This window comes from Puntigrus tetrazona, chromosome 8 (assembly GCF_018831695.1).
Source record: "Puntigrus tetrazona isolate hp1 chromosome 8, ASM1883169v1, whole genome shotgun sequence".
Lineage (NCBI taxonomy): Eukaryota > Metazoa > Chordata > Actinopteri > Cypriniformes > Cyprinidae > Puntigrus > Puntigrus tetrazona.
In genome coordinates this window covers 17,834,756-17,978,934 of record NC_056706.1, presented here as the reverse complement: position 1 = coordinate 17,978,934, position 144,179 = coordinate 17,834,756, and the positions used below count along the sequence as shown (strand labels likewise).

Here is a 144,179-nt window from a genome sequence, read left to right as displayed (position 1 = left end):
TTGTAACTTAATAATAAAGAATAAAGAACAGTTAGTAATAATAAAGAATGTTTAGCATTTCTGAAAACACTTCAGAAAAAAAAAACAGCAACAAATTAAATACAATTAAATTAATCCAAAATTAGGATAACCTCCAACTCAAAAATCATTAATAATATAAGATAATATGTAAAGGATAAATGATACACAAACACACACATCTTAAATGTCTCAATTGTCTTAAAAAAAAAAAAAAAAAAAAAAAAAAAAAAGTTATTTTTTTTCTGTTTTAATCTTTTTCTAAAAAACAATTGTTACATACAAGAATAAATGAATGAATGCATGAATAAATGAATGTATGCATGTATAAGTTTGCATTTTTCAACAGAGCAAAATCAGATTTTTTTTTTCACTGTACTGTACATGTTTCTCTTTTAAGCGTTTTTTCATTATAAGGCTTTGAGTTTACTTTTTAATAGGGTTTCAGATGTTTGGATTCCACCATCCTCATTACACAATATCTCTTCCTCTTCTTAATGCATTTGAGACTTTCCTCAGCAAATCAGTAAATGCAAAATGGTAGGAATCCGATCCTCTCCTCATGTCCATCCATACGTGGACATTTAATCTGCCCCTGTTGAGGCTTTCAGTATTGTACAAACACCAGAACATACCCACGGCTTACCAAGAAGACAATGAAAAATATGAGCTTATAGAGTTTTGGCTCAGTGAGTGATGAAAAGGAGGGAAAAGTGTGTGCGTGCACAGCTTCTCAGATGCCTGCGAGAGAAATCCGTCCACAGCATGGGATCAAAAAGAGTGAGAGAATAAGGAGGAAAGGTGAAAAAGCATAGGATGAATCTATCTCTCTGGTACACAGAGGAGATGAAACAATCGATCCTTTGCTCTTGAGCAGAGCCTGTTGATGATGATGAACCTTTACAGAACTTTCCTGCTGGCCACAGCACTGCGGCCCTGTTCATCCCAGTCCCCAAACCCAGCCGACTGCAACCCATCATTCTCTGACAGCCTGCCTCTACGCTGCTTACAGCCCACTCTCGCCTCTCGCTGCTCTCTGATATACAGGGCTGGAGAGAAACTGCAGGAGATGATCTCGCAATGTGCTTTTAAAAAGGGACTGTTTAGCCAGAAATGAAAATCCGTCTTCGATTTTTCCAAAGGAAGCGGAAAGGTCAAGCGTTGTTACTGTAGGGTAATCCTGAATTGCAGTCACAGCGTCATAGCTGAAAGCAGTGTTAAACATTTTGGATGCGATCTGGCACATTTGGTCTCGCTTCACTCGCCCAGAGAGATCATCTGATATGATAACGATGTAAATTGTGAATCAGTGGAGCCTGCATGGCTGATGTTACGATAAAAGTGTCCATTACTTTTCAAGTGTATGTCATAATTTTCTCAGAGGATGGTGTGAAATGAAAGGCTGCGCATGGCCAATGAAATTTAATCATGTTTTTGTAGCATTTAAATGATTTTCGTCCTTGTCATTTTAAAAGATTGTGTCTGCTTTTGAACCAGTAGGCCTCGTTGCTCAGTAGGTTCTGCAAGTTTTTCTTCTCTTTTCAAAATCACATTTATATTTCATTTTCACTTTCTGCAGGTGTGCACTGTGACAAATTTATTCCCTTTAGCTAAACTTTAATATATGTTTTCTGAGACACCCTCAAGGAACAAATACACAATCACACAGATTCACAAAGTTATTCCATGAATCACATTCTTGCAATAGTTTGTTTGTTCGGGGTTCCTGCTCTTATTTTGCAGAGCTTTTGCGTGACGGGGAATAGATTATCTATTTATTCGACTGACATTTATACCGTCATGCACCTTGTAGGGACATTTAAATATTGTCAAACAGAAGAAAACACTACAGTTTAAACAACTTAATCGTACGTGGTTATTCAAAACACTGCTTCATGAGATATATATATATATATATATATATATATATATATATATATATATATATATATATATATATATATATATATTACACACACACTAACAGGCCACTTTATTACTTTGTTACTCTACCTCAAAATGAACATTTTGTCATTAAATCACATGCATCCATGTCTCTCCAAACCTGTAAAAGCTTCAGCTCTGAACACAATTTAAGATATTTTGGTAAAAAACCGGGAAGCTTGGTACTGTCCCGTTGAATGTCAAGTAATGAACACTGTGAAGGTCCAGAAAAGTATGAGAGACATTTTCAGAATACTCCATCTGCCATCAGTGGTTCAACCGGGATGTTAAAAAAATACGAGAATACATTTTGTACAGAAAGAAAAGAAAGATAATGACTTTATTAAACAATTTGATCCCAGTAGCACCACTTATGATATACGCTGTTCTGTGTAAGCCTCACCACATGGATATGCCGTTTTCTTTGCTTACAAAAAGCATTCTCGTAGCTTCATAACATTACCGTTGAACCACTGATGGCAGAGGAAGTATTCTAAGTATTCTGAAATGTTACTGTTAATACGCAACTTTTTTTTTTCTATGGCAAAGCTGAATTTTCTACATAATTACCTCAGTCTTCGGTGTCACATGATTTTTCAGAAATCATTCTAAAATACAGATTTGCTGCTCAAGAAGCATTTTTGATTATTATCAATGCTGAAAACAGTTATGCTGCCTAAAACTTTAGTGAAGACTGGTGATAATGAATTAAATGTTTTGAAAGAAGCTTTTTATTTAATTTCATGCATGTGTATGTGTGTGTGTGTGTGTGACATGTACAGTACGTGTATGAAAACCTCAGCACCAGACGGCATTTATTTTAACGAGCAATTGCAACATTTCTATTGTAGTATTTACTAAATAAATAGATAAACAGCAACTGCCATACTAAATTAAGATTAAGAGCCAGATTTACCACCAGCTTGTTCTAGCGAAACAGTCTTTTGGCTTTAAAACAGCGGGATACGTACTAAAGAATTTACGAGAGCAACGCTTGTGCTCGTTAAATTACTGAAATTTGCACCATTATTTAATGCCCCAAAACATTGACGCTATTCAAACTTGACATTGCCTATTTACACAGTGTTCATAAAAATCGACTCGTATGCATTCAGCAGATCTGTCTTATCTTTCAGGTCAGTGAAGCAGTGTCTTGTCAGAGTCATGTCACCGCTAGCATGTCCGATAACCCTTTTGTGTCACAGCTGATGAATTCCAGCCAGAGAACTATATCAGAGTCAGGGTCTGTCAGATATTGATTGCAGATTATTGAAGCCCAATAGGCTTCCCCGAACTACACCAGAGAGAAATCGGAGCCTAAAGATTAATTTATTTTTCTTGTCAGTTTGGCAAGAGCTAGCATGTTTTATGAAGCCTGACATGTTGCGCTACAGAAAACACTTTATTGGTTGACAACAGCTCACATCTCATCAAGAATCCGAGTGCCAAACCTTACTTTGATTACATCGGGCGACAGCAAAACGAACAAGGCAAGAGAAACCCCACAACGGTATATTTTTAGACAAGACTAACCTTACAAAATTCATGAGGTACATCACAGCTGAACAACCCACTGTTGACATGTTTCTGTACAGCTTGTCATCAATTTCTGTCAGTCAACATACAAACTTGTTGTTTGACAAACAGCATAAGCTCATAGGTAATTAAAGCTGTATTCTAAATACGCTTTCGTTTTTTTGACGTGTCTGAAAATTAAACTATTTTATTCAGCTAGCGTTTTACTTTAAGCAAAGACAAGCTAGTCCCCATTTTCTTTTTTTTTTAATTTTCAGATATTCTGTCCAATATACATTGTTTAGGTAGGTGCCAAAACCTTCAGGAAACACATTTGAGTTTACAGTCCAATTTTGCTGCTTGCTTTATGTAAGGCAGTTGGATGTGAAATAAAGTGCTATTTAATCCACACTTAAACATACCAATCCACCACAACACTGCTTTCAGCCCACACCCAGACAATCAGACTTGAGGTCAGCACACACACACACACACACACACACACACACACACAAAGTAATCCCAGGCAGACAGTGTTGAGGAAGGCTTTGATAAAGGTAAACTGGGAAGCAGAGATAAAAGAACAGCAGGAGCTAAAGTCCACAGTAAAGCTTGTTCTAACAAAACACAAAAAAACACAGGCGTCTATTTGAAGATGAAAAAACATTGAAGAAAAAAAATGTATTTGGCCCTAAGAATAGAACACAGTGTACCCATCTTGTGATGGCTAGTAGGTGAACTTCTTCAACTAAACATTAATGAAATCTGTTGAAGTTCAATCCGAGCATCAGAATGGGAAGAAAGGTTATTTGAGTGGTTTAGAATGTGGCATGGTTGTTGGTGCCAACTGCTGATCTACTGGGATTTTCATGCACAACCATCTCTAGGGTTCATAGAGAATGGTCCTAAAACAGACAGAATATAATGGCCAGAGCACAATGTTGAGAATTGTTCAAGATGAAAGAAAAGCAGGTAAAAGTAAAGTAAAAGGCAGGTCCTATTACTTGTTATTTTAAAGTTGCATCGTTACATGCAAGTTACTCTAATCCTTACCCTAACCATATAGTAAGTACATATACCCCTGTTTCACAGACAAGGCTTAGGCCAAGTTCTAGCCTAAAATGTAAATCTAAGGTGTTACAACTGAAAGAAACTAGCACTGACTGATCTAAAAACACGTCAGTGCCTTTGTTTCGTCTTAAGATAACGTTAATGCAATTTCTTTGCCTAAATGAACTATATTAATGCAAATCATTCATGGTCGAGCTTCCTCTACAGAAGTAGTGAGTATTCGGATGCAAATCACCTTTCCTTATAATGTGGTTAGCCAGTCATTTAGCTACCCGTTTTAGCTACTTTCAATTAAAAGCAGTTGGCAACACTGGTTATAGACTTTTCATTAAGAACCTAAACAATCATATCATCTTGTGGACATCTTATTTTAACTGCATTTTTGAATCAAATAAATGTAGACTCTCAGCATAAGAGCCTTTGAGAACTTAGAGTACATTCTTTTAAGCTTTTTTTTTTATTTTTGGGGCTTTCTTCATCAAATATTAATTATGTGATTAATTCTGATAACTTTTGTTCAACATTTAATTAATGCATCAATCAGTTAATCAGCATATTGTGTAATTAATCCAATTACATTTCTGAATCAATTCAAAAGACCTGCTATTTTGTAATTTCCACCCAACCTTAAAAATGCAGTTTCAAGACAGAATGTTTCATTGATTTCTTAATGTCAATTTCCGACCCCACATTAATCCATTACTAATGAGCTGGAATGGCAGCAGTAAAGATGAGATTAGTTAACAAACCAGTCTAGGTGCACCTCCAGGTGTTCATTTGTTCATTAAACTTTTACAAGACCAGGGTTAAACAGTATTTTAGTGCACCATCAGTAAGATAAGGTGAATGCGGCTGGGCTACTTCCTCATCACCTCCCCCTCAGTAAAGTTTTGCTCTCCTCTGTGAATGAATGCACATGCACCTCCATTCCTCTCATTAATCAGAATTCAGCCCCTCTTCTCCAATCCAATTACAGGCTCTTGCAGGAGGGCCTGATCAGGGATGAAATCAGGCGCAGATTTGTTGAATTTCATTATCAGGAGTTTTCCCAGGCTTATTTTATTTATTTATTTATTACCAGGAGAAACTCTTCTTCAAACTTCTTCAATCATCCCTTCATATTTGTCTAGGTGCCTTTGGGTTATCACACATTTTTTCACGCCGTTTTTCTGTGAGAGATCAAATCACTGCAGGCTCAACTGTGATATGTTGTACTTCTGTCGAAGTTCTTCTACCATTTTCAAATATATTCACGAGACAGTAAGAAATAGTTCCTTCTCCTAGTGCTTCCATAAATCACACACAGACGGCAATACCAAACACCTACTATTTAAAAAAAAAAAACCTCCCGACCTCACAGCCATGAAACAATGAACGGCTGACAAATGACTAACCTTGAGGAGAGTGAAGCGCTAAGATGTGCGATAAGGGGCTTTTTTTTTGTTTTAATTAGTTTCATTTGAGAAGACCCTGTGTGGGAGGTGAACCTGACAGGGTGGCATTTAAACTTTGTTCAGCTGAGTGTTTGCTCTGCTCTTGAGCTGCTGCTGCTGCAGTGTCTTCACTTATTTAGCTGAGCCATTCATTATGTATCAGCTCAGCATGGGCTAATGCATACCTCTGGATCTACCTGCGAAGAACACAACCTGCTGCTGTTTGAGGCATAACAACAGTGAGATTCCATCAGAATGCTCTTAAAATAAGCGGTTCTCAATCGGTTTTGCCATCCCTGCGTATTAATGCCTAAAAAAGAATCTTAAATTGAATAATGTGGAGTGCCCCTCATGACAAGTCAAGAAGCCTCTTTTAACAGGACCAGTTATGACAAAGCAAGCTTGGTCCAATGTGTAATATGTCATGTGGTGCGACTCCCCCAAAATATTGTATTTGTGAATTAAAAATGCTAAATAAACCAATAAATACTGTTTACTTTGAGAAATGAGATATATTTTAAAACTTGAGTAATATTGTACATTAATATCACATATGTAATGTTATGGAGTACGACACATGACCATTTTAGTCATTAAATTGATTTACTTTTCAGTAAATTGTTTAGAACGTTCATGTTGTGTGACTCTCAAAACATTTGTAAAATAAATCTTCATAAGTCTATATATAAATTATTTAAATTCTGCATGTATCTGAAATACACTGCATTCAGTATATAATGGTTACACCGCATTACATTTTTAGATTCATTAAATTAAATGGTTTAAAAAGTTTTCAAAACCATATGAAACCAACATGAGTACACAGTACTAATTAAAAAAAAAAAAAATGTTTCAATCAATTGATATGATTGATGTGATTATTAAATTGATATGACAATAATAATAATAATGATATGATTGTGTGATTTATAATTAACCTGGTTGAATTTAGTGATGTTTGATAGATTTAAATAATCCATCTTGTCTACACCCTCATGATGTCAAATTTTGAATGACTGGTATATTGTAAATTTCAGATCCCACACAGGAGCATTAAATAAAAATGATCAAGTTCAGAATTCTTATTGCCAATACATTTGACAGGAGCTCAATGCAAAGACCATTTAGTAAATTGCTGAGGAGAGCCGCAGTTATACACGGCTGTACCGTCATCTCTTCTAAAACTATGTTTTCTGCTGCGGTGGCAGAACTGTACGGGGTGGGTTTATGTGCTGTCCGATCATAAAACAATAAACAAATATTATTAATGGCCACCATTGCAGGGCTTAACATTTCAGTAAGTCTGCAATTTTAGGAAATGCTCTGAGTCCAGACTCTTATGAAGTTCTTAACCTTTAAATGACTCGACCGCTCAGAGTCCATTATTCCACCCCAACCTCTTGTTTACTGCTTCAGGTTAGTGTAAGTGTTATAACTTTAGATCTGTATAGATGCAATGACAAGTAACTCAAATTTAAAACACGTCATTTGCCTTGGCTTTTCGTGAGTGCACGCATTACAGTCGCAAAAGCTGCAGACCTAATGAAATGTCATTTCCCTTCCTTCCGAGTCATTACCATTATTTGTGGGGTCTATTCATTTCAGTCTAAAAGCAACATGACCCAAAACCGAGGTCTCACAGTTCTGCTACAGCAGCAAAACTGGTGGTTTTGAAGAAGTGCCTGTCCACCACGGCTCTGCAATTTACTAATTGGTGATGCTAATCAACTCTACTGTCAGCTTCGTCTGGTTTTGAGAGTATTCAGACCGGAGAGCTTTGCTTCACGACACGGTATGGCGTGAAGGGCTTAGAAAACCACAGTGAATTGTTTTCAAATGAATCAGCGGAGAATGGCCACAGAAAATGTGTTTTTAATAAGCATGTGCATCTAGTTAACAATGTTCTCACACATGTGGCTAATCATGATTTGGCGGATAGATACATTAAAAAGGTATTTGTACATTTATTTATAGTGAAAGTGCTATTTACAAATTGAAGTTTTAGAAATAGTTGAGCTGCTGCAACTTTACTGAACAAAACTACTACCTGTAGTTGTTATGTACCGATTGATTTCCATACTAAAATCATCTTTAAAATATTTTATGAGGGGTTTAAATAATTCAGGGTTTGATCAGCATTCTACATTACGAACGGCCATTTGCTGAATGAATAAATGAAGATGCTGCGGAGGTCATGCCAGTGGTGAAAGGCAACTGTACACATGACTGCATAGGTTTTAAATGTCACTGTCATTTTCTCATGCCTTCCCTTTCCCCTTATCACTCTCTCTATTCACACCAAACAATTATAGTCCCAAAATCGTACGGTGAGGTGGTTCAAAAGCAGCGGGGACTGTCTCTCCGGACATGAAGCCCCTAGATACGTCTCGCTCTATGAGCTTTCAGTCTCTTGAAAGATTGACGCAGTATGGTGCTCTTTACAAATGTTAGTACAGCAATACGGCAAGGTCAAACTGTCAGTGCATTTGCCTATCTTGAAAAGGTTAGAAATGAGTTGTCTATCATAATAAACAGCTTGAGTAAAAATGGCAGATTTTGTAAGTTGTTGTATTATCCGCCTAATCATTTGAGTGACAATAAGTTTTGAGAATGTCTCTGTATTTGGTACATTTGGTTAAGATTTCTATTGAGGGGTTAGTAAATGGGTCAATGACATATAAAAGTGTGCACGATAATAAAGAAGGAAAGAGCATTTTCTATATGCTTCTATTTGTTAAAAAAAAAATAATTACCTTGAAAAGAAAAATATCCAAGCATGTAGATACATGGGAATTATTATTGCATATTACTTAAAGGTATGATTACACTGTAACAAGGACTTGAAGCTTTCTTTTTCACTGTGAAATAAAGGTTGTTTTACCATAATATATCGAAATTAATTATACAGAAATGCATCAATGTATATTTAAGTCATTGTGTACTGAAATTGCATTTTTATTTCTTAACAGTCAAATGGAGAAGGAGCACCATGCTAAATAAGATATACATTTTTGTGCTGAAATACCGTGTGCAGAAGTTGCGTAACTACTTTGAATATGCCATAAAAAGTGAATGTTAAATGCTGGTGTGTGCTGTGACTTCTGAGTAGGGCTTTAAGTAGTGTATGGAGTGCAGAAGGACTCTACAGTAGTAATTGGCACAAGAGTGTTCAGGTTTATGAGTTATGCTGAGCCACGCAACACTGCGTTTCCACTGCTGATGTAGCTTTGAGCAAGGCACTTATCTCACAGTTCCTCTGGGAGTGCTGTTTCCCTGATCCCAGCAGAGCGCTCTGTGACCACAGGGTCGTGACCCTCTGTTGCTTGACCACAGCCTTGGAAACAAGCCCTAAAGCTCTCAGCTCATCTCTGATTGCAAGCAAACAACTCGCAGCACCTGCCAGGAATGGAATGGCAAATTATCACTCCACCTGGCTAGAGTGGACAATGCTCCCCTGGTTCGGGAATCAATCAATCAAACACAAACACACACACAGATCCCTCGGTGGTAGTAATTTCAGAATAAACTGAAGAGATTCAGGAATGAAGGAGGAGCAGATAAGAGCTGTAATGTCTGTTGATTATAAAAGTGACCCGTTCTGCAGAGCAGCTTTGCACTGGCTCTCGCTGATAATTCCCACAGACCTTCTGATGAACATCTCTGTTGTTTTTACGGCCGCAAAGCCTCAGAGGGTACATTTTATCCACCGTGAGTCATGAGCAAACGTCCCATCAACTATGAGTCAGACACCTGCAGCACTCGGCCACTTGGCTCTTTCCCTTCTTTCAGTTCTTGTTAGATGGAAAACGCAAGGAAGAGGGGTTAAGGAAAAGAATTATGGGTCATTCCTGTAATGCTGTGGATTAAATTGAGGCAAGGTTACACAAAAAACAACAACACACTTCTTAATCCAGCTTTTAGTGCCAGGGGTTTAAAAGGAATACTTTACCCAAAAACGCTCACCCTCAGGTTAGCCATGATTTAAAACAGATTTGGAGATATATAGTGTTACATTACTTGCTCATCAATGGAACCTCTCATGTGAATGGGTGCCGTCAGAATGAACACACAAAAACATCACAATAATCCAAAAGTAATCCACAGCACTCCAGTCCATCTTGTACATTTTGTGAAGTGAAATTATGTCTGCTTGAGAAATTTGTCAATAACGTGTTTTTCCACTTCATTGCTTTAGATTAAAATATGAGTCCTCTAATATTGCTTTCTCTAGTGAAAAAAAGTCTTGTCCCAGTGAGGAGACAAATAAGCAGAGGCGTATTTATAAGCAAAAATAGTTGTAAACAAATACTCTACGTAAGTGGATTTTGTTATGAGAGGACATCATAGGATGGACTTTTTAACTGGAGTGTTATTGTGGATTATGGAGTATTTTGGGCAGAATCCATTGTTGAAAAACTGAAACGCCTTGATATACTTGTTGTTTCTTACAAACGCAGTTATTTTAAGCTGATAAACTGGAGTCGTATGGATTATTGTAATGTAAAACATCACTTCTTTAAATGCACAGGAATGAGAATATCATTAAATAAATTTAGATACATTAAAAGGAATACAAAATGGAGGAATACAAAACTTTTGAGCAAACTACCATTTTAAATGTTAATTTTTAATAACAACCAAGGACAAGAACACTCTGGGTGTTTTTTCATGCAGTAGACAGCAAATATAGATTCTTACTGTAGATGCTGTGAAAAGGATGTTGAAATTGTGCTGCATGTGTGAAGTGTGGATCGTTTTCAATGGAGCGGTAATATTGAGGGAGAGCAGCAGAGGTGACTGAAAGCCAGGCGATGTGGAGAGTGATAAATGACAGTGAGCTTTTTTGTTTCTCCAGTGAAATCTGATGAAACGATGCACAGAGTCATTTATATCCCCTCTGGATGATGGAAACAGGTCCTGAGAGATCTCAAGCATTTGTCTCAGTACTTTAAGCATCTTGTTAAGGGGTATTTTATTGTGGCTCAGAAATACTGGTTTGATGTGTGATTACACATGTCTTCATATATATATATATATATATATATATATATATATATATATATACACATAGCTATCATGTGCTGGTTAGGTATTTTTTGTAGCATGATTTCTGGTTTGAGCTGGTTTAAACTGGTCATGTGCTGGTCCTATGCTGGTTGCTTAGGACCAGCACAAGAACCAGAATAAACCAGCTCATGGCCAATTAAGGACCGTCATAAACCAGCTCAAAGTGCCTGTTTAAATGTTTTACGACGAAATGTGCTTTATTGTATATGCTGTAATGAAAAATAATGACAATACAAATTTTTTTAATGTAAGTAGAACAGATGGATGACCAATTTTGCTGTCTGAAACAATATTGAAAATGAATCTAGGATTTATACATTTTTTTAAACAGTACAGTCTACATACCGTGCAGTATGCAGCTATTCCATTTGGAACATTACGCTTATCGTAATTGAAGACAGGCAGTGACAAATGGAAGCAGGAAACCAGAAAAGCAAACCACATCTCAGATACGTTTCACATACAGTGGAATTACAAGGGTAAAAAAAGATATAGCGGTCATAAAACACAGATGACGGTGAGAGAATTGCACTCAGGTTCATCATCATTCGCCAAATCTATGTTTTCATCTCCTTTGTGCAAATGTGGGATTAAACTTTTACTTGCTCTTCTCACACTTGCACCAGGCTTCCCCCTCAAGACCAACTTTTATTCTTCCAAATGTAAGTTCGTTCAGCTTGAGGTTTTTAAATTTATCTCTCAGGAGATGTGTATCCTCACATTACACAGGTTGATATCAGAAGTTGACCTGATTCTTTATCTCTCTCAGCACGTTATTGACAGCTATCCATTTCTCCTGTTATACCAGGTGGTAAATATTTATTTTTAAAGATCCCGTGTTTTGCCTGAAATGTCGAGTCATGGTTGTAGTAAAACAGATTGATGCAGGAGTATACGAAAGTGGCTTTTAATGCTAATTCAAAAAGTCTTCAACGCACGAATGACATTGGCAACATTAATCACAGATAAAACTCAATGGGGAAGACAGGACTTAAATATACACAGACACAATCAGGGAGAACTCAAAACACCCGGGGAACACAGCTGGAGACAAATTGAACACAATAAACAAGACCAAATAAGGAGAAACAGGAAGACCAAAAACGAAACCAAAACCTTTTAATTAATTAATCATGTGACAGTGCATTTTGTATTAAATTTGAAAATTTCTATTTAAAATAAATGTCAAGTTATCTATATTCACTTTATATAGTACAAATTGTTTCAAGGTATCTTCACAGGAATAAACAAGTCAGTTCTAAACAAACAAACAAAAAAACTTTTATGCATTAAATATATTTATGTGTAATATAAAATCTAAGAATATAAATATATTCATACAACAAAATACTTTCAAAATATATACTGTATGTGTGTGCATGTATATATACATAATATATATATATATATATATATATATATATATATATATATATATATATATATATATATATATACATTATGCAAACAAAAACTTTTACACAGTAAATCTGCGGTGCTTGTTTTCATCTTGCAACTCCAGTGAAATTAAATATTGACACATATCAGAATAATATCTCATTTCATGTGTTCAAGTATCACTGGACCCCGAACCTGACTCCTTGTATGATTTTATTATATTTACCTTTACCTCTAAGCGAACTTGAACATTTGGGATGGATCTCATTTAAAAACTTTATAAACCTTCTGCTGATGACTTATTTCAAGAAGCACATGAAGTGTTGCACGAAATTAAAAGGCTGCTCACACTTACGTAGTCTCATTGCCGGATGCACTCAGAGAGTTATTTTCAGCCACGAGATTATTGTTTCATGTGGCTTTTTGTCTCCTCATATCACGGCGCTGTTTGCTCGCCAGAAAAGGACATTGTCTGGTTCTCTGGTGGCTTCGGGGGCTGTAAAACTCTCATGATACTGCTCCTTCCTCCAGGGGGGGCACTCTCACGGAGAGATCACATCAACGGAGGAGATGTGCTCAGCATGGTAGCCTCAAGTAATCTTTAATTATTCAAATTACACATTGCACTTAGCTGTCAAGGCTGGGTATGTCTCTGTGCAACTTTTACCAAGCAAACTGGAACGTGGCTAGGAAAGAGACTTTTTGTGTTTCTGCCAAATAGCCTTTATAGATTTGCGATGTTTAATATGTGAAATGAAACCTTTGCCCCTCTTTTGTAGCAATGTAGAGAATTCCTTTGGTTCCCGTGCATATTATAATTTCATTAATTACAAACTAAATATGTGGAGTGGGTTAGAACACTTGTGTATTATAGCAAAAGCTATCGTTCATTACATTATAAATTCATGATATTCATAATTAATGGGGTTGGTTATAATTAAAGCCAATGAACTCCCAAGACATCTCGTTCTTGTAAATATAAGATTTTAGCTATAATTACCTACTAATATCACATTCAGCTTGTTGTTATAGCATCACATAAAAGCGGCGTACTATAACCTTTAATGTGCGAAACATATGATTTATTAATACAGTTGAGACGCTTTTCCACTTTCGCCCTTCATAATCCTCTCAAAACCTGTTGTAGTTACATTTCATGTGGTTTTCCCAGTCGGTCGAACAGCAGGACGTTTCAGTGGTGAGTTAGACCGGCTGCATCTCCTCACAGGAGGTGGAGAGCTTGCACCGCAAGTCAGTAATAGATAGCCTTCATCCACAGCATGAACGCGCTACTGAATGAGAGATATTCTCGCCTGAGGATGTTACGTATGCAGCGGGAAAAAAAAAAAAGTATACATTGATGCCATGGAATAAACCTACGGGCAAAACACCAGAGCATTTTACGAGCGAGTAGAACAAACTCGTGCATTAGACCAGCGCTGCACCATCAGGATAATATACATAGAAACACTTGCTGTTAAATATTGCTGTCAGGATGTTTTTTTTGTCTTGTTAATGTTGGTTGACTCATTAACCGGTCTCATGCGACTCCGTAACCTTGAGGAAAACTCAAAGACGGGCAGCCAGACTGCGTTAGGTTTTCACTCATCTCTTAAACAGGGTTAAATCACCTAATTCTCGCACTTTTACACATCATTACATCAGCAGGGGTACCGATGCTGTAAATGGGAGCCATTAGAAAAGCTGTAAATGTTTCCTTTTAAAGCTGAAATGTGAGAAAATATGAATGATAAATTAATTATACGTAACTTAAACATATTTGACAGCTCTTTTGAAAGCATGAAATGTTGTACAGTGTTTTAAATGTGTATAACGCAGTAGAGATTTTGTATGTAGTCGCATATAAAAACTAGATTATGTTTCTTATTGCACATTTTATGACACTTTCAAATCAAAATGTCCAGTGAGTGGCACTAAAAGTGTTTTATTTTAGACAAATAAACGTCAGTCTGGTGTTTTATTACTTTGGTTGTTGTGTGTGTCATGCTAAAAGATTAATGCTTTATCATGTTTGACAACAATGTACCACCTTCACTAAATCCTACCCTACAGCTAATCAATAGTGTTAACAAAAAAAAAATAAAAACACATTTGCCAAGGCAACAGTATTTTAGCTTGTTTATACAAGTGTTTTATACTTGTGTTACCCGAGCACTCTGCATTACGAATCCAATGTTGTACCAGGTGCGCTAACAAGCAAGTTTACTGTATCAGCATAATAGTGTTTTGAGGTCAACATGCGATAGTTTTGTGCAAGGAACTATGCAAATAATCTGATCAACATTTGCCGCGAAAGGAAAAGTTTTTTTTACTACATATTTTGTTCATTTTAGCTAGAAACCGCAGTGAATTGTGTGTATACAGTAGGTGCATTTTTACAGTGGAGCAAAAATGTACATTTTTCCATGTTAAATAATATCAGTTGTACTAAATCACTGGCAGGCTGTCTGTCAGCTTTAGTTCATCAGTGACCGCTGCGGCCTGTCAAATACACTGACAGCCCACAATGCACATCTTTTCTAAAGATGTAGAGTTTAGTTACAGCCTTGTTCTAACATTCTTTCCTGCATAAATCTTTGAAGACCTTGATTAACTGCTTCAGGTGTGTTTGATAAGAGCCATGATGTAAATGGCCATGAGCTGAGTTAAGCACTCCTGCCACAAGTAATCTGTTCTTCTGACACCTAAATCTATTTACATTACGAATGTGCTGAATATATGTAAAGCAGTGTGTGTCTGGACAGGCGAGATGTATTGGGTGAATGTAAATATAGATGAGACAGTCTTGATCCCAATTTTTATTCCAATTAAATTCAGTTCTGGATTTTGAATTTTTTAATTAAAGAAATGCAGCCCCAGCATTTCATTACCATTGAAGACAATATGGTGAACATTTTTTGGTAATGTTTAATGGCTATTTTTTAAATATTTTAATAATAAAATTACTAAAATTACACTAAACCTGGTGTTAATTGTAATGGCTGTAGAAATGTCTAATCAGCTGAGTAAAATAATCTACCTAAAAAAGCAATTTGTAGTTAAAATTTTAACAGTCTGTTATTGTTTTGTTGGTTGTGGTGAACTTATAAATTCATTAATTGAGCAAATTTCTCTCTTACCATTCTTGTTGGGTGTTTCAGGTAAATGAGTAATCGCAGTCATTAATTTAAAAAAAAGTAGTCTGCATTTAAAATATGAATTTTTATCCCATATTACCTGAAACTCTAGGAAATATAGATAAAGTGAGAAGTAACATTTGCTCTCACAGCACAGCCTGTATTCCTCATCGTGATTACAGTGAGGACTGCAGAGGTCATACATGTCAGTGATATTTCCAGCTTCCCCTTGTAACAGATATGATTTATTGTCTGTAGTTTGACAGTATTCTGTTAGTGGTCACATGACTCTGACACATTCTTTGAACTTTTACCTACAGAGACAGTCTGTGAACTGCTGCTGTGACCAAAAAAACTGTAATGTGTGCAGTCCTGTCAATCCCGGGGACAAGCAATAGGGCTTAAAATAAAACCACTCACCACACGGTTTTTGTGTAACAGCCAATTTCACCAGCTTGGCCTTTGTTTGCTGGCATGTGTGTGCTGTGTGTTACACAAAGTCTTACAAATCCATGGTTTTCAAAAGAGTATTTTTATTTTCTGACAGCAGTATAAGGGTCTGTGGAATACACATACTGTATGCACATACATGAGATTCCCCAAATGTGCTGCACTCAAATAGCCACTTGACAATATGAAATTAATGAACAGTGACAGCTTGTATGCAAAATATGGAGAGCTATTGATGAGATAATGGCATAGGTTCAAACAACACTTGCACACATATGGGGTAAGATGCCCACCTTAATTTTGGCACAAAATCTCATTTTAAAACTTTTGATAAATAGTTTTATTACTGTATTTAAAGTAATGTAATTTCTCCTGATTTTTGAGATTTAGTTTAGTTTGAAGGTTAATTTCTTTTTTAGTTGTATTTTTCTCTAAAATAGTAATCTGTGACAGTGCATTAAGTTGTTGTGTCTATTTATTATTGAGTGAAATATCAATGTTTGTAGATTGTTTTCTGTTTATTAATTGAATGTTTACTGTTTCATATATCAAGACAAAATCCATGACTTTTTTTGCCAGCATGATTTGAAGATGATCTGAGCCAATGTGGTAAAAATTGGACCACTGGTTTGGAGTTTGAAAAAGTAGGTTTTCAACATCATCAAACCAGAGCTCATACTGAGCCCCATTCAGTGGTCCATGGATATGAAAATAGCTTAGGAAAGTGTCTCCAATCTCACTCCACCGGGGTGTCCAACTGGCCGTACCTATGTCCCTAAATCACAACGCAATCAGATCATCCATTCTTCCCATACCTCTTTGGGCACTGGTCACCCTGGGGCCAATCAAGCCCTCTCGCTGCTTAAAGATTGCCTCTGGTGGCCCAGGATGGCTCAAGACATCAGAAGGTACGTGAGAGGCTGCTTAGAATGTGCCAAGTCCAAAACGCCCCGACATCTTCTATCTGGCAAGCATCTTTCATCTGGCAACCACTCCCACTGAAAATAAAGAGTCCAGTTTTCCTAGTGATTTTTGGACAAACCATTCAGAAATTATAATAAAAAATATTAATTTCCTAAGCACTTGGTGGTGCTGGCAGAAACTGTTGCAGGTAGTCTCAGTTTGTTATAACACATACCAAGTCTTGTCTCAATACAACAAACTGTTGTGGAGATATAGCCTTGCATCCATTTTTGTATGCTCTTCATGCATAAACATGAGTGAAAATTTGGAAAAAGTGGTTCTAGAGAGTTTTAGAGAGATGCACCAAATTTTCTGTTACTATCCTCTATCCATGTGCCAAATGTTATAACTTTTACACAAGTGGATTTTGTATATGAATCAAAAATGTTTTACCAAATTAACTGTGAAATTTACTAGAAAGCTAAAAAAAATTCTATTTGTTTTCTTATTCATACACTGGCCAAACGTTTATCTAAATATGTTAGAATAGTAAATATAAATACAGTGTTCTTGAGGGGGACATCTTCCTCCTTCTTACCTTATGCACTAAATTACGGTTTAATACCTACATAATCAGGTGTCATGGATATGGAGTGGAACCCTGTCCAGAAAATATCCACAAGCCATATATTTTGAGGCAGCATTTGGCCCCATGTGGGAGCATGTAGGCCCTCTCTTGCTTTGACACAATTGATTGCAGCGCTGCCTGCTTGTCCTTTGGGACCTAAATAGGGATGGGGTATCAAGGCCACTTGAATACTAATGAAATTCTGAGAAATGTATTGCTGACTGTTGTGTCCTAATTAAAGGGAGCTGCATGAGAGTGGCGAGGAGCTTGTTGGTCCGCAAGGACTCTGTTAATCAGAAGTCTCCTTCGGTGTGAATTAACAATAGATTGCATTGAATTACCTGGGCAGGGGAATTGATGATGGGCCCGGGGAGGGGTGTTCCTCTCTTTATGCACTTTCTCTGGTGTGAAAATAATGATCTCTCTCCCTCCCTGGCTGCCTCATCTCAGACACAGGTCTTCAAAAGCAAGCAAAAAATAAGCCATCGCTGACTGTGAAGAGCATTCTCACATATATATAACGCATGTCTGAGTTGTTAACAATATATGAAGACATAAATAATAATTCTGTCTAAAGATAAGAGATTTGTGCATCAGACTGGCGGGAGTATTGTGAGAATTGCCCAGTCACAGCATGAGTGGTGCTTCCCACAATGCACAGCAGTGGCAGGCAAGCAGCCAGCCCTAATTCTCTGGGCTTTTGATACCTGATGTTGTAGTATTGTGCTAAACTCAGCTGCTCCATAATTGGGAACCCCCTTCACTTTCTGCATTACTTCATCAATGCACGACTGCCTTCACATGCAAATTAGACAGATTTAACACTTGTTCAAAAGAGATGGCATGGAATGGCATGTATGCACTCATTTATTTGACAAAGACTGATATACCAAAATTCGTACAGATAAATATGAAATTGTTACTTAGTGAAGTGACAAAATCCAATTCAGCTATCTCAGAAAAGCACTCATTTTGCTTTTTTATTTTATAAGTGTAACAATATCTTTGAGCAGTCTGATAAAATAAGTAAAAAGGGAGGTTGATATTTGTATAGAAGGTCAAGCTGTACACAAGTAAAACAAGCAAGGTATTAAAATGCTTTATATTTTATGATTTAATAATTTTACAGTGATTAATATGTTTTGGCATGTTATATGTTTGGAATCAATTATGTTAATCCTAACCGATGCATTCTAGCTTTGAGACTTTTTATTTCTCAAACAATCTTGTTGGAAGACAGATTCCTTATTCCTGTCCATATTCCAGGATGACAATGCCAAGATTCATTGACTCAGAGCATGATTCAGTGAGCATGATGAATCATTTTCACAAATGGATTGGCCACCGCAGAGTCATGACCTTAACTCCAGGGAAAGTCTTTTCAAGAAGTTGTGCAACATGCTCCAGTAGGACGGGCCTTACCATCATAGATTGTACCAAGATTACTGACTGAACTCAACAGGATAATTGTTGATTAAAGCTGGATGGTGAAATTGTGCTGTACAGTCAAATTGGCAGAGAAGAATAGTAGCTCAGTCTTTGCCAGGTTGAGCTGCAGGTGATGTTTTTCTTTTTCATTTGTGCCAAGATGTCCGCCATGCAGTCTGAGTTTCATGCAGCTATTGTTGGATCATCTGGTTGAAATTATGAAAGATGTGTTTCATCAGAATCACAACATTAGTCACATTAGTAATAGGTGAAACCATGTATGGATCCCAATATGGCAAAAAAGAAGGGTCTAAGGATTGATCCCTGAGGAACTCCCATGACCAGTTAATGTTATTTGGATTTCTTCCCCCTCCAGACAACCCTGAAAATTTTACCTCACTTTCTGTAAAATTTTAATCAGTGGAGTGCATTTCCTCTGATGCCCAGTGATGAGAGGATGGATAAAATGATCTGATGACTGATGCTGTCAAAAGCGGCAGAGAGATCTAGCAGAATGAGAACTGGTGATTTAGAAGCTATCAGAGTCCACAGGGCTTCAGTAATCAACATTTTGCAGTCTCAGGCCATGTCCCAAAGGGAACACTTGATGTGCACTTGCGGTCTTATAGATTTACAATGGCCGCCATGTGCGCATGTTCATGAGACTACAGGGTGTTCGATTTATCATTTTAACATTCAGAAGGGTGCTCAGAATTGCCCCCTTTGTGTCTGCTTATGTCCTTGATCCAGACTTCTGGTGAGCCTTAACAGTCTTCTACTCAACAGTCAAAGTGCAATTAAGTACATAAGTGTGGACTCGGAGGAAGACCACAAGGGTTTAGGGTGTTATTTGGGACAGGGCCTCAGGTTTTATTGACAGGTGACCTGACCAATCATAAGGCAGAATCTGGATAATAACAGGAGATTAACATTTGTGGATCAGACACAATAAAGAGCCATAAAATGGTATTTATTGTTGGAATAAAAAAAAAAAAGGGGTCAATTGCGAAGGGTCAGTTGAGTGCCCACTTTAGGAACCTAATTGATTAACATCTAGCTTATTATTCTATGAAATAATGCCTGCTTGAAAACAACTCATCCAAGTCTTTTCACTATTAATGGGAGGTAGAAACTTTCTACAAGTGAAAAAGTGTTTAATGTGGGATTTTGAGAACCCGGGTTACCTGAGCCTGCATGAATTTGGTGGGAAAATGTCTAAGAGAAGAGAAGAGATGTTTTGATTATGTGTGTGCTAGTGCTAGTGTAAGAGAGATGATTTTCAGAAGGTAGGAGGGGATGGGGTTGTTGAGGGCATGTTGTAGGATGCCTTGTGAGGAGAAGTTTAGATACTTCTGCCTCTGTAAGAGGAGAGAATGAGCACAGAATATTGTTGCCTGTGTGTTCCTCCATGTGTGGAGCTAAAAACTGACTGGTTGTAGTTTTGTATGTGAAGAAACTGGCAAAGTTATCAGCTGTTAAAGAAGTGGTGGAAAGTAGCAGAGGGGTCAGAGGAGCGAGTTGAATGTTTTGAAGAGTCTGCGTGTGTTTGAAGTGCAGTTGATCTTGCTGTGAAAATATGAAGTTTTGGAAGTGTGGACCTTGACAGAAAAAGATGAATGCAGAGACTGGTACATACTCAGGTCAGCTGGAGCATTTGATTTGTGATTTGTGTGATTTGACTCTTTGGAGCTCATAGTTTAGATCAGTAGCTAGCTAGCTATATATACTTTACAGCATGGCAGCTGGTTTGAATTGGTTTAAGCTGGTCCTTATTGGTCATGAGCTGGTTATAAGTTGGTTATGGGCTGGTCCTGAGCAGGAGCTAGTTGCTTAGGACCAGCTTAATACTAGCACATGACCATCTTAAAACCAACTAAGGACCAGCCTCAACCAGCTTACATGCTTTAAAACATACCGAATCAGCATCTGCAGTTTTTTTTCAGCAGGGTATATATCACTAGAAAGGTTGTGAGGTCCAGTGCACATTGGCTAATGTAAGTCCCAACCACCTTTGTGTATGCAAAGTCACAAAATAATTGAAGAATTAAGATTAACTAAATTGAAATTTGAATTCAGCTGAGTTTAATAGTAATGCTATTACTAGTGCGTACCCTTCAGAGCTAGTCATGATCTGCTCTGTGAAAGGGATACTGTACATACATAGCTTCAAAATCTGTTTTTGAGGAGCATTATGAGGGATTTTCTTTTGCCATGTGGTTGCACACAAATCTAAAATCACCATGTGATTTCAACGGAAGTAGTCGAAAACCTACCGCCACTGCTCCAGTGCAGTGAAAATACACTCTCTGGAGTGATGATTTATGTTTTACCATATGGCAGTCTGATGGATGAATCTGGGTTTGGCAGATGTCAGATAAACACTACATGTCTGAGTGGCTAAAACCAACTGGAAATAATTATAATAATAGATTCAGCCTGCTCAAGTGTCTTAATGCTGCTGAAGGGAAATCTTTTTTAGATGCATTTCCAAATTGGTGCCAATATTTTGTGGATACCCCCTTTGATTTAAGAGTTGAATTGTATTTGGTAGCACTTCACTTTAAGATGTCCTTGTATGTGCATAATTGCATGCAAGTAGCCCTAAGCTAAACACTAATTCAAAACCTATCCATATAGTAAGTACATGTAGTTAATTCATATTACTTAGTAATTAAATGTATAATTACACTGTTACAAAGACGTAAATTTAGGTCATTTAGGTTTAAAAAGTAGTTAAACGTAACAGTGCAATAATAAATTAATAATATTAAACATGTTAAACAATTCCAAATGGTTGTTGTTATATTTATTATTATTATTATTATTATTATTATTATTATTATTATTACTATATCATTATTTTTTCTTTGTCACATTTAAAATTGGCATAAATTGAACAATAATAAACAATAATATAATTAACAACAAAACAACAACAATAATTACTATACACAGATACACCGAAATGAAAGTTCTGGGCAAAACCGAAACCGAAAATTTAAAAATTCTTTGTAATGATTATTTATTATTTATTATTTTATTAACTTATATATAAAGTAATTTTGTAAGACTTTTAATTTATAAAACAATAAAATAATAATAATAATAATAATAATAATAATAAAAAAACACAAGCCTGTAAAATAACCATTTACTGAAAGTAACAAAACTGGACAAAATTTTGGCTATATTAATAATGGTAACACTTTACAGTAGGGTTCAATAGTTAACATTAGTTAACTACTATAGTTTACATGAACTAAGAATCAGCAATACTTTATTAATTCATTTATTCATATTGGTTTATGTTAATTGCAACATTTACTAATGCATTATTAAAATCAACAGTTGTGCTTGTCAGCAGTTAAAGCACTCTGAAAGAAAATGAACTAACAGTGTAACAACTGTATTATCATCATCAAGACAGATTATCAAATACTGTAATAAATGTGTATATGTGTCATATAAGTTAAGACATTAACAACTAAGGGAACCTTATTGTAAAGTGTTACCTTAATATTAAATAGCAATACATATTTTTTTATTTATTTCAATGCAACATAATGAGGTATAACTATTTGTCCCACAAAGCTATCAGACGTGAACAGAGCCTGGCGTCAAGTGTCAGGTGTACTACAGCATATTACATTTGAGCGCATTCTGCTTTTAGAGCTTTGTTATTTGAGCGGACTTTAAACCAAGCGGTAGGCTACGCTAATATACTATACTATACTAAACACTCCTGGATCTGGAAGCAGTGAAGAGAGAAGCATTGCTACAGTAGCATAAGGAGGCTGACTCTATATTATCCCCCCTAATTTGGGTAAATTTGAATGAACATCGTTCCTCCCTCGAAACAACAGAATAACAGCCTTCTGTGAATCTGTATTATTACTGTAGACGAACCTGCCCCACCATTGTATGCTTTGAACCTAATTCTCTGTTGCCTTGTCACAACACTCACGCTTCACTACCTCAACTGACCCGTGCTGACTGCTGCTGCGCCGCGGCCTAATAATTTTCTCAAAATACAGATGGCATTCATTTGATAAACACAGTAAGGCCAAATGAAGTCTGTATGTCAGCAGCCTTTGACTCACTGTCTCCTTTGAGCCAAAATCTCTCTGTCTTTCATCTGTTAGATACCGCACACTCGCACTGAATTACATCTGAACCTACTTTGGTAAATGCCAGGCATGCCAAGGCTGAAATGTCAGAGTAATAGGTAGATTCGCAAGCACAATGTGTTCAGAGAGTGAGTGAGCATATTTGAGGGAGGGTTCAAATGTACAGTACTCAAGGTGTGAAAATGCCTTAAAGGTTATGCTACTGAAAGGTTAAGCCACAAAACTGCATCCGTTATGTGCAAAATTGAAAAATGTAAATTTTCGCCAGTAGGGAAAATACTTTTGTGGGGTAAAAGTGTGATAATAACTCTCCAGGGGATCTTCCTTACAGTATGTACAGTACAAAATAAGTATACCAAATACTGATAGGGGTTTTTGTGTGTGTGTGTAGAACTGTTATAGTTCATTTTCTTTAAAAATGAATAATAATGTAATTTAATTACCTTTTAAAACATAAAGAGATACTGTATATTATGGCAAATATTTTTTTTGTCACAAAATGTAACTATAAGTCTTAGATCTTTATATATAGTTGGACATTGTTTAACTTTTAAATGCATACAGTTCATTGGCATATCATAATATATAATTAAATAAATATTAATAACAATTAATTTTGATTAATTGCATCCGATATTATATATTTTTTTCTCTTTTCTTTTACATAATATATGTGTGCATACTGTCTATATTTAGTATATAAATAAAAACAAATACATGTATACATTAGATGAAAATTATGTTATGTTATATACATATAAACTATAACAATATGAATAAATAACATTTATAAATGGATTAACATGTTTTTTTTTCAGATATGTACTGTGTATGTGTGTACTTAACACACACACACACACACACACACACACACGCATGTATATGTGTGTGTGTGTGTGTGTATGAAATTAATATGTATATGACTTTTTGCTAGTTAATCTATATTTTTTGTTTCTAAAATATCTTAACTATGAATGTACTAATTCAAATTATAACAGTCTTTATGCTAGTAAAACAAATGTTCATTGAGAAGTACAAAAAACTACAGGTTGTAATAAAAATAATGATTAAATAAAAAATTAACTCATATTGTGGATATGATTGCAGATGTGTACTGCAGTAAAAATGTATTTAGTGTGCTTTTAGCTCAACCCATGTTTATGTTTACACAGTATTTATAAGTAATTGTTTGTTATGTGTGCGAATCTCTGTAGTTTTGCACTTGGTTTCTTTGAAAAGCTTATAATTTACATCTTAATTTCAGAATGCAGGAATGACTAATTACTGCGCTTTTGGTTTTGTTATATATTCACTGCTACATATGCAGGAAGAACACAGATTATACACATATTAGGGAAACCAAAGTCTTTGCTTAAATGGAGGGCAATGCTTATGCAACCTCGTGCCAATATGATGCTTGAAAGACTCCTTTGAAATCAACTATATTGTGTGGATATGTGATAAAATGGTAAATATTCAGGGGGAAAAAAATCACAACAAAGCTCCAATTCCTTAGTTGGATTAAAACACTGCAATACCCACACAGACAAATCCACCAGTTTACCACTCTTCATTATTTCAGCACAACTTTACATAAGAAAGCCTTAGAAGCCACCCTAAGGATTTGCCGTGCTTGGGAATCAAAGAAGACCCTTCGAACAGTGTAATTAGACATTTCTCTAAGGTACACCTCTAAGGAAATCTTCTCTCGGTCTGAGTAGGAGTCTTAGCAGACAGAGCACACACCTTTAAATGTGCATCTTTAAATAAATATGGCAGGGTAATGGAGGGTAACTCCAGGTAATGTGCAGCTTTGATACCAAACAACTCAGCAGAGACAGGTTTAAATTAAAACTGTTATACAGCTGATTAACCTTTCTTTAAAAGTTAAAGGGGTCATATGATGCGTTTTTAAGTTTTTCTTTCTCTTTGGAGTGTCACAAGCTGTTAATGCATAGATAAGATCCCTAAAGTATTTCTACATCACAGAGTGTGTTTATTTTTATAATTAATATTTTATAACATCTATCTATCTATCTATCTATCTATCTATCTATCTATCTATCTATCTATCTATCTATCTATCTATCTATCATGGTTTTGAAATGCAGCTGTGCATCAGTTTCTCTGTGCTCTTAGCAACTTCTACACTTCTTTAACGTCCTCCCTTGACTACAAAATGCATGCAAACAACTGTCAGCTAACACATCTTACCCACATTTGCATGTCAGATTATTCATTCTCAAGACTAAGTTGCTTGTTGTCTTAGACAGGGCAGGGTCTCTTGTGGGGTAATGCAACGTGGCTGGGAGCAGTTGTTTCATGATACAAATTGCAAACAAACCAGAGGATGACTAAGAAGGATGAGGTCTGGTCTATCATGGGATGAATTATTCTGTTTGTGTTGACTCTTTAAGAAGATGAGCAGAACCTATGACTGATGCTAATATGTAACCGCATGCACTGCTGCAGAAGATGAATAGTCATAGAGGGTTTTTGCTTATTTATTGAGAAAATATTTATAGTAAAGTGCCATTATAACTGTGCAAACAGAATTTGCATTCATAATATCCATGCAGTAACATGCAATAAATATGACAGAAAATTAGAACATTATGTGAATTTATATTTTTATGTGCCGGAAAAGGTATTGTGGACACCAGCAGCGGAGAAAGTCTTCCAAAAAGTGAAGACGGCTCTATCCTCAGAACTGGTCCTCTGAGCCCCGGACTTTGGCTGACCCCAAAATTGTGGGGGAATTCACAATTACCCTTTTCCCCATTAAATTATATCCTTTGTATAATGCTTTATATAGGCGCATAATGTAAATTTTAAGTTAAAATACATTCATCATTACATTGCATGTCTGAAATTGGTTGTGGTATTGTATTTAAATGCGCTGCACTCTGTATAGGGGAACAATAAATAGCTAAATATCATAATGTATTGTAACTGTAGTAATGCACACAGTTAATGCATTTGTATACCTTTATAATGCATTGTAAACTGCGTAAAGGCTTTAAGTATTACTTTAAGTAAGTGTTATGAAGTTAATTTGCTGTTAATTAAAGATTAGATGAATGAAAATCTACTGCTATTTTATCCGGTGTGGATTTAAAAACATTCTGCAGTGAAACCTTTGAAATCATTTGAAATTCATTCTAGTGTGTCATTCTCATGTGAGCTTCCAAGGACATTCATTCCTGCTTAGTAGAATCAATATGGTGTCTCCTCTCTTCTTTCACTTTTTGAATGTGTAATTTATGGCCAAAATAATTCTTCACAATGCTGATTGATATGTTGTCCAAATTATATCCATTTTGGCCAAGCCAGGCAGTTAAAAGTCTTATACAGAGAAGTAATTATAAAATAAGTTAAATAAAGGTTCTTTATTGGCTCCATAGCTCCATGAAGCATCCATAAAATCTTACCAATTAATGAAAAGATTTATAAAGTGTGTGTGCATGGGGGGGTTGTTATTCAAATATTCCTCACGCCAGGAAAAAAACTGGTTCTTTATAAGATCTTTTCTCTGAAAAAAGTGGCTTTTGGAACCTTTATTTATTTTTAAGAGCGTAGACCAAAAAATTCAGATTTTTTTAACCGTAGGATGCTGTGCGCTCCTCTTTCATACAGATTAAAATAAAATATTTACCATTTGGACCGTATATGGCTAAACTACATCTTGGCTTGTTCCAGTTTAGTTTGATTTCCCTTGAACACATTCATTTTAATCCATTCATTTGAAGCCAGTCCATGGATCTGGCATTTCCCATTAGTAATATTCAAATGAGCCATTCAAAATACATTTTCCTTTCTGTTAGAGTGAAATCATCATAGTTCACTCATGCTGTTTCTAATAGATTTACATATGTTTCCTCATTAGCAGAAATGCATGGCATGGATGGGTGGATGTTTTTATACTGTATGCTCTGATGGCTCGCAATGAAGGGAAAAAACCTACTCGGATATTACTGATGCAAGTAATAAGATCTCTCTGAGATGGAAGACGATGAAAATAAAATGGGATTTTAAGGTTTAGCTGAAGGAACACATTCCTTCACAACATGTACGTATGAATAGCTGATGTGCTTAACATCCATAATGTCTGGCCTTCAATAGAAATGTTGCTGCCTTGCTGGAATATTTTAACTGCTGCGAAAAGTCCTATACATTTATTTGCATTCAGTTCAGAAAGCTGTTACATTCCCAATTAACTATGAAGCATTAATTTGAAATAAATTCATCTCTGAAAATCATATTTTTCTTTAACACGTAACGTGTGGATAATAGACGTGTTTCTTTAGGATTATGTATTCTGGCTGTACCTGCAAGAATATTATTGACCTGACATTTTTTCTAACTAAAAATCTACAGTTATATTTATATAACTAAAATCTATATAGTGCTTTTGAATTACATATATTACTAAGTTATGGAAACCCAGAGAGCTGTAATGTTTCATAGTTTTCCTTAATATTTCAGTGTTCTGTTTTCACATTAACGTGAGTTTCAAGGACATTTCTTTTTTTTTAGTTAAAAGGAACTATTCACCCACAAAATGAACATTTGCTAAAAATGTTCAGCATTGCATCGCATGCTCATCAACCTTGAATTCTTCGCAGTGAATGGGTGCCGTCAGAATGAGTCTAAACAGCAGATAAAAGCATCACAACAATTCACAGGAAATCAACACAACTCCATAAGTTAACGTTGGTTAAAGCCAAAATCTGCGTGATTGTAATAAACAAGGGTCCGTAATAGTTTTATCCTGTGTAAAAGAGAGAAACATGCACAGATTAATATTTCATCACGGATTTTAATATGAGAAGACCACAGTAGATGGACTATAGGAGGAAACACATAGATCACATTTTAGTGACTATTTAAAGTTAAAATGCCTTGATGGATTTGTTTCTTACAAACAGCTTTTCACTTCAAAAGATGGATTTGAGTCATGTGGATTACTTTAGGCTTATTGTCATGTTTTTATCAGCGGTTTGAAAAGCTTTAATGTTTCAGTCACAATACGTTTTAATGATTTGATGTTTCGTTCAAGTTCATTATTTAAATCACGGTCATCTACATTCAGTTCTGTGTTTATTCACAGTTGTTTTCAGCTTTGTACAAGATCATGCGCTGGAATAAAAAAGTATTTTTCCCCCTTTGATTCCACGACAAAGGGATTGTTATAAAAGCAATCTGACATCGTTTTGAGCTTCTTTTTGAGAAAACCGCTGTATGTAATGCTTCATCCTTTCATTTACCACTTTAGATTGTGTCGGGGACAGAGACGGACAGTTGAAAGAGGGCAGTATTGTTTGCTGGGATCAAATAAATGAAATAAAACAAGCGGCGTCAGTGATTTGCGTAGCGTAGCTGTCAGTACTCCGGCATAAATTGCCTGTGGCCGTCCATGGCTTTCAGCTGGGTCCACGATTTCACAGCTGCTGTTAAAGCTCTTTGCCATTTATTGAAGTGTCAGAATGCACCATTGTGGCGGGTATTTATCACTGTTAAAATGCCTGAGATGGTGAGGACACGTCTCATTCTACCTGTCACTTCCACAGAAGAGGGCCAGCATAGTCCATATTTAACCATCATACTTTCTCTCTGAAAATAATGCTTGTCGTTTCTGCTCTCTCTCTCTCTCTCTCTCTCTCCATTTGAAGGGCCTAACCGAACAACCTGATGTTCTAGATGCTCTATTTCCCTTTAGTATGTTAGGCCAGCGTGAGAAATATTGCAGTGGAATAAATCCCTTTCCATGTGACATTTGCATCAGGAGGGAAGAATCAGTGACAGTGGAGAAAATATGGGACTGTCTGCAACATGAAAAATGATTGTATTTACATTCTTAATGTTTATGGCTGTTATTCCAATTTTTTTTTTTTATATTTGTTGTTTTTAATATTAAAAAATGATTTAGCAGGAAATATCCATGTTTCATGATCTAGTTTTTAGTTTTATATTTATTTATTGCATTCCCTTGCAAATCCTTTGCATTCTCTTGCAAAACCAGTTGAGTTTGGACAAACACATCCTGTTTACTTTACAGCTCCGTTCATAGCTCTGTAAATGAAGAGATTCAATGAGTTTTCCTTTAAACTTGGAATCAAGTTTAAAGAAATACTGTCAGTGTTTAGATCAAGGCATGGTTGTGGGTCCAAAAAAACGCTTAATGTGGCTTAATGTTTTAGAACAGTGACATTATTAGGCTAATATTAATAACCATATTAATAATATTATGAATAACCACGAATATGAATGCACTCTATGCTAAGTTTTTCTCCCTTATAGAAAATGCTTATGATAGACTAATAGACAAACACAGTGATCTAAAAATACCAAATCAGTTTACAGTTTATATTACACACAAAAATGTGCTTTCTCCCCCATAAACAAAACATTTTAGAAACTCTTAGCACGTTGCTTTTCTGGACATATATTTTAGTGCTGTCAAACGATTATTAGCATGCACTTTTTTTTTTACATAATATATGTGTGTAGGATATACTGTATATATTACTTAAGTATATATGAATACAAATGCATGCATTTAAGCGAAATATGTTCATATATTACAAATATTTATAAGGAATATAAACATACTAATGTATATACATGCAAATATTTTCCAATTATTCCATGGTCCATGCACAGGTAGTTCCATGTCAGTTACATATTAATGTGCTGCTTTGATTGATACACACACACACACACACACACACACACACACACACACACACACACACACACACACACAGATCGCCCTGCACACAAAAAAATAATTCTACCAGCGACTCTATGCATCAAAGGATTGTAGCCTCCACGTAGTGCATTTGAAATCTTTTAATTCTGCAGCTAACCGTTGATTATCCCTTACATATTTACTGTATATGTGTGTGTGCATTTATGTATACATAATAATTAGACACAGTACACACACACATATATTATGTAAGCAAAAGTTTATTTTGGATGCTATTATCAGGATTAATCAATTGGCAGCACTAGTATAGTTTTTTATAATATACAATACAAAATTTTGGGCTTTTGTCACTTTTTCCATATTATGCCACGTCAAACACACTTCTTGTCTGCTTGTATGTACACAATACATATTTTTAATGCATAGCATATTTCATCTTCATCATCTTCATTTACACTTTATATAACGTTTTTATAATGCAAACATTTTGTGAGGGGACACAAAGTTCCTTAAGGGAGTGCAAAAGTTTAGCAAAAAAGTGCAAAACATTTGAAGGATAGTTTTTAGCTATATTTACCCCAAATTTTTCAATGTTAGTGTATTGCGGTTTCCAAAAGTATGAAGCAGCAGCAGCAGCAAAAAAACATCTACATTGATCATTTCCTGAGCATCCGGATAATGGATGAAGTGAAACATGTAAATGTTGAGTAAAAAAAAAAAAAAAAACACTTTTCATTTCCATGTTTTTCTTATTTCCACCCTCATGTCATATGATATGGGCCAAATCAAAGATCACAACAGGCCAACTTTTGTCTGTGTTCTTTGCTTTGGGAATGAATGCATGCTGCAATCAATTCCAGATGGTTAACCCCCCGTTTCTATTCAGAAATTAAGTCTTGCAATTTAACATTGATTTTCAGTACGTGCTGGTTGTGGAACTTGTTTCCGTAAACTTATATGATGACTCATTTGTCTATTTGAGTATAACATCCTGCAGTCCTTCTCCAGGAAATAAACATGCACAAAATATGTATTTTAATGTAAATAATGAAGCCTTCATCCTGTGATAATTCGAGACAATTGTGTTTAATTAAATGTTAACCTACAAATTTTTCAGAGAAAAAAAAACTGATTCTGCCAGAGTTATGTTATAAATACTGAACTGAACTGTGACTGAAAATTTAACTTGAGCTAACTTTGCATTCAACTTTCTGAAACTTTTGCTTCTGTCCTATATTTGAGGACTGGTAGCGGTGAAGGAAGCAGAAGCCCTGGGTCAGTCTAGACTCTAAGTTTTATTCTGATGCAACAAAAGTAAGATGAAAAAGGCATTTAAATCTCTCTGGAATCCCATGCTCACCAACACACACTTCTGAAATCCTTTATGTCTAACATGTCAACAGAAGTGGTGAAATTTTAATCCAGGATGACATTTCAGATAACTTTAGTTCCTAATCTCACCCTTATCTGATAGCAATGGTATGTTCTCCGAGGTTTACCCATCTGACCTGTATGCTTAAAATATCTATAGCTCTTAAAAAAAAAATCATTCAACTGAGGGAAGAACACTATAAATCTCACACTACAGTTTCTGACCCATATTGGGTACATGTTCTCTTGTGTTTTTTCATGTGCTGTCACACGATACAGCTGATCCGAATTGCACTGAATTGCACAATCATTTGAGACTTCATGCTGGACAAACCACTCATAGTCTTTACGTAGTGACTTTTCAGGAATTTTTAAGCAGTGTGGCTTGAGGTAGGCTATAACTGTGAGTAATTTATGCATGGGAAAATGTCTTAAATGTTTACAGCGGACTCAAAAACTCTTAAAAACTCCTTAAGAATTTCCAAGGGAACCCATGAAACAGCCTTATCTCATTAGTATTCGAGTGGAGCACATTCAGTTTGTTACGTTTAGACATATAAAGTATATGTGCATATTGTCATCATGGAAGAACTGACATATATTACAATCTTTATGAATAAGTTATATTACATTTATTTAAAACATACATTTGTATAGTCAGTAACTTTTGGTGCTCTAGCAGTTAAACAGATTTGTGTGCTTCTTGCAGAGAAATATCGTAGCTGGATCTACTTTCTACTAAATAGTCTAAATATAGACACTTAATATAGGTCTACCATAGTGATTTAGGACAAGCCAAAATCAAGGTTTGGAAATAGGATTCATGGTGTACACTTAGTATATAAATTTAGTAAATTTTGAAAAGAAAAAAAAAAATGATGAGCTAACAGTGAACAGTTAATATTTTAAATATTATTTAATGTTTACGAAAAAATAAATACAGTAACAAATGTTAGTATGTTGTTATAGTGTTAGTTAATGCATTAGCTAATGGGACCTTATTGTAAAGTGTTACTCTAAAACACAGGTTCAATACATGAACCCTGGCACATTTTTATCACATTGATTTAGATATGCATTGCAGAGGTTCAGATTTGAAATATCCATGGACTGTTGCTAAAAGCATTTTTCGGCATGATAGAGCATTATCTAAACCAAAACCAACCCTTAACCTACTCGATAATGTTACCAAATGCAAAACTGACTTAAAAACACATTTGTTAAGGTACATCTTTCACATCTCTCTAAAAAGTGTCCTCGGGTACATTTCTGCCATGAGACAAAATTGTATATTTCAGGAATTGTCAGTACTTAATGTATGCTTTCAGGGTTTAGGAGAGAAAACTGTTGGTGATGCTAGTGCCACACAAATTACACACTTTGCTTAAAATCAGCAGTTCATATAACCGAATGTCAATCCAAATTCATAAGTGTTCAGTTGTTCCAGCTCGAGCTTCTTCCCTTCTGATTTCTCTTTGTATTATGTACTCATTAGCAACACAACAAAAAGGTCAAAGCAAGTGAAAAGAAAATTACCCGAGAGGTTAGGGGTAGATAGAGCCAAGAAAATTAGAATTGTAAATTAGCTTTGATATCCCCCGTCAAAAGCAACCTTTATTATCTGCTATTTGGCACTGATGTTTCAACAAATAAGAGGATTCCTAGTCACCCGGAGGATGTGGGCAGATTGCATTTTTCATTTATTTGTTTCAATCCCTTCACCATAAAGGTTTGGCCCTCAGAAAGCCCCGGTTCTCGCTCCAGTTCTTCATGGTTTTTTATCTCAGCACGCCATATTACCATATGTGATGGTGAAAACCGGCGACCATTATTGTCTGTCCGCCTTGCATTGAGCAAAGATGCGTGAAAACTCAAGAGGAGGCTTGACTCGCACCTGAGGCCTAGTGCTCCTCATCACCAATGCCATAAATTTTCATTGAGGCGTCAGAAAAGGGCTTCTTGTGTCATCGCGAGCCCACATTCCCGCATCTGAAAAACTCTCCATGCATACGCTTTCCTCATTCATATAGCGCACCTTCCCCTTGACTCCATCAATCCTTATTTTTATGATTAAATAATTCCTCTCTAGGGCTCTTCACAGCCACTCGACTGTGTTCGGCGTCATTGTACACCACATAATGTTGTTACTTTGATTGCGGCTTACTTTTAACCCCAGCTCACAGCATCTAATGAACAAAACCGACAGGAATGCTCCCAGTTTGCAGAAACGTTCACTATTCACTCATTTATCTGTAGCTACTGTCATTGATCTTCACAATACCGTGAAGTCAATTTATACTTATATCTATGGCAACTGCTTTTTGACAGGTGGATGCTCGAAACCCCGGGCTGAGGCTGGACACAATTGTCATTTTTCATTTTTAACTGTGCTAACATTAAAGGATGGCTGGGATTTATTATCTCATTTTGCTCGCCGTTTTCTAACACTCCTTTCCACTTGTGTGTCTCATTTCCACATACTCCATTATTCATAAAGATATTAGTGCCATGTAAAAGATGATTTTTATAAGCTGTCAGAGAGGAAGTGCGAGCGCTGTGGAGCGACGCTGTTGCGTCTGTCAAAATGTAAGCCGGACGAACATCGAGAAAAGATTCATTGCCCCCAAACCCCCCCCCTCCCTCTTCCTTCTCGTACTGAAGACTCGCAATCTGATTATTTGAAACAACATCAGTGCGGTCGCAAACACAAAAGCATAACTGTCTCAGCTACCCGTCTCTGTAATAGGAATGAATTTGGAGATGCATCGCTCAGGCCCAGTGGAAATAAGAGACCATTTAGCCTCAGCTTTCCCTCACACTGCCTGAATTCATCCCCATTTAGAGAAGCCTTTAACAGGAGTCCAACAGCATATTAATGCAGTATTTATGACTGGCCCATTTAGGCTTCGCAGAGTCCAAAGTGCCCTCATTAGCCTCTCATTAACACAGGACAAAGAGCAGAGATGTTAATAAATCCTTAATTGAATTACATTCATCCCTCTGGAGAAAAATGATGAAAGAAAAAACCGGGAGGTTTGGTGCTAAAGTGATTAACATGATTTTAATGACCATAATTCAGTGGCACTGACTATTTTTCATATAGCAGGAAATGCCTTTGGACATAAATAATACATAATAAGTATAATTACAATGAAAAATATACATGGGGATATTTAATTGGGCAAAGTGAAAGCCACTGTCATGTTATTTTTCTTTAAAAGGCTAAATGTGTCAACATTATGCTGTCATATCCATCTATAAAAAATTATATAGCAGAGATAGTCTCTAATGTTCACCAGTGCTGCATTTATTCAATCAAAAATACAGCACAAATATTACAGAAGTTACAATATGTATTATATTGTTATATTTTAAAATGCAATATATTCCTGAGATGCCAATATGTTAATATGCTGATTTAGTGAGGTGATTAAGTCATTAAGCAGCACAACTGTTTGCAATAATAATAATATAGAAGAAGAAGAAGAAGAAGAAGAAGAAGAAGAAAATAGGAGAAGAAATGTTTCTTGCACTGCAAATAAGCATTAAATAATTTCCGAAGAATCATGTGACACTAAAGGCTGGAGCAATGAAAAAAAAAAATCAGTGTCTCTGCCCCTTTTTTTCTGGTTATGTAATATTACATTTTTTGAATTGTGTCATTCAGCACATGTGGGCTGCCGTGTGTTAACCAATTGTGAAATAGCTATTTACACATTATTTTAGCTTTCTCATATCACCCTCGTGTCATAACCCATTGAGTTGTTCACTCAGAAATATCCCAAGAAATACAGAGTTGCAAACTCCATTTCGCGGTCATGGCCTTATTTTGAGAATTTCCTCAGTTGAAAAAGTGGTGGAATTGCTTTTGACACATAAAAAGTCTGTAATAAAGTGAATTGCTTTGGGTTTTAAAGGGCAACATTGTGCTATGGCCAAAATAACATTTGATATTGTGATAAGTGATATTAAAACACGTACCAGACTTTCTGCCATTCTTAGGGTCAACTTTAGTACATGGAGGTTCTTTTATTGATCTCATTTGGTAATGAAATATCCACATCTTCCTAGACCATCTTTATTCTAAATTTAAGCCATTTCAAAAAAAAGGTTTGTCTTATTTAAAAAGACATTGATTTTTGTAGCCACGGTGGCTATTATTGCAAAATTCGAAGTCTATCTCAACATCTATAAAAGTAAATCAGACTTCATATATTATGTATTTTTTTAATTTTCTAGCAATTGATTTCTTAGTCACACTTTATTTTAAGGTTGAATTCTCAGTACTAACAAACTATTAATGACTTTGGCCTTGAATAAACTCCTAATTAAACTCCTGACCAAGAGGCAAAATGTGAGGACTTGGGAGTGAGAACAAGTTGATTTCTTTTGTTGGATTATACTGCCTCTTTACCTAACTTAAAAATCCAGATATGGTTCCTCGAATCCCATTTTGTGCAAAGGTGACTGCACCTTGTTTGTTTTTGCCACCTTGCTAGTTGCCTACAGCTGGGTTTTAATGAAAGTGTCCACTGACGCTTTCAGAGAGACAGATGTGAGAGTTTGTAGCCTACCTAATCTTTTTCTGCCGTAATCACACCAGTCTGGCATATTTATTGAGGAAATACAGTCTTCTCCTCTCGACTGAGTGCTATATCATTATGGGACAGATTTTAACAGTAGAACACAGCTTGACTCTCGCTGGATGCCTTCGGTTTCAAGTTGCTAGAAAAAGGAGTTTTGCAATGAGGCAGGAGAACGTGCATGTCTCTTGATCTAATGGAGGAAGTCAGGTAGTGCATGTGCCTGTATAAACAGTTTAGTGGGGTGGAGCAGAGGGTGGAGGTAAGGAGCTAGTGGGGGGTTACAACACGAAATGGCAGGTTGGCGTTTACACTAGATTAATGAGCTAGAGGAATGATGTTCCTTATCACCGCACTGCACATGTTTCTAAATTAATGCAAAAGAAGGCGCTCCCTCTTTTTTTTCTTGTTCACTTCATTTCTTCTGGTACTGTATGCATCAAGCAGTGCATTTGCATCCAACCAGCCCCCTCTGTTTTCATCTCCCTCCACTTAGTGCTCACCATAACAAGGCCTGGAGAATGGACCAATGGGAATCAACTCAAAGAGTGCTTGTTTGCTTAGTGCTTGCGAGGCAGATTTATTGATATTCCTCTAGCATTCTCGATTGGGGTTTGTTCGAAACCTCTAAAGTGATTTTTGCAGTGTTTTAACATTAAATCATCCTTTAAACATCAGTTAGACTCTGATTTGTAGATATAATTACGCGATTCTTAAATCTTTTGTGTAGTCTTTAAATAAATTTGAAAAATTAAATGTTGGAAATTATCCCTTTGAATTAATCTATGACTGGTGCAACTTTCAAAACAACCAGCAGCAAAGATCTTGCAATATCACACACACACACATACGTAAAATATGTATGGAAAATGTCAACATTTTTCTTAGTAAATTTATTTCTAAAGCTGCTGTTGACTTGAAATTTTCGCCAGATGTCGATAACAAAGTCTACAAAGGCAACAAAACAACAAATTAAGATACGTGTAACAAAATGAAATGACACAAGGGAAAATATTGAACACATGAAGAAAGGGAGGTTCAAAAAGGCATTTAAAGCCCAAGACGCCAGCTGAAATCTATTAGTAATTAGAAAGCAATCCTTTCTCTAGTTAGTGGAAATTAATATTAGCTGCTTCAGTCCCAACACCTGGACGATGATGAAGATGAAACAAGGGTGAACATTCCAGCAAGACAATGACCCCGAACGCACAGCTAAGGAAACTCACGATTGGTTTCAGAGAAACAAAATAAAGCTGCTAGAATGGCCCAGTCAATCACCTGACCTGAATAAAATAGAAAATAAGAACTAAAGATCAGAGTTCAAGAAGAGGCCAATGAAACCTTGGAAGACTGTGTGGTAGAATGAGCCAAAATCAGTTTTTTTATACAGGAAACATATCGAAGCTGTCATTACTAACAAAGGCTTTTGTTCAAAGTATTAAAGAAATTTCAGTAGTTCAGTGCTTTTTTCTGTGTCATTTCATTTTATTACACAATTTAATTTCAGAATTTTTATTTTTAACAATAATTTGAATTCATTTTGTTAAATAATAATAATATATAATAATAATAATAATAATAATAATAATAAACATTAACAATTCTTTAACTTCACTGATTGTGAAACTGAAAACATCATTCCAAACTAAAATTAGCAAATTTATGTGACGTCACATGTAACATTTAGTAACGTGAAGTACATTTATTTTACTTCAAAACACATTCGCTTTTATTATGATCAATGTTTAAAATAGTTATGTTATTTCAATTTTCAGTGAAGAAAAAAATATTCTTTGATTAACAGAAAGAACAAAAAAAAAAACAGCTTTTATTTTAATCAGGAAGCTTTAATAGTTTTAATGAAATGCTAAAAGTATTCGTAAAAAAAATGCACTGACCCTAAACTATAAATAAAATCTGTTGTGCGGTATCTGAATGCAGATGACATATTTTCGTTTACTGAAATAGTGAAAAGCATGAACAGGTCAAGCAGCGTATGACTCTGTTTCTGTCACGGTGGCAGTGAGGCCTATAGCCAAAAGAAAGTGAAATGGGGCTGGTGCTCTGCATTGTGTAATTCTCTGCTCCACTGAAGACAGACTGGACATTGGATTTGAAGAATGAAAGCTCACTGCACTGAAACAATAATACAGATAGCTTCTCTTTTTTTCATCCTTCAGCTGTGGATATACGTCCACTCCTGTGTCTTACTTTGTTGGCTTCCCTCCTCAAATGATTATTGATAAAGCAATCGCTTTCAAAGGACTAACAACGGGAGTCAGAACCAATCTCTTTTATTCAACGCCGTGATTGGATTTGTAGGGCCTACACCGCTGTTGAGGATTTATCGAGCAGAGCACATGGCAGATATAAGAGATTCTCTTTCAAGAACCCCAGATTGTAGCATCATTCAAGTCTCTGAAGACTTACTATAAAGAATTGTAAACAAAAAATGAGGGAAAGAGTTCACAGGACTGCATTTAAATGGAAAAGGGTTCAAACGGTCGTCCAGCTCCTCGGGTCCAGTTGTCAGTCGCAGGCTGAGCGAATGAGAGTTTAACATCTGGTATTCTCACAACATCTAACTTGGTCAAGCCACAACGGTGAATCAATTATGGCTGTTTCAGACAGAGAAGAGGAGGCTTTTAAGAGCTTGATTAAATGTCAACTCTGATTAGTTCGCAGCTGACGTATCTATTCCTGTCAAGAGTGGACATCTGATGCTCATCTGTAGAACAATGGTCTGGTGGCTCAGTGCTCTTTATTTTCAGCGGGAGTGACATTGTGTTTGGTTAGGTTACAGCTGTCGCTCAACAATGCTCCTCTTGACACTCAGCAACAGCATTTAGCCTTTAGATCATCTCGAAAATGAAAAAGCGCTCTTGAGATTGTTCTGCATTTGTGACTAGTAATATGTTTGGGGGATATAATGACGGAATTCATATTTAGCTCTATCAACAGCATATAACATAGTTTAAAATACTACAAACAACATAAATTGTTAATATAGAGATCACGATAAGGCACACACAATGGAATGAAAAGGCTCATGTGCCTGTTAGTCTGAATTTATATTAAATGCAATTTGTTATCAAAAACTGAATCTTAAGCACATCTTTATATCATGTGACAAGCATATGATAAATTATAATTTACCTGGTCTCATGGCACAAACGTACCTTGATGCACTTTTTAGAGAGACACGAAATACGCACCAACAGTACGTATCACTGCAGTTTCCAAAAGAAATGAACGCTAGATGCAGTAAAATTCAGACACATTGTATCGCTTTTCACACAATTATACAGAGTTTCAATTAATAAAGAGTAATTTTCACACAATTACTTAAAGAACATCATGTTATGACAATAATAATATGGGATATTTGTAAGCTGATGCTTTTCAATGTTAGCATCACACATATCCAGCTTTATATCTGTGGGTTTTCATAGACAGTAGGTTTGTTCTGTAGCTCACAGTACAGAGATGTGCTTGAGAGGAGAGGAGCTCTGGTTCAACAAAACAGTTCAAATCTTTGTAAAGGGAAGTTGAAATGACACGGTTGCATCAACAAATGCCCTTTCATATCAGTTTTGCATTTGTTAACACTGTCGGGTAGGTTTAGGGTTGGATTTGGTGCAGGGCATATTTCCAACATTATAGAGCATTCACTTTTAGTCCACAGAAATTTCAGTTCTGTAATAAAAACGTAACAAACACTTGCCAGGGTTCAAACCTGTCACAAACTGTGATTTTGCAGCATTCAGTGAACATTTCTCTTTGACACTAGCGAAACGTGCAGTAAAAATGGTTTTGCACAAAAAGTGCACAGAGGTACCTATTTTTATGAGACCAAGATGACTATAATACACTGTAATGTGATTTCTGTTGTGATTTCTAATTCCACAGCACTTTTGTTATAATGTGTTTTGTTCAAGGTGTAAAGCTGTTCAAGTCATTATTTTTACTGTTTTAGGTTGTCATGGCGATTAAGTTGTAAAATGAAATACCACTTTACACAGAAGTGTTTTTTTCCTCACTTAAATCGTGTGTTTAATCATTACTATGAGAAAAAAAGCTTGATTTGTAAAAGTGTGAATTGTAAACCTTGTTACTGACCACTAAACTAAGAATTTTCCCTTGAAGCATTTAAAAACTTGGCTCAAAATCTCAGAGGGTATATATAATACTGAATAATAATGAAATAAGAGGCCGGAATAAAATTCTAATTATAATAAACATCAGCATCGCCGTAACTGTCGTTTTCCATCACACACATTAAAGTGTAGCGGAATGCTTAAAATGAATCTCATGTTGCAATGCAGTGCACACACAAGCCACACACACAAACAAAATTGCACCGGTTGAACATGCATCATTTTGATCAAGGTTACATTTCATTCCTCCCTCTCTCAGCTGCTCATCTGAAGTGTTTGTGGGAGATGAAAAGAGGCTGAGCTCTTTGAAGCTGATTTTCTACTCCTGCAGCTCCCGTTATCTCTGCAGCTCAGCATTCTCTGGAGTTAAGAAAAAGAAGGAGAGAGAGTGAGAGAGAGAGAGAGAGAGAGAGAGAGAGAGAGAGAGGATCTGATCTGTAATTGTAATCTACTCATTGAACTTTTCCCCTCACTTTCTTGAACCATCATCTGACCATTAAAGGTGTGATCTTAAATGATATCAATTATTAATATTAATATGTAAATATTTACTCAACCTCATTTTTTTCCAAACTTATTGTTATTGCTGGTAGAACAGAAAAGGAGAATTATTTTTATTTTAACAACATATGCTGTTTCAGCACTTTGAACAATGAAAAAGTAGACATACAGTACTTTTTAAAAAGGCTATTTTTTACTAAATAATATACTTGCGTGTAGAATGAATGTAATGTTTTTTGACGGTTAATTGAAATTCAGTTGCATTTTTATTAATGAATTTGGTTAAACAGAGTGCATTTTTGATTCATTGACGTAGTACTTAAGAACATCTTTATATTCATATTTAATCCTGTTGTCTTTGACATTCAAAGTACTTTAATGCAATTTCTATTGAAATGTTTTTAAATATATATGTAATTACATAATAACATATCTGTAATGAACCTGTGATATATGACAGCTTTAATATAATATCAAACAAAATCCAGCAATATTTGATTTAAGAGTTACAGCACAGAAACATAATTTCAGCATGTTTCAGGCTAGAAAAGACTTTAACCACTGTTCTTCTTCTTGTTCCTTGTGTTTTTGAGCTGGACAGACTTGAAAGGTCTGTGTAAAGATTAAAGAAAAACATCAGCAAAATCTGCAGTAAAAACTTTGCAATGAAAGTTTTATGGAAAGGCGATATTGTTAACTTCACTGTACAGTAACATAGTAACTCAGTGGTTGTTTGTTTCCCTTTAATCTCTCTGTTTTAATTCTGCGGTAATGCTTGGATATCTCTGCAGAATGGATGGATTGATAGATGAATGAGAGCACTGGGATATACAGTATTGATTGCAGTTAGTCCAAGGTTAAAATGTTTTGAAGTATGCATCTAGATCCTTTGTGAAAAGATCTCATGTTTCATGAGCTATTCTCCATTAAGACCCCATTAGGTGGGTAGGTGATGGCCATACTGTAACTGACCTTTATGTATGATTGATTCCGGCACCGAGTGTTTATGTGTGTGTGTGTGTGTGTGTGTGTGTGTTGAGGAGTGAGAAACTGAGTGATGAACTCATGCGAAGATGTGTCGTTTAGCCTTGGGTGTATTTTAAAGAGTTAGCAACTTTTGAATGACTCTTAAAGGGATAGTTCACCCAGTCAAACTTTCATTCCATTTGTGCGTGTGTGAAAAACAAAATTATATACCGTAACTTTAATTTTTGGGCGAACTATCCCTTTTAAGATTGATCTGTAAAACACTGCCCACCATGATTAAAGCTCTCAGTTGATTACGATGAAACACATTTCACCCAAGAAAGCACTAAACATTGGATTGGAGGACGTCACACGTCTGTCTAAGAAAAATGATCTCAATTCATAATGGCATCAGCTTCTCACACTCATTCCTCCTGTGAGTGCGAGGCTCAAATTGAAGAGCAGCTATATAAAGACATTCATTCACCTTCAATCTGAGTCCTTCATGCAGTCGGCTCTCCGCTTTCCACTGCTGGTATCCATCACCTCTGACAGACTCAAACTGGCTTTTTCCTTTGAAAGACACTCCGCGCTCTGCTATCCAGAAGTCCTGGATCAAAAAAGGTCACTGCAAGGTCAAGTGGAATGGGTTGGTTTTTGAATACACGTAAAAGGACGTATGCTCTTTTTGTAAACATAGGAATGTTCATTAAAAGTAAAAAAATGCTTCAATGGTACATAAAATGTTTTACTTACAGACGCTTGTTGATCTAAATTTCATAAATGCTATGCTACAGTTACAGTAGTTGGTAAGCAATTTCTTCTGTTTGAACTTTCAGTTAAAAATTTTAAATCCAGGGTTGCAAAATACCAAAGTGGTACTTATGGACCAGTAGCAATAGCCAATCGTTAGCCTTAATTTACTTGAGTTCATTGTGCAAGTGGAGTTAGACACTTTTTGGTCAGTTAAACCTCTTGTGCATGAGTTGTCTTTTAATTCTGCAAAGGTCCTTGGTTTAAAACATTGCAGTATATTTACACAAAGTATTATACTGAGAGCAAAAGACAACCAAAACCTAGAAAACTACACTACCGTTTAAGTTTAAGGTCAGTGTGATATTAAGCAACAAATCAAGTACGAAATGTTTGTTGTGCTCTAAATAATCAGTTTATTTTTTTTAAACCAACATGCAGCACTTTGCATAATGTGAATAGTCCAGGTGTAATGTTTGGCTTCCCGTCCGGCTCATGAGTAAATAACCACGAGAAACAACAAGCCGGAGTTTGGCATGCAGATAGCAGGGACTATAGCATTTCTAAAACAAACAACTAACTTAAACACTAATCTCTCTTGTTCTTATCTCACAAATGCATAAGGTTCCGAGTGATCCCCTGATCGACACGATTACTGTGGAAAATAAAATAGTGCAGCTTGGAGAGGCATCCAAACTGAAGGATAAGATCTTTCAAGATTGTCTTAGTCAACTGACCAGTTGCTAAAAGCCCAGAAAGCCATCACGTGTGTTGAATCAGCTGTCACAAACTCTCTGATAAGAGCCAATATTCCTTTTGGTTAGCAATGAAATAGGGTAAATTGATTATAATGACTGAACTCGTTTGGGTATCGCTGATCGTTGTAAAACACATTCCATTTTGTGGCATGTGGGTGAAATGTGCTTCAATAATCACCGTCTTAATTGATATTTTGTATATTCCAGTAAAAAAAAAAAAGCTTTCTTTGGTGAATGTAAAAGTATGTGGAACATTTTAACCTTAAAAAAATATTTGGTTATCATTGACTTTTACTCTATGGAAAACAAATCTTTTATATACAGGCTTGGAACAATATTTTTGGGTGAACTCTTTTCTTAAATTGACATACACTTTTGTCTATTTACGGTCAATTTATCTTGGGATAGCATGTTTAGATTAATGCATATTAAGACAAACACTTCCTATTTTTCGTGTGGTTAAAATGTGATAAAACACTGGTTAGGGCTTAAATGTACATCGACAATAATAAATCATAGTCGGCATAAAATTATTCAGCATGGCTTATGCACGTCAAATGTGTGTGAAGAAAGTTGCATAAACGTGCACTTTTAAATGGAACCTGTACACACACCTCATTACTAGTGCTGCAGACCCAGATGTGTTCGGTTAAAGTAATGACGCAACTTCGTGACACCTGCTGTGTGAAGAAGATAAAGCTGTTGATTTAATCCAGGAGAACACGTTTGATCAGGGAAAACCAAGCCCACAGAATAATAAAGCCCTGGCACATCGTGATCTTTTTTAACTTCCTCGCCGAATCTATACCGCAAGTCTCTTTAGACACACGGTTATAAAGAAGTCATAGGCGTGATAAGACAACTAACAAACAAACCCAAAAAAAATACTGGAATTACTTTATTCCCGGCAGCGAACGTAGTCTGTATTTGCATTGCATATTTTTCCGGCAATTTGTGTGTCAGCACAAATCAGAGATTCCTCCTTGCATGCACACAGTTCAGTCAAGTAAAATTCCATCCATTTTTATTTCTGCTCGCATGTACATGCTCAAACACACACACATAAATAAAAACATTCCCCTATAGAAAGCTTTCCTAAAGCTGCTCTCCGCCTGTGTTTTTGCAGGAGAGGTTGTAGCCTGCACATAAATCATCGACTCAATGCACAGCTATAATGTGTCTCGGTGGAGCCGGTCATCTCTGCACTCGCACACGAACACTTGCGCAAACTCGGGTGGGCTAGGGGTCAGAGGTAGGGAGAGTTCTAGATGTATTGAACTCTGAATTAAACTGAATAACACATGAACTCCTGCTGGTGCATAGCGTGCCAGAATAAATTTTATGTTATATAGTGTGTCCCATTCGATTCTCGAACGAATACATCTTTCAAGTCTATGATAACACGCGTTCTTCAGCTTTCCCTTTGGAACAACATTTTTAGAAAGGTCACTGGAACTGCATCGATTAGGAATATTCCGTACATACTGTACAGACCAAAGCTAAAGCTAAAGCTAAAATGTACGTCTTTGTACATATTAGTAGCTAAAGTATTAGTGCTTTTTAATTTATCAATTCAAATCAACCTAATCTATAACATATTCACTGATTATTTTAAAATTTATCAATAAACCACAATAAAAAAAAAAATTAAATTACTGCAGCAGATGAAAGTATTAAATAGACATTGCGTATCGCTTTATAAAATTATATATTAGCAATATTACACAAGCAAAAACTCTGTTATTCTTAATATCAGCACAGTTATGATAATATTTTACTAACAGTTTAGTATAAGACCAGTTTTCACTATTAACTAGTTGCTCTATTATTAACATATTGACTGTTTATTAAAGCATATTCTGCATTAAATTAGGAGTTTACTGAGGCACTTTAGAATATGGAACACTCAATAATATTCATATTGCTTAAACTCACCAAACATAGATGAGCCATATATCAATGAAAGCTCTTATACCTCCAAATGTGATTATGCAGTTTATTTCATTGATCTGACATATTACAGAGAATAACTAACAAAAGTATTGCAATGACTTATGTCTTTCCAAACACGAGGGAGGAGGGCGCACTGAGCCGCTCGCTCCATACACAATGGATCACATTTTATTGTAAGCAAATACAATAATAATTACGAATTCCACCCTTATGTAAAAATTTAAGGTCTTCTGTGTAAAATGAGACCATTTCCAGTCATTTAGCTCAAAGTATGATGAAATGGGAAGGTTTTGAATTTATGCCTGATCTCTCAAAAGTAATCCGATAATAAGTAATATAATAAATATATAATTAATAGTCTGTAACAGTTCATAGTAAAAGAGTATAGGCAAAAATTACGACCTGCTATTTCTGATTTTAAAGTGAACATCCAGTATTATACTATAAATTACTATTTTTAACGTGTGGGTTTTTGCAGAATATGTAATTATTTGCCTTTCCAAAGATCAGTATTAAATATGCATGTAGCGTTGTTAAGAATTTAAGTGTACAATCCGTGCCTTCTGATGTTTCTGCAGGTATCTTCACGGGCTATAACTATAACAAACACATCCCACCAGCCAAGAAAAAATATGTCCATAATCTGAGATCACGATAATGTGTTTTTACGTACGGTATTCTCTGTGGTTTGGTAGCTACTCACTTACTGACACGCACATTTTATTGATGGCTGTCTGCTGAAGAGCAATAGGTCAGAACAGTCATGCATTTAAACTGAAGTCATTAATCTACTTGTTTGATGGAGAGGAAAGCCGGACAGTTTGTCATCAGAGGCCTCCGATGAATGCTAAAGAGAGCCTATACAGAAGACAGAAGCAAGCGCATATCAATGAGTTTAGCATTCATGAACCTCGGTAAAGCACCTGTTATTCTTCATTTTAGCATCGGCTTTAAACAATTGCCGTCTTATAACATAATGCATTAGTGCGTTGATATCTGCAGGCAATCACACCGGCAACCAATCCGCTACTTGATTTATTACTGCACATTGCTATTTCAGATTACTAACCAGACAGCACTGGAAATGAAGCTCTCTGGAACGAAGACTAGATGAATATTTAACATTACAGGTCAGTATCCGGCACAGTTCGGCCCCTGGTTGTGTATCAGCTGACACCTCAAAGGCTGTTTTGGATTTAAATGAGAATATCCTGGCGGTCTTACGCATCTGCTGACACAGAATTGGCACTGAGGTAGTCTACCGGCCACAAACAAATTCGCTCCTTTTAGGTTCCCACAATCAGAGGCTATTCTTTTTTTCTTTTTTCCTTTTGCACTTTGAAAGCATTTTGTCCACTTTGGTTATAAAAGTTGAGAGTTTTGCTTTTCCACTATTTCTGTGACAAATTGCGAAATGCTGCCAGTACTCCAAGCCATGTGCATCCGTATGATAACAGACACTTTTAAAAGCGTTCTATTTCATCCCCAGACTGAGGTTTTGAAGTTTCTGCACATCTCCTACACCTTTCTTTCCGTTATTTTAATTGAATTCCATTGCATGGACAAAAGAGCACCTTGTCAGCACTCCTAATTATGTGGATTTTTTAAAAAGAAGATTTTATGCTCCAGTGATTGCACATATTATTTGTCATCGTATGCAGTTTATTCATGCGCTCTGTATGATACATTTTTGAGCTCGTTTTCTTCTTTCGTGCTCTTTCTACTCTGTTTGATCACATTCTGAATATTTAGTGTCAAATGTGTCAAGTGAAAAGCAGTACTGCACCTTTTGATAGCTGATGTTCTACAGCACCGCTCTGTACATATGTGATTAATTAAAAGAGTAATTAAAGTGTGAATTGAACCCTCGAGGGAACCATTTTTCCAGGCTCTATTGTCACCCGTGTTTAAATCACCAGGAAGGGCATCCCGCCATTTAATCTTTCTGATCCCATTTGGGAAATGGTCTAGGAGCCTTTGGTCCCAGCTTAGGTAGAACATATCTAATTACATGCTTATGAGAACAGAGATTTGGTCTTTTTGTAGAGTTAAATAAAGAATAATCATAGTGGTGCAGCGTACGTACTCTGTTCGTCTGATGAGTGGGATCTGTTTCATGCCATTTGCACTGTGTAACATAATACAAATGTCATATCCGTAATAAGCGAATACAATATATTTTAGTTATTCATATGAATAAACACTGCAAAAATAATTAATAAGACTCCATGATTTCCATTCAATTAATGCCTTGTGAAACAAATCGCTTCAATATACATAATAACTCCCATAATAACTGCCCTGTTGTTCTCTCACGTCATATTTCTCTCCTGAATCAAAATTTTCACTTCACAAGATGTTAATTGATGGACTTGATGTTTTTTTAACAGATGTTTGGACTCTCATTCTGACGGCACCCCTTCACAGCACAGGATTCATTGTTGAGCAATTGATACAATGGTAAGTTAATTAAAAACTGTTCAGTGAAGAAACAAACTCATCTTGAATGGCCTAAGGGTGAGTGACTTGTTTTCAACAAATGTACCTTGGGCTAATTTATTTATTAGTTTTTTTCTGCATTATATTTTTTTTTCTTGCTTAACTGTAAGCGTAAAGCCTAATTAAGAAATGTTTATTCAAGGTATATTCTCTAAAAATAAGTCTCAAATGATGTACCTTGTTTTAATCATTTAATTATCTTGAGGTTTTTTAAAGAAAAACAAGAAAATGCTTATTTCTTTACTGAATGCTCATGACTAATATTTTAATAATCTGTATCATGTCTTTGAATCGCTCAGTTCTCTCATTTAGGCTCTTAAACAGCGTCTCTCTGGATTTTGAAAATGATCAGTGACAGAGAAATTTTCATTAGCATGATCCTTTATCCTGTCATCTTTTTCATGCTTATTTGATGCTGACCTTTCCAGGCATATTACAGGAAATGATCTGCAAAATCATTAAAGCAAGTGCTTTATGTAACATTTCTAGTACTTCTCAGCTGAAATATGCAGAAAAAGAAAGTAACAAGTAATAGAAAAAAGGTTTGTTCTTTTTAATGGCTTGTCTTCCCAGGCTTTTCTTTGAAAAGAGAAGCTGTCTTAAAACATTCTGCTCAGAGCGAATTAACTTGCTTTAGGGTGATGGACTTTACCTTTTTTTTCAGTGGCATTTGAGGAGAACTTTGAGCTACATTTATTTAGATAAGATTTTTCTTTTAACTAGAGGCGATCTTCATGTTCCTTTTCTTTTTCATCTTCCTTTTATACTCTGCTGTTTGAAAATGCCTACAGAGTGAAGTTAAAGGTAATGCAAACTAAAATTAATGTGCAATTTAAAACTGAGGCCAGCTGACTTATCGGCATTGCATCATTAATAGGCCAACATTTATGACTTCTTCCTTAGACCATTAAATAATAGCATATTGTCAATAAAAAAAGGTTTCCATAGGTTTATAGTTATTCATGCAGGTTGGTGTTTGTGTCATTGTTAAGAAAGTCTTAAAAAAAAACTATAATTGCCTTTGCCATCAGTAAAATCAATAGGAGGCGGTGAGAGAGGATTACCACTTTAACATGCATGAAAGAAGGTAGTGAGTGGGAAGACCACAGCAATTTATCAGCAATTAATGACTGGGATGAAAAAGACTCTCCTCTCTGGACTACAGCAGAAAACATTCAGCCTGCAGCTATCCATTCTCATTAGTGCAAGCAGACACTTCTGCACCACCACCTTTGTTTCTCACATGTGCATGACTTTAGCATGTTCTACAAGTGTTTAAAAGGATAGTTTACCCACAAATGTTCATTTATCGAACATGCAATCACCCTCGGGCCATTCAAGACGTAGATGAGTTTGATTCTTCATTAGAAAAAAAATTGGGAAACATAGCATTATATCACTCGCTCACAGACGAATCCTCTGTGGTGCATGGGTGCCGTCAGAACAACACAATAATCCTCGAGTAATCCACATGACTCCAGTCCATCAATTAACATCTTGTGAAGTAAAAAGCTCCAGGTCTGTGGACCTCCCCTGAAAACAAGTCTTATTATTAATTTATACTTTGTAAGTGTATTTTTAAGACACTTTTTGCATTGAGATGATTTGACTACAAGGCACTCATCACTATTGTTTTACTTACTAGTGTTGCCTCTAAAAAGCAATGTTTATTAAGGTTTAGTAAGTACATTTGGTGAATAGTGATGGATTAGTAGTTTTAAGATCTGCCAGATTATTTAGTATGCTTTTTTTGAAAAGGAGTTTAAAGCTGCACTGCTGCTGCATCAGCAGTTCGCTCTGTATATTTCCCACATGTACTTTAAACATGCAAGCAGTTTAAGTTGTGCAGTTTGGATTTTCCTTCACTTCAGTGGATTATCTTTAGGATGAATGCTCAACAAAATAAACGTATAAGGGAAAAGATTAACTGTCCCGTGATTCTCTATATGAGAAATAGCCTGCAGACAGATAGATAAATACCACCTCCAGTTTGACCTGGCAAAAGGTTTTGTAATTGCTCCAAAATATAACTTCACTAATATTTAGTGATTCCATTGCATTAAATAATATAGTTTCTCTAAGACGGATAGTCAGACTGATGTAATATTTGGAAGCAATGCAATCTTTGATTCCATTACAAAAAGACTTTTATTTTGAAATTATCTGCTAGTATGCATCATGATGAACAGCAACTGCTTGCGTGCTTGTATCTTACAGTCGTCAATATGCTTTTTCTATCAACGGGGGGGGGGATCATTCGCACGTACAATTGTTTGTAATTTAAGTATGTGGCAGAATAATGAAACAGCTGCCTTCAAAAATGCATTTAACTTCTGTAATTAAAAAGTGAGAGAGTCTAGCACCTTTCTTTATCTCAAGGAGAGGGATACAGTACTCAGAATGCAGTGCGTACTTCTGTTTTGTGCACCACGAGAGGCCAACTTCTTCCTGGGAAAGAGGCCAGAATATGGAAACACTGGGCAGCAGTCACCAGGTTAGGCCAGAGGAGCTTGTAGTTTGTAGATTCATTCTTAAAGGGCAAGTGGAAGGTCAGGCAGGAAAGTGAACTAAGACTTGGAGAAAAGTTAAGTATTCAAAGCACATGTTGCTTGTCTTGCCTCTAAATAGCTTTTTTTTGACAGCACTGTACAGTGTTGCTAAAATGTATTTGTACACCTAAGCTGTACTTAAAAATGTATGAATGGCAACACATTGCATTCAACAGCAAGAATGCTGTTTTAAAATAGCATATTACTGATATCATTTGTATATCAGTCTACTTATGGGTTGTCAAAATCAAATCCATATTCAGATAAAATTATCATTCATAATCATTTACCAAAAAAAAAAAAAAAAACGCTTCCCCCTTTGTCTGTTTAACAAATCAGCAGAATGAATGAAAAGTCAGTGAACTGTATTATCATTGAAAGATTTAGCCTTTTTTGGAGGAACCATTTGAATGAACGTTTCAATAACTCACTCACTGTCGGCTGATTGTTTAGTTTCTGAATGAATCTGCATTTTTTAACGAATCATTTAAATGAGCGCTTCAATAACTCATTCATAGTCAGTCAGTTGTTTAGTTCCAAGGTGAATCAGCATTTTTTCACACTCTAAGCATCACACATTTTCCAGCTTTTTCAATAGATACACAGGCAAAATGGACACCAGGCTCTAAACAACTAGGAATCGCACACACCAGACATGAGTTTGTGTTGCTCTGAACGCAAACTCATGCAAAAAACATGTAGTTTGTTTCTAGCATGACAAGTCAAAACAATGTGTGCTCTAAAATCATCTGAAAATGTCAAAACTCTTTGTTTTCTGAATAGCCTGAATAGTACTATAGTCAATCTAAAAAATTGGAATCTGTGCCCATGACACATTATGAGATTTTTCGAGTCCGCTGGCTGCCAAATTATACTGTAAAGAAACTAACGCTGAATCGTCCAGTCTATAAATTGTGGCAAAAATCTGGGAAAAAGTTGTGCAGTGTATTCAAGACTTGTTTACTCTGGTATGACAAAAGACAGTATATCAAGCATATCTACATGATATTCAAATCTATACCATATAATAAGTATAAAGCAACACAGTATCCAAGAGGACTGCTGCATTCACCAGGAACAGGATCCCTATGCAGCTGCAGTGGGAAACTGCACTGTACACACTTACATGTGTTTAGTAAGTGCAACGTTGTGTAACACAAAGTCATTTAAAGTGCACTCCAGTCGAACAGCAGGGGGGAAAATGAACTGGGATCATGGCTAGAGTCTCAACGTTTCTTATTAAGCCACAGGAAGTAATTACAGTCACACAGACCATCGGTGATTGGCCTGACAGCAGGATTCCATAAAATCTCCAGCGTCTGGAGGTGCTTACGCCATACTCCAGGGCCAGGGCACAGACGAGGGGTGCTGTCATGTGCTCTGTAACCACAGACAACATTTTCATCCATTATTGTGGCGCTACCAACATAAAGCCTGTCTTAAAAGCTATAGACAACTTAATTATGCTGCTTTCTAAGATGCCACTTTTAGCCAAATTAGTGTTTGGTCGCATATGTCCTTTATGGGAGAGGAAATCACAGAAAGCATTGCAGACGAGCAGTAAAAGCAGCATACTAACATCATCTCCGCTGAAAACAAATGCTTTTGAGTCTCCAGTGCAGAGTGCTGTTAGTGATGTGGACAGAATTGCTTTCTAAGTAGATACGTAATGTATAGAGTAGGACTCAGTAACAGACAGGACTGCTGCATATGTAGGCAGCAGACACTTTACTAGATTTTGGGTCGAAATCATTAAAATAACTATTTATTTTTTATTAAAATGAGCCCACTCCAGATTCTGTTATTATTTATATCCATGGTAAATGGATAATGGATAACGTGAATAATATTTTCGTTACTGCTCATCCAAGGTCGGTGAGATTAAATTAGCATCACTGCATTTTAGCATCACTGCATTTATTTGATCAAAAATAAAGTATTGTTATGAATAAATTATAAATTATCTATGGTCGTGAGTTCCGTCCCTACCAATAGAGTTCAGTGGGAATAATGACTACAGTTAGCTAATGCATAACAACGTTGAATAATATTTTACATATGACCTGATACAGCTCTCACGTTCAGCTCATTTATCACTGAAAAATGGCTTACTTTCATGTAAAGGACAGATCTAAAAGTTATCATGTGGCTTCGAAAGATAACACTCTTCAATATCTCATATACAGTGCCCCACGGAAGAAAGCAAGTCACACGGGTATGGAAAGACATGCAGGTGAGTAAAAATAATGGTAGAACTTTCATTTAGGGAAGAACTATTGCTTTAAAACATACAAACGACCCGATTCTTGAGTAATTTTCTGACGTTATCTCTTCAATTTTTCCCCCCTTGGGTGTGATTGTGACACTTGTGTGAGATTTTCCGACAGTCTCCTACATCAGGCGTACCATTTATATTACAGAGCCTCAAGCGCTCAAATGCTTAAAAGTGGCGGCATTTTAAAGCCAGGTCCTCTCAAACACATTTAAAGGTTGTCTTTCATTGGCAATCTGTCCTTTAAACAGAAAATCATTAACAGAACGCTGTCGAATCTGAATAGAAGCATTGACGCTTTAATTACTAGATATTGAACTCGTCTGTGATAATCACACACAATTGTGCTTCCGCACTTCAGCGACACTAAAGCACGCTTAGAAGCACCTTCTCTATAACAATCACAGACACTACTCAATAATTTCTGAAGAATGCTTGACCCAATCAATTCGAATTCGGTCTATTATGACTCGGATTCATTTTAACTTCCAAGAGGTTTCAAATTTATCAGGCCTCTCAAGTACTTTTTCGTAACCACCAATGTTTTTTTTTTTCTTGTACAGCACCGTGTCTGATAAGGTTCTAGCGGTTTTCTTCCTATCTACTGCACAGACATAGCACAGGTAATGTATTCCACCCACTTTTCTTCCTCTCTTGTTCTGTAAGAGTAAAAATACAGAGCCTTTGTCACGGGGTGGTGGATGTTTTGTCACATTTGGGTAGTTATTAGTGTGTATTTTGCTGTCACCTGTAAACGGGTTGACAAAAGAGATTTATGCCACCCTCTTCCCCCTCCCCTCTGTCATTCATTTCTCAGAGCCATTGATGATTGTGGCTTTTTATATCCCTGCAGGAAAGACACGTTTATCAGACTTCCTGAGGCTCTGTGAATTTAATTAGTAAATGAAATTAATTAAGATTACAGTATATTATTTATTTTTCTTGTTCGTTTATCAACATCTTTTTTTCTCTCATTCGTTACTGGAGCTGTTACAAGAAACGTTAAGAATAAAGTAGTATGGTATTACCATGGTATCAGACCGTATCTTTACCATGGTATTAAATTATTACCTTATTCATATTTAGGTGTTTTTTTTTTTTTTTCAAAAGGCTACGCCTTTTTCCAGTTACAGCAAAAGCACTGCATGTATTAAAGACAGCTTTAAGTATGCGAGGACTAAAAAAATAAAATAAAAAAAAAAAACATTTGGGACCGAGTCCACCAAAACATTGTCACCCTGTCAACTAGCTGATAATGAAAGCTCTAGGCACTGCAGACTTCACAGCAAAAAATCATTTACCTTAAATGTACTCATGAAAAAGCTGAATCATCTTACATTTCCCAGCAGAACTTTTTAAAAAGAAAATATAAAGTTTGCTATGAAATATTTAGCGCTTTTTTTCGGCCTTAGCAATGACCACCAGAACATTCCAAAAAATTAAGTGCAGAGACTGACAATGAAAAGAAAAAGTCTAATGATTTCTTCCATTTATCATTGTGTTCTATCTTCGTGTGTTTTTTTTATTTTGTTTTTTATACATTTTTTCTAGTGATTATATTCACATGTATGTTTTTCTAGTTATATATTCATGGAGTTGACCTGTTGGAGATTCACTGCAGTGAAAAACAACAAATATATTTTGCATTGCAACCTGCTGCAGGATAATGGTTTATCCTAACATGTCCATTACATTTAAGCCAATGTTGGTTGTTGTTTAAATACTTAAAACTTATTAGACTTTTACATTATACGAATATTATATGTATTACATTTTTTATTATTATATATATTTTATCCCGTGGCAGAAACAGCTTCCGTAGAGAACTGCTTTTTTTAAAATAAATAAATAAATAAAACATAAATATTAAAGAGAGGTAGAACGATCATTTAGAATTAGCCGTCACAACGCACTCCGGTACGCTATCTGATATGAACCTAACGACTTGCATAATAACGACATTTAATGAGGCATATAAAAACGTTATAAATCTACACATTCGACTCCTAGAGGTTTCAAAGACAAGCAAATTGCTGTGATTTTCAGCCCGTGAACAGATCATATCTTTCCTCCTCGGAAGCCCAGAGTCTCAGCAGTATCTTACGACCGTTAACACTTTTAATTTACGCCATTATCGGCCCAGCCTGTGAGCTTAGATTACCTACAAAGGCACAAAGTAACATTCGTTTGAATTTGGCCTTTAGTGCTGGCCTGCCCCAGAGCTATTCCTTGCATGCTGAGCGTGTGGAAAAAGCCTCGCGGGTCTTGACACTAAGTGTGGGGGAGTGGATTTGGGTGTAGCTTACCTCTAACCCAGAGTTAATGAGGACCCTCTGGGCTTTTCCCTTCATTGGTGTGAAGGGAAGTTTCTTTGAAAAACACTGAGGAACAGCTCCGTGCTACCCAGAGGGAGGAAGTGCTGGAGTGTAAAGTAGGTTTTGTATTCTTGCATGGTTCACGAGGTCGTTACTGTGCAAAGCATGTTGATGCGGTCGGTGAGAACATAAACAGATGCTTGTTAATATTAGAATAATAGAAAATATATGACTGTAATGCGAAATAAAAGGGCGGAAGGGCTGTGGAATTTTTTCTTGAACCGGATACAATTAAAACGCCCCAAGAAAGCACGTTTTACATTTTGCTTGAAAGTGAAATATGCATGTGTGCGAACGTAAAGCAAATATTGACGCCCCATGCCTTCCCAGTGTTTCATTTGTCGCAGATGTAGAGGCAGTGGATTAGTTCAGGCAATTACTCCTGGTAGGCTGCGCCCCAGCTTTGCTCATTAATTTAGCCTAATTACCTAAACATATTTAATGGAGGGATGGGTAAGTGATAGATGGAGTTAGTGACTTCAGATCAAACGGGTCTCATTAATTGGCCCTTCCTTAGCCTCCTGTTGCATCGAGGGGTCTGCCAAGTCAAAAGCAGACATGTTTCTGAAAGACTTACTTACACAAAAGAACAGCACGTTGCTTATGATGCGCCGCCTACATGAGATACAAAAATGTGGTGGAGGAGAGCAAAGAAAAGTAAAGGCAACGGAAATGATTTGTGTACATTGTGTAAAATAATTAGATTTTCTGTCTTCCCGAGTGAGCACAGGAATGAGTGGTTTTATTTCTACCTTTACCTAAATAATTCATTTTATGTACAATTCTTCAGAAAGGCCCACAAGACTTGATTTGGAAGACTGTTTGACTTGATTTGGACGCTTTTTTTTATCCCAGCAAAGCAGAGTTTCCAAACAACACCTATAATATTCCTGAGTAGCACATAATATTTATTGATTTTTTTTTTCTTTTGGCATTGACAGATTTTATTGGTTTCTACTGGAAAACAAACCAAAATAATACACTTTGTAAATTTAAATAATATAACAATATTGTCATAACTAATATCTTATTGCATATGGTATTTATTCAAACTATTTATAGGCTAAATATTTTATTATATTTTAAACCATAATTTATTCCATGGCAAAGCTCAAATTTCAGCATAATTTCTTGTCATATGATCCTTCAGCAATCATTGTAATATGCTATCTATCTATCTATCTATCTATCTATCTATCTATCTATCTATCTATCTATCTATCTATCTATCTATCTATCTATCTATCCATCCATCCATCCATCCATCCATCTCTATCTAAATACATCTGCAGTTCGTATTTATTTATTAGTTAAGCCATATGCCACTTACTAATAGAGTTTTATTGTTGTTATTGTTTCAAATGACAGAGTTTGATGTGCATCTATTTTGCAGGAACAAGTAAGTCATCTGTGATTATGTAAATCCATGCAATATCCAATATAATGTCATATGTTTGATTTAAACATCATCTTCATTTTTCATCATGCAAATCAAGCGAAGCTTTACAAAAACGTCCTCACAGCAAGACAAGGAACAGTGTTGCGTGGGGAAGTGCAATATTGTGACTATAATCAGTGTTTATGGAAATGTGCTGACACGTGTGATTAATGCAGGGTATGGATAGTGAATGCTGCGGACTAGGCATGTTTTATCCAGCATATATCTGAAACGAACACTAAGCACTTCACCTGCCCTCTGAGACCGCAGTGAGTGGCACTTTTACACGAACACACACACACACACACACACACACACATACACAGCAAATCTGAATATGGGTTGTGGTTATGATATTGAAGCAGTTTAATGGTGCTGTCAAAACTGATAAAACAGTTCAGGGCAACTTCAGACCCCCCGCTGTTCAGGCTGTGTTTGATGACTGCATTTTTTCACTCTGGCCGTCACTCAACTTTGCATTCAAGCATCTGTTGTTGTTGTTTTTTTCTATAACAGTGCTGCACTCATCTTAAAGGAACAATTCACAATAAAAAGTAAACTTGCTGGAAGAGATAAGCAAATAAATAAATAAATAACAAGAGATCTAAACAAACCACTGATAAAAGCATCACAGTAATCCACAAGTAATCCAGATGACTCCACTGCCTGGTCTCATGGCATAAACGTACCTTGGTGCACTTTTTAGAGAGCCACGAAATACGTACCAACAAGTACATATCACTGCCGTTTCCAAAAGAAACGAACTGGCGGTAAAACTCCCTTTAAAACTAACTTCAGACACCTTTTATTTTATTAACAGAATTTCAATTAATAAAGTGTATTTTTTGAAGAATTACTTAAAGGATATCATGTTTTGACTTCAAAACAATATTAATATGTTTGGATCTATTGTTAGCAAGTGATGTAATGCTAAACATTTCTCCAAATGTGTTCTGTTGAAAAAAACAAAACAAAATTTGGGTGAATTATTGCATATAATAATTATATGCAATAATTGGGCGAGTAATTGCATCTAACAGATAACATTGCATAGTAGATTTTAATCACAGTCCCAGTAGCTTCCTAAAACAGAAAAAATAAGTACAAAAAAAACATTACATCTCATCTGTGTACTGTATTTTTTGACTTGTTTTTCTGTTATTTTGGGAGCTACTGGAACATCATGCTTGAGTCTGTAAACAAGATGCTGAAGATAGAGAAACTACTGTAGCAGTATTAAAATGAATACTAAATAAAAGGCTCTAAACCGGTAGCACAGTCTGGGCTGTCTTTTCCTACCAGCTCTTCTATACCGGTACATCTTGTCTTTCATAAAGACTGATGTCAGAGATCTTGGGTCATTGAAAAGGGTTATTAAACACTGCTTTAAGGGAAGATCTTTGTTTAGCAAACTGAAAAGGTGACATAACTTAGTTTATTAATAGTTTATTCAATTGTACTGAATATATATATATATACCAAAGACTACACTAATCACTCAAAACACATTTTATATCCATTTAAGTTGAGTAGTTTAAAGTTTTAATCAACTTTTTCCACACAGTTCAAGACTGAAAAAAGTAACAAATGCTGGGATTTAAACTTGGATTTAAACCTCTGTACATAATAAGCATTCTGTATATATTTCAGAAATCTATGTACACACACACACACACACACACATATATATATATATATATATATATATATACACATATACATATATAAACTTTTTCAAATAACCTTGTCTGTCACCCTAGAAGTGAGAGGCTTTGTTTTAGAAGTTGCTAATTCTTATTGCAGAGGTGTATTATTGACTAGTGCCGTGCTGTCACCTGCGTCTCTGATACTGACAAGCAGTGGGCGGCAGCTCTTACGAATCTGACTTCACTGAGATGTATTACCGTCCCAGCCAGTCTCTCCCTTTCTGTGCTCCTGCTCTGCTCCAGCTTACAGGCTTTACAAGCCCTTCCTGTGCCTCGGCTCGATAATTTGCACGTCTGCCCCGTTCAGCTCAGTGCTGACACACACACTCAGCACAGCTCCTTGTGCCGTTAAAGCTTAAACGCTCTGGCATGGTGCCCACACCAAAATGCCATTAATGCCCGTATCCAGCTCACATAATGGACAGCTGTAGACACAAAATGGCCAAAGTAAGTCACAGGTGAAACCGAGTGGGAAAAGGTCCAACGGTAGTTATAGTGCACGTTTTTAAAAACCCTACAAAATCGAGCTTGATGTGTGCAGTTTTTGCTCACAAAAGCTACGTTCATCGAATATGATAAAAATGCCATTAAAGATTATCGTACAATCCTTGAGTAGTTCCTTGTCAAAGGTACACTTCTGTATCTATTAGGTTCGAATACCTACACTTTGAGTACTAATATGTAGCTTTTGGTACTAAAATGTTTCTTTAAGTACAAAGATGTACCTTTTGAAAAGGTACCGTCCCAGTGTCAGCTTTTGTACATTTATTTCTGATAGTGTAAAATACTATTATAATTACTATTAGTATAATGTATATATTACTGAAATGGAATTACTCCAATCATCCAGTCTTAATACTTTCAGGATATTTTGTTTAATAGAAAGTTCAAAAGAACAAGCTTAATTTGAAATAGAAATACTTCATAACAGTGTCTTGACTGTCACTTTTAATCAATTTAATGTATCTCTTTTGAATTGAAATATTTTCTTAATAAAATTAAATAATTGATTAATTTAAGCAAACTGAATGGACTTATTTCAGTGAGCAATCTTTTTTTGATGATTCTTTTTGGGAGTCTTAAACGTGTTAAATAGAGTTTCACAGTCATTTTCCAAAGATGCCAGATAATGTTTAGGAGCACAAGCGCAGATGGCTTTAAAGCAAACACACACTGGCTAAAAGACCTGTATTTCACAGAGTTTTAAACCTTAAAGCACCATACTGAATCTGTTTTCAGGACGGGTACAAGTAGCCTCAGCCTGGCCTCTGAAATGATTATTTTATTTTTTTTTAAGGTGTAGTTCCATCCCCCAAAAAAGACACGGTCACACTGCGCTATCAGACACAAAAGAGAGCGTCGCTGATGTGGTATGTCGCGGATCAGAGGTATGGGGCTACAAAGGAGACAAAGATAAAGTAAATAAGAGAAAATGTGTTTAGTAAGCGGGACATGATAGGGCTTATCTCCTTGTTTCTGCGCTAGATGGCTGACTCTAGTTACACGCTGATGCACCGTACATTCTTCTAGCTCACAGAGCTAAGAGAACTCATGACACACACTCCTCCCATGAGGGTTAAACGCAAATCAATTATTCACAACTGAGACCGGAACGCCCTCAGTAAGAGGACTATTGTTTTGCAGATGTCATCAGACATTTATGTGGCATTACAGGTGGAAGACCAAGATCTTTTCCTTCCTTCCTCTGGTTGCTACGGACAAAAATGGGTGATACCGTGATACATGTCATCCTTGTCAGCCGATATCAGCAGTGTAGGTCACGAGATGAAGCTCTGCGGGATTTTACAGGAAACACTCCGGCCATTTTGACCTGAAGAGGATTTTTATTTTCCAGTAAATGATAAAGTTGATGTTATCGCGTTGGACTAAAACATATACCCACACGAAGTTAGCTAATCATTTTTTGCGTCGAACATGAAGAGAGCAGCAGCTTTCGTTCTGATAGCTTTAAAACTTTGCAGAATGATGGGATCAGGATCGGTAAGAGATGTTTGCATCCCGTCTAGATAGTGTGCTTGGGAAACACGTCCCTTAATGGTCGGGAATTAGGTCAGTAGGCAGAAAGGAGAACGCATTCGACCACACGTGCCTTTTTCACCATTTGGCTGAATGTCAACTGCCTCTAGGAGAAGCTCAGAACCTTTCAGACATCTAAATATAGCGTTGTCTACTTGTGATTGGATTGGTAAAAAACACATAAACAGGGCCTTGGAGGTCTTGAGGCCTACCAATAAGTTGCAAAATGAAATAAAAACCTGAACTAGCTAAACAAGTTAGACAGAATTCAACATTTGGTGATAATGTAGAATAATGAGAGATTTTAAACAGCTTGGTCATTTGTGGTCCTTGCTAGTCCCATTAACACCAAACTGCAGTAGTGAGGGATTTTCAGCACAGAAGGGTTAAAAGCATGTTGCATTGAAGGGATAGTTCACCCACATATGTCTGTCATTATTTAATCACCCTCTCCACACTATTTTATGTGATTTGTAATGTAATCGAAATGGGCTTCAGCACTTTCGGTCTGCCAGTATTTTAGATAGTGGGCTGGCCTGATAGAGAACTGCTGATTTTTGCATATGTGTGTCAGTGTAGCTCGTGTGACTGTGTGCGCGCGTGTGTTGCCACATTATATCTTGACTGTGTGTATCTGTCTGACTCAGCTCGATGGTTTCAGAGGGCAGATGAAGTGCTAATTAGTTCAGATATATACTGGATAAAACATGCCTAGTCCGCACCATTCACTACCCAGAATACCACTGCATTAATCACGTGCGTCAGCACATATTCATAAACACTCATTAAAGCCACAACATTGCACTTCCTCACACAACACTGCTCCCTGTCAGCGCTAGACACAGTCTTCCAGGTTGTTTTTTGAGAAGAAAGTGCAGTCATCCAAGAAAAAATATACTCTGGATCGTCTGATGAATTCAGCAAAGGAAGCCAAGTAATAAAAGTCCTGATAATCAGTTCTTAACACATTTTTAATTAGCATAATCATTATACAAAGAAATCTGATTTAATTAAAATATGTATTATTATAAATACTGTATATATGCTATTGAGTAATATCACATTTACCTGAACCCCATTTTTTTTACGTAATACATTTAACATAATAATAATTTACTATTATTATTTATTTTCTTACAAAACATTTATTAAAATATTTTTAATATTTGTTAATGTGCATTATCACATATACCTGAACCCTAAATTTATTTATATAATAAATATATCATAATAATACTAATAATGTGTTATTATTATATCTGACTAAAATATTTTTATATTAGTTTTTACTTATCCCCATCATCATAATGTAATTATGTTGTGATTTTTTTTTTGCTATGGTTCAGTTAACAATTATTTCACAGATAAAATATATAAATAAATGATATAAAAATATGAATAAAAATACCTCTATTATGAAGATAATGTGCTTTCAGGAGCATGCTGAAGGTTGTTATGTGGCTTCGCCAGTGGAGCAAATTACCTGAAAAATTGAACCACAGGCTTTTCAGGAGATTGTAAAAAAAAAAAAAAGTCTATTTGGAGGACATAAATTGACTAGCAACGTTCTAAACACTCAAAGAGAGTCAGACCATCAAATTATTCCAGGAGGAACAAAACCTGGATTTGAAAAGAAATGCTTAACACTTTCCAAGCAATTACACTTGAACGTAGACCCAATTTCTCTTCATCTCAGCCAATCAGCACTATAATCTTCACCTGTGATTCAACATCACAACAACAAAGATATCTGTATCTGCTTCGATCAGACAAAGTAGTGCAAATCTAATAAATATTAGTTAACATAGAAATCCATATCCAAGTAAACAACCTGTGTAAATTTACACAGTCGTTTGAAAATGAATTGCTCTTGCGTCATTCTGGCAGGTCTGCGAGTAGATGAAATAGATGTGGAAATTACAGAGTTTGCGAAGTCTATAAGCTAGCAAAGAACCAAGGCAGAGACGTGCAGAGCTTGGCTTAGATGGTTAGACATCTAAGTCTTAAAGCCCTTTGCCAACATTCGCCAGTATCAGAGTCGAAGGTGACTGGAAAGCCTTTAACCATTCGCTTCTTCACTAAGAGTTAGCAACTGGCAGCACTGGAACGGTTTCAGATTGTCGAAACGTCTCTAAACGTATTCTCTGTGCTTTAAGATCAGACGTGGCGAATGCAGACATGTTGGATAGAAATTGAGCGAAACACAAAGTGAAAAATGCAGCTGTCACACACTGAACCGAACACAGCCTGAACAGCAGGGGGGTCTGGATTGCTTTGTCTCTTGTTTTATCACTTTTGACAATGCCATTAAACTCAAGCACAGGCAAAAACTCAACTCCTATCCAGATTGGAAGTTTTACATCACACGCCTCACGTTTCCACTCTCCAAGACATATTTAGATTTGACTGATAAAATAAATAAAAGTCTAGATAAAAGAGCGTTATCTCTTCCTCAGTACTGCTGTCTGGGGTATCAACAGGCTGCTTTATAGGGGCATCACGTACAGTTGGAGAACAGAGTGTATGAATACACTTTGTATGCTGTAGAAACTAATTAGCCTCTCATTTATGAAAAGGCCTCGAATTCTGCTGGAAATCAAAAAAGTGCTTTGTTGATATTCGAGAAGTGTGTGAGCCCCAGTCTGGGTGTTTCGCTGGCGGATGTATTTCATTTTGGGGATAAAATAGTAAAATGAAATGACAAAGGGATATATAACCATAACGTACAGCACAAGCTATCCATTTTTAGACTTAATTACTGAAAGGTATAGACCCTTCTCGGACCGAGTTCTGTATAATGAGGTTGGATCCCAAATGGATCCTCAAAGCTATGTCAAATCTGGTGTCTGTACAAAGATAGGGAAAAAATGGGCAGTGAAGAAATTGCTCACAAATGAAAATGTCTCTTGAGATGAAGTTTGGACAAAATGACCTGATAACATCTTAACATTCTGTGATAAAGCTTATTGAGCTGGCGGATATAAAGGAAAGTGGGATGCAATCTGTTCTTTGTTTAACTAGATGGAACTGTCTCAGAGGCATATATTACTCTATATCAGTACAATATAAAAAGCTGAGACCAGCAGTCATAAAACATAATTCAGAACTGGTGGTAGATGTTGGCAAAGCTACAATCCATCCTGAAGAATGCTGCACATCATCCTATCAGGCAATTCCAACGATTTGATTTAAAACGGGAATATTGATGACGATGAATTTATTCATAATGGGGGTTATTATTCTATATTTAACTCTAAGCTTAAAATACTTTCTTTTATTCCAGCTTACAGAGAAAATAAAGTGTTTCCGTAATGTTACACTGTGGTATTTTCAAAACATTCCTCTGTATGTTTGAGCATCCTGACCTGCCTGACAACAGGAACAGCTCAACCAATAGCGTGAGTTATTTGTTTGACTGACCAATGGAATAACGGGGAAATGTTTAGAAAGCCTGTAAATTTTAATTTTGAATGGTTTCTTGCATATCACTATACTATGTATAGTGCATGATTTGTATACGAATACATTTTGACATTTACATCACATAAGCGGCTTCATATGTATGGCTTTTCTGATATAGTAAGCTTGCTCAGTAGTGCACCCGGTACGCGGTTGCTTCAGCAATCGTGCCACTATTTCTTGTGTGCTTTTGTTAACACCATTAGTTGCTATTGGTTTTAGTCCCACTCACCAGACATTTCATTTCCAAATTGCAGCGATACGTAGCAAAACCATTGCCAGATCTGTTTTGGATAAAAAACGAATGTGCTTCCAGAGCCACTTACTGGATTTTAAATAGCAAAACGTACCATGGTGGATGTCCTCAAAACACCGAAAAACAAATATGGAAAACGGTAAAAATTGAAGTGGCTTTATTGATCAGGAAACAAGCACAGCATTAGCATATCTGGACCTCACAGCAGTCTACAAAGGGAGGTGACCCTTACATCAAAGCAGTGATGAGATGACGTAGAGCTCTGCTAATTCCAGAGGTGATCAAATCACGATGGTTTATCAAAGTCATGTGACACAGCAAAAGCATCATTGGATGTTTCTGTGAAGTGCTACTCTTTTTCATAGTTCATTTCTTTGCATCTGAAGCTTACATTTATCATTCAAATGGTCTCTCCCTGATGCCCTCCCCGCCCAACCATAGCTAAAAATCTCATACACAAATGTACTGTACATGTAGACTGCACACACACACACACACACACACACACACGCAACAATCACACTTCTGTCACAACATTATCCAAATCCCAGTAGGCCTTTTTGATATAGAGTATTAGCGCCGTTTTTGGGGAGCATATGGTGGATGCTTTCTGCTCAGGTACATTGAGATTCAAATTCATTTTTTTTTGGTTAAAAGGTTGTAAGACTAAATGTAAACCGACACCTTTCAGAGAATTCACACTTTTTTTTTTTTTGTTACCGCTACTTCTTTTCTCACTGAATAGGACGGCACATTTTTGAAAATCACTTCAAAGCAAGAATCGCAACGTCAGTGTCTGGTGACGGAATCATTTTTCTTACCATTTGAATTTGCTCTTGTTCTCCCTCGTGACAAACCTGTCTTTTGACTTAATAGCTCCCTTAAAATATATATTTTTTTCTCCCTCAAAAAGGCAGCATACTTCAAAAATATACCGTTTATATATCTATATATTCCAGATGTTTGAACAAAAGTACAATTCTAGGAACATTCACACCAAATAAGAAGAGCATCTGGCAAAATAGAGCTGATCATTACATCACCGGGTCCTTAATCTCATAAATTTTTTAGTACTACAAAGTATTGAATCATCTTTTAATGAAAAAAGTTTGCCTGTTGATGTTTTAATGTTTTCACAGACAGATCCCCACTGTTACGACATAACTTTAATGTGTTTCCATTTCCCATTAGTGCCATATTTACACAAAGAATGTTCATATTTATCATTTGCTTTGCAATGGTATGTATGTAACAAGCCTAGGACACAATATATAAATCTTTTTAGTTTTGAACTTTACATTTATATATATATATATAGCGATGTCTGTTTTGTTCATAACTTCAGTTTTTGGAATGTTGATAACAGAGTCATATGTATCTAGTGCATTTACTGAACCTGTGAATTGGGGTGAGTACATTTTTAGAAACATTCCGAACATCAAAACTCAGCATCGACCTTCTCCACACGGCGGCTTGAAAATAACGAGGAGGAAAAACAAAGAGTAAGGCCACATCATAAATTGCACACGATGATTCACATGACAATGAACGTCCCGAAACGCTAGCTGGTCGTCCTCGGCAGGGATTTTTCTTGTGTACAACTCCATTAAACCGGAGACCGATTATGGTGTGACTAATAATGTATAGTGGTATGAGCACCTCCAGGTCTTCCTCAGTCATGCAGTTCTTGTCACTCCCACTGCTTTCTCTAGAGTCTCATCATCGTTCAATTAAAGACAACATATAATAATTAACAGCTGTACTTTTGGAAAGAAAAACATTCATATTCACAGACAAAATTATACATGTGTGGGCAGCCCATTGACATTGTGATCCCACACGAAAGCCGTTTGTAAAGATCTGCTTCTCCTGTTGATCCACTGGTAGATTTTCATCAACTTCATCTTAGCGTTCTTTTCTTTTTTCCAATCTGTCAAACTAAGTACAGAATGTGACTAAGAGAGCTGTCGCCCGTGACATCCACCTTGCGCCGTGTCGACAGAGTACAGATTTAAACTTCAAACACTTCACGTTTAAAAGAACCACGGGAAAGTAATTACTCCTGTTCGACTGGTGGACAAAAGAAGGAAAAAAGACAGAACTGAAAAGGAATAATCACAATGAGAAAGCTAAAGCAGCTGTCAAAGAAGAGCGCGGCAAATCCAATAAATGGGCAGTGGGCCTCTCAGAGATGGTGTAATCCAGTTCCAGACAACGGCTAATTCAGGCCTGATGGGTGCTGTGAGACACCCTTTTTATGGGTGGTGTGGGCGGCAGGAAGTAGTACAGTAGACTGGAAAGCTCCGTGCCTGGGTCTTTAGTTGCAGGTCCACCAATCAGGCACCAGACTTTGGACTCAAGCGGCTAAGTAAGCAATATCTGTTTCTCGGCCGTTCGCTCATTCGGTATGCGATGTTCTGTTTCGGCCATGGCGTGGATGCAACAGTCTTTTCGATATGTGTCACTGTGTTCTTTCTGTTTGGTGTTTGTCTGAACGAAAGAAAGAAAGCTGCAGTAGAAGAGAGAGGCGTGAGTTCGGTTTGAAGATGATCATGAGGGGGTTTCCATCAGCCTTGTCCTCGTTGTGCTGGCGCGTGAAGCTCAGGTAGGTCTACATAGCGAGGTTTCCAAGAGCAAACAACAGACCGAGCGTCAAAACATCAGATAGGGCTGGACTTGAATTTCTGGGGTCCTCTACTCTTGTGTTAGGTGGACTGCCAGGAACCTGTCAGGAAAAAAAAAAATAATATGATATGGAATGTCAGACATTGCGCAAACCGGTGAATATCGTGAAAATAAGTCCAGGTCATGCTTTACAAAAACACAGGGATAAAACTTATTTCATAACGTAATTTTAATGTAATACATTATTGTATTGCATTAAATGATTACAAAAGCTTTTATATATTTTTTTGAATATTTGTAATAAATGTTTACGTTTGTATTTTTCTGACATTATTTTCATGATAGCACATATAGTCATACATAGTTGACAAATGCTATCATACTGCCTTGCTTTAAAGTAATATAGATTATTATTATCATTATTGTTGCATCATCCAGGTGGATGCAGGAGTGTGTGTTGGTGTGTAGCAATACACAATAAAATGATATATAAATGCTTCATTCGTTATTATTATTGGTCATAATGCAAATTTATAAATTTTTTATTTTGTAACTGACATTATTTATTTATGATATACTTATTCACTGTCATTATTCATTTATGATATATTTATTTTATATATAGTCAAATAATGTTTCATTTTGTATTTCACATAATTATTTTTTTAATCAGTCATCGTGAAAATAATATCGGAATGCAAGATAAAAATATCCATAATTTATATATTATATTTAGATTTTTTCGGTTTTGCTGTAAAATACAACCTGGAGATATTCGGCACAGGTTGGGGGGGCTCCACAAACACTCTCAAGCTTTTGCAGTACATGTTGAGCAAGTGACCACACCATGTTATGTGTGTGATTACAACACATTTACTAAAAAAAAGCCGTGCAATGGTGCTTTGTCTCTGGACGCAATATTCATCAAGCTTCCCCCCCCCATGCACAATTATAGATAATGCTTGAACTCACTGGCTTGGAAAGTTTCATCTCTGCACTTCTTACCTCACTTTCACAGATGTAGTCTTTTGATGGATAGCAATCAAGTTCCTGCAAGGAAATAAGGTTATCCTTCAGATATGGAATTAAGTATAATACGATGGTGTCTTGTTTGAGAGATCTATTCTGTAATGCATGGCTATCTTATCTATCATCTCACAATGAGTCTTATGTGAAGCGCTCTCGGGCTCACTGATATGTCTCTTTCTTTTATAGATTTTTGGGGGGTCAGAACCTCTGGAATATAGCAGCCCAGTTCAATAATGTAACCAGTCTGAGAGAAGAGTTTCTAGACAGAAAATTGTTCCAAAATATAATTCCAAAATGTCTGAATTAGCCTCAAAAATGTGCATATTAACACATGCAAATGCATTGTAATCCTCTAAAATTGTGTGAGAGTGTTAGTTTCTGCTTTGACGGGGCTCTTCAACAGATCTATAAAGGGTAATAAAGGGACTGATGAGGCTCTTGCAGCAGCATGATTTATCTGAACTAGGAATATCAATCAAATAATGTCATTATGTCACTCAGTTGTTAAGCTTTTTAAGTATTTTGTGCAAAATCAGAGGGAGCTTTGTTGAAGCTGGCTGGTATTTTTTTTCATTTGAGAACCACATATTTACTGACTTTTTTTTTGTTAATAAGCTTGTTTTAGATTAACTTAATTTAACTGAGCTAATTTAATTGAGCACATATTTATTATTTTCATTATAACTTTTCTTTTATCTGTTTTACTTTTTTTCAGATTTTTTTTCTTAAGCTGTCAAAAATAGCTGTCATCAAAATATTGTATTTCTATATATATATATATATATATATATATATATATATATATATATATATATATATATATATAAATAATCTCTGTACAGAACACAGAAAATTAATACACATTGTTCGTTTGCATATAAAATTGCATTGTAACAAAATTTTAATAATTTTACTAACAACATTTTTTACTAATTTTACCATTTATATGTCCTGCAATTGTGGTAAATTTGTAGTAAATAAACTGCCAATAGTATAGAGACAGGCATCCATACTGCTTGTACATCCAACTTGTTTTATTTTCAGCCACCGCTTTTGGCCATCTTCTTTTAATTGGCTGAATTCTCATAAGACCCCATTCTTCTGAAGGTCTTTACAAGGAGGTGCAAATCATTCCATTCATATTGACTCATAACCATACATTTATTCCCGCATCGCACGCTGTAAAATTCTGTTCCCCCCAAACAAGGTCATCAACGCTTGTTTGTCAAGACGTGGCTGCGGTATTGTTTATGACAAAGAAGGGTGGGATTGAACTAGTGCACTCGCAGGGACGCAGACTCGCCCCAAATCCAATAAATCTGTTTTCAATTATGTTAGAATAAAGACTGAGACCTTTCAGCCGGGCCTGGAGTACATCCGCGTGGCCAGGTTGGCATTTGCAATAAGACCGCTGAGGCTTAGAAGAGATGTAATCATCTCCAGACACCTTCAAGATAGGACAGAAGTATAGCGTGTGGACAATGCCAACGCCTGGTTTCGGTGCTGAATTGTTTCTAAAGATATCAAGAACACCTCTCAGCATTTTATAATTAAAATCGCATTCTTGCGACAGCTTCCTGCATCTGTTTGCATCTCACAAAGCTGTGGGTTTAATCAGGTGCTCTAGTCCAGAAAACCCAAAGGCCACAAGACACATACAATGGCCGAGAGGCAGAGACTGTATCCCATTGGGATTTAGTGCCTCAATTTGTGTGCTGCTCCCTTAGTCAGCCTTCTCTCCACACAATGCTATTTACCCGAGACTCAATCGATCTTAATCTCTCCTCCTCTGATTAAAAGGTAAAGCATGAAGGACTATTAGAATGAGTGATTTCGCGATGTTTTGAAGTTAGTGCATTATATGAGCTGTTAAAGTGTGTGTGGGGATTTCACTGCAAACCCCTGTGTGTTGTTTATGAACAAACTAGTTCAAGAAAGCACAAAATGTTGCCTGATCATTGTAATTAAGTCATTTCTAAAAATTATTTTCAATACAGACACGGCTGCTTCTGTGTAAATTAGCCACATTGTGCTGTATTTTTAAAAATTCTGTGCTGTTTATACATTTCATTTGTGTATTCAGCAAATGATGAGCTTAGATAGAGTTAGATCCACATGTATTTACAGATGTTTTGTGGTAGAGCGCACATTTTCATTTTAAAGAGCCGATTCGAGATCTGACAAAATCATTTTAAACACTCAGCGAACATTTTGAATGTTTCAAAGCATGTAGCCTATTAAAATGTATAAAAAAATACATGTAGAAATATTTCTATTGCTTTAGATTTTGCTGTATTTTGCTGTACGCTCTAATCTGTTGCTAAACATTGATTGATTGAAATCGTTGTATTTTAGTTTATTTGCTATATAAAATAAATACATTTAAAAGTGTTTGAATTTATTTCAACATTCATATTTGGCAAAAACTGGAAAACAGGATAACATTGAATTATTTTCTTTTATTTATTTATCTATTTATTTTTGTTTTAGTTCTAATGTAATATATATATTTAAATTTATTACATATAAAACCGATAACAGCTTAAAAAAATGTTATTATTTTATTTTATTATTACTTAAAACTTTGTTCTAATTTAAAATGAAAAAAAAAACTTCTAATTTTGAAGGTATGTTTTATTTTATTGTATAGCCCACGGTTTGAAGGGTGAACCGACTTACTGTGCTAATTATGTTCAGCACAGATGTGTTTTTGCACCATTGCCTGATATGCATAATTCCGTTTGTGTCGGGTGCTAAAACTACCCGTGCAAATAAACAACACCATCAGTAGGTGCGATTCAATTTTGGTAAATTTACCTCATTACGTATATATATATATACACCCGTTCATGCCCATAACTATGCACTATTCACCTAATAGTAAATTCAACTGAAGGCGAAACTACCACAGCGAATGACATCTTATTAATTTTCAAGTGTTTGTGTATTTTGTACGTCACTTTATTTTGTTTTATGAGTCATTTCACCTGATCTATGTATGTAGTGATTGTGTTGAATTAGCGTTAGCTCATGCAGTGAACTTTCAGCGTCTCCTGTGTAAACATGCATAATTAGATGCAGGCTTAGGCAAAAGCCATAACTGCCAGAACTGCAGCTGGCATAGAGAGAGAGAGAGAGAGAAAGAGAGATATAGACTGAGCGAGAGACGGAAGAAGGGACCGAAATTGTGTGTTGACAGGCGGGGGATGTTGGTGAGGGGGGGTGAGAGAAACAGAGGACAGTGACTAAAAGCCAATTAATTAGCGAGAGCGCTGATGTGTGTCAGCTGCCTGTTGACATCAGCCCAGATCTCTGTTCACAGCTCTGCTAATGCCCTCCTCTCTCCCCTCCGCTTCTCGACATCTCCCTCCATTTCTCTTCGGCTCGTTCACATCTCAGCTCTTTGCTTTAGAACTCACACACTTGTCCTGACTGTTTACACAGGAACGCAGAGAAAGACACTGATGTGTAGCCTTGCACCGCTACATACAACCCTGCTCAAACAAACCAACTCGCAAACACTCAAAACCTGAACTCCTGGTACGCAGTGCCTTCGCGAGGGCAAGCCGTGCTTCGCATCAACCTTATTATTAACGCGAGACTGGGCATGGCCATTTCTAATCATCATAATGTATGATATGGCAAAACGAGATGCCATTTTGAATTCAGTTGAATAGTTACTTGGATTTATTATTCACAGTGGAATTTTGAAACGTCGTAATAATAAATGCCCTCAAAAGGTAATTTCCAAGTCAGCATTATTTTGTAATTCTTTCTTGTCAGTTTGACAGCATTAAGTGTTTGCCATAATATCTCTGATGAATCGAAAATTGTCTTATTAAAAGAAAACTGCAGAAGTCCATTTACGTATCAATAAAGGGTGTGCAACATTTGAAAAATCTAATTTATGTCAATCACTTCAAACTCTTTGTTTCAAATTTGTAGATTCCTCTGTTGTCAGCTAATTTTTAACAAATCTTGTTAAAAAAAAAGTAAATATTGCTGTTTATACCACAAGGCTGTTGGTCGCTTGATTCTGATTGGCTGACGAACATTCCAATGCTGTTATGGTTGTACTTTCATTCAATAGTTCACATTAGACACAGATAACTACACAAACACAAAGATCACCATTTAACTGCTCCAGGCGTGTAAACTTTACGTTTGCATCTCGAAACGTAAAGTTACCTGCAGTAAAAAAATTATAATTTCCAAAATGACACATCATAACTATGGTTAAAAAACTGCAGAAATATAAAATTCCCAAAGGAATGGGTAAAACATTTAGCAGGTAAGAGTGTGTTGGTTTGTGTTTTATATGTATTCATTCCTTGTATTGACAACTTTGTCTTGTTGTATTGTGGTAGTTGCATATGCAGCTATAGATATCAATATTTGCTTATATTTGCTTGATAATTATTGTTGTAGATCAACTTGCTGTGAGTGTTTACAGCCTGGATTTGACATTGGCTTATACCTACAGACCTATAGAAACAGACACCAATGAGGCTGTGTGTATATGTCTATGACTTTACAAGTAACTTTAAATCTACATGTCAAGTAACTGACATTATAATATTAGGCTGGTAGGTTATGGTTAGGTTTATAGAATAAGTTAACATGTGCACTTGTAAAGTTGTAGGCATGAAAATAAAGCTACTAAAGTAGTTCCATCTCACATTACAGTTTTGTATCAATATGTCCAATTATTTCATTTATTTCAAATGTCCTAACAAATTACAACAATAAATAAACCATAAGCTAAAAAGACACAGAGCAAGTAAATAAATATGTCTAATAACAGGATAAAAAAAAGACAATTCAGTTTTTTTTTTTCCTCTAATGAAATGATATCTTTTTATTTATCTATTTATTTTCGCAGCAGGCACATAACTAGATGAATACCTGATAATCCACAACAATGGAACACTGGAAACGATTTTTAGTCTTGGGTGAATAGAATCGTTCTCCGCCTCAGTTGTGCCCATGAGCAAGTCTTGTCACATCTACATGTAGATACTGTGAAGGAACATCCTTCCTGCCTCAGGCACACTTTAAGTGCTATTGGACCTGCTAGATCGAGCAAAGCGCCCCCTTTGAATTTCACCTCCAAAAATCACTGTGATGCCGAACCCTGCCTGGAATTAAAACACAGTAAACAGAGCGAGACTTTGCCCATTTTCTCTCCACCTGTCAGAATGAGAAAAATGGCCCATGGCAAACTATTCATCTTTCATTTGAGTGGGACCAGAAGAAAAATATGAGTTTCAGCAATAGGGGTGAATCTGTGATGCACATCTGACACGTTTCTGAATTGCTAGAGAATGGTGAAGTTTGACAATGTTTCCCCTCAGGCAGTCTCTAATTATAAACTTCCTGCTTGGGTAATGTACTAATTATCATTTTTACAATAAATTAAGCATTGCTCTACTGGCTCAGCACGTACAAGCACACACACACACACACACACACACTCGCGCGCAAACAAATGCAGTGTAAATAGTGACATGCAGTTTTGTGGCTCCTCTGGGACATTTTGAGGACACATTTTTCTGTCTGGTCTATTTGTGATGTTTTCAGGGGTACATTCAATCATTTTAAATTCTCAACTTTAATATGTTAATTACAAGCACGTCAGCACCTCTGGAGAGTGTTCTGCGCTCAGGTGAAAAACTCTGCAAAGCAATGTGTGTGTGTGTGCGTGTGTGCGTGCAATTAACCAAACAAAGGTACAAATGTCAACTAATTTATTTCTTGTCGTTTGTTTATTCTACAGCTGTTCATAGCTTGACTATTGTCAACTAGTCCAATCAAATGTTAATTGAATGCAAAGTGGCAGTTAGCAGACAATATTCCTGCGTATTTTTTTTTCCACTACAATATGTATGACAAATAGATGAGTAAAGTGTGTAATTGATGCTCTGTAAATGCAGCTTTGCTAGTGGTGAGATCTAAATATTTACAATGCAACATGTTCAGTATTTTAATTCATTCACACAGCTGCTTCTTTTATTTTCTGCATCGGTGACTTACTAAGACAGCTCCATTTCTTTCTAAGCTTATCCTTGTGGAAAAAGTACACTTTTCATATATATATATGGAATTAAAAATAGAACATATTGTAATGTTTTCAACACTCACTTGCTTGTTAATTGCAATTAAGTGAAAATGTATCATGTATTTACGTTTATTTTCAATGCAGTAGTTGAACTGCTACACTAGAGAGCTTATAAAGAACTACAGATACGTAATTAATTTTGTCATTAATTATATAGTCTACAATATATATATATATATATATATAGTACAATTAAGAGCACTTATTTTTGACCATGGTATTATTGTCCATGTCATCATTCCAATTAGCAATTTAACATACAACTCTAAAACTACTCAAATGCATAAAATCTGACTTACGTTCAAATTTGCACAAGATGATATGATGCAGGGCTCCTCCCCAGGTTCCATAGTTGTTTTAGGGACGTTGGCAGTGGGCTCGAGATCAGGTTTCACTGAGCCTGTAGTAGGCTGAGGATCAGGCTTGGGTAGCGACCCATAGCCGAAGGCCTGGATAGCATTTCCTGTGATGAAAAAAAACCACATTGATTCAAAGCACATTTTCATAAGAGAATGTTTCCTCAGGAAGTCAGAAAGTCAGAGAGACTTTAACTCGCCAGATCCCTTGAGAGGAAAAGTAATGCGCGTCGTCTTCTCCAAGTTTGTTAGGAATGAGGCATAGTTAACTGTATTCAGGGGGGTCAGCAGTTCAGATAAAAGCTAATTCTGCAACGCTTGCCGATTTTGAATCAGTTAATTGCTAGAAAAACAAAACAAGACACACATTCCCTCACCACACACACACACACACACACACACTATCTTAAAATGTTGCGAGCTGGCTTGCATCCATAAGCTTCCATAAACTCTATACGAAACACAAGTTCACTAACATCCGTTTAACAACGCTTTAAGGCATTTTAACACACTAAGAATAATGTAAAGTACACTACTGATCGGTCACTGTAGTAGTTACATATTAGTATGTTGCTAACATCAAGTCAGTTAACATAAATTGTGTATGGCGGTTTATTTTGGGACTATTATGTTCTCAGTAAGGATAGGAAGACTTGAAACTTTTCTTTAAAAGTAGCATTTCTTTCTGGCTACTTTGTATAGGCTTCTATGTAAGTACAGGTACTTCTGAATGGATTCAGGCTGGGATTTAGCACATTTATATTGAAAGTACTTGAAGAGCATATACTATGTGTGGAGAGCTTTCACTCAGTATCGTTATCTCATTTTTGACCAAAATGGCATTTAGAGGCTTCATATGTTGTACGCCTAAATTGAGGAATTGTTCCTTTTTTTCCCAACAACTGTCACATCAAAAGCTTGCGTACAATTCCTTAAAATGCCGTCTACGAAAGCAGCTCGCTAGATTTGGTAACAAAGCCATGATCTACATGAAATCCATGCAAATTATACTGTATCCGTGCTTGTTTTGACTCGAGAAATCTCTCTCAGCCTATCTCACAGTGGGATATCGGATGAACTGTCTCCCGAGCTAATGCCTGAAGCTCTGTAGCTTATTATCTTATGTTTCCCTTTTTCTGCTTTGTTATTTATTTCACTCTCTGGAAGATATTCCTGCCAAGAAAGCAAAGAATTTTGGGTGAAATTTCTTTTATTTGCCTCCTAAAAATTGTTTTTACTAATAATGCATTTTTGAACCATTGATATACAAAGTCTGTTTTCCGAAAAGCTGGTCTGTTCTTCAACTTAGCAGGAAACCGCTTTACTGTGATCTACTGTTTTTTTCATTGAGTGTTCCTTGGACAAACAACCATTTACAAGTTATTTTCACCACGACTTGCTACATGCTATTGCTAGTTGCTAAGACATTGCTAGAGAGCATCTAATTGAACGAAATGATTTTGTCCCATTTTCCATGTACAAAAATAATGCATAGTCACTGTTTAAGAGAACACTAACATATATATTAAAGGTGCCCCTATACTACAAATATATTACGTTCAATTAAACATAAAAAGTACAATGCAATTACTTTTTGCTATACTAAACTGGTATATTCCAGTCTGCTAAATTTTGTGCTTTAATTGTAACAGAAGTAGTGCTAAAACCCTACTAAAGATATACTGAAGTATATTTGACTGCGCTGAAGTAGAACTATTGCAAGTATGCATCAGGTACACTTTAAATATCTTGCATTTAAATACTGATATTATTTACATTAATACATTAACATCATACAGTCCTCATCAACAATGACTTCAAAACACAATGTAGGCTTAATGTTAAATGTGAATTGTGCATAAATGATAAAGTTTCATTATCATTTAAAACAGCAACATGTCAGTAAATACAACTAGATTAATAAATTAGATTATCATTTAAAAATAAGCCATGAGAGTCTATTTATAAGTGACTGACACACTATTACGATAAAATGCCAAAAAAGGAGTCCCATAGCAGCATACGATAACAAGTCAGGCTGGAAGCCTTATTTAGCCTCAGCCTACATATTTACTTTCTGCTAACGAGCATGACATTAGTTACAAAACAATCGGACATTTATGATTCTGGAGGTGGGTAGAACTTCCACACATGGAGTGAATTCTGTAAAGCGTAAACAAAACACGGGCCGTTTCGAACACCGTCACCGTAGCTGCAGCATTCAGGTAAAAAGAAGCCTATTTCTAAACAACCACATGCTCATAAGTACGCCATCTTCAATCACTTATCAAAAAGCATAAATTCCGAACTGAACGCGAATGCTGAAAGCTAAGTGGTGAGTGAAGCTGGAAGGGACAGGCTCTAGAGAAGAAAGGCTTTAATAACAAAAGAAGAAAGACTTACGGAGACAGGTGTTTTCTCTGAAGTCCTGCAGGAATTTCTCACACTCTTCCTCCTGATTCCCGCTGCCTTTGCAGGTGCACCAGGGAGAGATGGTGAAGTTTGAGTGACCTGAGTCTATGTAGTTAGGAGTCATGTCTGTACCTATAGGGAGAACAAATCAAACAAAAGAAGTCATTCTAGGTTACTGAATAATGTGTATCACAGTAAATTATTAAATGAATATAAGCATCAGTGTTATTTTTCTTTTTTGTTACTGATTAATGAATGAGTCAAAAAAATACAATTTGTTCAGTTTAATTATATGTAATGTGCTCTTAATGTTTACGAAAGACGGCATTAATGTTTTATAAAATGTGAATAATAATTTACTCATATTCTATTGATATTAGCTCACATCTGTTGTAATACGATGCAATACATTACCAAAAGTCAGTAAAATTATTTCAATGTTTTTAAAGCAATCACTCATGCTAGAGCTGCATTTGTTTGATCTAGAGTGCTGTAATATTGGAAAAATCACTGTAATATTGTGAAAAAAATAATGTTTTAAAATGATTGTTTTCTATTTTATTATATCTTAAAATGTAATTTATTCAAGTGATGAAACTGTTCACAGTCGTTCTATCAATTTTCAAAACAGCTGTGCTGCTTTTTTATGTGTGTGGAAGCCATGATACATTGTTTTTATTATTTAATTCATTTATTCAGTTTTTCAGAATTTTGTGGATAAATGGAAACTTTAAAAGAACGGCATTTATTTTGAAGTATGAATTGTCGGAAACAAGCCTTTGCTTTCACTTTTGATCCGTTTATTGATCACTTTCTATCTACCTGACCTCAATATCTAATATTTATCAGACAGACAGACAGACAGACAGACAGACAGATAGATAGATAGATAGATAGATAGATAGATAGATAGATAGATAGATAGATAGATAGATAGAGCAATGCAAATGATTCTTCCACTTACCAATGAGTCTAGTGTAAGAAGCAAGGCAGGCCTGATAGTCATCGTTGAGGCAGCTGCTGATGGAGTGAGGGGTCATCTGACAGTTTGTGTGGAAATCAGCCAGTCGTGACCTTGGCACAAAAACACAACATGCAGCATGCCACCATGAAACCACTTTCCATGAAAAACAAAGTGCAGTCAGTCTATAGTTTTGCCTAGGGGTGAAAAATTGGGGAAAGTTTGTGTGTATGTGTTTATGCCTGAAGAGGCCAGCTGCAATCCACAAAGGACAGAGTTTGAGTCTGTGCATGTTCAGAGGCATCTTCAGCTTCACACATCATTGCTTTTTCTTCAAGATAAGGCAAAATCATGACCGTTTCTCTCTCTTTCGCTGTCTTTCATTCTTTCTCTTTCTTTTTTTCCTCTGTCCATTAGTTAGTCATCGCGACTGCAGCATGTTTGCGGTTCAGAGGCATCTTGAGGGTCAGGCAGAAGACAGGACATCCTCTCTGTAGCATGAGAGAGCACAAGAGCGTCCACAAATGCTTCTTATAAGCTTAGCCTTCCAATCTCTGTCTGTTTAAGGCTGAATAAACCACGGGCAATTTGTTGTTGCAGAGAATTTTAAACATTGTCAGACAAGTTTACAGATGCCACTGATGTGCAGTCTTTCTGTCCGCCTCCTACAGGAGATCTGGGAGCGCTGCTGTGTGGCCCAACAATTGAACAGACACAGCGGACGTTTCCCAACACCAGCAGACATCGCCGGTCCAACCGCACACACACAGCCATCTGTCCTTTTCATTTAAACACACTTCCTTGCTGTTTGGTTGCTTATCTGAACACTTTATAACAGCACTGTGCATGATCTCATTAGTCATACTGTAGGTATTGTTTGTTCCAGTGCACATACACAGTTTTTACGTTCGGCTAGAGACTAACGCATACCAGCTTCAAAAGACAGCTTTTAAAACAGCATTTTACGTATGAGCGACTTCATAGATGTACAGATGTTTCTAAAGCATTTTAAATTAAAAGAATATTGAGTTTATGGAAGTAATAGGTTGATTTTATTGTATTTCATTAAATGAATAGTTCACCCAAAAATAAAAATTACGACATATTTTACTCACCCCCAAGCCATCCTAGGTGCATATGACTTTATTCTTTCGTTAAAAAAAAGGTTTTGTAAAAAATGTATCCTGGCTCTCAAGCTTGGTAATGCTGGAGGTGTTACATGTGTGTCGTGTTTTATGTTGTGCATAGTCTTCCTGTTTTTCCTTAATTGGTCATCTTTCTAGTTCATTCGTTATTCACCTGTTTCAGTTGTCCTTAATTGTGTCTGAGTGTTGGTCCGTCCTATGTTATTAATGTGAAGTGTGTTTTGTGTTGTTGTTTTGGAGAGTTAAATTAATCCTTTTTGTAATATCTTGTCGGGACTCTTTCTACAACCACCACACATTACAGGTGAATAGCGGACATTATTTTAAAGCTCCATGAATATAGGCTAACCTATAGAGCTCCTGGGGTTTATCAAATGCCCTCTGAAGCAGATCGGTGGGTTTTGTAGCAAACATATTTCTACTTTTTTTAAATTATAGCTGCGAGAATGCAGAGTTCCTGCTTCTTGGCTAACCAATGACTTGGCCTAAGTTGAGTAAGAAGTCAGCAAAGAATTACATTGAAATCAAAAATAGCATAAACGATTTACCAGCCTCGCAACTGCGTCATTAATAGTAAGGTAGCTCCTCAGAAGACGGTTTCTCAAACAACCCTACGATTAGAATCAGATTACAAAAGTTTAGCTTGAATAACAGTATCATTATTGTATTTTATCTCCAGTCTTAAAAAGTGCTTTTTCAAAGACCACTTGGCAAACGCTGTTGTTCAAGTGCCCTCTGTTGCACTCTAAAGTTTCTGAGTCAGACAGAAAGTACAGTTAGAAGCAGGTCTCTGTGGAATGTAGTACTACTAAACACAGATACGGTACCAGTGGCATCCGGTGTGCATTTAACTCATACACCCCCCCTCCTTTGTAAATACACCTTTTAATTAGCATACAGCTAAAGACCCTGCTGTGATTTACATGTCTAATTACATCTGTTCACGCTGCTGGAATCAAATGGAGAAGTGCAAAAAATATTGATGTACCAGTTGGGTTCCCAACATGATATAAATACTTGAAAGAATAGGGGCTGGAAGTCATAAAACTTCACAAAACTTTCCAAGCTCCTACAACTATTGCGCAATATAAAAAACGGGAGAGATGTTTTATAACCTGCAACGCATTTACAATGTTTTTGTTTTTCAAAGCAAAACCAACAATGTCCAATGAAATATATACTTGACACAATTTTGGCAAAAGCAAAGTTTCTTCCAATGCATTCACTTATAAATAATGCAGAAGCCCATATCCTACATAAATTATTGCAAGAGTTTCTGTGAAAAATCAAGGCTTACACTCTTGCCGTGAGAAAACAGAAAACAGTGCTACGGTCTGTTGTGAATGAACCTGTAAGTTGAAACACATTGCTCAGCAGCGCTCTGTGTTGTTGAACTTCTAAAGTTCAGAGGCAGATTTCCCTCTCAGTGTTTGTTTTATCTTCAGTCCAATGTAAATGAATTACAGGTTACATTTGATATCTCACAAAGTTCCCGGGTACGTACTTCTTGGAACACTATTTATCTTACACTACACTCTCACAGAAAAAAAAGTAAAGCTGTCACTTGATGGTACCCAAAGGTATAAAAGCTAGAAGATACATCTTTTTACCTTGTTTAATCCTAAACGCTACCTTTTAGTCCCTTAAAGGTACAAAATATTCAAATAGATGTACAGTAGTGAACATTTGAAGTGGATGCACCTACTTTTGCCTATCAGTAAGAAAACAACGTCCTCAAAGGAGGCAGAAGAGATGCATGCTCCCTCTGAAAGAGTATTATTTGGAGAAATCACTTGATCTTTTATTTTCTAATATTTGTTTTTGTATTGTTGGTTATTTTTCCTCTATATCCTTCTGGGAAACATCAGTCCTGTTCTTCTGCTACATCTTCTGATGCTCACAGGCATAATGACAAGTGACGGACACCGTTTTCCCCCATGTGATCAGGAATTGAAATTGCTGCCTGTCTATGGCTCAATCTATAGTAATATCTCTTATTCCCTCACCTACAGCTACAACATTAGCGGAGGACAAAAGACTCTGAAACTGGACCTCCTTTAGTTTCTACTGCATTAACCAGCTAATGAAGCAAATAATGCTTGTCTTATTTGTTCTACGTCTTATTTGTTCTCTCTCTCTCTTACGGTATTAGTTGTAATCTCCAAAGCACATTGCGCTTTTCCTTTTTGTTGCAGTGTAATGAGATTTTTCCCCCTAATTTTAGACATACTTTTCTCCATCTTCCTTGTTGGTCAAGTGAAGTACCCATCCTGCTAATGTGTTTAAGTCAAAAGAGGAGAGTTGTTTATTTTATATATATATATATATATATATATATATATATATATATATATATATATATATATATATATATATATATCTTTTGGGAGCTAACTGAAATATATCTTATTAGCAGAGATGTAAGAACCTATATCAAACAGTTGTTTTTCATGGCAAAAGCGAGACAAGATGGACCAAGATAGAAAGGTTGTAGCGGCAGGTTTTGCCTTTCAGGTGAGGACAATATAACTGCTATAATTTAGTGCTCACTTGAAGTTTAGAAAAGGCTGTCTAGGATTGTTTGGGCAGAAAGTGCTCTGGCATCAAGATAAAGCACATTTCAGTTCTCGCTAGGACTCCTCTATTATACCTGAACGGACCACTCACTGCTCAAATTACAGCCTGTCTGCCTTCGAAGGGTTAGAAAGGTCCTTTTAGATTCTCTATTCTCTGAGAAAACCCCAAAATGAGCACTGCTAACAGTTCTTTCATTTAAAAAGTGCTTAAAATACTGTGATTTGGTCAGTTTTTGTGATAATGAATGTCAATCCAGTGCTCTTCTGGCAAATGGGTAATTAATGTCTTTTTAACAATACTTTATGGACAACAATAAAACAAAGGCAGTAGCATTTATCTTAGAATTCAAAGTGTACAGGAATTAAAAGGAGCAGTAGTTTGTAATAATTTGTCATTTCTAGCATATGCATGTCTACTCGCTTTAGTCTCGGCTTCACGGACCTTTGTTGGAAAGCATATTTAACATGAATGAAAATGAGGTTGTGAAAGACAGACGTAAATTCACACACTGTCCTGTGATTTGGACCCCATTGGCTTTCATTGTATAGACAAAACAGTTGAATCATATCTGAAAATATCTAGCAGCAGTTAATCCTATTGAAAGACTGCACATACTGCATGTTTATCCCTAATAGGGTCAAACGGTGTTTGTTTATCTAAGAGTGAGAAGAAATTCCGTAATCTGATGGCACAGAAGCCAGGTTTCTTGTGAATAAAGATTAAAATCTGCTTTCATTGCACATGGAGTGCCTAAAGCTATGCCTTTCAATTGGCAAATGATGGAGTCACCCTGTACTTGAGAAAGAAAGAGCTCTCCTGATGCTGGCTTGAAGGACAAAGAGCTGAGCCACTTTGAGACTAATGACTGACACTGACAAACAAAAGAGGCCTGCACCTTTCGCCAAAGAAAGCAATTGAAATGGTCCAATCTCTATTGAATTTTAGACTTATCGATGTTGAGGGCCATTACTGAGCCTTATTACGTTAGATTCATCTTCCAGCAGTGAGGGGGGCATGCTCAGATTTATTGATTCACCCCACAGAGAAACATTTTTCTTCATATATTGTGTATAGTAAACTTGAAATATTTAACTTAAAAGGAGACAGTGCTGCTTTTGCAGTCTAGATGATTGTGGGATTAAGAAACTGTAGAGTAGACTGCATGTTTAACACAAATTAAATGAGGCTACATGGGTTAGAAGTAAATTTACCTTGGTGTCGACTGTTTCTCATTCACGAAAGAAGATATCATGAACAGTGTTGAGCTTTTAAAAGTAATGCATTACAATTTTTGCGTTACTCCCTATACAACATGGCAACACGTGAGCAGTCAGTCAAGATATGGGTAACTGCTGTGCTGCAGAAATGCTGGCTTTCGAATTTAACGTTGGCTTTTAAAAGTTAAAGAAGAGGGTAATATCGGTTCACGGCTTGCGTTACTTGTATAATAAAATTAAACACTGCACACCTCTGAGCAACACGTTTTGAGTTTCTGAACAAATCAGTTGAGTGAATAATTTAGTGGTTCACTCATGAAGACAGTGGCTGCCTCTGAAATTGCATTCTATTCTATTCAATTCTGTTGTTCTGTTCTTTTCTGTTCTAAAACTTTGCCACCTAATCTCCTTCAAAGTTCAGTTTTTTACGCTACCAAAGACATACCTACCAGTAACGCATTGCTTTACGTAATCCTTTCTTTCTCCATATGAAGTCCTGACTCTTACAAACATCTTGCTCATCCTAGTCAGGGTTATGTTAGAGCAGAGAAGTGGGTCAGGGTACCTGTGTTAAAATCGATCTGTTCTTTGCTTTCTCCCTGTGAAAGCCTATCCAAATCTCTCAGACAAATCAGAAGCGTTGGTGGAAAAACAACAGAGTGGAGTCTTCAAACATTTTGATATGTCGCATTGATCCAGTTTCCCATCTATGCATGAAAGAGCTTCTGAGCTGAACAAGCCAAATGATTCGATGCTCAAGTGCCTCCTTTGTCTTGTGTGCCTTGTTTGGGTCTTTTTACTCATCTGTTGTGATACTGTAGCACAGCCTTAATGCCCAAACAGAGGTTTTAGTTAAATAATTCAGGTATTCCCTTCTGATGTAACAAAGAATGATTATTAAATGGTCCATAGTTCACTCTTGATATTAATGATGGCAGATATTTTTCATGGTTTGTCTCATCTTACTCCATTACACCAAATTACTTGCTTCTTAGCAACATGCTAACATCAAACTCTGCTGCAATACGGCAGCCTTTGTAGGTAATAAGGTGGAGAGAATAACAATGTTAACTAATGTCAGTCCCTTTGTTTCATGTGACCATTTCATTTGTCTTATTGGTAACCACTTAAGCATTTCAGACAAGTTCTAAACATGTCAAACAATTTCAACTTTGACAAGGAAGCTTCTCTTTCTCCCAAGGCCTTACATTCTCACTTTCTCTCCATCTTAGTTAAAGGTACACAGTATTAGCCCCTAGGTGTGTAAAATCCCTGCATTATCACAGGTGACCTGGTTTTGAGGAGCAAATTATGTCAAAAGCTGAATCATGTTGCTTACACAACAGAAATCCTTTGGTGACACTGTTTTAATTCATCTCCTTGTCCAGGCTTTTATTTTTATGTGAGAAGTGCAATGCAACTCACTTCTTGCCAACGAAACTGCATTTACTACACGATCCATCAAGTGCATCCAAAACCCTTGACTTTGTTTGACTTAATAACCTCCAGTTATTTTCACATTACGCCTTTACTCAAGTTTCTGCACTGGCTGCCAGAATCATATTCAAGACACTGTTTTGAGCCAATGCAGTCACTGGCTTGGTGCCCTTCTACCTGCAATATATTACCTAACTGTACACCACACTCAGACTGATGTGACTGGCTACATTCAATTTAGTCGTCTAGGTTTCCTATCACTCCACATAAAAGCCATTTTCACTTGGCCAGGTCAAGAAATCTTCCCATACTTCAGCAGGATGCATTGTGATATGCTTAGCACATACATAAATCAGCATAAGAAGCCAGTGAAAAGTTGATTATATAGTTGATGCACATTCAAATCAAAGTAAAAACAACACTGTTTTGATGTGGTGATTAGCATACTAAAGCACAAGCAAAATAATTAATTCTAATTTTACCTGTACAGTGTTATATATAGTGAGTAAATATAAGTGTGTGTATATTTTTGCGTTCCTTATACAAAAATAATTTTCTTTTGTAAAGTATGCTATGGTTACAAGGGTCATGTAAAATGTCTCAAGAACACAAGAAAGTTCTTATTATGTGCCGCATCCTACATTTATAAACACAAGAAAGCATGTTCAGTAAACACTCCCTTATGTAGACAATAGGCATCCAGGCACCTCTCTACAATTTGGTGCACGGCTCATTTGTGAGTCACTGTGGCATTTTAGAGTGTCAAGGATCAACACAGAAAATTGACTTTGAACATTTGTTGATACCTCTGCTTACCTCTTGCTGCAACATGCATATTTAAGCTTTTCTCTCACATCTGGCATTACTGTGCAAAGATAAATAAACTCAGCAGTGGGACAGACTGCTCATTTGGCATGTTACCCATATTTGGAAAACACACCACATCCTACTGCACGAAAGCCTGTCAGATCCATATACTTCTCCAGCAGAACCCTGACCCGGCTCCTATTGTGGAGGGATCGATAACTAACCCTGTCAGTCTGTGCTTTATTTGCCTGGGCTGTACGCTCCAAACCGGTTTTGACTGCTCCTATATTTGGCCTCCCACCAGTCCCCATCAAAACAGATAAACAACATTCCTGTACCATAAATCAGAGCAGCGCAACATTTTTGCGTGCATTTGGGGGGGGTGATTCAAGCAAGTGGCTCAGTGCAAATGATGCTAGACGGATATCCTTAAACTACATTCTTTATTCTTAAAAAAAATAAAAACAATATCACAATTGGTGTCTGATTCAGCTTGTCACGACCGTCAGCAGTGTAGCATCACGACAGACACAAATTTAAACATGAAATGAAAATGGCAGGTTTGAAATGCTTCCAATCACAACAGCAAAGAGCAGATGCTACAACAACAATCATCCTGAAAACTGACCCCTGAATCCATCAGAAGTGGAGACACTAAAACATCTGATCTGAAGGAAAACGTTTGCCGCTTTTAGAGGGGTTTAAGGTACAGACCAATCTGCAATCATAGGTAACAATATGGTCTAAGAACATGTTCTAAAACCTTTTATGTTAACGGAACATTCAATTTGATCTTTTTTTTTTAAAGTAGTTACATTCAAAAAGTATTAGATGTACATACAACTTAAATTTTGTGTTAATATTTTATAAGGAAAGCTCTGAGGCTGATTAGACCAGTTCAAACCAGTTATGACTAGCTGTCTCTTTTCTCTCTTAAACAGGACTGCATAACTACTTTACAGATCATTTGGTCTAAAATGTATGACCATTTTGCTACTTAAAAATCTATTAAAAAGCTATCATTATGAATTATACGTGAAGATAATAACATTAATCACAAAAATCACAGTACAAACAACAAGACAAATATGATCTCATATGCAATTCCATTTATGCCTTATACATAAAGCCTCGCATTTAAATCGAAAGGCCTTTTAACACAGAAAACGATTTCTATATTAGTGTCCACACCAACGGATGACAACATATAATTTGCAGTTATGTTTTCTGCTACTTTAAATGCTCGAGCTCTTTAAATTTAGGCGCTTTTGCCTTTAATAAAACCATGATAACTTGCACTGAATATTGCAGAGACTAACACTAAAACACAGCGTTGAGTCAGTATGCGAACATTAGAAATTAGTAAACAAATCATATCAGTAGTAATGCTGCTTATTCGGTCTCTGGAAATTAAATACGCCATGAACTTTCACTCGGCTGAACTGCTCAGAATGAAACCCCAAATAATAGAATAAAATATATAAAGCTCAGTTATTCTGCTGTGGAAACTATTACATAAGATGGATAATAGCAGGACTAGGATTTGGGCTAAAAAAGCAAATGAATTAATTTGTTGTGTCATACTGACATAAATAGGGCATGGTTAGGGGCAGTCAACTCAAGCTCAACATGCTATATGAAAGCAAGAGAATAGACTCTCAAAAAGAGTGGAAAGACATGTCATGCCATTTAACTGATTTGGTTGATTTTGATTTGTTTTTCATGTTTTTGTGTTAAATATACTGCATAAGCATAATAAAAAGTGCTCTTTTAAAACTACTCACTTAAAAAAAAATTGCAAATTCTTGAAAAAAAAAAACATATAGTGTACATAATTTTTCATTGAACATTGTAGGATTAATTAAGATTCTTTCAGAGGCATATGAAGGGGAGCGGAACCAACTAAAATCCAGATCTGGCTTTTTCCGACACAAATTAAGCCCTGGGAGAAGAAAGAAAATGAGGGGAAGGAGAAAGAGGAATGAAACCAGAAACCAGATTCAAACTCATGTCACCCTAACACAATGTACATACATCGCTGATGCTCCTTGCCATGGCCCAAAGCCACTGTGACCTCTAGTGACATTTGAACGGGATGAGATGCTGACAGTGAATAAGGCTATTGAGATTGGCTCAAACAGTGTTGAATCAGTGAGGTCGTGGAGCCTCCTGTGGCTTTAAATAGTCAAGCCCTGTATGAGGCCGCAGTGTCATTCATTACCCAGTTCATCATGTATTCCTCTGCTCAGACAATGCCATCCCTCACAGCTCCGACCGCAGCCGCGGCCAATGAGAGATGATATGAGGCCAATTTCCACTGCAATGGATTCAAGCCATGAGGCGAGGACGGATGGGGATTGTAGAGATGGATGGGAAGGCAGGCTTATTGTTAGTCGGCCCGGTACAGTTGAAGCACTGTATTAAGCTGACTGTGACATTCATGTTTAATAACGCCAGTCCAAACAGAGATCTGTCACTCAAGATGGGCGAAGTGATAAAAATGGAAAAATATGAAACGCACAAATGCAGAGGCTACTCTGTAAAATATTATTGTGATATTCCAGAACAGTCCTGGCTGCTAGTTTTTTTCGCGGTATAGTTTTACAGACAAGGAAACGTGTGAGCATTTCTGTCTCAAATTGTGAGATGTGCGTTTGATTTCCGGGGAATGCATGAGGTTATAAAACATATTTCTGTCATGGCAACTCTCAAAGAATTTAGCATGATAACTTACATGGCAATGTTAATGTGGGTCTTGGCAGAATAGATCTGCAATGCTTCCATGGCAGAGCAAGTACCAAAGCTTCAGCCAATACATCCATGGAAAATTCTGCTGCTACAACATCTGAAACAATCCCATATTTACCATGATATTACCTTTGAGCGTATCTGTGCAGGTGGAGCTGGAGAAGGTGGGGAGTTTTTCAAGCACACTGCTACAGCAAGCACTAGACAAGTATCTGAATGTTAAGCATTGAGCTCAATTGCTGCTTATTATTAGTAAATAATGTAAAGTAAATTTAAATGTAAAGTAATATTAAGTAAATAACGATGTGACTATATTAAATTGTGGTAAATGCTGTGGCACATTTTAATGCAATAAGACACTTTGGATAAATTAAATATTATTACATTTAATTAATTTTTTTTATTCAAATATATTTGAAAATGTAATTCATCCCTGTGATGGCAAAGCTGATTTTGATTTCAGGAACATTTATTCCAGTCTCCTTTGTCTACTACATTTAATTTCTGGATTCTTTGATGAACAGAACGTTTAAGAGGATAGCTTTCATTTAAAATAGAAATCTTTTGTAACGTTATGAAAGTCACACATATATATTGTCACCAAAATTATTGTATAGTAGCATATATGTTCGGTATATAACGTCAGCACTGTATTTATATTATAGTATACAACCCTAATTACCACAATGGTGACAGAGCCCAGCTATTTACCCTCTTATCCCATGATGCACCACGTAAAGATTAATTTATGACATAAAATCCTGACATTTTTTTACACTGTAATTAACATTTAAACGCTTAGTTAGCAGTGCTATCGGTTTGCACGGCAGTGTGAAAAAGTAAGTCCTGCGATTGATCGATCTTTACCGCGAAGCAGTCATCAGAGGGAAGAGATGCCTTTTCGCCCACATTATCTGTCTTTCTATTTCACATAAACACACACCCACGTCAACACCTCCACAGACGTGCCTCCACAGAGAGCAAAGGAGAGATTTATGTCCATCCTTTGCAACCACACAAACATGCGGACTATATGACTGCTCGCATACATCGGGCGCAGAAGAGCTTCATTACCAAAAACCCTAATGCTTAACATAGAACATTATACCACACAAGAACCAATCGGTCCTCTTAAATTTCCTCATTAATGCCGTTTCATATCTCCTGTTACTTACATCTCTGATCTCTCCTTCAAAGTGCTTTCATACCGCTTCAAAGTCAAAAATCAGCCGAGAAACATGATTCCCAGATCGAGCACTTGAACTATGCATCCACTTATATTTAAAGAAACAACAGGAACAGCGTGTTCTTTCCTATAAGAAATGTGTGCATGTTTGTCCTTGCGTGATTATTTATTTTCAATCGTTCGAGGGAGTATTCGTGTAATTGGTCTCTATTAACGGTCCAGCGATTATTTGCTTATGCATATGTGTTCAATGAACCTATCAGTAACTGCTAAATGCGCATTACTACCAAAGGCCATGTTAACAAGACCACATTGTCTCAGGATTTCAAAGACGTTAACGTGTATCAATTCGAATGAATAGTTTTCTTTGAAATGCAATATTCTGACATATCAGCTGCGTGTATGTGGCTATTTCTGCTACAGAGCCGAAAATGACAGATAACTGCTCGTCTACCCACATCTCCCAGCATAGCCACGGATTAAGTGTCGGGATGCTTCACGGTATCTGTAGACTAAAAGCAAATCTGTGTTCGACGCTGCTTCTGTAATTTGCATATAATATGCATGACCATTTCAGGTTTGTGAATGATCAGGCTTCTGTTCCTTTGGTGTTTCAGCCCCAAATGTTCAACAAAACGCATTTAAATTAACATACATTTTTATGACTTCAAAACTAATTAAAATGCATAAAAATAAAAAGAATTATATATATATATATATATATATATATATATATATATATATATATATATATATATATATAAACAAAATTCATTTTGATGGATACTTGTATGCATATTAGTATATATATATATATATATATATATATATATATATATATATATATAAACAAAATTCATTTTGATGGATACTTGTATGCATATTAGTAAGGTTTTTATGTGTTTTAGTTATTTTTTTCTTGCAATTTTATACCTTATTTTCTTTTACTTCTCCGATTTAAACTCTAAAACAACTGTGATATATAAACTTGCAATTGCAAATTCTGGAATCAAAAAAAAATATCTAAAATTTGAATCATATAATTGGAATTCCAAGATTTATTTATTTTTCTGATTTTATATCTCACATAATATTTCCAAACGATGGCCATCCTAATTCTACAACTAAAATAAGTATTAAATGAAAATGTTAAAATAAGAGTATACACACATAACTATAATAATTCGTGTGGGCCTGATTTCCTGACAGGTATTGACAGAGTAATCCAGCTATGGTCCACTGGTAAGTGGTAGTGGATACGCTTGCGTTAATAAAATGGCTGGCTGTTAAATCACAGGGAAACACAGTAAAAGTGATGTACTAATGTTCGGTTCAGCCTAATTGAACACTGTCTTGTCAATTAAGCAGAAAGTCTCTTCTGTTTCTAATAGAAGGTTCTTAAAATGTCTGCAATTACTTTCCTGGCAAAGGCTCAAGGCATTAATAGAATATTGTGGAGGGAAAGAGCAGGCTTTAATTTCAAAGCAGCATTAAATGCATCGTGTATAACCTTAAAATTAAAGAGAAAATGAGTGCAAGGTATGCTTAAGCAAACATCAAATATAAACATTACATTCAATTTAACAGGTATTCAAATGTAGTGTCTGTTTTCTGGGGTGTTGTAGTTGTTAAGGTCCAGAGCAGTTAACTAAAAGGTTGCTGGTTCAGCAAAGAGTGAGCCATGATCCAACACCACCGGACCCCTCGAGCACAATTGCACATTACTACTAAAGCCCCTGAGCGAAGCACTTGAAGAAACAGTTCATCCAAAAAGACCTTCCACACCCATATGATTTTCTTTCTTCCTTCAAACCTAAAAGAGCATTTCTTTTTTTTTTTGCAGAATATAGTGGACAATCTTTTTAAGTGAATAAGAACTGGGGATATCTCTAAAGTGTCTTTACTCCAAATCCTCTAAAGTCAATACAGCTGTTTTATGTGAAGAACAGAGGTTGATTTTTTATAATATTTTATTGTGCTTTTGTGTCCTTTTGAAGTTTGAAAGAAAGAGACCTGGAGCTTTCAAGTTGCAAAAAAAAAAAAGAGCACAAACTTTATAAGCCATCTAACAAAGTCATATGAAATCTTTTCTTTTTATGAGATTTTTGGTGAATGATGACTGGTAACGCTTATAAAATATATCTATAAAGACATCGATCAAATATGGCATAAGTTGCATGGACTACACTGTAACGTGTTTTTCAGCATAAATAAAACAGATTATTTCAGGTGTTCTGCTTTCCAATGTCATGTTTTTATTTAATGTGTTTCTAACCATTTCTATGTAACTGTTCGTAATGTTTGTATGTAATGCACTAGCAGTTACTGTCAAATATATATTATTTTCAATGTACATTTTTAATACTGTAAATGTCAACTTTTATGATGATTCTTTCTTTCTTAAAAGCGTCAATCCCCGTTCATTGTAAATGAACGTAAAGGAACGACCAGCGCATTATTAAAATTGTCTCTTTTTGTGGTTTACAGAAGAAAAACTAAAAGGTCATTCGGATTTGGAATGACATTTAAAATAAATACATAAAGAAAAGAGAATCATTTTTGGATGAACTATCCCTATAACCCCAGATCCAAGGGAATGTTCTCTGTAATAAGTTTGTGGTCGCTGTTCCATGGCGACTTTGTGGGAAAGCCATGATTATAAATAAAGATTCAAGATTTACCGATTTATGGAAACTGAAACTTATGGTACGGTCTTCTTAAGATGAACCGCTATGGTAAGTGGTTTTAGATGAAAAAGAAGCGTCTGGCAAATGGATAAATGTCAATTTAATTCACCGTGAAACGCATCGACTCTCTCACCTGCAGTGCACGTCGAGGCGGCAAGTGCCGCGCAGCTGAAGACAGTTGGGTTTGGTCTTGTCCTGATAGGAGCAGGAGGGCACAATGGTCTGTCTCCTCCTCTCAGCACAGGCCTGGTCCTTACAGGAGCAGAAGAGCAGCCCGTAGCTGTATTGTGTGTCAACGCGCTCGAAGAACTGACGCAAGGCCTTGTGGCAGCGCTTTCTATTGCAGCTGTCCTGCGACTGAGGCTGCGAGGACTGCTGACCCTGGGTCTGCGCGCGGGTGCAGGTGGCGATGTAGTTGGAGCGCTGACGCTTGCAGTTTTCATTCAGGTTGCAGGCTTTGGTGGCATCCAGACAGGGGTTGCATGGGCGGCTGGGATCTGAGCAGTGTGGCTGGCCTTTACTTGTGCCAGAGTGTATGCCTACGAGAGGGAAAGCAGGAATAGATAAGTGAATGATATAAAGAGAGCGAGAGGGGAATTGAGAGTGGGTGTGCATAGGAAAAAAAGAGACCATGAGCCGCACTGTCCCACATACTGTACACTCCTTGACAGATGAATAGGACAACTCCAGCACAACAATGAACTCTTTAGATCTGTTTCCAAGTCAGTGTGCCGTTTGGGACACTTTCAGAATACACACACACACACACACACATACACAGATGTTGGTACACGTACAACTATGATGAGTTTCCATAAGCGTACTGTTTTTCAATACTGAGAAAATTATATTTCTATCCACCAGAAACATTTATACATTTTTAATAATAAAAAGTGTTTGTTTAGCGGTTTGAATTATGGGACAGCTGGATGTCCTCATAATGTAGGGCAGCTAGGCTGAAACCTGAATACACACTACATTGTATTCACTGGCCCCTTATAAAGTAGGTCACTCACACACACGCAAGTTGGTTTATGTGGTTTACGGGGACTCTCCATAGGTATAATGCTTTTTATACTGTACAAGCCATATTTCGTCACCTTGCACCTAAACCTACTTTGTGAATTTCTAGATTTTCCAATAGCAATTCTGTATGATTTATAACCCGTTTGAATTCTGGGGACACCAAAAGTATCCTCATAAATCACCTATGTTTTAATACCTATGTCATACCCATGTTATTATATAAATTTGTGTCCTCATAAACCACATAAACATGCACAACTGAACACACAAATAATTTTTTATCATTGCTTTTTAAAGAAGTCTTTTATGCTCAACAATGCTGCATTTATTTCTAAAACTGTATTATTATAATATTATATTATTTTAAAATATATATTTACAATTTCATTTAACAGTTTTTATTATCAATGACAATTTTTGTTTTTTACATTTATTCAAGTTAAAAGGATAGAATTTATTTGAAATATGACATTTTTTAAACATTATAATTGCATTTACATCCTTTTATTTTTTAATTTTTTATGAATCTTTGTCAAAATAAATGATTTTATTTTAATCTTATTCCATTTTCTGTGCATGTATATCAGTTTCCACAAAAATAACAAGCAGCAAAAATGCTTTTTAATATTAAAATAAATGAATCAAATTAATTTTATAAAGTATATTAAAATAGCAAACAGTTTTTTTTTTCTAAACATAATAATATTTAGCAGTATTACGGTTTTTATGGTGTTATTTAAAAATCTTTCTAATATGCTGATTTGTCAAAAAAAATACATAATTGCACTCAAAATCCCTCTGGCTCAAAGTTGTGCAAATTCATCCTGAGTTTGCATGGGCACAGCACTTTTGCTGTGGATAATCCCATGTAATCCCGACCTTTCTAAAAACGAGGTCCTGACAAAAAAGAATGGCTATGAATCATTAGCTGTACCCTTGCTAAAAGTGAAAGATGTTTCAATGTATTATCTAAAACCCTACTGAAACCTTAGCATTACCGATCCCTCGAGTGGTGTCTGTATATATGTACTGTAATAGTGTACAGTGCAAATGACTGATAAACACATTCAAGATAAAGAAAAAGTAGGAAATGGGAAACAAGGGCATGTATCCAGCTGTGCATCGTCTGTAAGTGTTGCGTTGAAGGCAGCTGAATGAAGCATTCGGGGGATTGGGGAACTATCAGCTGGAGACTGTGGGGAAGTTCTGGACCTCTAAAAGTGTATGAAGGTCGGCATTGATATGTTGCCCTAATGGCGTCTCCAGCCTTGACGGCTGCTCTGGTGATTGGAGAGAGAGAGGGAGCGAGAGAAACTAATAAAACCCAGTGGGTGTTGGTATAACTTTGAGAACAGATGGTTTATCAGACCCCTTGTGGAGACTAAAAGATGAATTTCATTCCGAACGGGTTTTTGTTACTTATGAATAAAGTGCTAATGATCTAAATGTCGAAACTGTTTACTCTAAATGAGTGGAAATATAATATTTATGTAAATAAAAAGGGAGTAGGCATATAAATTACCTTGTGTTATGGCAGCTAAGGACTCAGAAAAACATTAGGGATTTTTATGAAGTCCTTTGAAGATATTTTGAGACTGATTGATATTAATAACTATCTTGATGTTTGTAGGGGTTATCTTGGTTTCAGAGAAGACATCATTGCTCAGAGGTCGTGTATTTACAAAGTAATGATTAATAACGCATGTTCAGATCCTTATCATTAATAAGACATGGAAATTTACATTTACATCAAACACATCCTTCCTCATTAAAGACAGGCCTCATCTGTGTTACAGATTTATATACTTTATGCAGATCTGGACTGATTTCACCTTCGGGATCCCTGCTCGATGCAAATAAAAGGATCTGTCAGATATTTTATAGTGAAATAACACAGATTGCCTCCGAGCGCAAGTATCGCTACAGTTAAATACAGGAGGGACTCCTCCAAGCAATCAATACAGTTCAGAGCAAGTGAAGCCTCTCTTCCTGGTAAACCTCACTCCCTGAGCTTTTTTGCGCTTAAAAAGTTTCTCTCCCAGAGGACCAAAAACTACAACAGTACATCTACTGATTGTCACTCAATTTGAAAGAAATTTGAAAATACAACTGCCAACAAATACTTCACTAGTAACAGCAATATGTGTATATGTGCATCTATTATGTCCCTATTTACAAGATGTAATAAGTCTCAGGTGACCCCAAAATGTGTCTGTCAACTTTCAACTCAAAACATAATTATTATTACATAATTTTGAGTGGAGGCAGGAACATACTGTCTCTTTAAATGCAAATTAGCTGCTTTTCCCCCGCCCTCTTTTCCAGGATAGGACTGTGCCTTTACAGCTTGTACCTCAGACGGTCTCCTAAAAATCTGTTTAGTGTAGATTATCAGGTCTATCGCACTGAAATTGTGTTTTTAAGCCATATTAGTTTAAACATATGCAGTTTTCTGAGCGCAAACATCCGATGCATGTTCACAGAAAGCAGTTACCACATGGCACATGAGAGCTAAACGCACTTAGTGGTCTCTTTCGTCACTTATTGCAATTAAACTGTCAAATACACACGATTTTATGTAAATGATAAATGTACAATAGGACAGTGCATGTCAACAGATGTGGGCGGGGCTTGTAAAATGTGACGTTACATGTTACGAATTTTGTGATTGGCTTGTTCTGAGGCTTTACGTCACATTTACGTTCAAATGTAAAAGTAAATTTTGCTTAATAGAGTTCTTTTTTTTTTTTTTTTTTTTTCCAGAAAACACCACAATAAAAATATCAACTAAAAACATTATTTTGCAATGCAATCTGTGGCTATTTACAGGGCATAACGTTGTAAAAGTATCCTCTAACTGGTGCAATCTTTCGTCTCCATAATAATATTAACCCTTTAAAAGTTCTTGCTCTCAGTCAACAAAAGCCATTTGCAACGATCTGAATGCATGGCGAGCAAAGGTTACCCGGATCTAAAAATACTGTGTGGTTTTAGAGTGTTTCTAAATTTGATTCTTTGAGGTCTCTTGTCCTGCACGAGCCTGTGTGTGTGTGTGTTGTAAGAGAGCAATTTTAGGTGTGTCTCACAGTGGAGGAAGAAGCCGTAAATGAGGTATGAAATTGGTTGGTGAGAATGTACATAAAAAAAAAAACGTCCAGCGTCTGGAGGTCAGAGGATGCTGCAGCACAGCCTGCTCTCTGCATGCACAAACATTTGCTTGGTTAAAGAAGGAATAGGAACCAGCAGAAGCAAACAGGACCAAACACAGGGATGTGTTCAGATAAACTGCAACATTTCATAGACAGGAATGCGCAGTGGCCCAAAGTTCAAAACAAAAGTGGTGCGAGTGGGAATTCAACGAAAAGGTTTCTTAAATTCAAATCAAATAACACCCTGAATTTTATCTGAGAGAAACAGGGAACCATAAACCCGTTCTGGATATCTGCAGAGGACCATTTGAGTCACAAAATATTCCACAGTCAGATAAACAAACAGTGAAAAGGAATAAACCGGATTTGTTGTGTTTTTCTTTCTTTTCTTCCTCTCAGCAAGAACTCTGGATGGGGCACAGCCTGTAAAACAAATTGTGACCAATACTAACCTGCAGTTCGTATATATCCAATACGGTTTGATTTTTTTTTTTTTTAAGGCATGTGGGTTTATTTAATGTGCTAAGCATATATATCTGCTAAGATTTACTTTAAAAGAACTTTAAATAAAAAAAATAAGTCAAGTAACCCATCAAATCAAACATGACATCTCAAAGCAGAAAGACTAAAATAGTATTTTAGTCAGTAAAACAAACTCCATTAATCTTTTAAAGTTTTTATAGTGTATCCTTATCACTCACAGGCATATAATGTGCGGATAATATGCTGTTTTGTGTAATGGACGGCTGAAGGGACAGCAGGTTCAGTCTGGGTTATTCACAGCTCTTGGCACTGCCTGTGCTGATTGCAATTAGGAGAAGTGCCACAGTTTAGATGTAATCTCCTCCGAGGTGCGTGAGCTCGTTAGAAAGTCTTTAGCTTCTACTGTTGCTGCAAGGAGAATGGGAAGCCTTTCTTTACTTCTCATTACTCATTATCTCCTTCTATTATAACACTTATTGGGAGAGAGAGAGAGAGATAGAAAGAGAGTAAAGAAGCGATAGAAAGAGAGATCCAAACCAGCGAGTCCCTGAGGTTCGCTTATAATATTAGTAAAACAATTCTGCAACAAAAAAACTCATAATATGCTTTTTTACCACAATTTCCTACTATCTTTTTGACCTGAGGAATTTAGAATTAGCACTTTATAATAAGGTCCAGTTATTTAACATTAGTCAGGGCATTTAAAGGAACAGTTCAGATTAAAAGATGTAGAAGAGTTAGTTTATTCATCGGAACAGATTTGGATACATTTGGCATGCAATACATTTAGCATAACATCTTGATATTCTATGTGGGCTCTAATCGATGCTGACTGCTAACAAACCGCTGATATCACAATAAATATCACAGTAATTCACATGCAATGTGAATAACCACAAGATGTGTGTTGTGTCAGAGCGGGGTTCATGCCAGACCTGCACACTTAAGTTCACGACTGACTATATTCAAATAATGTAATTAAAACCTCACTGTGTTCTTTACAATAGTACATTGTTCTCTATAGTATTCTCTATAGCCGTTCTATTTTTGCTAGCATATCTCCAACAACTGACTTTTTTTTTTTGAGCAAGGTTCCGGAGTTCGACAGATAATTAGCCTACGCCATCATTAGGGATGCCAATTAACTTCAGAAATGTGAAATATGGTCCAACTGTGATTTTTATTTTTTTTAATTTTTTAAGAAAGTAAGGGACTGAATAAGTGAAGCTCAAAATATTTGTCTGCAAAAGTTCTCAGAAATCATCGCATTTGTTTTTCTTAAATATTTATGTACAATTATTCTAAAAAGAATTGTAATGCAAAAAAATGTCATAGTAAAATATACTATTATTTAACTGTGACTGCACAATTCAAGTAGTGTAATAATTTTAGAGGTGAAAATACTGTGAAATGACATGCATATAAATGGCAAGAAATTTAAAAGCATAACAACTGAAGGTCTATCAGTCGGTATAGCATTTCTTAGCATTCTTAGCTGTGGCTTAAATTTTGATTGAAATTAAAAACTGATTTTATCAAGTTATACATGCTCCTTGAGCAACATCTTGGTTGATTTTTTCAAATCAGGTTTGAAGAATCGGTTTATAGCTTTTGTGAAGTTCACGATCAGTGTTTGGTGCTTATACATAAAGTAAAAGTAAAGGTTTGATTTAGGATATGGTCAAGACTACATTTTTGGATTAAAATGTTGTTCCAGGGTTAACAAAAATGTTGACCTAGGAAGACATCAAACTCAGCAAAATCAAGACAACATCCACATTTCTACCCTAGTGGCCAGAAAAAAAAGAGACAGGCCCACTGAGAAATCTTCTGGTGCTTGTTGAATTTGCCTGTTTGTAATAAACAATTTGTCATTAAAAACTTCAAATCATTGCTTCATGCTGAATATGAGTTCAATGAAGAAGTTGATAAAAGATGAATGCTCTATCGTGTTGTAAATATCCACTAAACCAAACCTAAACCTACCAACCTACTATATATCAAAAAATGCAGTAGTAACATAAAAACGTATTCACTGATGCAGCGATGCTATTTTACCTTCCTTGTGTGGATTTGAGCTGTTTTGTTGAACCACAGTTTCACAGGATTTTAACCGGAGCTTTTTAACGCAATGCATATCACGTGTAACCGAGTACACCGACTCAATTAGAAAACTGTTCACAAATGTGATTTTGTTGAGGTACAAACGTAGGAGGTTGCGCATTCAAATGGATTTATCTGTTGCAGAAGTACAGAATGAGTTGTTTTTGCAGTGAGTTTCAGTTAAACGTCTTGTTTTTTGTGTTCATTGGCATGGAGGTTTTGACCGCTGGAAGTCCCAGTAATGATTCTTTCATCCCTAAACATCTAGGGAAACGTTATTTCTCATTACGCGACTCGTCTGATTCTGTGTGGACACTTCTGAAGTCCAAAACCTGTTTGCTTTCAAACTTCAGCCATCAGCATGGACCGCAAAGCCACCGTCTTGTTGTGGGTTTAATAATCATCGGCTATGACCCAGGCTTGTTTGTATAACGCTGACCATATCTCATTCCCTATTGACAGGGATGCCACATGGTAAACAAAGTCTCATTACATTTCTCCCTTGAAGGGGCACAAAAGGCAACAGTGAAGTATGAATTTCAAATGTGCTTTTACAGTTAATATAGCCAGCAGTAAAGGGAAAAGAAACAATATATGCGTAAGGTAATAGGAAGAAGAGAGAAGATAACAATGTCTTGAACTAAGGTTGCACTGGGTGTGTTATCCTTTGAAGGGAACGAAGGGGGCGAGAAAGAGGGAATTGGTCTGTGTGGCTGAAGGTTATGTTTTACGCTTGAACTTGTAAAAATCTTTACAGTTTTTCGCAAGTTTGTCAGAATGCTCGTGCTCTCATAAAACGTAATGTTCTTTTGCAATATGCATGCTGCAAGATTGAAAATTAGAAGTGAAATACAAATTTCTTCACTTTTTTTAGAAGGTCATCAAAATGTTGACTTTTAGTTAATAAATGTATTATTTAAATATACATTAAATATGGTAATCAAGAACTCCATGTAAAAGTCAATTTTGTAACAATCGAACCCCCTTAATATATAGTATACCGTTTATAAAATATTTTGAAAGAAGTATCCTTTGCTCACAAAGGCTACCTTTATTTGTTCAAAAATACAGCAAAAACTGTAATATTGTTTGTTTCTTTTTTTTACAGTATTACTGTTTGTTTAATATAAATGTATACATAGAGAAAAATGCACTAATTATTAATTATTAATTAATTGCACTAATATTAAAATGAATTAATATGATTTGTATGGCAATAAAATTGTTGCAATGCTTGTAATGAATTATTATTATATTTACAAAAAATTTCACTATTTCTCAAAACGTGATTTTAATCTGATCAGATATTTTCACTGACATCACTGATGGTTCCTAAATGAATACATACATGCATGCATGCATACCTACAGACATAGTTGTCTCCCTACTAGTAATTCAAAGAGAAAAAAAATAAAAATAAACTGAATTTAACATCGACATTTTGTAAGCTGGATAGCCAACATTTGAGTTACAGGAACCGAACATATAGTCTTTTCTAATTTGAGCCAGAAATCTCTAGAAAGCTTCAACTGCCAGGTGTGAGGAACTCAGTGCTATCATTGGCTCCGCATGCTGTCTCAGAGCATCACTGCGTGAAGCTATCGCTTCATCTCCCCCAAGGACTTAGCCTGGCAAATAAACCCAATCATTTCCAATGCTGAACTCAGAATAGAAAAATGCTTGGGGCGATAGGAAAAAAGTGAATACCAAATATTACAAGGTGTATTTAACATGTAAATTTCATAAAATATCCAATCAACAAACAGAAATATTTAAATTTTCTTTGTTTACGTTTTCCATTATGCACAAAGTAAAGTTTATTATCATAAAATCATCAATCTCGCTCATGCATTGCCCCGATTCCCTTTACACACTTATATGGGTGTGTATTTGTTTGCACGTGTGCACTGCATGTTCTGAATATAAGCAGAAAGCTCATAAAATCTCGCTTTTATTACTCGCACTATTATTACCTTCTTCTTCGGCCTGTCGTGACAGTAATGGTTGGGAGTGACTATAAGAGTGGACCTCCATTATAGCACCGAGCAGCGAATAAACACTACGCGGAAATGCTAAATGCAAGGAACGGTTATGAAAGAGACCACCATCGTTCAACCTGTCAGTCCAAATGTTTTATTGGCACAGAAGATTTGATCAAGAGCTAGTGTAAATCTAGGAGCCACTATCAGTATAATAAAACTGCACGACTGTGTTATTCTGTACCCGCAGAGATTATGGTCTCATGCCACCATAATCTCTTTTCAGCTATTTTGCAGCTTTCAGACACAGCCGCTGAATTTCGTTCAAACATTCAATTGAATGGGGTTGAATGGGTTGCAAACCGTCAAACTAAAATCCATGATGTTAGATTTGATTATACAGGCATTTTTCAAGTGGTCTCTTGGTATATTTTGTGCACTGACTGAAATATCTTTCAAATGTGTGTGGCAAAAAATGTGAAATGTCTGACTATGCTAATTTTGATCGAACGTGGAATTCTTACCACCATTTTTAAATATGATTTGGTATTTTTTATATATCCACAGTGGTTGTTATGCAAAGCCGGAATGTCTCTTTTTTAAAAAATGCCATATTTTCTTATCTTATCTTCATCGCTAGTAGTTTAGCTATTTTATTTTATTTTTCAGAAGCTCCAAAAGACTGTGCGCACCAAACTTTAGAAAAACAAAATTCCACAAAATGGAAAGATTCTTGTTTTAAACGCAGAAGCGTACCGAAAGAAGAAGAATAGGCGATTTCCCACAGACCACTGCTCCTGAAAGGGTTCATTTAATTTATATTCTACTTTTTTCTGTTCTTCTATTTATCTGCTTTTCTTTTTCTAGCGGCTGATTCAGTTTGAAAGTGTTTCTGCTTGCCAGGCTTGAGGGATTTGTCAAAAGAAATGAAAAAGAAAGTGAACAAGCTGGAGAGAAGATTCTCCTGTTAATAGACTCTTCATCGCCACCTGAAATGACCCATGAAGAGAGTCTTATGTCATGTCATAAAAAGCTGTGTCATATTTCACGCAGACAAATATTTTTCACCCCGGCCAGATATCTATCAAACTGAACAGAACGTGAACCACAACGTGAAGAGCAGCTCACAGAGCTCCTGAACTTTTTGGCCTTTGCCAAGGGAATGTATACATCGATCACAACAAATACGTATAATTCAAAGCATTATGGGACATTCAACTGAAAATTAGCCTCTTGATTTGATTCGTTTAGTAGTAATTCATCATAATAAATAAATAAATAAGTACTACTAATTATTACTTTACATCTCAATGTATCTTCCCAACAGTCACAATTATTAAATTCACAATTGTGAATGAGTTTTGTGACAATATGAATTGCATTCTTGTAATTTGACTTAATTTCTCAATGTATCTTAATATCTCTTTTTAATCCCGCTATAGAGATTTCTTATTAAAGTAACAGCGACTATAAAATCACAATGTGCATTTATTGCTAGCTTCAGACTGAAGCAGTTAACACTTTCAAATCCAGCGCCACTTGTGCCCATCTGTTCGCCCATGGGCATTCTGGTCTGTAAACAAGGCGCGTTCAGGTGCATCGTTGGCGAATTGCTATTTTGAGGCAAGCGAAAACATTTGCACTACAGACCAACTGGCTGGTCCACAACGCGCATACACTGCTTATTACACGCAGCAGCTCACAAACATGTCAGATATTACAAAAGAAAGAATTGCAATTATCAAACTAAAAGCACAAAATCTCTGACTTTACATATGAGAAAGTTAATTAAAGCATCACTTCACTTGCCCCCATGTCGGTCCTTGTTTTTGGAACACAATTTAAGATATTTTGGATAAAAAAAATGGGAGGTTTGTGAATGTTTCCATTGCGTCTAACACATTAAGTGCACAGGAAGCCGACCAAGTGCATAGTGCCCTTATGGAATAAAAGCCGTTATTTTAGTTTTCTTTCCGTATAAAAAGTATTCTTCTAGGTTCATAACATTACGACATCTTACATGTTTTCTGCTCCTTGTCGTTGGTAGTTGAAGGAACCCTTTAACATACTGTAACTGTGTCTTGTAATTGTGACTTAAAGGGTTACTTCACCCCAAAAGAAACATTTTGTCATGAATCACTTACCCCCATATCATTCTAAAACGGTAAACAATGTCTTTCATACTTTTCAGTGTAATTTTTGGCAGTGAATAGGACAGTCGCAAGCCTCTTGGTTTTTATCCAAAGCATCTTAAAATTGCATTTAGGGGATGAGCGAAGCTTTTACGGGTTTGGAACGACATTTCCCCATGTGTGTTTAAGTTTTTTTTTTCTTTGCCAATACTATCGACTTTCTAACCATAGCGAAACATCAAACACTCCCAGTGTTCTATGAATCCGAGGCTTTGTATCGCAGCAGCCGACCACACAGGGATGACAATTAATGTTGCCTGATCCTAAATATGGCACACAGGGCTGTTCCACTTCCAGATTGGGAGAGATTCCTGCCAGGGAGCGGATACGGGCTAAGAGGGTCCGCCAGATTTACCCTCAATATGTCAGTGCTAGTGCTGCGGTCCACTTGTTCCTCTCACCCTCTGTAGTAAATGAACAGACACAGCCAGTCTGGAATAATGACTTGGGCTGTCACATCAAATCAAAAGGTGCCATCTCAATCTGTGAGGGCTGTGAGCAAAACGCAATGAGACGTATCTCAGGCCTCCTTTTTCTCTGAAGGGATTTTAAAGGTTTCATTACAGAGAAACCAAAGCCTTTGGATCACTGTCCTGATTTGATATGAAAAAAATGGTTAATCCAAAAACGGTTTGGAAAAGCGTGACGGTGAGTAAATGATAATAGAATGTTCACTTTTGGGTGAACCATCCCTTTAAATCAGTCTCCGATTTATCCGAAACTCATTTTCTCCTTTTATGCTGTCATATTTAATCAGATGAAGATGTGATAACCATAACAATACATACAATTATGCAACAAAGACATTAAATGCTCCTTAATTCACCTCTTAGTGGAATTAAACGATCACCTAATGTTTACACCAGCAGCAAATGGAGGCTGTTTGTGTGTCCACATTTCCCAGCTGCAATGTTTTTATGTTGCATGAAAAAAGGAGGAAAATATGCGAACTCTAAACCTCAGCTGCTACTCACAGCAGGCCTTTCAAGACACAAAAATGGTATTATACAACAAATTGGCAAGAAGATTGATCTGACAACCCTGTTGAATCCGCTATTTTCTGTAGTGCGCATGAGATTTGCCATTCACTGGCTATTTTTTTTTTTTCAAATCTGAATAAAAATGAGTTATTCTGGTTTTTCCAGGCTTTGTGGGGCTGCGATAATGGATTGGAGGCAATATTTCTGTCCTCTACTGTCTGTAATGACTGCTGTCAGTGAATTAAACATTAAACTTAACTCATGCCAATGTGACAAATGCCGAGAGTGGTTTCTATTTTACTGGAATAATCACTTGCTCCTGTTTCTTTTTGCTAGAAAGGAAAAAAGACTAATTTGTCTTCATTCACCTTGTGCATAGTTTGGAATGAGCTAAAAGCAGAAATTAGACAATAGAAACTTATTTTAATGGTCTTCGAACATAATACAGCAATTCATGTAGTGCTTGGATTTTATGCGTTTCATATAAGAGAGGGAATTGAAAAAGAAGCCAATAAACAGTGCATTGCAAGAATGCATATGTAATATAAAAATACATTTTAATGAAAATGCTGATGTTTACCTGAGATGATCGAAGCCAGGCGAAATGCATCTGGATGTCGGTGAGGCATCATGGGTTCGTAAGGAGATGGCTCATAAAAGTCCTCACCTTAAAAAAAACAACAGCAAAAATATTAAAATCAAGTTTAGAATTATACATGCTCACTGAATGACCTTTAACCCCTTTTTGCTTATATATTGCTTATAGTTCATTCATCACTGAAAATGGATGGTCAAAGAGAGTGCACTGTATTAAGGGTTGCATATACATTAATATGTTCAGACTTTCATACTGAATCTCCAAATTAATGTATTTAATTGCATCTTTTTACTTAGCAGCCAATACTCTCTCCATTAAAAGCATTTTCCTTGAATTTTAGGCATTAATTATTGCCATATGACATTAAAATATATTTGAAAGCAATCATTTTGAATATTTAATAGGCTTAGAAAAAATATATATATATATATATATATATATATATATATATAAAAATAATAAAACTTTTCAAGTGAAATCAATCTTCACATAAGCTGTAAATTAAATAAAGATACATTTTTATTCAAGCTACAAAAGATAACCAGCAAAGAACAGTGCGATTCAAGACTGTGTCCAAAACTGCCATTTTGACATAATCTAAAGCTATCGTTGCGTGTTGCAATGTGCAGTCTGTGCACGTGTCAGGTTCTCTTTTACACCTTATCAGCCGAAATGTAACAGTATATTGTACTTAAACTTAAGTGTACTCGAGTTTCCTTTTATTTCAAATAGATTTTCTGTAAGTGCTTTTTTAAATTTACTTAAGATTTGAAGTACTGTACACTAAAAGTGCACATTCAATGAAATGAAGTGCGCTTATTTTTTCACAAGGTTGACCATAAGAATATATCTGGTGAGGGAATTATGCTAAATTCATGTCATGGCTACTGTTTGCCATCAAAAGTGGCCATTCATCTCGAAAGAGCCATATCTCAAAAACGAAGGAAACTGCGCATTAAACTAAACCCAGTGCTTTTCGCTTTTACTGAAAGTTTTGTGAATGCTAGTTGTCAAAGCCAGCTTTGTGACTCTTGACTTGAGTTAGAGAGACGGAGAAAACCCTCAGCGATGAGTGTGTGAAGCTTGCGCTTGTCAAAATTAAAAATTAGCCAGCCTCTGCCTGTGGTTCTCCCTTCTGAATGTCTCTCTCGGGAGCTTTAATCCAGAATTTAAAATTCCCAGTCATTCCATGTGATTCACACACCTGCAGAATAGCGGGGGGCACCCGGGTCCTCTTTTCTGTTGGGGAATGCGGATCATTGGAGTATTTAAGCTGTGTCAGTCTCATTTCATCATACCGTGAGCTCCAATGTCACACAGCGGTTTCTGAGGCGGATGGGCTATGTGTGGACGTGTGCACATGTAGAGATGTGATGCAAGATGGCATACGTCTTCAGACAGTCCCTGACTCACATTAGATCACTAACATGGAACAGTGCATATTAAGCATCACTCCACCTGCTGACCGAGTGTCAAGGACTCTCTCTGCAGTTAGACAGACAAGACAGCGCGATATGAATGACCCTAACTAAAAAGCCAGTTATACATTTAAAGACATTTGGATACGACTGGAAACCCATTCAGATTTGCCATTCCAGTTATTCATTTAAAGTCACAATAAAGTAATGCAGTTTTAGATCACTGATACATTAATTACTACATCATACTAGCAACATACTAAAGATGATCTTCAGAGTTTGAGTTGTGTTGTTATTTTAAAACAGAACCTGAAGATGAAAAATCTGTTACTTTTAGCTAAATTATAGTAGACATGTAAACAAATAATGAAAGGTCATAAGTCATAAAATCAGCAGAGCATGGATGACTGATAACCTTTTATGATTTGCGTCACTGGTGCTAATAATGATTTTAACACTCCAGAAACCATAAGCAATATGGCACAAGGAAGAAAAAACTGAAATATCATCTTCTTAATATCTTAATTGTTTCTCCTAGACAGCGATGGAGATGTTTTCTCTGATGTTTCTCCTAAAAAGGGTTCAAGTCTTTAACCAAACATCCGACTTAACATGAACATGAAAGAAATGATATTAGTTATGCTTTCTACATTACGTTTTTATATCCGTTTAATCTTACTGCAGGCCAAAAATGGACTTATTTGTGTCTATTTCTATTCAAGTTTTTTTTTTTTTTTTTGTGTTCGAGAAGCATCGGAGAAGATGATACTCCAGTGTTATATGAGAACTGCATTATATATCCCGAGTTGTGACAAAGAAAACGCCAAGCGATCAGCTTTTCCTCTGGGACTCTTATTTTTTCTTCTTTGTTGTGACTGCATAGTTATGTTTGAACTTGACAACACAAAGCACAGTGTGAAGCTGTTTTAAATAGCACTTACTAAATGCACAGAACATCTGAATTAGCATACGTCCTTTCCCGAGTGACATTTCAATCTGAATAAGAGCTCCGTCTTTCCCTTTGCCGATCCTTCACCTGCAATCATCGCGATGTGAAGTGAACTCTGATGGTCATTTGGAGAGACAGCCTATTACCTGAGTCCACAGGGAGTCTGTCTATGTTTTTCCCCTCGTGTCTTTCTCCCTCTCGTTCTTTCTTGTGTTCTGTCTCTTTGTCTCTGTTATGTGTCTGTCTCTTTTTGTCAGTAAGCCCAGCTCAGGAGTGCCGAGGTGACAGCTGAACAGGCAAACGTTGTCTGGCGGTCTTCTACTAGAGTCTCACTGTAGCGTCATGTGAGAGATGCCAAACCGCTCTTGGCTTCCGCAGCTGCACGCATTCCACTACAGGTTTGGGTTTCTTCTTCACCACCGCGAGTGGACATAAAAGAGCAAATGGGGCAAATATGGCAGCGCTTTCTAAAGGTTTTTTGCTCAACGTTAGGTACTCGTTCTCACATACACTTATCCATTTCTGCACTGGTGCCAATTGGTTTTCTGTTAAGTTTTGTTGTTTTTAAATGTATCAAAAGTATAAATGCACTTTGTTGCATTTGTGTCAGGAGGAAGAAGACCAGGTGCAATCCAATCGTCTCATAATGACAAAGGCTCAAGGACGATTTGAGCACAACTTAAAATCACAGCAAAGACAGAACAGACAGGGCCTTAAATACAAACACAGATGAGGGTATGAACAGAAACACAGGAACATGACCAAATATGGGAAAAAAGGAACTAAACATGGTCATACAAATAGGATTTGAAGAAATATTAATCAAATAAATGTTTATATATATATATATATATATATATATATATATATATATATATATATATATATATATATATATATATGATATATATATGTATATGTATATATAGGTATGTGTGTGTGTGTGTGTGTGTGTGTGTTTAATATATTGAACTTTTGGTTCCTTTGAAGAAATAAAGTCACACAGGTTTGAACTGTCACAAGGTTAAGTGGATGGTGACAGAATGTTCATTTTTGGGAGAGCTATTTTCAAAACGCGGATGCTTATCAGCTGAGAGAACTTATCACAAAAATGAATGTCTGAGGTGAAGAAATATAGAGTAAAGAAACATGTGTCTCTTATAAACAGTTCTGCAGTAAACTGATGACATGAAATATATGCAGGTATGTACATATTTGTTTTCTTATTGTTTAATAGGACGTATACATGTTCACATTTACTTATATCACAAAAATGACCGTCTGAATTTAATTTTATTTATTTGTTTTTTTTCTCTAGTGAGGATGCGTAGTCTTCAACTCATTGAACAGCTGTTTACTGTGCTTAAGTTTAAATACATGGACGATTGGACAAATGCAGCACGCTATATATATATATATATATATATATATATATATATATATATATATATATATATATATATATATATATATATATAAAGCCCGCTTGTCTATTTGTTTAAAAACATGCAGAATCACTGAATAATGCTAAATGTTATTTGTAGATACATATTTGCCAATTATGTAATGTAGGTGAATAATTTAGACATTCATTTTTGTGATAAGTTCTCTCAGCTGATAAGCATCCGCGTTTTGAAAATAGCTAAAAAATGAAACTTCTGTCACCATCCACTTAACCTTGTGACAGTTCAAACCTGTGTGACTTTGTTTGTTCAAAAGAAAACCAAAAAGTAAAAATTCTAAATATATTAAAAAGATCAACATATTGACTGTTTATACACTGTATACAACCATCAATTTAAATTTTTTTTTTGAAAGTCTCTCATGCTCAAAGCTGCATTTTCTTTTGATTAAAAACACCGAAAAATATAGAATCTTGTTTTTTGCCATAAAATGGATGGATGGAAATACAGTATGTGTATTTGTATATGTATACATACACATTGATTTAAGATGTGGCTCGTCCTGTGCTTTGGATTCCCTGTACTGTTTTGCAAGATATGTACTGTAAACCATTAAAAAAAAAAGCTCAAGTCCTGAGGTGATGAAGATGAATATATAAAATCTCTCCTGCGCGGGGAGCAACCACTTTGATGGATGTTTGTTGGAAGACCATAACCGTAAAGAATCATTCCTCCACAGTCTACTTTCTTCCCTAGTCTGTTCACTGTGAAAAATAAACATATAATCGATGAGCACAGTATAATGGAGGAAGTAAGCTCAAAAATCGCTCTGCTCTGTTGAAAGAGGACTTATCACAAAAATGAATATTTGAAGTCAGGCTTCAACTACGGGGTGATTCGCCTGTGTAGTTAGTCGTAAAAATACAGAGAGTGAAATTTTTAGAACGGAACAAAATGATGATAGCAGCAGAGCTCCCAATCTGCAGCTAAATCACAGTGTGGTACGCTTCACTGATGCATGCTGGATAATTGCTTTCGTATAATTGTTTGTGAAGGACCAGAGAATGAAGAGAGCGCACCATTATCCTTAGATATTCAAAACATGTGTGACCTCTACGACATCTCCTGACAACATTTTCAAATAATGTCATGCCATTAGACACTGCAGACCTTTTTCATACAAATACTGTAATGAGTTTATAGCAAAACAACGGATTAGCTTGGTTCTTTGTATGTTTAGCTGTAATCCATTCTTTTTTTTTTTACTTCACTGGCGTAAGATTGTAGTTAACACCCTAACAGCTATCCTTTTCTACAGTGAGCTGTCACCAGCCCCTTTGTTCACAACACTGATGTTTGGAGCACAAACTGTGTCTAATAAGCCCTGGCTATCCTGTTAATACTCCATTAGGTCAGCAGGAAACAAGTCATTCAAGCAAAGTAAGCGCTAATGTCTCCAAAGCATCAGCCAAGACATTCAATATCAACCTGACTGAACAAGGCCTTTGATCCAGCTCCTAAACAGACACGGGATACAGAAACAGACTGAGATTCAATCCACGATGTCCAATAGTTTATTTTAGAGACATCCTGTTAGGATACTTACAACGTTCTTGAATTTACATAACCTGTGTGTGTGTGTGGTTTGCTCTGGAATATAAATACGTGCTCTAAAGTGAACTAAAACTGTCAAAACATCCCTGCAGGGACAAAAATGCCATCAATTGCTGTTGGCGATAAATGTTGTATATCGTTCTTAGGTACAATAAATGTGTATCATATACATATTTATTGTAAGTAGTAATGATGCAAAAAGTAATATTGATGAAATAATTATTTAAATAGAGAGAGGGAGAGAGAGAGAGAGTGAGAGCAATCAAAGTCTATTATGTCCCAAATAAAAAGAAAAAGAAAAATCTAAACACAAATTTTAGATAGATAGAGGTTTAGAAAAAAATGAAGCTTTTACAGAGGGAATTTTACTAAACAAAATGTTTTTCACAATTCTGGGGTAGATGTATATAATCAAGCAAATTATACATGAAAAACTCCTACTGTAAAAACCTTCAGAAAATAGACAGAAATAAAAAAGTAAAGTTTGGTGACTGTAAGGTGCCTCAAGAGATGCGTGGCTCAGTGCAGGAGAAAAAAATCTCATTTTGAGAAAACAGCCTTTAAAAATATACGTTGAAATTGAAATATATTGACACAAATAGATAAAGTGCCATAAAAGTTTTCTTTCCACTAATCTGAGAAAAAAAATTATAAATTTATGAAAAAACTTTACGAAAAACACTTCATGAAAAAACAAAAAACGGTGCATTAAAAAAAACTGCCTTCAGTGTCTCTCCTTAAAATCATGAACATAATTCTGAAAAAATAAAATAAAATAAAAAAAATTCCAGACTGCACTGTATAAACTATAGACTAATCCGAGCTTGCTAAACATACAAAACAAAGCAGAATTTTCTCAAATTTTTACTTGTAAGCTCATTTTAATATAGACATCAGAAAAGTCCTATGAGACGATCAAAAGAACTATCACAGCTGCATCAGTGCCAATTGTGTGTTGCAAAAATCTGTACATTAATTAAAGAAGCAAACCTCTGTTTATCAAGAGCATTTAGGCACTTCAGCCAAGACTCCTCTAGGGAAATCAAGATGGTAATTAGAAGGTAAAGATCAGAGAGTTCTTGACGAATAATGCAGCCGCAACATTTCCACTGCAACGCACAGTACAGACCTGCATCACTGAACACAACATATACATGTGATTGATTCATATTCAGTAGCACTATTCATGAATCAGTCCTCACTATGAGTAAGGCATTGCATTGTCTTTTCAAAGAATTGCATAGTGTTTCCCAATCTTTTTGTCTCCCTAACCCAAATAGCTCCACAAGGCTCCTGTTCCAAATTCAAATCCGAAATGCACTTTTTTAACTCTTAATATATGAATTTGATTAAAAACGGCCATGCGAGATTGCTTTTATAAGCAAAGAAGGCACTGTCAGGTAACATAAGCAGCTTTTTAATGCTATGAGAGTTATAAACAAAACACTATATACGGTATATTAAAATATCACAACGTTAGTACTTCAAAAGTGTATTAATTAGTACGATTTCAAATTTTTACAATTGTTTTGGTTTGCCTTAAAAATTCATATGCATTACCTTTGATCAGCTAAACCTCATTAAGCATGCAACTGCATTATATTCAGTAATAAATGGTGGATTTATGATTTATTTCGACAATACCAGGGTCTTTACATTCCTCCCGAGAGATGAGGATTAAATTGGAATCTCACCCAATTGTCCATTTTTCTGTTTGCAGCAAACAGAGGCAAATGAGAGATTTGTGAGAGGGGTGAGGACAATAATCAGTCTCTGTGCGGCTGACATGTTTGAGTTAATTTAATTTCAGCGGGCTGCTCCTCCCGTTCGACCCAGTGATCATTTTTTACTCCACCCCGATTCATTCACAGCTGGGGTATTAATCAGGCTCAAGTCAGGATTTACCGGAGATATGTCTAAGCTCACTGTAGACACCAGGAATACAAGAAAACAAAGAAGCTATTTGATCAAAAGTCCAAAAAGTCTTTAATTAAGATGCTCGCTGTTTTTGTGCCTTTCTCTTCCAGTCTTCTTTTCACGTTGTAAAATATTTCAAAATGAGTAGTACCTCCATTTTGTAGACCTGTGTGTGTGTGTGTACTGGGCGTACTCCTTTTGCAAACAAAAATCTTACTAAAATCTTACTCTTACTTCAGCAAAATATAAAAATAACTGACTTAAACCCAGTTTTGGCCAAGACTGTAACATAAATAATTGGCTCATAAATAAATAAATAAATATACAGTATATATACAGTATATACACATACATACGTATACCTACACATATATACACATACATATGTTGTAAAATTACTTTTCATTTTCAATTTTGCTTTGTGTTTTTGTTATTTTTATAATTTTTTCTTTCTTTTTTTTCCCTCATGTCGAAGAAAAAATTGTTGAATACACTATTTTGTTGTTGCTGTTTGTTTTCTGTGCACAAAACATATTGTCATAGCTTTATAATATTACTGTTTAACCACTGATGTCACATAGCTGCACCCTAGCATTAAAAATATAACTATTTATATTAGCATGCATATTACTATCATATTGGCTTGTTTATTAGTACTTAACCACACTGGGGCTTGGCAACATCACGATCATCTTGACATGTTGTATTTATTCATGATATTTTCATTTCATTATACCGCGCAACTCTGGGGCACATTTAATCATGCTCTATAAGCAATCGTATATTAAAAATGAATAATATTGTGAAAGCACTCAAATGGTTATTATAGGGAAAAAAATTAAAAACCCTAGTCTCACGAATGTCAAAACATCTATTTTCAATAAATAATGTTGCACTTCAGCACTGGATGGAGTTTCCATGAGTTGCTCTTGTATTGACCTGAAAAACTGCATTGCAGGTATTTCTTTAGAAGGTTACTACTAAACTAAAATCCAAAACAAGACGCGCAATGTACAATTGATTTTACATGGCTCTTTTGGAAAGAGTAAACAATGGATTTGGCCGCGTTTGTTGTTGTTGTTTTTAAAATAGCTGTTGCACCGTGAGACCGAAATCTTTCAGACCTTTGATATGATTGACAGCCAGTGTTTAACATTATGTTTCCTGGCAAAATACAAACACCGCAACTGCATAACCTCATGATTGAGACTTTTAAAATGGGGTCGTATAAATAAAATAAAAAAAAGAGGAAAAACATAAACAATTGCGCTATTCAAAACCATAATTAGGCCACCTACTAACATCTACATTTGGCCAGCAGGTATAATTCGGTTGGGTTTCAGTGCTCCTTTCAGAGCAGCATGTTCGTACACTGATTTCTCATTTGTTTACTAAACATTTTCTCTTTTTTCCACGTTCATTTTGGGAAAAAATAGGAAAAAAAAACAGCTTGTTCAAATGGGAGTTGCATAGTGAGGTGAAGAATAACCCTCAGCATATTGCAGAATAATTGCCTTTTTCTTTCATTACATTTTCTAAGAGCACATCCATTTCCAGTTTAATGGAGCTAAAACAATCCTCTACCTGTGAGCCTATATTCCTCCCAGCAAGATTGCTTGTCCTTTTTGCCTGGCAACCATGTTCACTCGTGTTGTGGTGGCATTTGTTCCTCAAACTACATCATTCCAGATGAGTGGGACTATTGAACAGCAGGCGGGAGACTCTGTGAAATGGAAAGTGCCAAAAGGCATAACTGAAATAGGAAATCTTAACTGGCAAACAAGAAAAGTTCCCATCTCATCTCTATGTTGAGGGCACGGGTGGGTATATATTATTGTCGTTGTTGTTTTATTCATTCAGTCGCGTCCAACTCTTGGTGATTCGATGGCTAAAGTTCTTCCAGTTGTCTCTGCAGCTGCCTGTAAGGTAATTCCTTAAAACTGCTTTACACCAAACAGCATAAATGTTCATGAATGGTGTATGAGATTTGTCTCTGTCCAGCCTGCTGAAAAGACCCGGGGCCTGTTCTTTGTATGCTGCTTTTTTATGTAACGCATCAAGGATAACGTGACGTACTGCAGATTGTATAACTGTGCTAATTCATCTTTAGATAATTGGGTTTTGATTGTACTATCTGGATTGAGTAGTACATTTATAGGTTGAGTATGAGATAAAGTTCCTGTGTTTATTGAAACAAGTACTCGAAACCAAGATCGCAAATGAAGCAATTGGTCACGACCGATATAATAACCCCCATCACCGCTCCAATTTTTGCCACTGGGATTGATCTTTCTGCTCAAAAAAAACCTAAAAACTGGTAAGGATTCCACAAAAAAAAGATTTTGGAACCAATCTCTTCATATATACGTATATACTACTATTATATTGTTATATATACTGCTGTACACACACGCATAGATTTGTTTGAGTGCTGCACATCAACTCGACCAGCACTTAATAAGAGCTAACCAGCATTGTCTATGTCTAAGCTGGTCTTTTCAGCAGGGAATACAATGTGTTGTATGCAGCAGTTGCTGGTTTTGGATTCACAGCGTTGTACAGTTATAAGGTATTTCCCAAGTCTAAACTCTGGCGTTTTCACTCCGAGTCCCAGCCCGGCACCCAAACCCTTTTAACATTACACCTAGAGCCTCATCAATCTTACAATACTGTCTCGCTGCATCTCTACTTACAGTAATGGAAATCATTAAAAAGGAATTCACAAGAAGATACAAGTGCTGCGCCTGTCATCGCATTTCTTCTCTGCTGTACACACACAAACACACACACACACACACTAAAATGTTTGTAGGGAAAATGTGGGAGTGTGTGTGTGTGGATGTGGGTCCACCCGGCTGGTTGGCAGTTTTAGAAACCGTCTGTGATCCAGTGTAGAGCTATTGAGCTGCCCTAGGGCCAGCGCTGATGATTTAGTGGCTGTGGACCAGGGAGAGGGGGGAGGAAGGGGTCGGGGCAGAAGGGAGGGAGCAGAGGACAAATAGAGCAGGTGGGGGTGAGGCGTCCTATCGCCTCCCTGTGGCCAGCCTGTCCTTATGAAAGTGGATGACTGAGGTAATAGACTTTGACTGCTGCTATCGGTCATAGAGTTAATAGCTAGATTCTGGGGAAATATACTTTAAGCTTGGCGTTGGTATCATAGCTCCAGAGAGCGTACAGAGAGAGAAAGCAATACATACTGCATGTGTTTTTTTCTTTTTCTTTTACTTGCTTTGGTACCATTGGGAAAACCACAGACCCTCTAGGGTTTCGACTCGCAAGTCCCCAGCTGTCAGGGTTCCCATACATTTTAATCAGTGAATCAGTGATTGTTTTTAGCGGTTCATGATGGATAAGGATGTTTAATAATCAATTTATAGAAACTGCACTCACACGAAACAATTTCTAGCCTATTAAATATTTCAGCAAAGCTAGAAAAAAGTATGTTCATTATAAAGTTTTCTGTAACCTTCACTTGGCTTGTTAAGAATTTATTAATTTCCACGCATTTATATCTACCGTTATGTTTGTACGCATCCTTAAAATAAAAGATATTTACGTAAAAAGCTAAATTGTGCAATATGAATTATGTTCCATTTAATTTCTGTATATACAATGAATGACACTATTTTCTTACCCTACCTTACATGATTATAAAGAATTATATATAGTTTTAATTGTTATTATTCGTATTTTAAGCATCAAGCTAATTAAAAGTTCAAAAGATTTAAGCTTAGAACAGGGAAGTAAGAAAGAAAGCAATTAACCTGCTGTTAAAAAATTGTGTTAATTTAAGATGTATTTTTTTTATGAAAGCAGTCCACCAGAAAATAAGGTAATCGTGACTTTTTACCGCAATTCTCAGAACTGCAAGTTTAAAAAAGAAAAGAAAACTTTAGTAGTAATTATCTGCAGGGCAAAAGGCTTTATATGTGCATTAATTAAATTTTTTACAATTAATATTTTAGTTTTTAACATTTAAAGCGTTTGCATACTTTATACTCTGTGGCAGAAACAGGCTTCCGTAACTTTCTGCAGGTCAGAATATCTTAAAAACATACTGATTTTATTTAAACGATTTTTCAACATTGATACTCAAAACAATGTAAAGACTGCTGATAAAATGTAAAAATAAAAAATGCGGTGTCACTGTGGAAACCCTATGGCATTACATTTCCATTGCAATCTGGTATCCTTGAGCTTGAATGTGCGCTCAATACTTGTGGCTGAACCTTGCTGCTAAACTCACATGGCTTATTCACCTGCTCAGGTACCTGTCAAACACTCAATACAGTGACCTTGAAGCAAAAGTCATCCATCTTTCACTGTTAAATCGAAATTTAAAGTGAACTAGAATGTAGCTAGGTCTCATAAACAATATTTAGGAAGACATGAGATGTCATTCCATCTAGTCCTGGATGTCTCCTGTGGCGATGGATCTATTACTCTGGACCAGTGGGTTATAGGAAATTAAAGACATTTCATTTACAAGATGTGATGTCGTCTCCTTGGGTATTTATTACATACTGAGAGAATCCAGAGTATCCATGGGAACCAGGATAAAATAAAAGTCTAAGGCTGACATTTCAACTGAACAGAAGTCAACCTCCGTAACATAAAAACAAAAAGATCTAAGGAATATAATTGTGAAATTGGAACATGATCATGTAACTGTATACGTAATTTGAATTATGCATCTTATGTTCATGTTCTAGATTTTAGGCTTTGAGGCCCCCTGGAATTACATAATGCAAAAATGATCATTTAGCTGTGCGTTATCGAAATAAAATATGTATGATCTTTCACAAATCGTATGAATTCATATCAGCGAGGACAAATTCGTACAAATAAAAAATGTACAAATTGCTGTGAGATCTTGTTGGAGAGCTGCAGTTCTCTATCACTTCCCAGCATCTGTAATTTTGTCACAATGTATAATAATTTAACGTACCGTTTAGCATAGTCTCTCTCACATTTCTCAACTTTGCAGGACAGCACTGCGATCTTAGCAACTCTCTCAACCCTATTCATCTGTATGCAAGACCGAATCTGCTTCAGGTATAAACCCAGACCACGAGCCTTTTCTACCACTAAGTGGCTTTCTTTAGTTTTCCCTATGGTGAAATTACTTACAAAGTGTTTGTCTTTGGTAAGACAACCAAGGGAGCTTGTGTCAAAATCAATTAGCCTTCTGTTAAGTTAAACCTGGTTCACCGCACAACAGTTCAAAATTAATTACGACTGATTTCGTGCCATACTGACAGTGTCCACAAGTGCACAGCTCAAGCAGCGGTGGGTGATAAAGCGTCGCTAATGCTGTGTTAGTAAAGTACTGCAGTTCAGAGAGTACTCAATCAAAATTCAGTCTTAATTAAAACACCACATAATACATGCCATGTGGATCACAATAGCGTACTACTTCGTGTTATTCTGCTTTTTCCAAGTCTTTATTGTCTTAAATAATGAACATGTTTTTGAAGGCCAACCCTGAAGTTAGCATTAGGCTAGATCGCTCTGGACAAATGATGTTGGGTTTTTGTTCTTTGTCTTTCGGATCATTACAGAAAATAGCTCTGTGAGCTATCAAAAGTTCATGATTCTTACATATTCTGTCCAGCGTAATCTTTTTTTTTTAAATTGGGAAAATTAGCTGAATGCAACTTTAGAATTTTTGTAGCCTGTAATGACCGGTAAAGAATAAAACAATGTTGGCTATAAATGAAATACACCACTGTCATATGACCAATGTCTTAAAAGTCAATGTCTTGAAAAGTACAGAAAGTCTTGAGTTCGAATTACAGGAGTGTGATTATAAACGCAACAAGGCTGCAATGGTGTGTGTGCAACAAAAGCAAATCAAATAGTAGATTGCAGTGAATGTGCAATACAGAACTGAGTGGTTTTTAGAGTGAACTAAACATCTAAAATGAGAAAGATCTTTGCGATTGAATGTACAAACAGATTTGTAAAAATATGTATAAATATCATATTACATCATCCGTTAAATATTGACTTATATGCCTAACTGGACGTCTTTAAACAAATATAAATATATAAATGATATATATGATAAAGATATACAATAATATAAATAGATATTACGATATATTACGATAAATATATAACATTGATCACCTGGATTTAGACCATCCTATTTACAAAATGTGCTCACAGGCAAATTTGCTTTGCGTGTCAAAATCAGGCACATAGAAATGCCAGGAAACATGATTCCAGGCTGCATCCAGGCTGTAGTCCAACAACTTTTAGGTTAAACTCAATATCGTTTGTTTTGCTCACACTTTCACAGCTTCCCTATTAAATTTAGTCATGCAGCAGGATCTTTTGAGGAAGTGCGTTCTGGTGGGAAAGTGACATCAATGCCCTCTATTTACCTCAACTGTCTTCCATGCAAGTCCAATGCGAAACATTTCAGCTCGACTGGATAATTCACTTGACGTGTTGCCGCACAAGCCAATCAGAGAAGAACTTGTTGATACATTCGGTTATTTGGGATTTTATTTTTATTATAATTTTTTTTTTTTGATGTGATTGATGCAAAAAAAACAACAACTTCCACATGTAAACTGGAGCAAGTGATGAAAATAAATATTCAACAAATTTTCGCTTCGACTTTTTGGTAGATGACTTTGAGTGTGAAGAGGAATCGATCCTTGATGACATCTGAAGTGTCATTTAATTGCTTTTTTTTTTAAGACAAGTAGAAGCTTATTTTATGTCATAGAACAAAGCATGAGCTTATCTTGCGTATTCAGGAATGTAACCAAAACCTTTTTTTTTATTATTATTAAATGGAAGTGCTAATATGTGAACTCATTTCTGAGTTTTGGCTTATAAAAATACATCACCCATGCAGCGCTCGTAAGTCATTTCAAAATTCTCATTTTCGCTAATGTACATAAATATTAATAGGCTATAAATTGATCTTTGTGACCGCTTCTTAAAAATCCTTATCCATTACGAACCACTTGAAAAGTCATGGAAATATCAGGGAAATTTATAATGGCTGGTTAGCATGGGAGAGAAGATGCTATAGCAATACATTCTTGGGGGAAAATCTCCATCATCAATTAATCAACATTCTCATTACGTCATTTTCCTGCTTCAGAGCCACATAAAAGCTTTGTGCACACGTGGGAAAAATTCAAATTCACTTGTATTTCCACCACTGAGATGACTGGGAACGTTGATAGAGAACTTTCACTCGACTGAGTTGTCACGGGTTCTGATGCCATTTGTAGATAGTTAGACCATCGTGTTTTGTATGCAAACATCACGCTCCCTTGTGTTTAAATTCAAGGTATTCATGATAAACCGCAGACAGGCAAAGAACAGAGCTTGCATAACCTTACATAGCAACAGGGAGCTTTTCACCGGTACCACTGAACTGCTCACACATATTCATCCTGCAGAGGATACACAGCCTTGAAACACTGGAGCCTTTAAATGAAATCTAATACTATTCCCATATCAGGTCATGCCTCTGTACTGCTTTTCCACCTCACCGTTGCACACATACCACAGAAAGCAATTACTCTTTGTCAACTATCTAATCTATTGTTATGATGTTGGTGGAGAATCGAATGAATTCGGCTCTCAGGGCCCAAAGGTAAATAGTACACTTCCCTTTTACGCAGGGCACAGTGTGTTCTCATGCTTATTTAGGCTTAGCCGATACGATGATGGATGGATGAATGGATGGATGGCAGTAAAGGCGACTACGTGGAGAGTAAGAAAAACAAATAATGACTGAAACATGACAAATGCGCACGTACATTTTTTCAGTGCTGTATTCAAACAGAGACGCTTATGGTAAAGCAACACCGCAGGGCGGCTATTTTCTAGGCAGCTAACACATCTGAATTCAGCAATATAATCCGATCGAATCAAAGATTCGTCCTATTACTTTTTTTTTTTGCTGCTTTTTATAATGTCTTTGGTTTAGGCTACATTTATTCACCCCTGTGCATAATGCTGCACCTGACTGCATTTTCAGCATGTTTCACTCGCTTTGCCCTGCTGGGAAATGTGCCTGTGAAGTCATGGCAAAAAATAAGATTTATAAAATACATTCAGCAGAAAATCAGCTGCTGTAATAATAACACTCAGCGACTAAGTTCTGAAGTAGGACAACAAAACTGTTTACCTAAATAATTCCAAACTGACACGACAAGGCAATAAGGGATGCATCCACATCTCATAAAGAATCTATAACAACACCTTGTTAACAGTATCGAGGGAGTAAAGCCAATACGCTTTGAACGCTCTGCTCACATGGGGGTTGGTACTGTATGCACGACTGCTCAAAAGGAGGTCAATCAATCGGTTTGACTCCGCACGGTTCAGTTCGCTTCTGTTTGATCAGTGCAGACATAAAGAATATTCCATAACCACAGGCCGCATGAGCTATACTACCAAAACAGACTGACTCTTTTTCTGTAAAAGCACCAATAAGCATTAGAGTGGCTGCAGTATTTCTTGCAATGCAGCTTTGGATCAAATGCAATAGATCAATTGGTGGCGTTGCATTTCACATAACCAGAGGGAACGGCACGTTGTGCGTTCATCACAGTGAGTGTGTGCTCAGCTAACTGTGAGTTGAGTCAGACTGCTACATCCTGGCAGTGAATGACTCCTCTGTTCAAGCCCAAAATGATTTCCAACCGGACTCACTGCAGTGCTATCTAATGTATGGATAGTTTGAGAGTGGGCGAAAAAAAAAAAAAAAAAATGAATATTTGAAATCATAATATATTCATGAAAAAAATGCATCAATGAGAATATTGGGAACACTCTCATGCATCAAAATCTAGCTTGGCTACAAATATTTGAAAATACATTCCAGCATAAAAAGTAATGTCGAGAGAAGATGCAAACTGGATTGCGTTTGCTTTAGAGCAGCACGGCAGCATCGCATTGAGGTATTTAGCCAAAGCTGATCAAGTCATATATATTCAGCTCATGCCAACATGACACCACAATGCTGTGTCCTCACCCTCCTCCCGTGCCCGCCTGCGCTGCATTACTTCTGGCTGTTACCCCAGCGAGGAGTAATGTCAGCACACAAGGACAGTTTTCTCTCATTCATGGGCCTGACAGCACTAGCAGCTAATGCACATCCCATCCACTGCTACTGGACTCTACTTTTCTCAAATTGCTCTGTTTATATAAATAGTGATGTGCTTCCTGCACTCTGTGACAGAGAGGAGACCGGGGGTTGGTTGCCATGTGGGGACGTTAGTAACTTCGCAAAATGTTCTTTCACTAGCAGTGGATTCAGAAAACTAGCTCAAAATCCTGAGAATGACAATAATTTAACATTTTATACATTAGCTAGTTCTGATAGGAATAATAATAAATTATAGAAATCACTTTTATTAAGAACTACATAGCTAATGAGGGCCACATTACTCAAAATGAAATCAATAAATGTTGAAATGCATAAATAAATAGTTGAATACATAAATATATGCTTAATATTAACCACAAATGTAACCCTGAAAATGAAACGTGGAGGAAACGAATGAATTAATGTATACATTATACATACATTTCATTGGAAAACCCTATAACAGGCTACTAACTGACGACATGCCCTGGTTGTTAAAGTTGGATAAATAATAAAGTTGGAAATGTCCAGCTCAGTTCGGTAGCTTTGATGTAGGCAAGACTTTGGTGTGTACACAGAAAATGACCATAAAATAAATCTACTCTGAGAAATATTAATGTGCGCCTACTAGCCTCAATCGCCCCTACTGCCTTTCTGGGATCAATCATGTGCATCTAGCAGACCATTTATCCATGGATCTGTAATCCCACAGAGCTCTTACCTTCAGTCAGGCCTATGTTGATGCTCCAGTAACTCTGCAGACACTGCATTTCCTTCTTCATTCCCCTCTTGCAGCGGCAGTCGAACAGAGCCATCTCCTGCAACACTTCCAGGGCTACCTGGCAATCCCTATTGGCCAACATGGTGTTCCTGTCCTTGCCTGCCAGACACTGCCTCATGATCCTGAAGCGAAGGCTGCACTTATTGTCCTGGTTACACTTCTCGGTGGCTCTTAAACAGTCCATTGACTCTTGGTGCCCAGACTCGGATAGACCAGAAGAGCCCGACATGGAGAACACAAGCTCATCTATGAAGGAGGGTGAAGAGGAATGGAGGTTAAGGTTTATATTTACATACTGTGTGGACTCATGCCCCACTAACACTAGTCTTCAACAAAATAACAGGATAAAAGTTGAACAAATCTTTATCTCTTACAAATTGATCTATAAAGACATCAGTGACTGCATTATAAAATATTATTTCAGTCGATGACTAATACAACTATAACTAGTGCAATCTAAAGACCATTAAGCCAGTGGCAATAACCAGATGATTGTGAAACCATTTTAAATGACTCACAAGGATCGCTTGACGGCTCAGAATGGTGTCAAAGTAAGAAAAAAACATGCCTCGAAGAGTAAAATATCATATACATCACACAAAAGCCTTCTAATTGGCATGACATGAGTCACCAGTAAATAACAGTCCTTTTTTTGTATTTGTTAAAATCGGATTTGATTAGCAACTGACAAATGCTCTTTATGCCTACCTCATAATAACGCTTTATTGTTACCATTTAACACTTCTTTCTGTGTGTTTGAGAGCAACGGAGAATTGTTTTGTACGTGCATGCAAATGTCTTTCTTTCTTTTTGGTCAAGGGGTCATTATAACGGAGGTGCGACCCACCAGTGACACCTACAGGTGTAAATACATCAGCATACTTACCTATCTCTCTCTCTCTCTCTCTTTTTAAATTGTTCAGAGTACATCAGAACCAGAATGAAAGATCCAGACACACCCTTGAACAAGGAATCACTGACGAATGCTTTGCATATTTTTCAGAAATAAAAACACATAAATATCGCAAGACGCTTTAAGAATGCAAATGCGAAAAGTAGAAAATCTGTAAAGTAGTTAGACAACACTTTGCATTATATTTTATTATAAATGCATTAATATTACCTGCTTTAGTGAGCACGTTTCACATCGGCACCTATATAATTAGGCTACACTCCAACGTTAAAATTAATTTAAAGCGGCTGAATATATATATATATATATATATGAAGGTCTGAATGGTTAATGTTCTGCAGACTCTTTAAATATTCAGCTTAAGTTTCATCATATGGTGCGCAGAAAGGATCAAGTCTTGTCAGCGTGCAATGGCCAGTGATAAATCTGCAAAGTGACCTTGATAAATCTCACCTTTATTGAATCATTTTCTACACTGGAGAACCGTTTTCTCCGAGCGGGATTCGAACTACAGTACACTAATTAGATAACAATTAGCCGTCATGTAAAACTATAAAATAACGTGATCAGTTGCCTTCATTCAGAAGGGATGAAACGCAGCTCGTATTACTTGCGTTGCATAATTACCGCAAACGTAAATGTGCGAGTTTCATGTGACAAGTTCATAAGCGTCTAAGATTCCCATTGCCGTAAAGGAAAACGTGAATGCAATGAACGAACATCGCTGTTTTTTTCTGCTCGTTATCGAACTTGACCTCACCTTAATTTCGCATAACTTCATAAACTGTCACGGTATCAGATATATAACGCGATTCCGTAATTTCACCACCGCGTTCACTGGAGGAAAGTAAATTTAAATCAAACGATGAAATTGAACGGCGTGGGGAGATTTTGCTTTCAGTTCGCCTGATGCTGAAAAACAAAGCTGTGAATATAAACAAAAACTTACCTAAAAAGAGCAGAAAGCCGTAGATATAGATATACATGTTTCTGTTTCTGATAGAGAGTCCGCGTGCGTTAAAAGGTGCCGTTCGTGCTGTCATGTGTTCCCTCCAAATGACTGTATACTGCTTAGTCCTCTTAAAATACCGATGCTGCTCTAAACGCACTATGACCTTAAAAATCCCAAATTGTATCCAGCGTTTGTCGGACCATGATTCTTTTTTTCCCCCCGTCTAAATAATCCAAAGCCTCATTTAAAGAGGGAAAAGTTCTCTATTCCGCTCAGGAAGGAAACTAAACCCCAGGTTTCCGTAGGAACCGTTTATTCGTGGTGGTTTCGTGCGGACAGACGCATATTTCCCAACGCTGATGTTCTACTATCGCAAAGGACGCGAAATTGAAACGTCTGGCTGACTAAAAGCAACGCTCCTCTATAGGATATTCCCGCTTCCGTTTATCTCCGAAATGAAATTCCCAAGCAACGGCGGAGAGAAACTTCGGACGGCGGACCTCTGCGGACAGACTTCTGTCTCTGGCGGAGGCAGCGCGCTCCTGAGAAGCGAGGCATAAGCGAGCGCACGTGCCCCCGTTACGCGCTCCAGCCCACATGTTAAACGATCCGGCGACGGATGAGTTAATCAAAGCGCGAACAAACAGGGAGTCGAGCTGACTCGACACGCTGTGGCTAATTAATAACTTTTAGGGCAAAAGGATAAATGCTACTTTTTACAAGAGGTCAGTAACCGCTCTTGCAATTGTGTAACTACTATGCGGATGGATGGAAAGATAGCTGTCTGTGAGCATTCAAACAAGGACTCCCTGTGGCTGGTTTTAAGGGGGTTCAGGGCAATTTTTAGCTTTTAGGGTGGGTTAAAATGCACCTTTAAGATAAGTTCTTTGGGATACTGGTGAGTTTGAAGATCCACAGGTCTCATCATCACCGCCACCGCAAGTTAATGCAGGCAATCATCTGATCTAATTAGTCACATGTTGTGGAAAAGCATCATAAATCAGGCTATTTGCTAGTTTAATGAAAATATTGCAGGGAGACCGAGAACTTGATGTAAATGTAAAACGTGCCTGCTTTTCTAGAAACAGGTGTTCATTGGATCTGGTTATGCCAATGTAGATTTCATAAGTCTGTGAACCCTGGCCAAAGGCAAAGATTTTTGCCGCTTAACGTGGCCCTTGTTGGCGGAAAATTAATAATAAATCACGTAAAATTGACGTAGTTTGAATGCATTTTTCGTGTGTTTTATTTTGAACATTCTAGGTGCCAGCATCAACCAGTCACAAGTTTCATGGCAATGTAGGGTTCGGATTTTGGGCCAGATGGCTTTAAAATAAATTAATTTGGCAGAAATAAGATGTCGTATTTCAAACCGCGTACTGTACGTCTCGAGGGCCATGGAACAGCTGAGCTGGTGCAATTGAGATAAATGGCAGTGTTAATGGATAGCTTTCAACAGGTATTACTGACCTCCTTGAGATCTAAGTCACTTATAGGGTTATAAGAGCTTTTAAGGTTTTTTTACCGATTTTTTCTATGACATTTAACGCTGGTAAACAAAAATGAAAGAGGTGAGAGCAGAAAAGTCAGTTAGCTAGAGTCCAAGTAAGTGACACCATTATCCAATTTTACTGTACTAAACAGCCAACAATAAAGGGCAAAATGTTACCTTTATTGTCTTTCATTAAAAAAAAAATAAAAATTATACATAAAAATACCAAAATACATACCCACATACAAGTACCTGTCTAAATAGTCATCTGTGTGTCTGTCCTACAGTATATGGCACCTTCAGTGATCTCCTTAACCTCAGAGGTCTAAGGATCTCAGCAACAAACCACTGACTGCTCCCTGATGGCATTTATAATCCATATGGAGACGCAAGCTTAAGAAAATGTTTTGAATTTTAAAAGTTGTATTGTAATGCATTTTGTATGCGTTTAGATAATAATAGATACAGACTTCTAAGTATTTTAAGTGAGAATCCCATTTTTTGTCTCAGATGCAGGGCAATCTCCTAAGGCAAGTGTCACTCTGGCAACTTTTATCCTGTGCTCCTGAAATCTCCATGTTGTGACATTTTCCCCTTCAGAGGATTCCTCTTAAACTCTCACAAATCTTCAAAAAGTATTAAGAAAAAAACACTAAAGCGTGTTTAGCTTTGTCATATTTTTGCGTTACACTGATACAAAGCGTTTTATTATTATTATTATTATATTATTATTATTATTATTATTATTAAATACACATAGCAGTTTTAGGATGCGTTTTTGTCAGTTTTAATGGCTTCATTTAGACATTCGACTCCTTCGACTCATTCACGAGAACAGATAATTGGCAGAGCTGTCATCAATTTAATTTGACCACTTTTAAGTTTAGCCTTGGATAAAGTGTTTAGACAACTTTGAAATGGGAACTAGAACAATGTTTTAGTGGTGCTGGGTAAAAACCACTAGTGTGCCGTTTCTTTACGAGTGTATGTGCTCGAATTAACCTCTCCAGCAGCAGGCAGCATATGCGGTGTGCTGTTAAAGTTATCTCTCATTGCCTGTTCAATTACTCCCATCACAGAGAAGAGAAGAGTTCAGGAGAACAAACATTGGCTGAAGGATTAGATAATAATGCTAAAATACCCGCTCAGTGTCCTAAAACTTCATAAGATAAGATGGAATTTCCCAGTGTTGTGGTAGGAAAGGCTGCTCATCAAAGGCCGTATAGATCACTTGGCATAATAGTCTGACTGTATGTCACTGGCTGAACACATTCCAGACCGCTCATTAATCACAGAGCAGCTCTATTGAAAGACAAGACAACGGACTGGTGAAAAATGACCCGACTATAAGTTGATGATGAAGACATGTACATGTTGCTGTCAAGCCCCTTTTTTCTAATACTCGAGTTGTCTTCCGAGTTCAGTCGCAAAAGTGCCATGGGTTCGGACTGACTGATGGGCCGGCTGTCACTCTGGGATTTTGCTCTTTTCACAGATTGTAGCCATGAGAAGCTAAAGCTGGCACGGCCGGCTCTGGGTTTGGACCTGCCGCATCATCGTTCATCTGGTTTTTGATGTTAATTACTGTCTCTTTTCAATCCCTCTGGTGTCTAATCTGTCAGGCTAGCAGTGTCCTTGGTTAGGCCGATGTCCTTCATTTCAGCATGGTAAGAATCCCACCGATTTGGTGCCATTAAGCCTCTGTTGGGTCTAGTGAGCCACCGAGCCAAATTTAGACCACGCCAGCAGACTCACAAGGGGATTACGCACCGCCAAGAGGGAAAGTAGATGTTCTTTGATGTTGCAGAAAACACCTTCTGGCTTTATTGCAGTATTTGTGGGGAATCGTTTTTATTATATTTCTGCCGTGTGTTTTTTTGGGTGCGAATGGACTTTCAGCTTAATGGCAAAGCTTGTTTACAAGCAGGCACGCTCAGTGAGAATTTCCCAAAATGTAGTCAGTGCACTGGGAATAATCTGTTGTATATTAATGTTGGAACAGCTGCTAGCAGGCCAGAAACGTTAGCGATGCTAGCGGCGTCCCAGTCAGTGGGTTAGTTTAATCTGCAGATAAGTAGGAATGTTTTCAAAATGCCTTTGGTTTGGATATCAAATCTGTGTTACACAAGCTTTTGAAAGCAGATAAAAATAGAGAGCGTGTAAACAGACACCCGTATTCCTATGTGTATCATATTTCTTAGAAATATAATCAAGTCTAAGCTGTAGATCCTGTCATCATCCCAAAGTCATTTATAGGGGCCTTGTCAACTATCTATATACAGTACGAGTCAATGACTTCCAAAAAGGAGATAAAAGAGGTCATTTTAAAAATCGAGTTTAAAACAAGTTCCAAGTTTACAATTTGTTGTTGTGTTGGAATTGTATGTGGTTTTCAAACGCTTTTATATCGTTTTCAGTTACTTCAAAAATAGTATGCGGTATAGCCACGTAAAAAAAAAGTTTAATATTTCTTGTACACTTCGAAAACATGCACAGTATACTTCAAGATGTATTCATTTATTTAAAAATATTTTAAATATGTCACAAACAAATTGCATTATATAAAATATAAAATGTAAGATAATAATTACAAAAAACAACAACAGGCAGACTATGTAGAAATAATGCCCTGAACTATTAATTCATAAATATAATTTTGATGATTCATGCCAGATAATTTTACATGAACTAACAAATTACAGTATAGTATGGTCATGAGCATCTGCAAGAGTCCATTCAGTGATTTCATTTATAATAATAATAATAATAATAATAATAATACTAATAATAAAAGAATATGCCAAACAAAAACAAAAAAGGCCTTGAGCATATCATTTTCTGACTCCAGAACGAAGCCCTCTTAACCAGTCCTGCACCAGACCAATATAATCATTTTGTAATTTCATAGAGGCAAAATGCAATCAGGTTCTCTTAAACAAGAGGAATTTGATTTGGCAGGAGACCGTGATGGTGGTTTAAACCAGGTTCTGCCACTGTAAATGATCTAACGTGAACATCAGGCAGCATTGTAACTAGAGAAGAGAGAGCATATGTCCTCAAGCTGTGCCGAGCTTGTTCAGAGAGAGATCCGGGTTTAATGCTCCTGGCTGTATGGAGTGGATAGAATTAGTCAAATATCCAAATGAGAAACTGAGAGAACTGCAACTGTTTCTGAATTGTAATGGCCCTGTACTCTTCTTCCTAATTTAGAAGTGCTGCTCTCACTTTTTTTCCCCCGGAGGTTTAAACCTTAATACTCCTTTTAGAGTCATAATCACGTAAACTACTGTAACACCCACCCGCTCTCCTCGACGGATAAAGAACCGTGATCCTCTCTTGAACTGTCCTCCTCTGCAGGACTGCACATGGTCAGAGCCAAAACAGACAAGGTCATGTCAGGTACACAGTTGCTGCTGCATGTGCTCCTACATGGAGGACCTCTGTGATCCTGCCTATCTCTCGCTGTGTATGTGGAAGGACTCTGATGAATTCCAATTTACAGTCTCTGACCTTCTTGTTATCTCTGGGAGTAAAATGAATGCACAGTTCATCTGACAGCCAGAGGGAAAAAGTCACAAACACTGTTGCTTGATCTTAGATTTTTTCGAACTAAATAGTTTCAGTATCTAATAAAAAGCATGCGGTGAAGGCAGATCAGTTCTAGGAAGTAACTGACCATATAGATGACCATATAATTGCGTATTCAGACAGCAATAAAAAAAAAAAAAAAAAAAAGTACTTGATATTGAAATATGCTGGCAACAAATTTAGCATAGAAACAATTCATAAATTGCTAGTCAATTTCTTAAACAAAAACATGACATGCAAACATTAAATGTTCAAGTGAATAAAATGAAAATAGTGTTTTTAAGTGCTTTTGCAAATGTGAAAAAAATGTGTATATTTAAAAAGAAATTGAAAATAGTTTATATGCCTTGTGATTACAAAGTCATTGTATTTTTATATTATTTAACAAAAATGACAATTTACTAATTATGTTACTAAATGTTAAAAGAGGGAATCAGAGCCTGAAATACATTAATATATATTTTTGTGATTTAGTATTATTATTATTATTATTATTATTATTATTATTATTATTATTATTATTATCCATCCATTGAAAGCAACTGTAATTTAATTCATGTTTAATAAATTGGTATTTTATATAACATTTTAATCAAATCATGCCATTAAAAATGAATCAAAAGGTATTCCAAATCAATTGAAATTACGTTGAAGTACGTTTGATTATATGGAAAGTAATTAAAGGTTTACAATTAAGTATTTTATATTTACAGTTGTTTTAATTCAAGACAAATATAACCGAATTACCCTGACTTAATAAAATTCCCCAAAAAATAAATAAATAAATGCTTACGGTCAGATCTGGTATAAAGTGTTACCCGTTATCAGTTTTACTACGTAATTAGAGGATCTTTTGATTGTGTTTGCTTTGAAGTGAAAGATACTCAAAACATGGCTTCATCTCCATGTTGACAAATCGCACTCAAACTGAGCTGGAAAGCAGGTGTTATTTGGGTTTTACCTGCAGAGAAGGTTTGATCTCTGAAGTAGTACAACAAAAATTCAGTCATCACATATAAAGAAGGAGATGCTTTGCAGCTTGTGTTGCTTTGATCCACTGAACCGCCCAGACCTTGAATCTAAATAATCCTTTATACACACGTCAAGAAGGGTAAAATGTTTATATTCAGAGATTAACAGACATAACATGTGAAATGTTCAACTGGGAACAAAGAGAAGCTTAAAGAATAAAATAAACAAGTGAAAACAGCAACTTCAGGTGTGTTCAAATAAACACAAGCTCCTGATCAAAAGCTACAGGAATAAACATGTTTGTTTTTTTTTAATATAATGAAAAACTATGCAAGCTGCAGTCGAACCATCTGACAGAATTGCTGTCTTGCCTCTTTATTTATTTATTTATTCAATTTTGAAGTGCACATTTTACACATATCGCACCTTCACAGGTGTTCGCTGTCCATATTCTGTCTGCCGCAGTTTACACAGCCTCTCTGTGACTCACAGCCTCTTTCCTGGTTGAATCCACATCATGGCATAAACCGAATAGGCCATCTGAGGCACTCAGAGCGGCTCCCTACACAGATAATGATATCTTCCACTGTGCCTTTAGTTCAGTCCACATCAGCACAGTTCAAGTGCTCCAAATAGTTTGTGACAAGCATGAGTCCCCCTACACAAAGACCCATCACATACCACCCGATCCAGACCCTGTCAGTTTGCTTAATCTCTGCAGAAGCCCACACTGCCTTAAGCAGACACCTTAGGAAAAAACAAACTGTTTTTGCCTGATTATATGACTCTATTCCAGTGTGGTCTGTGCTCTCGTTTGTTCAGTAGCACCTGTGCTTTTATTGGTTTGATGTTTGGCACTTAAGCAGAGAACATGTAAGACGAGTTACTGAATCAGACTGGCATGCAGGCATGAGTTGGCTTTATATATACTCACACATGTGTGTGTCACTTTCCTATTTGAGGGGCCATCAGAAGCAGTTAGACTCATCTGGTGCATTCGGCAAGATAAGAACTGCAAAGCATAGTAATTCATCATGTACATGTAAGATATGTTTTAATACCGGTACAGTTTTAAATTAGCCAGCAATAAACATCTTCAACTAAAACACACAAATATTAGTGATGACCACAATTTTTTATGACATAGAAAAGAGCGACTGTGAAGTCAAATGATTTGTGGAAATTTCAACTCAATTGGGCTGAGCAAATTTACATTTGAGTAGGGATTTTAGACAAATATCTAACAACAAACATCCTTTAATTATAATAATTTCAATTACAATATCAAAAATATTGCATCGCTCATTGCATGTTTCACAGAACTTTCAAAGTGATTTGATTTGAAGTCAAGTGAGTGGCGTTAAAAGCATGTTTTATCCAAAACAGACATTTTAAGAATTCAAAAACAAAAAAAAAAAAAAGTAGTTAGTTACGTTACATTGAAATTTCACTTGGATCATAAACCTGAGCAGGCACCCATTGTCTTGTTTCAAACAGACATGGTGATTTCTAATAATAATGTGTTAAATAGGGCAAAGCATAAATAAATACAGTGAGAACATACAGTATAGTGAGGAAAAGCACACAATTCCCTTGCTTGTATGATGGATGCTTAAGCTCAGGGCCTTTGTTCTCGGTCCAGCTGCAGCCGTGCCAATGCCCCCAAATCTGGAGTTAAAAAAGCAACCAGGCTCTAATTCTGTCCACAACCTTAGGTTACATTACATACACACACGCGCACACACACTAATTAGCTAGCCACAGCATGGTAAGTAAAAGCTCCAATGTACAATTGGTCTACCATGTACAGGACAAATGACAACAGTGATATTGCTTTAACCAGGGTCACAGCTTCACATTTCAACAATGCACTTGAAGGTCATGGTAGAACGGTGAACGTCTATGAACTTACAACCAATGGCAAATACAGCAGAAAGCAGACATGTACTTTACGCGTCTTAGATCTTTAAAGGCCAAGTCTAAGTCAAGTCTTTTCAGTAATAGTCAATCCTTTCAGTAATATTTTTGAATGTCAGGGTTGTGTGCCATTCAGAAGTGAACTAAAATGCCTTTAACGGAAATACAATAAAAATCAAGTAAAACTCAAAAGAAAGTCATGTATAGCAAATACGTTTTAGCTATAAATGTATAGAATTGTATAAGAGTTTTAAGCAACATATTGCTTATTTTCATGGTGAATTACAGGCATTGTTCTAATTTTCCCTCTTGCTATAGGTGCAAATCACAGCTTGTGAAACTGATTATTCAGCAGTTTCTGTTAGTTCCAAGGTTTGTGACACTAAGGACATGAGCGCGTTTGAAAATATGGTTAAATTTGAAAGCTGAATTTCAAAACAGTAAAACATAGGTTACATCTGTCAGTCTTTAACGAGTATATTTTCGATAACTCATAACTTGTTAGCAATGAATCCGGACTATCTACAAATGAGGCCAGACTACCTGCCGTTGATGGATTCATCAAAAACAAGAGTGTTTGAAACTCCATATTAGGATAAGGTAAAGTCCACTGGTTGGATGTGTTCTTTGTGGAAAGAAATGCCGTGCCAGATACTCTTCTCTATATGCAGTTTTTATAGGCTACACCACACTTAACCCACCCAGTTTTATGTAGGCCCGCACACATTTCTGGCTTTGCCCCTGCAGGAGAGCAAATGGTGTTAAATTTGAAAGTTGAATTTAAAAACAGTAAAACGTACACCTTTAACAAGTATATTTTGGATAACTCAAATGAAAATCATTAGCAATGAATCTGGGCCGTCTACAAATGAGGCCAGACCACCTGCCGGTGATGGATTTATCTGAAACCTCCGAGACAATAGTGTTTGAAGCGTCATATTAGCATAGGTACAGTGTTCGATCCACTTAAACGCTGTGCTAGATACTCTTCTTCACAACAAACTGCATATTTGCAGCTGCGCACATTTATGCGCTCCTGAAGAGTTCTCCATTCAAATTCTAGCCCCAGCAAAAGCAATTAAACGTTTTTTTCTAAATGAACTTGAAGAAAAACTCTAACCCTAACCCACCAGTCTATACGCTTATGATAATTAGTTGACATGTAGTTAGAATGGACCGTTTAAAATAACTTTTTAATTTTGTCAAAATTTGTGGATCTGCAACTCCAGAACAGCTTCTTGTCCACACTATATATCATATATCAAACCTCAGAGAACCGAGGTCAATTATATATTGACCATATATGAGTACTTCCTGTAATGGCTACTACAGTTACTTTATTAAATGTTTTCTTTATCCTGATAAATAAAATTGTGAATTAGCCCTACTGCAAGCGCTGCTTTACTCATCCCCAAAAAACAAAAAGGGTTTGGTGATTCAGACCTTCCTAGTTTATCTGGATGAATCCAGTTATAAAAATGCATGCATGGCTTATATCGACTCCATTTCGTCTCAGACGGCTGCATTAGTTTTATTTGTAGATTTATGTGTTTGTTCAGATGAACCTCAAATGACCCACTGTTATGTCTCAGAGTGGCAACGGTTTTTAAATGTTTCAGCATGTTTGTGCTAAAAGCGGCCTACCTATGCTGTGCCGTACCAGTTGATTTGCCTCCGTTGGAAATCCAGATATGATTGTTCCAATAGCGTCTCTATGATTCACCTAAAGCTCGAGAGTGAGGACATGAAATGCAGTGTACAATTCAAGCTGGCAATTTGCCTTTCATGTTCTCCATCGCAGCACATTGATCACTTTCTAACTGTATAAGAGAGTGTTAAAAGGGGTTATGTTTGCTATCACATTACCCACAGACATTATCTATGACCAAAAAATGCACTTCAGCAAATTCAGCTCTGCGGGCATGAGGACTTTCACCTGAAAAGTCTCAGCAGTAAACAAAAGTCATCTATCTTCCCAAATGAGCCAGGGAGTGCATCTCCACAGCTATGATGTCCCTCATGCCGGAGAAAACACTTTCATTTTTCCAAGGCATCCTTGCTCTGAATTACATGTCACTTTAAATAGGTTGTTTGGCTGAGATGATGAGATGTTGGCTCAGGTGATAGAGAGAGAGAGAAAGAGAAAGTTTAGGGGGAAATAGGCAGCTCCAGCAGATGGTTGGGACTGTGTATAATGTCATATATTACTGGCACAAGCAGAAGGTCTGAGCTGATGCTATACTCCCAGATAAACTGACATTTGCTGTGTGGGTATGTGTGTGTTTGAGGGCGCGCAATGGGAATAGAGTGTTATTATAGATCATGAGATGCATGAACAATGCAACGGGTAACCTGCTTCCCTCTGTGCAAGACCTTCAAACATGTTTTAGTTATTTATTCATACGTTTTTTTTCCCTTTTGTCTTTAAAAAAATAATTTGCCTTCAATCTATCTATCATATAGCCTCAGCTCATCTTCTATTTTTATGAAATGTCTCCTAATGGGAAAATGCAGTCACAGGGTGATATGGGTGAAATGAGAACATAAGACATTTCTAGTTAGATGGTCAATATATAATTCAAATGTTTCACGTAGGCCTACTGTAAAAATATCCTGCTCAATTTACAATAAAATTATTGGCAGCTAATATGCCAGAAATTCACAGTTTAAAAAAAATGCCATGCTTAACGGGATGGTTTTTATTGCCTGTATTTTTTTTTTTTACTTTTCTCCTAAAAAAGTGCTTATAAGAACTACCATAACACAGGTGGCAATAAATAAAGGTATATGATAAATGCCCGATCTCATGGCAATTCATACATATTTTACCGGGAGGCAAATTTGTACAAATTTCTATGACTTCACTCGTACAAATTCATATGATTGTAGGCTAAATCTTTAAAAATTGTACTATATTAGGCGAAATCGTACATATTTTACAAATAGAATAATTAGTATTCATTTGTACGTATGACCTACACACAAACCCATCACTCAAATCGTATAAAAACGTACGAGTGAGGTCGTAGGAATTTGCATGAATTAGCCACCTCGTAAAATAAGTGCATATTGGTCATGAGATTGTTGAGTGACCTGCCTGAACATTCTTTCCCATTGCTGCATGGGATAGTAAAGTGTACATTATTTACGCTTCAGAATCTTGGTGGAAGTAGAAGGTCATCCAAGTACTTTCCACCTTTTTTCTTCAACACTAAAACCAATAAACATTATAATGCAATAAACATTAACTAAACTCTAAGCATATCATATTGTGTCATACTACTGTAATTTACAGTCATTAGCAGACACTTAAGATACTTTATGTCTGTGCAGTCTGTGAGCATTTGAAATGGCAACGCAACTAACAGACCTAATAAATAACAATAAAATATGACACTGCTAGCAAGTATGTGCCATTGACCCAGTTCTCGATAGCAAAGCTATAGCATTAATTATAAGATCAGCAATAAAATTGACTGGAGTAGTAAGCAACCACCACTGTTCATAGATATAAACCACTGCTCAGCCTTCCTTGCCTCAGATTCTATGCTATTTCACTTTGCAGGTTGTTCTGAATTCAAAGAAAAAAATACTTTTTGAGAACAACTCTAGCCAGGCACAGGAATACATCAAATCTACTTAGCCTCATTGTCTTTGAAATCACGCTTTTTCGTCCATTGTAATCGGAAATGTATTTTGCTATGGAAGCCCATTTCTGCCACTAAAAAAATAGCAGTGAAAGATAATAATAAAATTGTGAGTTTACATTTTGCAATTCTGCCTTTTTTTCAGTACTGCATGATTGCATTGTACTTTTTTTTTTTTGTCAAAACTGCATGAAATCAACTTGCAATTTTGAAAGAGGTTTCTCACAATTCTGACTATATCTCACAAAAGTGAATTTATGAACAATTCTGAAAAAATAAAGTTTATTCAGAATTCTTCAGAAGACTTAACTCACAATTGCATGTTTAATTCTCACAATTCGGACTTCTTTTCTGTAAGAAAGAGTATTTTGTGATTGTGTATTTCTATTCAGTGGGGGAAACAGGTTTCCATATTTACCAGAATGTCCAAGCTGCTATTTACTAAGACCTTTTTTTGAAGGCCATTGTTTACTGCACTCATCTAGTATGAAAAAGAGCAGCTTAAATATTCTGCTAAATATCTCCTTTTCATGTACCTCATCATAAGGTTGGTCAGGTGATGAAATCATTTTCATTTTTCGATGAACTCACTCAAATATTTATTGCAGGCGAATGTTTCTAGCAAGCGTTACCCAACATTTCTGCATCATGTCAAATTCATAATTCAGCAGCATATTCATTTCAACGCTCTTCTCCCGTTGGACAGTGAGGGTGTTTCACTGCATGCCGGTGTATTAATGATTTCTTTAATATCACCTGTGTTGTACAGATCCAGTGTGACGGTGAGGTCAGCAGCAGGTGGTCTCTCTCTTTCTCTGTCTAGTGCCTGTCATGCCACACGATGACCCGGTCCCAGGTTGCATTCGAGTTGTCTTGTATCAGGCAGCTGATCAAAGCCCCTCTCTCTGCAGAAGCAACCAGCACCCGTCCACCTCCCATGGATCTATATTACTCAGATAAGCCATTAATAAAACACTATCAGAATCAACAGCCCTTTGATTAATGATCTAAAGCTTGGTGCTGCGTGATCTGATAGCAAATGTTCATCCAAACTCCTCCCACCCACCGTGAGAGACAGCTGTTTGACCTCTGTGACATACGGTATAAGCAGAACATTTACCTTTACAGAAGACGCTATATATAATCTCCATGCTCTTATTTAGTTTTCTACCAAATAAGTAATTATATTGGAACAATAAAGCGAATATGACACTGTGCATATACTGCTCCTTTAAGGGAAAAGAATGTAAACTGTGCGATTTCTTTTGGACCACCAGATCTGAGAAAAACGTATTTTAAATCAGAGGGAGGGGTGCTTTTCATCTCATAAAGATCCTTTCTTTGCACATCGAGCATATGTTTAAAATGATAAAGGAAGGCGTCTGTCAAATTCTGTATGGTTTAGGGCATACATGCGTGCTAAGCATAGCGTATCATTGTGCTTTCCGTGTGAATGAGATTCACTCCACACTTTTCCAACTCATACATAAACGGCCTTTAAATAGCCTTTTTAACATAGGCAGTTATATAGCTTTTCAATAATTGCGGTACACATTATTCAGGGTGAAAACTAAGAGGGTAAAACATGCAAAAGGACAAATAGTTAAAATTAAACTAAAAGATAAAAAAAAGTTTTAAATAGGAATGGAATATGAAATATTAATTGTATGATAAAAGTAAAACAATTGAAAAGTTACATTAAGAGACATAAAATCACAGTCAAATAAAAGGTTGTGAGGAATAAAGTCACACTATATGTTTTAGCTAGTGATGTCAAAAGGATAAATCGAGATTATTGCATTCAAAATAAAAGGTTTGCACACACATACATACATACTTATACACACACACACACCAATACAGCATATAGAAAATATTTGCTATTTATATTCATATAATTTAGATTATAAATTAATTTAATATACACATTTTTTCTAAAACCTGTACATGCATATACAACAATATAAACAAGTTATTATTATTATTATTATTATTATTATACTCAAATAAAATAATCTGCATATTACAATTACTTTTCTGAAGCATTATAAGAGACTAAACATTGGGGTAACAATGCTGAAAATTCATCTTTATCATTATAGGAATTACATTTTAAAATATCAAAATTACATTCTGGTTATTTTTAATTTTACTACTGTTTTAATTATGCAGTTTTTTCTGTATTTATTGTAATTTTTGTTAAAAACAAATATGCTGCATTGGCAAGCATACAAAACGTTTATTTAAATATGAAAAAAGGTGTATTAGAAGTGCATGATAAATTCTGTCACATTATTATAAAATCACACCATGTCACAGTGTCAGATATAAATTGTAATTACAAGAAAAAAACAAAAACAAATGCAAAATTAAAGTTATACCGCGAGATATAAAATCACATTATTAAATATAAAGTCCCAGGTGCTAGAAACACAGTTGCAATCAAAAGACTGAAAACTGACACTGTGAAATATCAAAACTACTTTTTTCTTTTTACTGTGAGAGAGAATCAAATACAATCTTGCCTTACAATGATTGCAGGTTGTTGCATTATACTGTATGCAATTTACATTATACTCTAGAGTCACACAAGATGAAAACTTGCTGCTAAATAGCCAATAACTCATACTGAATGGGAGTAGTAACCTCAAACAAACCCAAACACACAATCTGCTTCCCTCATACACACCCATGTGTTTTTTGTTCGGAGATGAATCAATATTCATGCCAATCACTTTTCAATAAAAATACTTTTCAGCTCGTTCCCACTCTAATCTCAGCCAAATCCGAGCAGCAAGACCCATCGTGTCAGAACATGAGTACATGATAGCAGTTAACAAAACAACAAAAGGACGGTGATTATGGTGGTGATACGAGCCGAGATTGTCACCCCACACAACTTCACATGTACACAGCTTACACAAACATGACAGTATGATACAAGCTGAGGGGGAGCTTTTGCCTCCAGGGTCCTATTGACTTTCAATGCGCCATATGTCACATGGAGAGAAGTGTGAGAGATAATTTATCACAACAAAAGACAAATCAATGGACTTTGCAGGGCTCTGGCTAATTATGTGCTCTATTTAATTTTTTTCCAATGATGGAATGCATGTGTGTGTGTGTGTGCGCGCGAACATGTGGATGTGTGTGTGTCAGGGTATGTCTACACTGTGGGGACCAAACGTCCCTACAAAACATAATAAAATGTGGAATCATACAATAATTCCAAGTACAGTATTTAATAGTTAATAGTTCTTTAATAGTTCTCTGTGTGTGTTACGTTTATATATGGAATATTTCTATATACACTAGATGTTATATTAATATGTAAATGTAAAGAAATATTTTCAAAATATATACTGTATTTATATGTGCATAATAAATATACACCATACACACAGATACATGTAATTGAAATATGTAAATGAAAACTTTTATTTTGGATACGGTTAATTGTGATTTAATTTTTTAATATATTATATATATATATATATATATATATATATATATATATATATATATATATATATATATATATATATATATATATATATATATATATATATACACATATACATACATATATACATACACACACACACACATACACACACACACACACACACACACACACACACATGCAAAAAAAATAAATCTTGTGATCAGTCTTAATGAGCACTACAGGTTTCTTTCAAAAAGATGACAAAATCTTACAGAATCTTTACTTTTAAATATGTATTATGGTGTGACAAAATTAATTTTAGGGTAGTTACGAACATATAATTACTTATTGTATTCATCATATTCTCATCATGCATTAATAAATACCTCATGACAAAAGCTTTAAAAATCCAAACAGTTATTGTTACACCACCCTTGTAATTTTGCCATTAGTGTCAGCAGCATTGCCATTTCAATAAAACTGGGAATTACACATAAATCCATTCACGTCAAAATTAACACATTAATTGATGGCTCTTGTAAATATCTCCTCTTTCAATGCAAATCTTAAAAAAAAAAAAAAAAACCTGGCTAATCTAACATTTTAACCATATGAAACTCCCTTTACTCTTCTCTGTCTGTGAAGATGATAAATTGTAACCATTATTTTCTATAATGGAGCCTGTAATTGCCTGCAATTAGGCCCCATTATGTGAGAGGCATATGACCTGGCTACGGATAGACTATACAGGCAGAAAAATTGTGAAAAATCTGTGTTATCAGGAGAATTTTTGTAGCTCTCTACAAATGATCACATTTTAGATTTTTTATTGTCATGCACCGGAGCACCAGCCGTCATTCCGCTGTGTGTTTATATGAGGGATCATTAGATGAGCACATGATGGTTTGCTTCTATTCTGCATCTGCTAAAAATGATCACAGTGTTTGTTTTCAATTAGACTGATGAAACGGTTAATGGAAAGCCTTTCTTTAAACCTAAAGCATGGAGAAGAAGTGTAATGAATGGATATCTTTCGGCAATCAGATTCATTGCACAACATTCATGGGTTCAGCTCATCCACAAAAGTGAATATAAATGCTTAAAAAAATCCAAAAGCCTCAGGTGGAATATTATAAAGAGAAAATGAGCTGGATCCAAAATGATGAGATATGTAAGCTAATAGTTTATTTTTTCATTGTGTCTGTTTTTCATTGAGCACATTCAGAGCGACATAAAATGCCTTTCATCACTCGAACGCTTCAAATGTTTCTGTTTGTATATGTACTTTCTATATGCATTAGACTGACAATATGGGAAAATATTCTGTAAAATTGATTTCCGTTTGTTGCAACATCCTCAGGCTATATATATTTAAACTATTTTTTTTCTTCCTTTATTATATTATTATTTTTTTTCACAGCAGTGTATTCGGTTCTCTTGAGGAAACACATATTGGCCACAGGGCAAGTAATTCAAATATTAAAAGCAATAGTAAAGCTTTTGAGTTTAGCACAAATATTACTCATTTTAACAGAAAAAAAAAAATAAAAAAAAAATAAATAAATAAACTGTGATAATGCTACGGTAAAAAAAAAAAAATTAAAAATTAAAAATGTTAACGGTAAATTCCTGTAAAATTAAGTAAAAACAATAAATTGACATCCCCAGAATTCCCTGCATTGCATTTAAAGTTTTCTCATCAGTTATGTTTATTAGGGTTGTATGTTACATCTAAATGTTGTTAAATTACTGTCGTTATTAATGCATACTTCAGTTTAATGAGTCTGTGATGATGTTTAGTGTTTGTGTGAATGACACTGAGCACCTTCTATTTATGTTTCAAAAGGTACAAAATTGATTATTACTTTAATAGGTTGGTGTATTAACATTAAATTGGTTAATGAAATTATGGTATATAACTGTAAATTTAACTTAAAACTGTTAAACCAAAAATGTTGTACCATATTTTTACAGTGGAATTTCGGCAACCACAGCTGCCAGTTTTTCCATCATAAAATGTCTTTTTTTTTTTTCTTCTTTTTAAACAGTGTGTGTAAGGTTTTCTAGCCTCAAGATGACTTACATCAGTGGGCTGTATTTGTACAAAAAAATAAATAAATAAATTAAAAAAATTGATTATTTTAAAAAATAAATTTTATTATAGTAATAGTAGTAGTACATTGTTGTACCTTTTATTATAATTACATTCATGTTGTTTTTATCATTATGCATGAGATGTGATGCTCACAACAAAAGATCTAGATTTTGATGCATGCAGAAAACATATGACTTTAATCCACATGTTTCCTTTAGTTTGTTTACAAAACCGATTCATTTAACAGTCAAAAGTAAAAACTGTACTAAGGGAAGTCTCACGCAAGCTAAATGCAAAGCCTACTATCTTGTGAATCTTTGATGGCCGTCTTCTACAGTCCTCTTGCTTTTTCCTTCCAAATAGCCCATAACAGAGGAGAATTGATTTTTAACTACTGAAATATCAAAAGCTTCATGATTACACATCATTGCATCTGTTCTGCTCAAAAGAGGCCTCTCATCGACCCAGTCATTGATCTGAATGTTCACAGTACAAGCTAAACTCAATAGAATAAAAAGCTTTATAATGTCTTGGCCACAACTGACAGCTGAACAGATTCGGAGATTGTTTTTATAATGAGACACTCATCAGTAAGGACAAATTGACGTTTGTTTTTATGTTTGAAGCTTCTCACTGTACCTTTATTTCCATCACTTAAATTTAGGAATTTAAAAACATTTTGTAAAAAAAACAAAAAAAAAAACAAAGCCAGCTAGTTCATGGTGTAAGAGGACACTGGGGGCTACTTGTCACAAACATTGCACAATATGTCAGTAATTTTAAGATATTGAGATTATTTCTGTTTATTTCTGCCATCAATTAATTAAACAGAAAAAGTAAAATATAAAAGTATATTTTTTTTACTTGTTTTTAACCTAAAATTTAAAATTGCCCAAGGCAGCTTGATTGAGATTAATTGGAATGCACAATGAAAAACTATTTTCTATTGTAAAAAAATAAAATATTATAAAAAATAATAAATATAATTATTATATATATATATATATATATATATATATATATATATATATATATATATATATATATATATATATATATATATATATATATATATATATTTATTTATTTATTATTATATATTATTATATTTTTCAGTTCATTATATATAAATAATGAACTGAAATTAACTGTAAAGTCAGGGCACACTTATATAACAATATTTGTTTCATGAATTGACTATTTTTAATTGTTCATATTTGACTGAAAAGCATATAAACTAGCCCCAGTCTCAGATGACGGATAAGGCACTATAGACATCTCTGTGCAAATACTTTCCTCATTATCCCATCCATTACAAAAGCTTTCCCAATCCAAGCAGATCACAAGCCAAAAAGCTGCAGGAGTTGTCAGGCGTCACATACTCCGTACATACAATATGCATGACTACAGGTCCAGGTAATGAATCAGTGTGACATTAGAACAGCAACATCACATTACTTGCATTTCTTTTCCGCCAGACATTTTCTGCAGCTAATTTGCTCAACTGATTGGCAGTTTTTTCTCTTCTCTTCTTCTTTATCTGCCCTTGTGGAAAAAAGTATCCGTTTCTTCCCACAGTAGTTAGAGAGTCTCCATTCCCTGGTGTGCCCGGTGATAAATGACGTGTCTGCTGCCGTTTATCAGGCAGATCTTGTGATCTAACGTATGAATTCTCATCTCACACCTTCTTTTCCCTCTTCCGCTTTCATCCCCTAGCCTCCAAACATAGGGGACAGAGGAACGTAAAGTATCTGTGAGGTAATTTTCCACTCATCAGAGAAGTGAAGTAAAAAGGGAGAGAAGCACAAAAGGCAGAATGAGAAGAGAGAGAGAGAGAGAGAGAAAAAAGGACAACTGAAGGGAAAAAAAAAAAGTGGTTTTTGCTGTAGTGCTTCTCAGCTAGTTTCATTTCAAGACCCAGATTTTAGACTGGACAACAAAACAATGCACTTCAACAATTTTACCCTCAAATGTATCTTGTGTTTTATTCAAGCCAAAAACATGATTTAATGATGTCACTGAAATCAACAAGTATACATTATTTTGAAAATGCTGAATGGGGTAACAGGTACATTTCACACCAAGTGTCTCTTGAATCAGCTCTCTCTCTTTATAATTTCTCTTTTTATATTATTGTCAATAATTCCCCGCACAAAACAACGTTTAGTGCGCACAAATGTATGCATGTTTTAGGTAAACCAGTATTTAATGAAATTTGTGTTATGCTTCCTTTTTGTCCCATTTCTTTTTCTTTCTTTCAAAAATATGCTGTATAAAAGGAAACTTTCGTATGCACTATTTACCACTTGTTTGTAGTTTACACTTCATTGCATTGTTTCAAAATGAACATAAATGCCCATACATTTTATTTTAGATGGCATGAGGCTCCTTTTGTCTATCACACTCAAACAAGAGGAGTATTTACCACCATTTTAAAACTTGGACATACATACCATACATACATACACACACACACACACACACACACACACACACACACACACACACACACACGTTATTCCATTAGTGGAAGTTTGTTAGTGTTCACTACACATTTAAACAAAGAGGAGCCATTTGTGTGTGTTTGTGTTCGTCCATATCTATGACCCATTTTTAAAATCGTGACCCACCATTTGTGAACCACCAATCTACATGGAAAGAACAGACCCTACACCCTGAAGTCTGAGGGGAATGAGCACACAGTGAATGTGCCACAGCAAACTCCACACTCATCCACCCACCACTTACTGCTGGCCTTGGAAAGGCAGAAAAATGGAAAAGTTTGCCATGTTATTGCTTGTTTTTGTTTGAAGGAAGGCTAATGGGTTTTGGATGTCAACAAAACAAATCGTTTTGTCCAAATGGATAAATCAAATTTAAAACATTTTAGCCAACCTAAAGTCTGGTTTCAATACCATGGTAATTGATACTTTAGCTGAACAGCAAGAGACATTTCAACAATAACCATTATTGTTTCACTCTTCTGTTGAATATATAATATCCAGCAAGAGCCACATGTAGTGTTTAATCAATTGATTACAACGGCGTAAGCCTATAAAAGTTGATTCAACTGAAAATGTATGGAAACTCGTTTCTCTAAGTTGCTTTTTTCTTGTTAAATGAACAAGATATTTCAGCTTCTTCGCATTGGAAAGTGTTAGTTCATTGAACTATTACAATAACTAAAATTGACCTGTGAAGTGCAAATTTAAATTGCACTTAAGTTGCATTTTTAATATAAATATAATTATTTGGTTTGATTTGATTCCTCTGCTGATTTATTCAATCTTTAAGCTGCACAATAAGCAAGGACAAAAATACAAACAAGGATTTGGTTTCTTGGAATTTTTACAAAATCAGATTTCAGGCAATTATTTTGAGATTTTGTCTAATAAAACAAGAGAAAATGTTTAATGTTTTGCTCAATTATCAAGATGCAAGGCATAAGTCAATCCAAAAACGAGAACAAATGGCCTTAGGGAGGTTCTCTAAACCGTCCTTGTCAATACAACTCTGAGATGATTAGGGGCTAGATGGAGGAGGATGACAGGGGCAGCTGTGCAACATATTGCTTTCATGGATTCCAACTGTAACGTTTTGGTGTGACTCATTATCAGAAGCCTGTACTTTAACATAAAAAAAAAAAAAAAAAAAAAAAAAAAAATGTACTTTATGTGTCATATGTTATGACCCCTTCAAAGAAGGGTGATCACTTCATGTCAGTGAGATCAGAGGTGGCAAAAACATCACTGCTTCAACTTTAAGCAATAATACAATTTCCATCGATTTGTGGTTTTTTCCCCCCTGTATTACAGGAAAAGCTAAACCCAAAATAAACAGATACTGAAAACACAAAATGAATACCCCTGGCTCTTGAAAATATACTGAGATAAGATCTTATGAAGCAAAACACTGACTTTAAACTGACACCATTACCTGTAATCATAGTCTTAATATAAATAAAATGTTAAGTATCCCCTTTTGCCATTAGCAAATTAACAGCACTTACATTTCCAGATTATCTTTTATGTTTTTGCATGTCTTTGACTAATATCCGCTTGTTATATAAAAGTGTAACGCAACATGGTTCTTGGAAAGAGTGCCACACAGAATTCCAAAGAAGCAGGGTTTAATCGTCCCAAAACAGGATACAAACTGAAATACAGCTACATTACGTAGATGGACAAAAAGGACTAAACAGAACAGACTTTTAAACACTGGGGAAACAATCAGTACAAGAGGCATGTCAAAACGCCGTAAACAAACAAAAAAATAAATCACGGGGTGGAAGGCACCCTGAAGGCTGGCACAACAGTGGCAAAAATAAAAGTAGTAATAGGAGACGGAGCAAGAATCTTTTTAAAGCCATTGCAGTACAGAAAGCTCGGGCAGCCATGGTGGAGGAGGAGAGCCCACGAGCCAGGGGGATGCCGAGGATCCGGGGGCCCAGGGTGGAACAGAGCGCTCTGGTGACAGCAGGAAGTGGCTAGGAGTTTGCACTGACATGAGCTCTGGAGGATAGGCCACTGGAGGGGAGCTTCAGGAGCAGGCACTGGCAGGCGCTCTGGAGGAAGCTTTCATGGAGCAGGCACTGGCATGAACTCTGAGGGTGCTAAGCGAGCACGGAGACACTGGGGTACACTAGGCTGAGGCCAGAAACAGCGCTGGGAGGA

At 36.2% G+C, this 144,179-nt stretch overlaps 1 protein-coding gene across 3 annotated transcripts; it reads right to left on the bottom strand.

The window, feature by feature from the left end:
- Positions 1 to 63,604: 63,604 nt before the first annotated feature.
- On the bottom strand, positions 63,605 to 122,967 carry gfra2a (GDNF family receptor alpha 2a). 3 transcript variants are annotated; one of them, XM_043247277.1, is made up of 9 exons: positions 122,348 to 122,967; positions 120,426 to 120,731; positions 103,262 to 103,348; positions 90,903 to 91,308; positions 76,969 to 77,078; positions 75,996 to 76,136; positions 73,536 to 73,699; positions 67,062 to 67,139; positions 63,605 to 66,189 (listed from the first exon to the last, which is right to left on the bottom strand). In XM_043247277.1, the coding sequence occupies exons 1-9, from the start codon at positions 122,439 to 122,441 to the stop codon at positions 66,076 to 66,078; spliced, it is 1,500 nt and encodes a 499-aa protein (XP_043103212.1). In that variant the 5' UTR covers positions 122,442 to 122,967; the 3' UTR covers positions 63,605 to 66,075. The 3 variants fall into 3 exon arrangements, with proteins under 3 accessions (XP_043103212.1, XP_043103213.1, XP_043103214.1); XM_043247278.1 differs by having other exon boundaries at positions 67,095 to 67,139; positions 122,348 to 122,966; XM_043247279.1 differs by lacking the exon at positions 67,062 to 67,139 and having other exon boundaries at positions 122,348 to 122,966.
- Positions 122,968 to 144,179: the final 21,212 nt, after the last annotated feature.

Bases quoted from the DNA above. Each gene is read 5' to 3' on its own strand.
- gfra2a (XM_043247277.1), bottom strand. From the start codon at position 122,441: ATGACAGCACGAACGGCACCTTTTAACGCACGCGGACTCTCTATCAGA. The intron at 91,309-103,261 runs GTAAACATCAGC...TCCCTCTCGTAG, and splicing joins CCTGGCTTCGATCATCTCAG to GCATACACTCTGGCACAAGT. The intron at 67,140-73,535 runs GTAAGTCAGATT...ATTTCCTTGCAG, and splicing joins CATCTTGTGCAAATTTGAAC to GAACTTGATTGCTATCCATC.